Raw genomic sequence first — 142,148 nt, 5'->3', positions numbered from 1 at the left:
ATGGCGGTGGATAGGACAGTTATTGGGAACAAGGCAGGACAGCAAGAAGCAGGAGAACTCCTGGGCAAGTGGAACGGGGAAACTGAGATGAAATCATTAAATAAGGCCAGTCGGTGTGAAGAACTTACAGCCAGCTAGTGCACTGCAAGACCTTATCTTCCCTAACTAAGGACACAAGAGCAGACGGTTTATACCACTCTTCCCTAACCAGAGAATACACATAGCTTAAATCACCTTGGTTGGGGAGATAGAGAACAGAGACCCAATTAATGCTTTTGTGCCAGCTAAACCCAAGGCCAGATAAAATCAGGGAAACAAATAACAAAGACCCAATTAGAGCCAGACAGACCCAAGACAAAGGAAAACAGTAACGCAGACAAGAAATAACCCCAACTACCTTTCACACTCATTTTGATACATCAGCATATTACAATAAAAACACAGTTGGAAAACTGATTAATATTCTACTGAAACCCCAAGATTCTTGTCTACAGGGAAAAAAACCCTCAAGAAAGACCCAGTGCTTGCTTTAGAGCATGCCCATGCCCCTTCTCAGGCATGAACTTCTTACTTCCTACTACACTCCAGGGAACCCCATGCAACCAGCGGAGCAGCAGCAGCAGTGGCAGCTGGCCCTGTGCCGACCTCCTGATCCTCCAAGGCCTCCTTTTTCTCCGTCTTCCCGGTGAGCTAACAGCCGCTCTGCCTTGGCTCATTCCTTTCTATAAGGTTTCTAGGGAGCCAAAGCCATGCCTAGGTTCTCTTCTGTTACCCTCCTGTTGCTTCATCTACCCTAAGTCCTTTCTTTGTTTCACTGTCTCCAGCTTTAATAAAAATCCTCTCAAAATCAGCTGGTCTCATGTTGTGAAATCTTTTCTGCACAAAGTCAAGAACCCACGCACCACAGGGTGGCCTGAGGCAGACCCCGTCCGGGCCCGGGCTCCCAGCCACTATCAGTAAGGAACTGGAAACTCCTCTGGAGGTATCTTACCAGCAGCCTGACTGAGAAAAAAAGGAAGGAGATACAGTGGTAGCTAGAGAGGCAGTTGGGTAGAGATTTTTTGTTCTAGGATGGAAAAGACTTGAGCATGTTTATAAGCTAAGAGGAAGGAGCAGTAATGGGGGAGGGTCAAAGTTGGAGAAAACAGAACTGGAAACAGATGGAGAAGAGCCCGGAGGAAATGGAAGAGAAGGGGGCAGAGTGATGCGGAGGACCCATCGAGGTGGGAGGTCATGAGTTTGCTGTGGCCTTGATCTGCGGCACATGGGTGCAGGGTTTAGTTCAGAACCACTCAGCCACCTGGGCACACAGACCGAGGAGGGGGCTCGATCTGAAGTCAGGGTCTGCCTGGTAGTTGAGGGTATCTGAGAGCAGGGTTCAGGTGTAATCATGGGACCCAAGGCCCAGCCGAGTAGAGAAGTGAATTTCAGAGAGGCCATCAGATAGGATGGAGATGGATAAATCCATATTAATAAGGGATTTCATACCAATACGTATGAATAAGGGCAAAGGGCAGGAGTAGAGCAATGAGGCTGAAAGAACTGATTTGACCTGGTCAGAGGTTGGGAATATTCGTTTAGGAGTCGGGCTGTTGAGCAGCCAGAATGTGAGTGCATTTTGTAGTTATCTCCATACGTCTTAGGTCTTCAGGTGGCCAGCAGGTGGAAAACAAGGCCTTAATGCTTATAACGCCTTATTTATGCCAGATGATGCTCAATATTTCAAACTGACTGATTAGAAAGTAGAGTCTTTCTGATAGGAAGACCTGCTTCCATAGTAAAGGCTCAGAAAGGCTCACAAGTCCCTTTCTCTGACCACCCTTCCCCCTGAGCTCCCTGGCCGCCTACCCTATTTAAATATCCCCAGTTCCCATTCTGCCCAGTACTTACGGAGAAGGACCTTCCTGCCAAGTTGGACGACTTGACAACCTCTGTCACGCTAACATTCAGGCACGTGTGGTCTGTAAGGAAAGCAGCAGTGGGGGGGGGGGGGAGTGGGGGGGAGGAATGAGATGGAGGAGAAGCTACAAATTGGCCTTCAGGGAAGTGGGAGAGTTTGAGATTCTAGGTCCTAAGAAGAGACCGAGCCTCCCCATATTAACTTCCTCCCCCATCCTGCTTAGCCGCTTCCTGACTCCACCTTGGACCTAGCCAATTTTCAGTCCTTTCCCGATCATCCATTCCCTTCCCTGGTGAAACCAGTTTCTGCATCCTCAGGCAGCCAGTCCAGATCCCTTTCTTCACCTCCTTCATACCCCTTTTCCAATGAAAGGAACTTCTGTTGAACTTCTTCACAGCTACTGGGCGTGCTAAAAACGAAGGAACACCCAGCCCGGATCTGAGCACTACACAGGCACCACAGAGGTGTGGGAGGGCCTTGACTTTCATAATAGTGTATAATGTGTCAAAAATCATTACTGCATGACTGCTACCAGGTTCTCCCTTCTCCCTGCTCAGGCAGGTTCTGTGCCTCTGAGGAGGGTTCGGGCATCAGTTCTGATAGGGTTTTGTGATGGGACACTTGGAAGAGGCATAAGTCAGAGTCGGGTGATCAGTGGGAGTCTTGTGAAGGAAATAGAAGAAGTACAATTTTCACAGTAAGAAAATTTTCATGATAATTTACTCTATGCACATAAATTAGTACCTTATATCCATGTTAGAAGTGAAAAAAACAGGTAGAGAGGTCACGAGTAACTTGCCCCAGGTCACACACAGTGGCAAGTGGCAAAGCTGGCTCTGAAGCCGGCCCTTCTGGTTCTATACTCTGTGATCTTGACCCACTCTGCGGTCACCTCTATTCCAAAGTCACACGCCTCCTTCACGGAGTTAGAGACCAACAACGAAAGAATGACTCACATGTCACCCAGGAATTCAACCTGCCTAGAAGCCATTTTATCAAGAAGTGGTGAAATCAGTGACTATTTTTTGAGTTTTCCCTTTATGCCAGATGCCAAGGGAATCTGGGAGGGATGGTGCCCAGACACAAACACAAATGCCTCCGACGACAGGTGCCATAATTGGAACACTGGCAGAGCCGCAGAGGGTTTCGGAGACCGAGCAACTGCTCGTGCTCTGACCATAGAGGAGAGAGGGTCAGAGACCGGTCCCTCAGAGGCTTCCAGGCTGGCCAATATGTATTTTCACTCTGTGTTTCTCTGGGACATTTCAGATCCATCCATTCTTTTTAAAACAAATGTTTGGGTGTCAAGTAGCACTTCATTTATTCAGTAAATGTTTATTGAGCCTCTACTATGCAACAGACCATGTACAGGTACTGGGGGTAGAGCAGCCAATGAGCCGCATTTCTGCCTGGGTAAGCTTTCTTGTTTGCTCTGAGAAAATCTTCCACAAGCACCTGTGGGTCGCACCCTTTATGTCTGGTCTGTTGAGATTTGGCAATCACAAGAGGGGGTGGTGGGACACAGCAGTGAGGGACACAGCTCTTGTGGTAGACGTGACCTTGGGCAAGCTATTCTCTTTGCTTCAATCTCCTCTCCGGTAAAAAGTTGCTTATACAAATAATATCTATCTCACAGGGTAAACAAGCTTAAAAGAGTAAATATATTTGATATAGAACCTCATCTGGCCTCTGATTAACGTGTGTAATGGTTAGTAATCCCCATTACCAACTTTTCACTGTCCCAGAAGACCAGGGAGCTAGCGGAGTAGCTCATATTTATAATGTATGCATATAATTATATGTGCATAAATTGGTATCTTTTGTTATCTCAATTTTAGATTTAGGCAATTATATAACTATATTATTATCTAATATTATATCTAGAACTACATTTAGCCAGAATTAGATAATTTGGATTAGTAGTGCCTTTTGTGAACTGGCAAGTACCTGCCCAATGGAACAGCATTCAAAATAAAAAATTTCCAAACAAAACTCAAACTCTGCAGCCCCAAAGGAGAGGCGGGAGGCCAACTGCACCTCCTCCACGCTGTCCCTGCACCTTCATCAGGCTGTAGAGGCGTAGCCCAGTGCTAGAGCTCGTGCCACGTGACGGTAAGCATCTGAGGGTGGGGACCGTACTTCACTCAGCAGCCTGGGCCCAGCCCGAGGCCCAGTGTGGGCAGCAGCTCCACCCCGTCCAGGATCCCGGGGAGGGGTGGAAGGCCTCCTTCCCTCGGTTCACCTCCCGTCCCATCATTCAACCCGCTCTCCTTCTCTCCCCTGCTTGCCCCTTCACTCTCCCTCTGCTCTGCTTTCCCAACTCCTCACCATCAGTGTCCCTGGCTGGAAGGGCCTTCAGGACCAGCCCAGTGGCCCTCAGGGAAATGGTAACCTCTCGGGTCCGGCCGCTGAGCAGGGCCTAGGGAGGGAGATGCGGGCACAGATAGGGATCCTCGGGACGGCCTCACCCCACACATCCTCACACCCACAGTCTTGCTCCCAGCCCCTGTCCGAGAGCCTTGCCCGTGAGATTAATGTCCAATAATGGGACACAGGATAAGGGCTCAGGTCACTCTTGGCCCCAGGGGGCATGTACAGCCTTCTAGACCCAAAGGACTTCTCTCTAGGGCATCTGGTCAGCCAGTGAGGAAGGCATTTTTGAGCAAGAGGACAGCCCCCTTGTTCCTTAAATCAGATCCCTCCCTGGTCTACATGTGAGGCCATTCATAATCCTCCCATTGCTGCAAAATCCTCTGAAAGCTGGGAGACTGCAGGCAGTGCCCAGGAAGGTCAGAAGGTTCCTCTGACTCTGTCTGCTCCCCCACCCGACATGCTCCCGACACCTGCTTCCACCCGTCTGTGCCTCCCGACCACACCCGCGCCACCGACTGACCTTCTGGTAGCCCAGGGAGAGCTCAGCCCCGGGGCTCTCGACTATGCCCCTCCTCCTGGGCGAGGAACCATCTGAGAAGATGAGAAGAGGTTGAATCGAAGGTGGGAGGTCCTCCCCACCATGTTACTGAGCCTCAGGAGTGCCAGGCTGACTGTCAGTCTGGGTGAGCTTGGAGGGGGCCAAAATCACCACCATATTCATCAGAGAGAGATGGGAGGACTTTCTGAAAAGGGGGGTTGGGGCAGCTGAGCTGGGGTGAGCTCTGGAAAAGGGGAGCAGAGGCTCACCTTTGGGGAATTTAGAGTCTTGGATCTTCACCTTCAGCTCAGTGAGGAAAATGTCCTCTACAGAGTCCTGGCTCAGGTCACTGAAGAAGATCTGGAGAGAGGGAGGGAGGGAGGAGGTTGGAGAAGATGGCTCTCTGCCAGAGGCAGCTGCCCCTCCAACCCCAGAGCCCAGGGGTGTTGCAGGTGTCTGGGGGAGTAGAGAAGCAAGTCAGCGTCCCCCTGCCCATCCTGCCAACAGATTCTGAGCCAAATCCAGTGATTGCCTGGATCTGACTCTGTCGTCTGTCTATGCACCTATCATACATACAGCAATATATTTATAAACAGTGGAGGAAGTATTCTTGAAACCCAAACTCCCTATAACCTCCACTAATGGGGATAGCAGGAGTGGGGGACAAACTCACATGAAGGAGAGTAATATGATCCCTTGTATACACCAGTAGGGGAGGAAGAAAGGGTGAGGGCCAGAGAGCAGAACCTGACAGCCCTTGGGTGTTCACAGAGAAGCATGGGGCTGCACATGGGAAGGGCTAGTGACCACTGATTGGTTCTCAGTGAGACCTGGGGAGGAGGGTTTGCAGGGAGCAAAAGAGGAGTGAGGCAAGGTGTGGACAGGGCAAGAGGGAGGATGTTGGAACAGTGGGGAAGTGTGGCTGCAGGATTCTCAAAACAACAGGGATGGAAAGGGAAAAACATGACCGCCAGAAGCTGGGAGCCGGCCGGTACCTACAGTGAGGTTTCGGTGTTCTGCTGACCATAAACAGCTTCACAGATGCCAGCATCTTCAGCCTTGTTAGGCAAGGCCGCTTTGGGACTGTGTTGGGTCCAGAGAGAAACTAGACGAGGCCACTGTCTCATCTGAACACAGGCCACGTCCTTTACCTTCCCATCCTAGCAAATAAGGAGCAGCTGCTGTTTCTTAGAGCCAAAGAATAACAGAACTACTGAGATGCCCAGTCCTGCTGCCGACTCTTGCTCTGGGAGCCCTCTCCCAGATCACCCAGCGGGAGGCCAGACCCTGCAAGTTCTCGCTAACAGTCTCGTCCCGAGATGCCCTGTGGTTCTCCGTGGTGTGTGGTCCCCTCACTGCAGCACATGGGGAAACTGGCTCAGTTGAGCTGCAGGTGTGCTCTCGGGCCTTGGTGGAAGGGCAGTGACAGCTACCTGCGCTTCAGTTTTGTCATTTGTGTTGCTGAGATGTATACTCCCTCTACCAGGGACCTTTGAACATCTGTTTTTTCATTTGTCTATTTTTTGTTGTTTTGGTGTGCATTTTGAAAATCAAGGGAAGAGCCTAAATCCCTCATTTAGGTCATCAGGAAGGCAACAAGGAAAAGATACAGCACAGTAAGCAGAGTGAGAGCTCAGCACGCTAGGAAGCCAGAGGCAGAGGTGGCCCTTAGAAATCAGTCTGCAGCTGCTCTCAGAAATCCAGAGATTGAGAAGATAAAATAGAAAACCAAGAGTCTCTGAGTGAGTTTATGACTTTCCCCCTGGTAAGCTGTGCTTGCCCAGAGCCAGGTATTTAGGGTGTGGGGCCCTGGGGTCCGGCAGGCAGCCGCACAGGTGGAGAGCTTACCTTGACTGTGTAGATCTGGAAATAGATGGGTTGGGTGCCCATGCGAACATAGTAGGTGATGACATCCAGGATGAAGGGATCTACATTTTGGGATGTGTCCAAGGAGGGTGGCTGCGAGGGACAGAACATGTTTTCAGTGACCTCCTTCCATGTCACCATGGATGGTGCCCCCACACATCCTCTGTGACGCACTAACCCTGCCGGCCCTTCAGCACAGTCCAAGCCTTTCCTACCGCCCAAGACACCTGTCCAGGGTCTCACCACCCCAGGGACTCCAATTAATTTTAACCGCACAGAGACATAGTGGGTGTCTCTGTGAGTAGGGCACTGTGCTGGGTGCTTGTGGGGCAGACAAGGTGCTTGACGATATGACTGACGAGGGGAGAGTCTGACTGGGCTCTGGGTTTGGGTTTGCTACTCCCTGACCTTGAGCATGAGAGGTTGAACCAGAAGATCTGATGTCTCTTTCAGTTCTTGTGGTATCTGAACATATTAACAAACTAATTCATTTGTACGTTATTGGGAGAGGACTAGTGCCATGTCCTGCAGGCCTTCCCCACCACACGTAGCTCTAAAGCATAATGACAGGGTATTTTAGGTAAACAGAACAGAATGTCTGCATAGAACCTGAGAGTATCAGGGTTGGAAAGAGGCTCAGAATTGATCTAATCCACCTTGTATATGATCCTATAACACCTCTTTTGGTTTTCACATCTGGTCTTCTGAAATACTGGTCCCTTCAAAAGGGTCACGCTGAGGAACTATCAATTTATTCTAATGATGCCACACTGCTCACACTGTTTCCTGACTCTTCATGTGGAAACTGCTTTTGGAGTAAGTACAAGGGTCACGCAAATTGTTAATTATAAGAGAAAGAGAGCAGGGACAAACCAAAATCTTATATGTGTAATCACATGGAGGAAAGCTACCAATAAAGGCACATAAATGAAACCTACATCAGATGTTCTTCCTGTAATATCCTCCAAGTTTCAAGGAAAAGGTGTTTTAATACCCAGCTAAACAGTCTTTCATGCACATGCAAACATTTTCAGATAAGCAATAATTCAGAAAACATGCCTGCCCCCAACATCTTCATTCAAATAAAAGCAATTAGAAGAACCCCAATCAATCAGGCAATAAAGCAAAATGAAGGGTCAGTAAAGTGGCAAGTTTGAAAATAAATACACAAAAATCAATAGGAACCTTTTATACTAGCAGTAACTATTGTCCAAAAACATGGGAGGAAGATACCAACCACAATTCAAGAAAAAAACTATTGAACATGAGGGTAGATTTAGCAAGAAATAGATAAAATCTATATGCTGAAAACCGTACTGCTACCCTGAAGAATACACACAATGATTTAGCAAATAGAGAGTTCTACTACAGTCCCAGAGAGCTGACTTAACGTGCTAAAGGTGTTAATTCTCCTTCAAATTTTGATCAAAATTCCAAGGGGATTAAAAACAAAATGAAAAAAATTCTAAAGTTTATCTGGAAATATAAATAAGCACATTCTGAGAAGTTTAAAAAACACAGGAGTTATGGGGTAGATTTACCCTGACAGCTATTAAAATATAAAAGTGAGAATTTGCACAGGGCTGAATAGACCAATGAGAAAAAATAGGTACCCAGAAATAAACTCAAGCATATGTTAGAATTTAATAAATGATAAAATGGCATTTCAGATTGATGGGGCAAGATGGTTTATGCAATAAATAGCTTAGGAAAACTGGCTAAACATTTGAAAAAAGTAAAATTACCATAATTTGCCATGTTTAATGTACTCTCATGTATAATGCACATACACATTTTGGGCCCAAACTTTCAGGAAAAAAATCTTTCACTATAATTTTTAAATTCAATTATCTATATTTAGAAACAAAATTGATTATCATATTCCCAGGTATTATTTTGCACACAGATATCATTATTGCTTTCTAGAGTTACACTTTTAATGCATAAGCATAAATAACAGAATTAAAAACATTTATACAGATACAGAGTTGGTACTACCCATGTATAATGAGCATCCTTATTTTTCCCTCAAAAATTTGGGCAAAAAGTACACATTATACATGGCAAAATATGGTACATACTTCCTACTAAATACTGAAATTAATTGCAGATGGGTTATTTAAATGTAACAGTTGAGATATTAAAAGTATTGGAGTAAGTTACTGGTGAGTATTTGTTTAATCTTGGATATAATTTACTCAGTAGAGTAGTCCTCTCAAAGCATAAAAGTGCTATGTGTGACCACATAAAATATAGGCTTTTGAAGATCAAACATCACTACTGACATGACTGATAGGCAAATAACCGAGGGGAATAAAATGTTCGCAGCACACGTGATGCAGAAAGGATTAGATTCTTGTCCTACATCCAGGTCTTTGCAAATCAGTAAAAGACCAGCTTCCTGCCACCAGCTGGGGTTAGGGCCGCGCTGCGGTTTGTGTTTAAGAGAATGTGCCAGAAGGGGAAGAGGAACAGCCACGAGCGGAAAACTTATTTGAACAAATAATAAAGGAGAACTTCCCCAGTCTGGCAAAGGAAATAGACTTCCAGGAAGTCCAGGAAGCTCAGAGAGTCCCAAAGAAGTTGGACCCAAGGAGGAACACACCAAGGCACATCATAATAACATTAGCCAAGATTAAAATGAAGAAGAGAATTCTAGAAGCAGCAAGACATAAGGGGACAGTCACCTACAAAGGAGTACCCATCAGACTGTCAGCTGATTTCTCAAAAGACCTTACAGGCAAGAAGGGGCTGGAAAGAAGTATTCCAAGTCATGAAATCCAAAGGCCAATCCAAGATGGCTCTATCCAGCAAAGCTTTCATTTAGAATAGAAGGACAGATAAAGTGCTTCTCAGATAAGGTCAAATTTGAGGAGTTCATCATCACCACGCCCTTATTATATGAAATGCTAAAGGGACTTATCTAAGAAAAAGAAGATAAAAAATATGAACAGTGAAAGGACAGCAAACTCACGGTTATTAACAACCACACCTAAAAAGCATATTAAGAGGACAGCTAGATTGGGAGTAGAACCATAGAAATGGAGATCACATGGAAGGTTAGTAACAGGGAAGTGGGAGGAGGAGAAGTGGGGAGAAGGTACAGAGAATAAGTAGCACAGAAGGTAGGCAGAAAATAGACAAGAGGGGGAGGAATACTATGGGAAATACAGAAACTAAAGAACTTGTGACACATGGACATGAACAAAAGGGGGGGAATGGTGGGGGAGGGGTGTGCAGGGTGGAGGGGAGTGAAGGGGGGAATGGGACAACTATAATGGCATAATCAATAAAGTATATTTAAAAAAATAGAGAATGTGCTCTGGAATCAAGCTGCCTGGCTCCAAATGGGACTCTACTGGGGCAAGTTCCCTCGTCTCTGTGCCTTGGCTGCTGGGCCTGAAAGATGCGGATATGGAGAAAACGGCACCTGCCAGCGCGAGTATCTCCTTGGTAGGGAGGTCGTGTGTGAACATTTAGAGCAGCAGCTGGCACGTGGAGTGCTCAGGAAGCATTGCCTATTATCAGCACAAAGAAAACATCACAGGAAACGCACAAGAGAAGGAAAATAACTGGCCTGCATACTTATGAAAGGATGTTTTACTTCATCTTTTCCACAGTGGTTTTGTCTGAAGTGTAGTCATCCCTCATAATCCACAGGGGGTTGGTTCCAGGACCCCCGTGGATACCAGAATCTGTGGATGCCCCTATGTCCCCATATAAAAAGTGGCTCGGTATTTACATGTAACCTATGGCTTGTACACTTCAAGTCATCTCTAGATTACTTATAATACCTAATACAATGGAAATGCTACATAAATAGTTGTCACACTGTACTATTTAGGGAATAATGACAAGGACAAGATCCTGCTACGTGTTCAGGACGATGTAACCATCGGAGGTCTAACAACACTGTATATGTCAGCAACAACGTAACTTGTTCTTCCTGAATATTCCCCCGCTCCAGGCTAGTTGAATCTGCACACGCAGAACCCATAGATTGGAGGGCTGTTGTGCTTGGTACGTGTTCCGAGTGAACCCCAACAACCAGCTGGTTGGAGTTCTCTCCTACATTCCTGTCCTGCCTCCTTCAACCAGGGGGCCCCTTGGACTGACTCCCGAGGTCAAGGGACAAGAGTAATATCTGAAACGGCCCCTCCCACCCTCCTACCCTCTCTGCCCCTACCATCTCTGCCAGCTTGTGGATGGCCGGGCACAGGGTATTGATGGTGCTCTCATACCACGGGTCTGCCCGGCCCAGGAAGGCGGCCAGCTCTCCCAGCTCTGAGTGCCTGGACGATGCCAGTGTCTGAGGACAAAGAAATGAGTCATGCCCATCAGGCCTTCTTTCCGACACTCTTCCTGGCCAGAGGGTCCCCAGGTACCAGTCCTAGGCAAAACCAGCTTTGGGAATGTGATCGAATGTCAGCTTCTCGTGGCCATTTGCGCACCCTGTAAAGACTGTTCGCTGTTACACCTCAGATGAAGCTGGAATACCCTTCTCTGAGGGCCATTTGCCAGGGACATTGAGACATAATCATCAGCCTTAAAAGCAGAGAGACAAGTGTCGCTTTGAATTTAAGATGTCCCAATAAGAAGCTGAGTGGGCAACAGACATGAGAAACCACAGGCAGGCCTCCCTCTCCCCCAGCAGACCAATGGGCTTTCACTGCCTGAAATTCCAAGAAGCTTGTGATTAATCCAATTACAAAACCAAAGTGAAAACCAGCAACCGGCAGGCTGCCACTGTGAGAGAACACCTCTCTGGCCACAGCCAGCCCACAGGCCAAGTCTACGGCTTCTGGGACAGGAAACCCTGCCGTCTCTCCCAGCTCCACATCCCAAGGCAGGGCGACCCCAGTTCCTGGGCCAGGGGAGGCCAGGCTGCCCTGGGTCCCTGCCCAGCCCCTGCCCACACCCCTGCTCCTCCACTCTTCTCCCCTCCCCACAGCCCACCTCCCTGACCAGCCACCTCAGGCGTCAGCACAGGGATGTAGTAGAGCTGCAGGCTCAGCCGCGGGGTGAGGCAGAACATCTGGGTCTCCCGTTTCCTGGTGAGGGGCAGCAGAGTGCAGGGGTCAGGGCAGGGGCTTGGCTGCAGGCAGACTTGGTTCCACATTCTGTCCTGCTCTTTATTATAGCATGACTTTGGGCAATTTACCTAGTCTTTCTGAGCCTGTTTTCTCATCTACAGAACGCTCGCACTGCACACCATCCTCCCCAATCCTCCCCCGGCCTCTGCCTCCTGGTCCTCCCCAACCACTCCTAGATCCCTCACTGCCCACCCTCGCGCCCTCGCACCCACACCCCGCCCCACACCACCCCTCTGGGGCCCTACCTGAGGCTGTGGTAGGCCCGGGCCAGGCGCCCCAGCATCCTGTCGTCGCCCAGCACCAGCACCCGGGCCGTGTGCAGCCGGGAGACACCGGGCAGCAGTTCTCCATCCCCGCTGGGCCTGCCCGTCCTCCGGTGCAGCCCCGGGGGCCCATCCCAGCTGCCGGGCACCAAGATGTCCGGGGGCCACACCCGCTTCTTGATGCCCCCTTTGCGCTGCAATCCGGCGTGCTCCATCTCTGAGCCGCGGGTCGTGGGTGGCTCCTCCGCCCCCAGAGGAAGGTCCCGTTCAATGCCACTGTCCGTGGACAGCACGGACTCCCGAGCCAGCGCCCGGTCTGGCAGGAGGCCCTGCAGATCCAGGGCCTCCAAGTCAGCGCTGAGGCGCAGCAAGGACCTCGGGCGCAGGAAGAGCACCAGTTCCTTCCCTGCGATTTGGGGAACAAAGGGACCGCCGGCAGAGAGGGCGTGTAAGGCCTCATGGGGCAGCGCGGGGGAGGGGGGGGGGGGGGGTTCTGTGTTCCTCAGACACTGTTTAGCTGAACAGAAGCCCCACGAGGTGCTCCACAAAGGAGCAGAGGTTCTGTGGCCAGTGAACTGAGAACCCCACAGGCCTGCCACCACTTGAGTTTCTTCAGTAAACATCTTAAAGGCCCCGAGAAGTCTCACAGGAGAGAAATCTGCTTCCCCCAGTCCCCGCCCGCCCCCCCCATCCCACTCCAGAGCTCCCATTTTCACATTCACGAACTAGCATCCTCCTGCTCTCCCACTGCTGTGCTTGCCCTGAGACACAGAGACAGGCCATCAGCTCCTGGGAGAACTTCCAGACTTTTCTAACCTACCTTCATTTTATTTCCCATGAGGAAACTGAGGCCCAGAGAGAAAACTGAGTCTGTCTAGAGTGACCGAGCATGCAAAAGGGAGTGCCCGGATGTGAACCCAGTTTGCGGGTCCCACACTGCTCACTCCAACCTGTGCCTTTGTCCTCCCCTCTTGACAATAGCCAGGGGACAGAGGGAGGGGAACCCCAGTGTGCAAGGCCCTCTCCTGCTCCAGAAATCGTAACTTCTTTTGTGGCTGCCTCCTACTTGGGGACTCATTGTCTGTTGGCATCAGATGGGCATGTGGCGCTTACTGGGCATGTGAGGCCAGGGGCCAGTGCGCTGAGCCCTTCTGACATGAAGAAAAATATGTTCTCCTTCTAGATGTGCGGGACAACTCAGCACACACATAGACACGCAACGGATGCACACACAGAGACACATCTAGACACACAGATGCACACAAAGACATGCACGGACACAGACATCAGTGCACACAATAGACACACAGATACATAGTCACACAGGGTGCACACAGACCTGCAGACGCGATAGACGCACAGGCAGATGCACACTGACGCAGACACACGCACAGGTACACAGGCACACATTTGCCACTGTGTCCAGCCAGCTCCCGTAGAGGAGGTCAAAGGCATGACTCACAGAGCTGCTCCTCATCAGTCCACAGGTGCAAGGTAATGATCGGGCTGGGCAGGGGGATGTTCAGTGGCCGGTCTGAGAGGGGGTCACCTGAAGGAAGGAGCAGGCTGTGGAGACCACGAGGAAAAGATTGTGGGACTCTCCTCTGCTCTCCCCATCCCACCCCCAGTTCCCACATGGGGCCTAGAGGCGGTGGGTGGCAGAGACCCTGGTCCTCCCACATCTGGTCTTGTTGAGCTCCTCTCTCCCTCTGCCACCATCCACTCCTCCAGGGCCTAACCCCCTCCCTGCCCAAGAATGCTTAGAAGCTCCCTGTTTCCTGCAAACTTCCTAGGTCAGCCTTCACAAATCAGCTCGAAGTTTTTCCCAACATTTTCTCCTACTGTTGGCTCCTCCCCTCCCCAACCCCGATGCCTTTCCCATTGTTCTTAGATGCCCTGCCTACATCCAGAAGAAGAGAGAAGGCCTCTGTATTTCTCAGCATCTCTTCTAGTAGCATGGGCACAGCAGGCACTCAATGAACGTTTGCTCCTGTAGGTGATGCTGAAGAGAACTCATTAGCCAGGTACTGAAGGCACAGGACCTCTGCAGCCCAGGGGAGAGGGCAGGGCCAGCCCCTCCTCTTCGCCTCCTTCCAGGAGCCTTCCTGATCACTCCAGCCCCTGTTGTCACCCCTCCCTAGCCAACCTTACAGGCTGAATGTTAGGCACACCTAACGTGTAGAATTTAGGATTTAATTTCTACACAGTATGGCTCCCTCCCTAACAAAGCTGCAAGCTTCCCTAGTAGAGAGCAACTAATGCCCACAGAGCACTTCTTATTGCTGCCAGGTGCCTTTCTCCTCAACTTGCACACATTGCCATCATCTCACGGGATCCTGCCAGTGACCATAGGCCACCAATAGTATCATTATCCTCACTTTACAGAGGGGGAGGCTGGGGCACAGAGAGGTTAAGTAAGTGGCCCAAGGCCACACAGTCACAGTCAGAATTTGAAGAATTTGAGCCCAGGTATAGCAGCTTCAGAGTGCATGCTCTTACCCAGGACACTGTGCTCAAAACTACCATCATATGCTGCCCCAGAAGCAGCAGGGGCTCAGGAGGGGTGCTGGCAGGTCATTAAGGTGCGCAGGACAAGTCAAGGGAGGAGGCAGATGTTGGACGTGGCTGGAATGGTGGGGGTGGCCCAGGCCTGGTCTCATTCTGTCCACGCAAAATTACTGCTGAGTTAGCAAGTGGTACCCAAGAAGAGCCAAGCCAAATTTGCACCCAGGGTTTGTCCCAGCTTTGGGAGGAGGGAAGCTTCATAAACAGACATTTCCATGTAGTTTTCAGAGGCACAGAAGTATTTGGAGGTTTAGAATATTAAAGCAAAACAAAAGGTCCTGGCTGGTGTAGCTCAGTGGATTGAGCGCGGGCCTGGGAACCAGAGGATCATGGTTCGATTCCCAGTCAGGGCACGGCACATGCCTGGGTTGCAGGCTGGTTCCCTGCAGACCAACTCCCAGCAGGGGACGCTCAAAAGGCAACCATACATTGATGTTTCTCTCCCTCTCTCCTTCCCCTCTAAAGATAAATAAATAAATAAAATCTTAAAAAAAAATAAAGCAAAACAAAAGGACAGAAGGCCGAGATGGTGGAGGGTGTCTTGGGAGGGCATCCTGCCTGCCTCACTCTGAATTCCGCAGCCTCCACCATCCCTGGGTTACCAAGGTCAAGCTCCAGGGCTGGGACATTGACCTCTGCCCGTGGCTTCCAGGCCTTAGGTTGGTGCTGTGTACCTAAGGGTGCATGGTGTGTTCTGTGACATGCAGGCTAATGAATTACATGGGTGCTTTGGGCAACCACGAAACAGGACACAAATTAGAACCATCTTCCAACAGCCACATACACATGTCCCAGGACACGCCTTGGGGCTCATGAGGATTTCCCAGTCCACATGGGCTTGCTTCCCATTGCTGTATGACATTGACTTGCACTGACTTATAGAAATGCAAATAGAAAAGAAGCGTACACAATAAAAATGGGTGACACCGGCCCTGGCGGTGGCTCAGTGGATTGAGTGCCAACCTGCAAACCAAAAGGTTGCCAGTTCAGTTCCCCATCAGGGCACACAATGAGCTGCAGGCCAGGGCACCCCCCAGTTGGGGGTGTGAGAGAGGCAACTGATGGATGTATCTCTCACACATGGATGTTTCTCTCCTTCTTTCTCCCTCCCTTCCTCTCCCTTTAGAAATAAATAAATAAATAAATAAAATCTTTAAAAAGATTGGTGACACCAGATGTAAGTGACATTGACCAAGGTGCTGTTTTAGATGTTCTTTAGAGTGTCCCTGGACCATCATATCCTTTGGTTACTGTAGTTTAGTGGTTAAGAACTAAAGAGCCTAGGTTTGAATCTTGGCACTCCGCTTAGGTAGCTGGGTAATCTCGGGCAAGATTTATAGCCTATTTCGAAGTCAGTTTTCTCAACTGTAAAATAGGGATAATACTTTTCTATCTCATAAGTTTACTGTAAGCATTCCTCGATTTAATACATTTAATATATTTAAACATATAAAGTGCTAAGAACAGCAACTGGGGCAGAGTGGGTGCTAGGCGGGTGTCAGTTGTTATGAAAAATTATCCACCTTCTTAGCCCAGAACCTTCCAAGTTTCTGGGCACCTCAGTCCCCCGGGAGACTAAGAGCAGTCACGTGTTCAACCCGGGGCTCAGCCCTGCCCGCAGATTCCAGGCAGGTACAGTCTGGCTCTCTGGCGTCCCTTGCAGGGTCCCCGACCACCCGCCGCTTACCTACGCAGCGCCCCCTGGCGGCCGCCGTTGGCCCCAGCAGTGAGCAGTAAATCTCCTCCAGCCTCTCCAGGTGTCCCACCCGGCTTGAGCTGGGCTCGCTAGCCATCTGTTCCACGGCTGCCACCACGGCGTGGAAGTAGCGTTCCAGGGCGCGACGAGGGCTGGCCTGTTGGAGAGGGATGTAGAGCCTGGGTCTAGGCCCAGCATCCACCCACCCCAGCTCCCACGCCAAGTCCGCGGGTGCGTGGGCAAGCCCATGTGGCACCTCCCCTCTGCCCAGGAAGCTGGACACAGCTTCCCTGCCAAGGCGTCTGCGCCTCACATTCAGAGCGCCGCTCCTGCCCCACCACAGCGGTTACCAGAAGTTGCCTGCAGCTGCGGGCCCACTCTACCTCCCCACCCCGGTGTGGGGAGACACTGGTGCCCGGTAATGTGGGAAACCCAGCCGTGCAGGGATGGCCGCCGGCACCCACCCTGCTTGAAGCGTCACCAAGCACCTGGATCAACGTTCTGTTCCCACCAGGATGTGAACTCCAGAATGGTAATGGTTTTGTCTGTTTTGCCTATAGCTGCATCCCAGCACCTATGATATCTCCTGGCACATAGTAGGTTCTCCATGAATATTTGTTGACTATTTCCTCAACTTCTGTCATTTTTATACTGCTTTGACATAGCACCTATACTATTATTTACTCATTATTTTTCTTTGAATCGCCTCACTTTTTTGGTTCAAAATTATTTCAAAAGGAAATTTCACATAGCTACTCTGAATATAAAGGTTAGTGCCCCCTGTCATAAATAGAAAATAACTAATGATCACAAAGCATTGTTACTCAACCCAGCCACCGGCTATGGCCTGCCAAGGCTTTAGAGCTCAAAGTTTGCTTTCTATTTTCTAAAAATGGAAATGGGTAAGAGTTAAAGATATTGGGGTTAACACGAAGCTGAGCTTTTCTCCTTAGCGGAAACAGGTTTCAAAAGAGTTTCTGGTGGTGCCATTCCACGCTCTTTAGCAGCGAGTCCTTTTGCCTCCGGGGGTGCAGCTCCAACACCCTGAGAAGACCTGCTCCCTGGCTCCCTGGCTGTCTTTCCTCATCCTGCTCACCACCACCGAGTCCTCTCACAACCGTGGTTGCAGGGTCCAGACGAGTCACACGGGCAGGCACGACAGCACTGCCTCTCGTCTCTCCTGTGCGAGGGGTCTGCTGAGCACTGGTCTCAGCCCCCTAGGCTGAGGCAGAGTGGGTCATTCAGACCACCTAGGGCTCTGACGGGTACTTACTGATTGATCAACTGGATGAACAAAAGCATTCAGAGGGATATGGAATCGAAGCTGGCAGGGGCCACGGGGACCATCGCATCTATTTATTCATTTTATAAATTAATTATAAATAAATGGATGAAATATTTATTGATCGAGCACCCACCAGGTGCCAAACACTGTTCCAGGTGCTAGGGTACAGCAATGAGCAAAACAGACAAAAATTCCTCGTGAGGCTTATATTATAGTGTGTGTGTGGGGGGGCGTTGGGGGAGATAATAAGCAAGACAGGCACAGTTTGCAGTATGATAAATAACAAGGAGTGCTGAAGAGAATATAAAGCTGGAAAGGAGGGAGTGAAATTTTGGGAGGGGCTGAAATTTTAGGTAGAACAGTCAAGGAAGCCTCGCCATAACACAACTTTTGAGTAAACAGGCAAGCGAGCCGAGAGAAAGAGGGAGAGTGTGGGAGGTGCATAACTGATGCAGAGGGGGGAGGGGGGCAGGCCTGAGGGCTTCGTGGACCACTATAATGACTTGACTTTGACTCTGAGTGAGATGGTGTGAAACTTGCCCGGGTGGCTACCCTGCACTGAAGCGCCCGTCAGCCTGGCTGCTGGGAGCCTGACAGCTGGCAGCTCTCAGCTGAGTCTCTCCCCAAATCGTGCTCAGCTGAAGAAAGCCACCTCTCCAAGGCCATGCCCCTTTCCGGAGGACGGTCCATGCAATTGCTAGTAGGTGTGGACGGGTAATGGCCCAGCCCGCTCACCCCATCTCAGGACAGCGCTGAAAGGCCAGAGCAGCTCCCTAGCTCCCTCTGGAATCAGCTGGGGGCGAGCTCTTCCTGGAGCTCAGGAGAATGAAGAAATGAGAAGGGACAATTAGAACTCGAGCAGGTGTGGCTGGTTCCCAGTCCTGCTGCTGACCCACTGCGAGCTGACTCTCAAAGCTGTGTCTTCAGACTTCTGCCCTGGCCTCTTTCCTGTGCCCCTCCCCAAATCCCTGTCTTCAAGGCTTTGCAGAGAAGCCTCCCTTAGTTCTCATTCCCTGACCCCTCCAGCGGCCAGCCCTACCTGGAGATACCCATCTCTAGGACCCAGAACATATACGGGGGGTAAGAGAGACAGGTTGCCTCATGCTGACTTCCTAGTCTCCAGACCTTGTCTGCTGGTTCCCTGGACACACGGGGAGACAAACTGACTCCACACCTGGGCCTCAGACCAGGTCCCCAGCAGACAGGATGGGAACTGGCAGCCAGATAAGGCCTACCTATCAGATTGACTGGCCAAGCCACCTCTCCCAGGCCCCACTTGCCCTCTTGCCAGCAGGTATGACTGGGAATGGCATTCCTTAAGAGGCAGAATTCTGGGCAAGGGGGCAGAGATCTCAGGGGACAGGGAGTGGTAGTCAACATGTACTGGAGAGCCCAGACCAGGCTGATGTCTGGGAGCCCCAGCCTCTGGGGTGTGGGAGGGACAGTTGCCCGGGGATCTTTAAGGACACCTTAACTCTAAGCTTCTGAGGGTCTCTAGCTTGAGATCAAGGATGTATTCCCCAAGTCTCTCTCTGCTCTTCTTCCTCCCCTCCCCCTCAATTCTCTATGTACAACAATAGAGACTCAGAGCACTGAACTGTAGATAACCTAGTTATCTAGGGGGTGGGGTGCCTAATGTTTACTATGCCTAAAAAATTACAGCTTTTACTCTCAGCAGTTTTTCTACTGCAAAATAGTGTATGCAACACACCTGCTAATTCCAGCCCCGGATGCCACTTCATTCCTGACCCCCTCAAAGCCATCTTTGCCTCATTCCTAAGCCTACTCTGCACCCTAGCTGCATCCGAGTCAGAGAGGTAGTTGGGTTTGGCATCATCCTTTCCCCACATCACTGAGAAACAAAAATGGATGTTCTTACATGTTTGACTTGGTTGTGTCAAAATGGCACCTTCACTATGGCCAGCTTGGTGAGCCAGAAAGGCCACCAGGGCCGCTGGAGGGGTGGGGTGTGGGTGGCTGGGTCAGCAGACAAACTTTGGTCAGGACAGCGCCTCCCCTCCCTGCCTTCCCGAGAGCCAAGGCTGCAGGAGAGGGGGCAGTAGCCTACACTGGGGACATAGATGCTTGTGATAGAACCAAGATCGGGCTTAGGTATGACTTAGTGTGTGTGCGCATGTGGGGGGGGGGGGTTTGTCCACAATGTGGCTGTGTGCTGTGACCTCCCCAAAGGAGGCGTCACAGAAGGACGGATGTCAAGGTTGGTGGGGTGAGTCAGAACCTTCAACGGGTCCAAGTGGGTAGGCACTCTCAAAGAAGCAGTACTCTCAAGGTGGGAGTGGTACTTTTAGAGAAAAGACATGATATCAGTGAGATCAACGTGGTTTCCAGAGAGACCAGAGGAGGGAGAGTGGCACATCTGATGCACATTGGTGGGCAAAGCCGGGCCCGAGACATGGCTGGCCAAGGGACTGGCGCCCACTTGCGGGGGCAGAAGAAGCAGGAGTTGGCTGACCCATGGCAAGCACCCTCCCTCTGAAACCTGCCTCCTCCTACAGCAGCAGTGCCACAGCCCTGAGTCACAGCAGCTCAGAAGCTGAGGCATAGTCCAGTCCAGCCTTCCCAGAGGACAGACACCTTCCCCCCAAAGAGATCACCCCTGACAGGGCTGCACTCATTGCCCCAGGCTGCATCCTCTCCCACCCAGGAAACCCAGCTGGACTGCAACCCTTGGCCGGAGGATCTTCAACCTCCTGGAGTCTTGGCCATGGAGCGGGGTCCAGACTGAGCCCAAGAGAACGCTAGGAAATGAATGGGTAAGTGTTGGAAGCAAGCTGAGTACCCACTGTAGGAACAGGCAACCAGTTGCACGCGTAACTGCACTTTCACAAGAGAGGATACTGTGCAACCATTACACGTACGTTTTTTCTAAGGAAAATATTTTCTTATGGCAATTTCCTTAACATAGGAAAATAAAGATTGTGTATGCGCACATACATGAAGTATATAAAACCGTACACAGAGTTTGATATCTGTTTGTTAGAGAAAGGAGCAGTGGGGGAGTGAGGCTGGGAGGTGACTGAACATCAGCTTGAAGCCAGATCTGGGTTCGAATTCTGACTCCCTTTCACAATGCTGGGCTGAGAATTCTGGAATGGGATGCATGCCGAGTGCCCAGCACGGTGCCCGAGCGCGACAGGCACTCAGTGAGCGACAGCTGCCGCGGCTGCCACTGTGGGTGCTGCTGAAGAAACATATCAGAGCATTAATTAATTGCTGATATGTCTGAACAGAGGGGTATGAATAATTTTAATTTTCTTCTGTGACTGATCTGCATTTTCCAGGTTTCCCTTAGTGTTGTATATTAATTTTGGATTTATAGAAAAAGGTAATAAATATGGCACAGGAGAAGGGGGAAGACGAGCAGAGCAAGCAGCTGATGTGGGCATGCAGGGCCCTGGCCTGGAACCCTGAGGGCTGGGGCAGAGCCGTTACCTTCAGCTTTCTTTGCAGAGCTTCTGCGCGGCAGGCCTCCCCCAGGGCCGCTTGCAGGGTGTGGGAGACCACATGGCGCATGCAAGCCTCAGGCGTCTGCTGGATCTGCGCAGCCTCGATCTCCAGGAGCAGTGCACTGCACACGGAGGGAGACACCAGCTCAGGATCCACGAAGAGGAGTACTCTGGGGACAGAGGTGGGAGGGAGGGTGCTGATGAGAATGACTACTGGGGGAAGAGCCCCTCCAGGGGTACCCCCAGAATCTTGTGTCCCCCTCAAGTTATTCAACTCCTCCAAAAACAGGAGCCTTACATTCAAAAGTCTATGGTGGAGAGACAATAAGGAGTGGTGGGGACTGTGTCAATAAGAGCATGCCCAGCCCTTCTGCCTCTCACAGAAGGTAGACGATCCCTCTAGCCTCTCACATCTAGGTAAGTTCTAACCTCAGTTCTGCTTCCTCCTTCAGCGTCATGGCCCACTGACTGCATCACCCTCTAGCAGGGGCCCTAAGCCTTTCCTGCTGAAACTAGAGCTCTGAACTCCAAGCAGCCCCGTCTTCTCTCATCGCCTCTATCACACCAGGAAAACAACCATCCCCAACTGTGTCCTCCCAACCTCTGCAACACTGTTCCTGGGGATCCCTTCACCTCCCTGCACCCTCCATGAACACAGAGCCACAAGCTACACCTTTCAGCAGAGGTACCTGCGGGGGAGAAAGCTATGCACCCCAATGCCATCAGTCAATCCCTCTCCCCAGCACAAACAGCGAACACTGCCTCAATCTTATCTGAAGGGCGAGGCACACACAGACCAAAGCCGATTTCGTGGTGCGGTTGTGGCCTGAACCCCCTCCACTACAGGTACTCTTGAGCTTCCCCAGGCTGCCTGGCTAGTCAATGCTGCATCACGGGCCCAGGAAGGATGGAGGTGAAACAGCAGGTCTCCAGGGCAGCCGGTGGTCCAGCCTGCCCTCTGCATGTGAACGGGATCGTCTGCATCCAGCCCGAGAAAGAAGGTCTTATCCTACTTTCTGTGATCTCCAGTGGACAGGCCCCTTAAAAACACACTCCCTTCCTGGACAAAAGTCATGAATGGAGGGCTCTGCAGAGGCTCCTCTCAACTCAGCCTTCTCTTTGGTCTTCCTGTCAGTGAGCAGTCCCAGAGGCCCAGCACGCGGAGGGGCCACTCACCTCTCCTGGTAGGGATACAATTCACTCCTCAAGTTCTGCTCTGCAATGACCAGCCTTTGGTACAGTGTCCCTGCAAATCAGACCCTTCAGCAAGGCAGTCCTGAGTCGCTGAGCTCCAGACCCCACCTTCCCACAGAAGGTGCTGGGGGATTTTAGCTTCCCAGAATCCTGAAGACAAATGCAAGACCTTGGGTGGAGCTGGCATGGCAGCGTGGGAGCCTGTGGCTGCCAGCAGTTCCTACCTGGGACAGCCGTCTCGGTTTTCAGCCGTATGGCGCAGTCCAGGGCAATTGTGCAGTAGGGGGAGGGCAGGGTCAGTAACCGCATGCACAGGGTGTAGCTCCTCTGGTAGAGCTCCTCGGGGATGCCTGTGGCCTGGGGGAGAGGGAGGAGCTGGGGTGCTTGCAGCCCAGGGTCACGAAGGGTCCTGGGAGGAGTGGGACAGCTGGAAGGTGGGGCCTGAGAGCAGGACCTGGGCCTGTGACTCCCCCAAATCTACACCTTCCACCTCTTCTCAGACATCGCTGCTTTGACACCCCACTCAAACTTCCCAGAGGGGAGATTCATCCCGTTCTATTCATCTGGCAGGTCATCTCCCCTCCTAGCCCCTCACTGCATGGGGCCAGCACTCTCCCACAGCCTCCCCACCTTCACCTCCTGTCTGCTAGGGAAAGGGCACAGCTAGGGCGAAGGAGCCAGCTTGGTGCGGGCAATCCAAGAGTTCTTCTAGGGTGGCACCCGGCCAAGAGTGGGTGTCCCCTGAGGGGAGAAGACAGTGTCCAGCCCAGTCACTCATCACAGTTGCCGGGACCCCCGCCCCTCAGCCCCAGCTCACCTTAGTGAGCACATACATTAGAGTGTGCAGCAAGGGAATGATGACTTGCCGGGTGTCCTCGCTTTCCGCCTGGAAAACATTTATTGGGTTGGGGTTTGAGGCGGGCTCACTAGCTCCTAGCAGGAGGCTGTGTGGGGGCAGTAGGAGGATGGGCTGGAGATGTGGCAGGAAGGGGCCACAGTCTGCCCTGGTGGAGAAGGAGGGTTGTGGGGGAGGGGTGCAGGGAACTCCATGGAGAGGGGAGGCACTAACTCAGGGCAGGAGCTGGCAGCAAAGAGACAAGAAAGTCCTCGACTTGGAGGCTCCCTTGAGTGCAGCATTCCCCAGGCTGTCACACACAGAGCTTGGGGTGGAGGGTAACTTTAATGGTGCAAGGGTAATTGTGAACATCTGAACAGTTATGCATTTATGTTTATGGGTGCTTTCTGTTTCTGCCAAGTGGTGTGGTTTTCCATTAACAGTCTTGTTCTGGTTTCTTTTTGAAATATGTTAACTCATGTTAAACAAGGGGAGTCAATGTAAAGAAAATATTGCTTATAGGAAAGTATAGGGGGGAGACCACAGCTTGGCAGACACCANCAGTAGGAGGATGGGCTGGAGATGTGGCAGGAAGGGGCCACAGTCTGCCCTGGTGGAGAAGGAGGGTTGTGGGGGAGGGGTGCAGGGAACTCCATGGAGAGGGGAGGCACTAACTCAGGGCAGGAGCTGGCAGCAAAGAGACAAGAAAGTCCTTGACTTGGAGGCTCCCTTGAGTGCAGCATTCCCCAGGCTGTCACACACAGAGCCTGGGGTGGAGGGTAACTTTAATGGTGCACGGGTAATTGTGAACATCTGAACAGTTATGCATTTATGTTTGTGGGTGCTTTCTGTTTCTGCCAAGTGGTGTGGTTTTCCATTAACAGTCTTGTTCTGGTTTCTTTTTGAAATATGTTAACTCATGTTAAACAAGGGGAGTCAACGTAAAGAAAATATTGCTTATAGGAAAGTATAGGGGGGAGACCACAGCTTGGCAGACACCATGCTGATGGGACTGAGTCCCCAGCGGCCTGACCTCTCTTCCTCTCACCCCTTCTCACCCCCTTCCACCTTGGGGAGCCGAGGCTCGGGAACCCACCTTTTCCAGTTCTCTGAGCAGAATGCGGACCAGCACCGGACTCTTCCCTGGATCTCTGTCGACCTTCTTGTGCAAGGACCACCTCCACATGCCTGAGCCAGGAGAAAGGGGTGCCCCGCACAGCAAGGCAGGCCGGCAGCTCTTAGAGAGGGAGCCCCTCTGGGCAGGACCCTGAATCCTAACCCCCAGACTGTGATTCTGACCAGCCACCAGGCTGACCCCTCAGCCAAGCCCTTGGCTCCAGGTGTGCAAGTGTGGACTTCTCCCATAGCAAGGACCTCTGATTGGCTGCCCCTGAGGGAGAGTGATTTCCAGAGCGGAAAGGAGGGCAGGAAGAGCAATAGTATGATTGGCTTATGGAGCAGCAGTTTACAGGTCAGCACCGGGAGCTCTGGAAGTCAAATGGTCCTGGGGGGCGGGGGGGACACGTTTATTTGCCAGGGGAGTTGGGGCAGGTGGGTAGGAAGGCTGCAGATGCTAAGGCGCTGTGCCACTGTCGCTGGCAGGATGAGCAGGGAGCAGAGAAGTCTGCCAGGTTCTTCAGGTTCCAGAGATTTCCAGCAGAATGAGGGTTCTGCTGGAAGCCCCTCACTCTGTGAGCTCGGCCCCAACCCTTCGTTGAGAATGTGTGGAAAGAGCAGGCTGGGGAAGGGTAGGGGAGCAGAGGGGCGAGTATACCCGCCGGCTCTTACCTTGGTTATTCTGCAGGGCGGGGGCCTGGGCTCTGAGCTGTCGCAGCACAGCCTGCACACTCCGCTGGAGGTCCAGCTCCGCGGCTGCGCAACAGGGCGGGGCGAACTGTGGGTCCAGGAGCTTTGGAGCTCCACCTTCCTGGTCGTAACGTTGGCTGCACCTCCCTGAAGGAGTCTTTAGACCCTCATGAGAGCCTCAAGAGGTACCCCGAAGTAATGAACTTGGAGCTTGCAGCCAGCATGCGGGCCAGGGCTGGAATACAGCCTTTCAAACAGCATTTCTGTTTCTTGTAAAACCGACATTTGCCAAAGTGCAGCATGTATACCACCGGTGGTACACAGGAATGTAAGGCGTTACACAGAGGTTCCTAATATTTGAATAATGATGCTCTCGTTTTAATATATATTAGAATACATAACTAGTTGTGTATATATAACTAGTCTCATATATATATATATATATATCCCCCCTATATATATACGTTTATTTAAACTGACCTTAATTTTTGCTTCATGCATATGTTGAAGTCAGTTTAAATAAACGTATCAGGTAGTAACAGAAAGCGACAAAGACTCTCTCTCCCTGACCAAACTTTACTCGGGCTCCCTGATTAGAGCTCTCTTCTGCCCTAGGCCCTGACCTTGGCCCCTGTCCCATCCTTGGCCTGCTTAGCACAGTTTCAGCAAGAATCATGCTGTCCATTTATAGAGAATCCCCTACCCAGTATCTGATCAAGTTCTACGTCTCCCACCTCCATGTCTAAGTCCTTGACCTGCCTCTCACGAGAATTCCGTCAGGTCAGTGTAGTAAGAATCCCCCCGCCCTGACACGTCTTCTTAGCCACTTCCTGTCCACGGACCCTCACACTCTGTTCATTGGCTGTAAATCCCCAGCCATCTTTGCCTTATTCAGCGTCGAGCTGAGGTTTCTCCCCTATTGCACTAGTCTTGACTAAGGTCTTCCTTAGTGTTTTAACATAAGTCAGAATAATTTTTTTAGCGGTGGTACCTTGACCTGGCCAACCTGGGAAGGGGTACAAAAATCTGTCACTGATGTTGGGAAAGTGTGAGAATGCCCTTCTCTGACCCCCTACTGCCAGGGGTCTAACAGACCGGGTGGGGGCGCTTTGTGCGGCTGTGCTGCAGGCTCCAGCGCTTTGTGCTCCGTGTGCCGCCAACACCCAGAGCTGCAGGAATTCTCACACAGGCCCCTCCTGGGAGATGCAATCTTTCTCTGAGGGCTTACTGGGCCCAGGGATCCCTCGACTCCCCTGCTGAGCCTTTGCCTGTCAGTCCAAGGCGTTTCCGCTGGAGCCTTCTTCCCTTTCTCCTTCCTTCACGTCAGATTTGCATCCCGGTCTGACAGCTTGCTCCCCCAGCCCCCTCCAGCTCCCTCTCCATGTTCTGTCCCACAGGTGTTTCCTACATAAATCCTCGGGGGTCTAATGCTGTCTTGGTGTCTGCCTCTTGGAGGATCTGGCTAGCACAGGAAAGATGGGAGACACTTCCTGTCCCATAAATTCCCCTTTATCATCCATGCCAACCGAGAGTTTGTCTCTGTAGGCAAGTGTGTTTTCTCTGGTTGTCAGACAATAAGAGCCACACGTCCCAGTGGTTCCCCTTTTGCCTTAGCTGTCAGGAAACTTGCAGCCAAACTGGGGCCCAACCTCAAAAATCAGCTCATCTCAAGTGCTGGGGAACTCTCTTCTTTGTTCCTCTTTGTGTTCCTGCTTAATGTCGTACTTAACACGTGTATTGATTGCCTCGGACAACTTGAATGCCTTGGAAGCATATAACATAGAGCTTACAAATTTAAACAACCAGCAGTTTGCCATCCGGGAATCAAAGTGTGTTTGGACCCAGCTCACAGACTGGCTCCTCACGGCTCTGGCATGGGCTTGTGCAAAGTCTCCCAGGGCCTCCTGGCCACTCAGAAAGCCCCACTTTCTTCCTGCCTCGGACTGGCCCCCAGACCGCATCAGGGCCTAATCCCAAGACTCCGTCAGGCTGACAGCAGGCAGCGAGTGGACAGTCTCTCGTAGCCCATGTTTGCCTACCTGACTGCTCTGCTGGGCAGGGCAGCACCTCCCAAACCAGCACGGAAATCATTTAGCCTGGCGTGAGGCTGGCCGTAAGCTGTCCTTCATTTACCCTTCTCCACCTTGCATGAAAATTTGATGCACGGTGAGTTACTAAAAATTGGTGCTAAGTCTTCCTTCTGTCCTTCCTTCCTCCCCGTGCTCACCACCCCCTTCTCTCTCTCCTTCTCTCTGTCTCTCCGTCTCTCCGTCTTCCCCTGCGCACTGCGCATTGAGATCAGTGCGATTTCCTCCCTGTCCCCTCATGGGAAGGGCAGAGAAGCCTTTGTCTTCTGAGCTTTAGTTTCCCCTGCTTTACACAGGGAGTTAATTTTTTATGTTTCAGAGAAAAATAGAGAAGTCGACAGTAGCCCTGGGAGACAGCCCCAAATAAACTTTGTTTTCAAAAGTCTGGACAGCTGGACCAAACTCTTAGGCTTTGGTCCACATCTGGTTTGCAGACATGTTTTGTTTGGGCTTGTAGAATGTCAAAAAAAACAAAAAAGAATTAGCCGCCAACATTTACAAATAAGGAAAGTTTGCATTAAAGTTGGGTTTTGGCATCTCTTAAAAGTCTCCTGACACTGGGCATGCACTCCTGTCACATGCGATATGAGCAGACTGGGGGCCTCTGCCCCCTGATGTGGGGCACAGGGTCTACAGTTTTTCCGAGGTGCGCTCGTCCCCTTTCATTCGCCTACATCCTCTCCCAACACCCGAGTTTGATACCCCGGCCATGTGACCGAGAGAACCAAGCCAAACTGTCTTTGAGACTTTTGGGGAATGGAGAAGAAGCCTGCAGCCTTCAGTTAAAGAGGAATGTGGCAACCCAAGAGTGTGAGGTCAATTCCCCAAGGGTTTCGGGGACACTTCGGGAAGCGAATGAGGAAGGCCGGGGCAAGCCGGGACCCAGAGTACTGTCTGTGGCGAAGATATCTGATGAGGGCAGCAAAGCACTAAACTCTGTGCCCTTGAATGCCACTGGTATGGTCTCCTGGGCCGCCTTTGCCAGAGCACAGGAGTGTCCCGGAGGAACCCCCTCTCTCCCTATGGACCATGCAAGACTGTTGCGGGGCCTGCAGCCACAGTGGAATGAAGACCACAGACTCTCCCCATTGTACAGACTTTGTAAGCCCTGGTCTTTCCACAGGAGCCCAAGTTTTGGGGGGAGGCACTTTAGGTAAATGACACTGGAACTCATATTCATTGTGGAAAGTGAAAGCTTGAAACTGGTTTAGGTTTGATTAAGTAGAAGCCCAGCGAGACCCCCCGGACCTCCCTGCCCACCAGAGGGGAGACTGCTGGAGGCTCCCCTGGTGTGCAGACAGCTCCACCTCAGCATCCCAGCTGCTCGTGGGAATCGTGGGCTCAGCACCCAGATGCGCCAGCAGCCAGAGTACCGGGGCTCACAGACCTCTTCCCTACTGTGCCCAGGGCCACTGACCACCGTGTGGAATAAGGACACAGATTGTCCCACAAATGTTTACAATCTTGCCTGTGTTTGCGGGATGGCAAAATAACAATAACTTTGGTGCCCTTGAAACATGGCTCTTTTGCATTCCTCAGAATAAATACCTTGCTTTTCAGGGCTCCTCTTCTTAACTCTATGATGAGAGGACCCTAGCGGCCATAGGGAGGTGGGAAAGTTTAAACCAATGGCAATTGGGGAAGGCAGCCTGGTTGCCACAGGAAAACTACCCTCCTGAGCTCCCAGGGCAAGCATCATAATTTTGGGACATTTCTTTCATTCATTGGAATGTGGGGGTCCTTCGTCATATCTTTGGGGGTGGCTATCAGTGGTATCAGCTGGCCAGCAGCTGATATATATTACAATATATCAATATATACTTGATATATTGTAAGCTCTATAGAGGTTTTTGATAAGTGGCTATATTGTCATTACTGCCAATGTCCAGGTCAGTGACCTGCAAACAGCTGAGACTTGTGCAAGTATGTGGATGTTTGTCTCTCAAGACATCCTCATGAGTGAGCAGCTGAGCAGGGTCTCACAGTCTGGCTGAGTGGAGGTGGTCCTGCCATCCCTGGGGGCATTCTCACCTGCAAGGGGGTCTCTCCCTAATGCAGCTGGGCACACTGACCCCCTCACTACCTTCCCCCAACCATACTGACCTGAAGCCTCCATGGGAGCCAGGGTGTGTGTGAGGAGGATGTGGCTGTCTCCACTGGCACGATGGAAAGTAAAGTGGTTTGTTTGTTTTTTCTTGCACAGAGGTGGTTCTGCAAAATAAGGGGCATTTTCGTAAATAGTAGGAAGGTGCAGAAAGTATATTTGGGGAATGGAGAGGCTCTCAGGGGGCCTACGCTGCCAGCACCCTGGAGGGAAGTCTGTATTCATTTCAGAAGCACTTCTGTGGTGTTTGCTTCGTGCCAGACGCTCTTCTAAGCATGCTCTTGAAGTAAATGCTCTTAACTCCTTAGTACTAATATCAACCTTATAAGACAGGTACTATTTTCTCATCTACAGATGGGGGAATTAAAGCAGAGGGCTTAAATAGCTCTTCAAAGCCAAACAGCTAGTAAGTAAAAGAAAGAGCCCTTGAACTCAGACCGTCTGAGTGCAGAGCACGTGCCCTCCATCATGACCCTGGGCTGCTCCGCGGTGATGGAGCCTGCGGGAGGGGCCCCCCAAATCCGCTTCCCAGAGCAACAAACTCCACAGATGAGAAGCAGGGGGACTCTGAATGGGTTCAAGAGCCTGTTCCCGGAAGAAAAAAAGTTTTTCAAATAAATAAACACACACACCTGGAAAAACTAATTTACAGAGAGCGAGAACAGAGAAACAATTTTAGGAATGACAAATACCATATCTGTATCTACACCTACACTTGCGTCTCTGGCAACAAAGGAGATCTGAACCCTCCATATCACACATCGTTTCCTAGGAAAATAAAAACAACTCAAATGTCTCTAAAAGAGTTAAAAACCCCACTTATTTTAGTAGCCATTGAGGAAATCGAAAATGCGTCAGAGAACCAGCTCTTAAAAAGTGCTGTCTGGCTCAGGTGGCTCCTCTCACAAGTTTTCTCAAACCTGCAAAGCAAGACAACCTCTGTGTTATTTAAACAGCCCCAAAGCATAGAGGAAGAATAAAGATTCTTTGGGAAAAAAACAGCTTATCCTTGACAGCATACTTTAATAAAAATAGTTTTAAAAGTAGATGAAACACTTTATACCCATCAGGATAGCTATTTTTAAAAGGAGAACAACAGAAAATAGCAAGTGTGGGCAAGCGTGTTCAGAATCGGAGCCCTGGTGCGTTGGCGGTGGGCTGTGACCTGGGGCCCCGCCGCGGGAACTGGTCTGGCAGCCCCTCGAGAAGGTGCGCACAGACGCGCATTACGACCCAGCAACTTCAGTTCTAGGTAAATGCCCCAAGGAGTTGAAAATGGGAATGCCAGCATGTGCCCGCACACCACCCTCCACAGCAGCGTTATTCAAAACGGCCAAAAGATGGAAACAGGGCAAACATCCATCAACAAAAGGTGTTGTATACACACAATGAAAAATCATTCAGCCTTAAAAAGAAGGAAATTTTGATAACATGCTACAATGTACATTCACCTGGAAAACAGAAAAAATATACCATATGGACACTAAACAAAAGAAAGCAGAAGTGGTTTCAGGTGAGTAGGAGACAAAGTAGATTTCAGAGCAAGGAACCTCATCAGATATAGAGAGAGAAATCGCATGGTGACGAGAGGGCCGCCTAATGGAGAAGATATAACCATTCTAAACTGGTAGGACCTCACAACAGGGATTCCAAATACATGAAGGAAAAAACCAATAAAACTAAAGGCTAATTTTCCCCATATTCTCTTCATAATTGATAGACTAAGCAGATGGAAAATCAGCAAGGATACAGAAAAACTGAATAATTCCATCAGCCAACTGAATTTAACTGGCCTTTATGAAACCCCACACATAATAATAGCAGACTATAAATTCTTGTTAAGTTCATCCAGATAAATCATACCCTGGGTATGATTTATAAAACAAACTTTAGCAAATTTAAAATAATTGAAATTAAGCAAAGTAGCCTTGCTGATTATAATAAAATTAAATCTGAAATCAGTAACATAAAAATAACTAGAAAACCTTCAAATACTTGGACATTAAACAAAACATTCTGAAATAATCCATGAGCCCAGAAAGTGAAAGGGGAGGACCCCCCCCCCGTTTATGAGTCCACCATTATCCCGATAACAAACCCACACAAAGATGGTACAAAAAAGGACCAGTGAAAAAATTCCCACCAAAACACCAGCAAACCAAGTCCAACAAAGTACAAGAAGAATAATGCGTGACAACCTCATGGGGTTTTCCCAGGAGTGCAGGGCTGGTTCAATACTTGAAAGTCAACCTATGCAATCCACCATACTAGGGGCTAAAAGAGAAAAACATGTGATTCTATCATTGAGACAGTAAAAGAATTGGACAATTTTTAACACTCATTCACAAGAAAAACTTATGGCAAATGAGGAATATAAGGGAACTCAATCAATATGAGAAAGGGTGTCTACCACCGCCCCCTGCCGCCCCCCCAACACAGCCAGCCTCTGCAGAGGGGAAAGACCGAAAGTTCCCCTTGAAGGTTGGGAAGAGGCCAGGCCGCCCGCCCCCACCACTCCCACCCACCAATTCAACACAACACAAATGTCAGCACGTGCCCGCCGTGTTTATATGCGCCATTAGCAACGGCGCCAGAGGCAGAGAGAGAAGCACTGAGGGACAAATCGAAGAATTGACGTCTTCACTGCAGTGGGTCCTCCAAACAGTGCGGGTCTCCATTTATTTGCTTGATTCTTTCATCAGCCTTTTATAAACCAGCAACTTTATTTATAGAGCTCATGTACTTCCAGTGAAAATGCCAGCAGTAATCTTTTGCAGATCCAGATAAGCAAATTGTAAAATTTGTAAGCCAACAACTTTGAAAAGCAAAACATTTGAAGATTCATCTCCTATTTGAAAAATTACTAGAAAGTTTTTAGTGAAGAGCTAGAACAGACCAATGGAACAGAATACACTGCCCCCAAATAGACACATATAGATATGGCCAACTGATTCTTGACAAAGTTGCAAAGACAATACAAAGGAGAAAGGATTGTCTTTTCAACAAATGGTATTGGAACAACTGACGAGAGAGAGAGAGAGAGAGAGAGAGAGAGAGAGAGAGAGAGAGAGAAAGTGTTTCAACGTAAACCCCACAGCTGAAACCAAAATGAACTTAAAATGTATCAGTTCTGAACATAAAATGTAGAGCCACAAACTTGGAGAAGAAAATAAGAAAAAGTCTTTGTGACCTTGGGTTAAGGAAAGAGTTATTAGATATCATCCTAAAAGTATGACTCATAAAAGAAAAAGTTGACAAATTGGACTTCACCAAAATTAAAAACTTTGGCTTTGGGAAAAAAAAAACTTTAAGAAAGTGGAAAGACAAAGTACAGACTTAAAAATATATATTTTCAAATCACATATCTGACAAAGAATTTGTATCCAGTTTTTCAAATATATTTGAAAAACTCTCAAAACTCAATAGCAAGAAAACAAATAATACCCCCAAATGGAACATTTTTTAAACAGATAGTTCAGCAAAAAAGATGTGTGGATGGCAAAGAAGCACCAGAAAAAAATGCATGTTAATAGCCACTCTGGAAGTGCAGATTAAAGCCATGAGACACCACCATGTACTTATTAGAATGACAAGTGGCCCTGAGTGATGTGGCTCCATGGATTGAGCACTGTCCTGAGAACCACAGGGTCGCTGGCTCAATTCCCTATGGGCACGTGCCTGGGTTATGAGCCAGGTTCCCAGTTGGAGAAGTGCAAGAGGCAACTGATTGATATTTCTCTCCCTCTTTCTCCATCCCTTCCCCTCTTGATAAAAAATAAGTGGACAGACAATACAAAGTGCTGGAGAGGGTGTGGAGGAACTGCAACTCTCATGCATTACTGGAAAGGAGTTCGGCAATTTCTCCTAAAGTTAAACATCACTTACAATAGGTTTCTGCAATCTCGCTCTTAACTCTTCCCTCTAGAGAAACGAAAACTCATGTGCACACCAAATCCTGTTCATGGGCATGTACAGCAGCTCTAGTCATAGCTGTCCCACACTGGGAACACCCCGGTGTGTTCAGTGGGTGGGTGGGTAAGCAGACTCTGATAGTTCACACAGTGGAGCACTCGGCCATACAGAGAGATGAACTGTGGATACACACAATGACATGCGTGACTCTCAAAGACGTTGTGCTGAGTTGAAAAAGTCAGGCTTAAAAGGTAACCCACTGCATGCTTCCATGTATATGGCATTCTCTACAAAAGGAAAAGTAGGGTCAGAAAATAGATTAGTGGTTGTGGTAAGGAGAGGGGTTGACTACAGAGGGGCTAGAGGGAACTTCAGGGCGATGGAACAGCTCTGAAACCTGAGTGCAGCAAAGTCTGTCTACACATGTGTTAAAACTCATAGAACTGTGTAGCAGAAAAAGTCAAGGAGCTGAAAAATGGCAACATGGCATGGCCCGACCGCCACACAGGGTGCCCCGGCAGGGGCAACAGGGCAGATCTGGGTCCTGGTCCCAACTCTAGTGGTGGCAGGAGGCCAAGAGAACCTTCCCAAGTGTGACCCCCGATGCCAGGTTCCCAGGTCCCCTCTATTAGCTGTGTGGCTGTGAAAAATGATCTTCGTAACAACTTCTGTTCCAATCCCTCTGCCCCACTGTTCTAAGATGCTGTCATCTCTTGCCAGACTATGGTAGTGTCCCCACTGCGTCTTCCAGCTTCCACTCTCCCCCTTGCATCCTGGTCCTTGACTAAAGCTCTCTAATGGCTTCTCTTGGATCCAGCAGTAAGCTCCACACTCCCCAGCCTGCCTAAATCTTGCCTGACCCAGCACACCTCCCCAGCTTCACCTCATCACCTTATCCCCTGGCTCACCAGGGTGTCATCTCACAGCTCTTTGGGCTGCTCCAACTCACCAGGCTCAGTCCCACCTCGGAGCCTTTGCACACTCGTCCCGGAACACCTTTTCTCGAGCTCCCCCACGGCTGGCCTCCTCTCAGTAGTCAGGTCTTATTTTAAATGTCACTTTTTCAGAGAGGACTTTTCTGACTAAGCTCTCTAAAATAGCCGCCCCAGTTATGCTCTAGTGCACTCTTAAAATTATTCATAGCATGTATCACCTCAGAAATTTTCTTGTATAATAATTAGTTTTCTGGGCCACTCATTCAACATGAGCTCCACAAACACGGGTCCTGGTGTGTCGTAATCACTGCAGCATGTCCAGCACTCAGGGCAGTACTGGCACCCAGTAGACAACAAATACATATTTTAGAGAAATATGAGGTCCGTCTGGGGAAAGTGCAGCCATTGTTAATATAACAAGAATGGTTTGTGTGACATCAATGTGACCTGGCAGCCAAGGAGAGTGGACTGGAATGTACATGCACGAACAATGACAACTTCACTGTACTAGTCAGTGGGGGTGGTGGACACTGTTGGGTGGGCATGTGCACTGTGTGGCCCTCACATTCAAAATGACTGAGCAAATAGAGCAATGAATATGCACCAAATTTTGTGTTAAGCTTGAGCATTTCTCGGTGGAAATTATTTGGATGATTCAGAGGGCCACAGCTGTGGGCAGCTGGTGACGGGCAGCTTCATCACAACAACGCGCCCGCTCTCGCATCACGTCTCGTGCAGGATGTTTTGGCCAAACACCCAGGTCACTCAGCCCCGCTACAGCCTCCGTTTGGTGTCCCGCATCTTCTGGCTTTCCCCCCAAACCAAAATCACCTTTGAAAGGAATTTCAGACTGCCAATGAGATTTAGAAAAATACAGCAGGGCAGCAGATGGTGACCGGGAGAACTGTGTGAGGTCCACTTGTGGACCTCACTGTGAGAACTGTGTGAGAACTGTGTGCCCACTTTGAAGGGGACTGAGGAGTCATTGTCCTATGTACAGTGTTTCTTGTATCTTGCACCTTCTTCAATAAGTGTCTCTCTGTTTCATATTACATGGCTGGATACCTTCTGGACAGATCTTGTATGTGATGAATGAAAATGAAGTGTTTTGCCAAAAGTCACGTGGCCAATGAGTGGTGAAACCAGGGCCGGGGCTCAGCGTGGTGTGTGCAACTGCAGCCGCCCGTCTTGCCTTCCACACCCCTCCCCCACTCCCCCAAACCTTTCAGATCACCCTTTCTCCAGGTAAAATAAAAGGAACACTCAGGTGAACTTCTGTCCAGATAGAATCGGCTAATAATAAACACCAAGTAGCCTTGAAGGAAAAGAAATCACAATGATATAAATTGAAAGGGGAGTGTATGTCTCAGGACTTACTGTGTAAATTTGGGGGTGTCTGGGCTGATTTTCTACTGAAAGTAAAATTTTAAGAAGCTCAAACAATCACTGTCAGAAATCCTCCTTATTCATTCTTCTAGTTGTTCTGTCACTCACTCATTTATTCATCAAACGCTTATTCAGTGTTTATATACGTGTGTGCAGCATCGTCTGGGGATGCTTTGTACAGCTCCTTTGCTCCTCTGCGGGGGACCTCTGTCTATTTCCTGTCCTTTAGGGCTGCTGACCACACCAGTGTGGGGGAGAGCTCTCAGGGGACAAACTTCAGAGAGACAGGAAATGGAAAAAAGCAGAACCTACATACACTATTCTCAAAATGCATCAACATCTCACTTGTCTTTACTCAAGGATGATGTGAGTTTCTTACAAACTAAAGCTTGCCCATTTAAGCACCCACACGGCCTCTCTGAGTGAACCTGGAGCTGGTGTCGTCATGTACTGCACCTTAACACGGTGAAGAACGCAGGGGCTGCGTGGCTCCGACCTTCCGACTTCTCATGTGTGATGCCTGTCTCAGCTGCACCTTGCACATCGCTATGAATGGGGGCTGCTATCCAGCCCACCATTTCCTGGCCTTTTGGTAAGTTCCCCAGCCAGGAAGAATGAGGTTTAGAAATGCATCTGTCCAAAGAAGCACTTGCTGTAGTTTGTCTGCTCAGAGGGGATGGTTCTTTCTAATCTGCACACAGTCCTCTGTGTTGGCCACAGCCTTGTCTGAACTGTCTGTTTGTCCACCCAGCTGCCCATTTGCAGAGGGCTGGGAAGCCAGAGAAGCACGAGGGATTGTCTTGTACGAAACAAAGCCTGAGAAACTGATCTAGCATGGAACTTCCATCTACAGACCTGGAACATTTGTTTGGGCTGCTCAGAGGCTCTCTGGTTCTCTTCCTAGTTCCCGGCAGTGGTTTCAGTGAATGACGTCGTTGAGTAAATCAAACAGCATCTATGGAACCTCGTCCATGTGGCAGAAATTGTGCGGGGCCCGAGTGTAGAGATAAATAAGGCACGGTCCTTGCCCTTAGGAGGTGGGGGTCCACCAGCCTGTGACTTCTTTTTTTTAAATCCATACCCAAGCATATGTTCATTGATTTTAGAGAGAGAGGAAAGGGAGGAGAGAGAGAGAGAGATGTGAGGGAGAAACACGTATCTGTTGCATCCCATATGTGCCCTGAGCAGGAATGGAACCTGCAACCTAGGTATGTACCCTGACTGGGGATGGAACCCTCAGCTTTTTGGTGTACAGGATGGTGCTCCAACCAACTGAGGCACTGGCCATGGCAGCCTATGACTTCTTGATGGCTGCGGTCTCACTCCTAGCCCATGACGGGCACATCCCCACTCTCACAGAGCAGATGTCCACAGCATACGGATAACATTCCCATTTCGCGGAGAGGCACCCGCCTAGTCGAGTGTTAAGACCCACTGCTCACACTGAGAGCCGTGCCCATGGTAAACATCTACAGGGTTTAAGTGGCCGTACAGTGAAAAGCAAGTGTCCTTCTCACCCCTCCTCTGGCCTATCAGTTTCCCTCCCCAGAAGGAGCCATAGTGTTAAAATATTTTAATCCGTGGCAAACACTTAAAAGTCATATTTCACACCATAATCAACTCCTGACAGGGTGGCTTAGTTGGCTGGAGTGTCATTCCATGCACCAAAAGTTTGCAGGTTCAATTGCCGGTCAGGGCATATACCTAGGTTGTGGGTTTGATCCCTGGTTGGGGCGCATACAGGAGGCAGCTGATAGATGTTTCCCTCTCACATTGATGTTTCTCTCCCTCTCTCTCTCTCTCTCCCTCCTCTCCTTCTAAAATCAATAAATATATCTTTGGGTGAGGATTTAAAAAAATCAAGATTCTGGTATTTTACTTAAAAGAAGTGGAATATCTGACAATACCGGGCCCAGAATTCATGTGGCAACCATCAGGGGGCGCTGAACTGCAGCTGCGCCTGTAAAAGGGCTTGTAGAAGGACTCTGTTAGGTTCACTGCTGTGTCCTCATTACCTGACACGGTTGACACCACATAGCAGGTCCTTGATAAATAGCCTTGGATGAATGACTGTCAGGCACTCATATGAAGACAAGGCAGTGTCACTGTCCCCATGCTACTCTCAGGCTAGGGAGCAGAAACAAGTCTGTCGGGCATGGCTGGGAGGACAAAGGGCACAGGAAACAGAGATGATGTTGATGCTCAGGGTATTGGCAAAGAGAACACAGGGAAGGGAGACACAGTCACAGCAGTGAGGACAGTGTGCTCGGCCACACTCACATAGCGGATGCCTCTGCCAGCTGTGCTTGGGACATCTGCTATCTGTCCCAGGCCCCATCTGGGACAATAGCATGTCAGGGCTCAGCTCACATGCCCTGCCATCTCCCTGTTCCCCCAGTCACAGCAAGAACGTGACATCGCAGGAAAGACATGCAGCCGCCTCCGCCTCCAGTCAGGATGACTCCAGCGCCCTGCCCAGGCAGCGGGGACAGCAGCCACAGGGGGAATCCCAGCAACCTGGGAGAAGCCCCACAGTCACTGCACTGTGGCCTCCCTCCCTGCACTGCCCACGGCCTTCATTCACTGTTCCATCTGTTCAGCAGCTGTATAGCCTTCCTGTGTGATGGACACTGTCCAACGGGTCTGACAGACGCCAGGTAGGAAAACCTAGCTTCCACTGAAGACTGCGTCTGTGAATGGGTGGATTCATCCACTCAGTCAGCGCTGTTTACTGAGCCCCTTCTACACGTCAGACACAGTTCTAGGTCCTGGAGATGTGGCAACACCTTAAAACAGACAGACACCTGCTCTCATAGAGGCTGTGCCTTGGTGGGTACGCAGAGGGGGTGGAGGGAACAGACCAACTCGATGATCAAACCATGTAGCAGACAATGATCGGTGCTGTAAGAATGAGGCAGGGGGGAGAATGTGGGGTTCGAGAGTCGGGGGTGTGGTTCTGAAAAGGACGACCAGGGAGGTCTCACTGAAGAGGTGACACGTGAGTAAAAACCTGCAGGAGGAAGAGAGCAAGCCAGGTGACAGCTGCAGGAGCCCTGTTCCAGGCGAGGGGAGTAGCCAGCCAAGCACCGAGGGGAGAGGTGCCTGGGCTTTTCAAGGGACAGCGCAGCTGGGACAATACTGAGGGGACAGTGGGAGGGTGATGGTGGACAATCTCCACGGGTTTGTGCACGCCTTGGAGCTTTTGTTCCAGATCATCTCTTCAAAAAAGTTTGTCCTGTGAACAGCGTTGGAAAAGGGAGAGTGTCTCCCCAGGGCCGAGGGAGGATTTACTGGCCATCCAGTATAACAGGAGAATGCCTCCTTCCGGGGCGAAGGCTGGGCGGGTTGACTGGCAGTGCATTGAGCTCAGGGCTCCTCTGCTTGGCTCCGCCTTCACGCTGCCCCCTGGGACTGGGCGGACAACGGGAGCACAGCGCCCGGCACTTGTGCTTCTGGCTGTGCTGTAATAAAGTCCTTTGTCTCTGACCCTAGAGTCACTGTTTTCTGCCAGTGTCCTTAAAACAAACTTGTTGGCAAGCTAAGTTGTGAGTTATGAGTAGGGTAAAATCTTAGACCCTTCCTAGTTCTCGACAGAGGGTCCAGGCCAGAGACAAAGAGAACGAGTGAACAAATGAGTGAATGAATGAGCTGGGATGTAAAGGACATGCCTCCTAAAACACACGGCATTCGCCACAGACAGTCCTCAGGGCAGGTGCAAATGCACAGCTGGCCACGGCCTTAGGGTGAAGCAGGCCCCAGGGCTATGCACGGAAAAACCAGACAGCCGGCTCTGAGGGACGCAGCAGGGACAAGCCCACAGCAGTGCCTTCACAGCTGCTGCCGCCCTCCCTAAACTGATGCAAGGTGAGTTGGGAGGGCTTCTGGCTCGAGGAAGGCTGAAGTAAGTGGGATTCAGAGGAGGATGTGAAGAGGCCTGGCCCAGGCTCAGTGTTTCACAATGAAGATCCCAGGTTCTGACCATCGCCTGCCCACCCCAGCACCCCAGCCCCTCACTGCTGACCCCTAGGGCAGGCTGTCCAGTCAGAAAAACCACCACCCAGACTTCCCAGTGGCCTTGCCTTCCAGACTGAAACCTGGGAGGAGAGACATGGAGTTTCCCAGAACTGCACCTCTGCCTCCCTCCAGTCCTTGGCCCACCACCCTGGCATGGAGAGAAGGGACCTTCTGAGCCTGCCACGTCCCTGTGCCCCACGTCAGTCCGCTTTCTTCTCCTCCCACCACTGCCGTGTCACACACCCTGGGTTTCAGGGACAGAGGCTACTTCCAGGACGCTGGCCCTTTTTCTCCACTGAGACAGCCCTATTTGCCAGACCACACACCTGGTTCTCTGGTTCAGAGCATGTGATTAGCAGACTCAGGAGAGGAGAAGGGAGAGGAAAGGCAGCTCTCGGAGCTCTGAGAAGGTTCCTGCAACCCTTGGACCTCTTCCCACGAGGCCCACTTGAGCTTTCCACATCCTGAGGGGCCAGGGAGGCGAGAGCCCAGCTCCCTGTGACTGTCCCCTGTGGATGGGGCTGGCCCATTTCCTCCTCAATGTCTGCCAATAGCTGGGAAGGAAACACCTGGACATTGGGAAGCCAGTCTGAGGGTGAGGGGAGAGCATTGTTCCTGGGGCCAGGGAGACAGGACGGAGACTGGGAAGCCTCAGGATCAGATGGTGATGATTGCAGCCTGGGACGCAGGTTCACCACGTCAGCCCCGGAGATGACGGAGGTGAGCGGCACGGGCTAGGGGCTTAAAATCTTTGTGCCTCAGTTTCCCTAGCTTTGGTTAGGAGACCTAACAATAACACCTATTCATAGGTTACTGTGAAGGCTAAATGGGGTGATAGTCAGCCCTGACCTGCCTGGCTCAGTTGGTTGAAGTGTCACCCTGCAAAGTGAAACTCGCCGGTTCAATTCCTGCCTAGGGCACATGACCGGTTGCAGGCCAGGTCCCTCGAGTGCAAGAGGCAACCAATGGATGTTTCTTTCACACATCGATGTTTCTTTCCCTCTCTCTCTTTCTCCCTTCCCCTCTCTCTAAAAATAAATAAATAAATCCTTTTAAAAAAGAAAACAAATGAGGTGATATTCAAACACCAAATAAAGAAATGGAACAGGCCCTCTCCTGTAAGTCTTCCATAAACTCTACAATCTAGTGGCCAAACTGAATCTATTCTTTCCTTTAACACCAACTTCCACACCCACCTCCCTCCTCTGTGGGCCTGCTACTGCTGCCCTCACCCAGAGGCCTGGCGCCTCACATTTGTACACAAACCATTTGCGTCCCTCAAGGCTCAGGCGCACCTTCCGCCAAGCCTTTCCCACATCCAGAGGTCTCTCTCCACCTTTGCACACACCTCGCCCAGGGCTCTGGTGCATCTGACTTTCTATGCCGGCTTCTAGAGGATGGAGCCCTTGCCCCGGCTGCACTCGGGCATTGGTTGCACACGTAGGAGATGCTCGATCCACGTGTGTGGGGACAAAGGCCAGACTGGCCCCCGTGGCTGCACTTTCCCCGGGAGAGTGACGGATAGATGACATTCCACAAGGGGTGCAGAGAGGGAGCCAGAAGGTTCATTCCGAGTTGCGTGCCCACCCTGTAATCTCTGACAAGTGGCTTCATCTCTCTAAACCTTAGTCTCCTGACCTATAAGGTGGGCATTAAAATACATATCCAGCCTACTTCCAACTGCTCGTGAGAGTCCAACAGGATAATGAGTGTGCTCTACAGCATTGAGTGTGTATAATTCCTCTTCTTCTTAATGGCGCTTGCAGGGTTCGGGAAAGAAAGAAGACTTCTCGCAGGCTGCTATGTCTTCTCTTCTTGTGAATATGGGCTGAACGTGGCACCCTGGTCCTAAAAGCCACCAGATCTAAGAAACCTCAGAAATATTACTGGGCCGTGGGTTCCCAAGAGCCAGGGCTGTCTAGTCCCTTCACAGGACCCTTTCCAGCATCCCTCCCCCAGGCAGCCCTGTCTGCTCTGTTCAGATCTGCCTCTTCCACTCCCTCCTTAGGGACCCCACTCCGGCCGGCACATACCTCGGCTCAGCTGCTGCAGCTTGGCTCTCCAAGTCTTCGGCCAGTTAGCTCCTGCCCTGGGAGGCTGTCAGCCCCAGAGAACCTGATGTTTTACAGGGGCCCAGACTGGTGTTTTCAGTCTCAGCTGCAGTCTCCAGGTCTGCAGAGAAAAGCCCGGTGCTGAACCGGCCAGGTCTGTCCCCTCCTCTTCCTTCCCCTTCCCCACAGGCCTCAAAGTTCCTCCCAGAACACATCCTGCTGTGAAGTTGCTCTGTGGCCACCAGTGGTCACCGGAGGTTCTTTATTCTGACTGGGTAGGAGGTAGGCACCTCGATTGGGTCCTGCCAGTGTTGGCAGGACAGTGAAGCAGGGCCCTGACCTCTGTCCTGCACTCCAGACCACCCCCACCTCCGGACACTCAAGCCCTCAAGCACCTCCAGCCCAGTGAGTCCGAACCTGGCTCGTCATTTCCCCCTCTAAACCCACTTTCCTGCTCCTCACCTCAGAATCCGCAACCTGAGTGCCAGCCTTACACCTCCAGCTCCCTCCCCTCTCGCAGCTACACAGCACCAAGTCCCATCAGTACCTCTTGAATCCACCTGTTTTGCCCCCTCTCCCCCACTGCGGCTTCCTGGGGCCATCATCATTTTCTGCTAACTTACGGCTGCAACCCAATGTGTCCCTCTCATGCTGCCTCCCCCCATGTCCAGAGGCCTCTTGCTGATGGTAAGACACAACCCGATCACATTATACCTTCAGGGACTCTCAATTACCTTCGAGAGAGCGGCCAAACTCCTTAGCATGACTTGCACCGATCTTCTGAGTCCGGTCCGACTTTAACCCCCAACCTTGGGCTTTATCCCTTCACTCTGACTCCTCCCCGAGGTCCTGAGCAACAGCAGTTCCTCAGGGACCCAGGCCTTTGCCTGGGCTGCGGGAGTCTCTTCACAGCCCACCTCCTGGCTCACTCCTAGCCATCCTTTGTTCAGCAGAGAAGAGTGAAAACAGAAGCCAGAGTGGCAGGAGGGAAAGTGGGGCGCCACAGACGCTGGGGGAGGAGAGACTGTCCAGGACACAAGGGCCAGCAGAGGGGCCTCGGGTGCAGAGGATGGAAAAGCACCTGCCGGCCTTGGCCGCTAGGAGAGAGCTGTGCTGGGGAGCAGCACACCTCCAGGGTGCCGTGTCTGCTAGCTTGTTCTATTCTTTCTTTTTCTCACATTTGGAAGCCAAGCAATATTTTGGGGAATCTTCAACACATTTCTAGACCTTTGTAAAGCACACATATTTCTGTGCTCTCATTGACCTGGCCCGGTGGGTTAGACAGCAGTGTCCGCCGGCAGCAGTGTCTGAGGGTCCAGATCCAGCTGTGCCTGAGACTCAGCAGCCCAGGTCTGCTTGGATTGTTCAACTGTGTCTCATCCAATACATCCTCTCCTTTTTTTTTGGATTAAGCCTGAGTTAGGTTTCTGTCACTTGCAGCCAAAGAAGTCACTTTTTCTGCAAGGGCTTGAATGCATTTTGTTCAATCCCTTCATTTCCCAGAAGAGGACATTTGACAAAAAAAAAAAGGAGTCTAGAAAGTGAAATGTTCTCAGTGGCTCTGCTTCCCTCCCAAGTGTACTTTTCTGTCCCCGGCATGTGACAGAATCACAGTCTGTTTTGCATCTTTGTATTAGAGGTCTTATGTCACATGTCTGCCTCGTCCCTCTGCTTCCACAGTAACTCCTGGGAGAGCAGAGAATAGGTCTTATTCATTGTTCTACTCGTCATAGGACAAGAGAAGGTTAAGAGAATGCTTGGCTCATAAAACAAAGTAAATGGATGAATGGGTGAATGGAGGAAGGAAGGAAGAGAGGGAGGGAGGGAGGGAGGAGTGAAATGTATGAGGACCAAGGACTCACCTCCATGTGCTGAGGACTCAGCAGTGGCAGGGCATTGTGGCCATTCTTATCAGCCTTGGCCTAACTGAATCGGAAATCACAAGCCAAGGTCGCCTCTTGCGACTGCACTGCACGGCTCCTCTTATCATCAGCGGCTGTCTGTAATTCCCCTGGGTGGGGGTAGCCACAGCGGGGCTGCCTGGTGCCTGCTGACAGCTCTGGGGCTGTCCCCCGAGGGGAGGAGCTGAGCCTTCCGCTCAGCTTCCTCTCTCTGCCCGGGCCTTCGGGAGTCTTCCTGTGGCTTGCCCTGGGGCTGTGAAGTTGCTGACCCTTTCTGCAGACCCTCCGTCCCACCCTCACTCCTCTTTCTTTCTCTTTTTAAAAATTTAATTCTTGTTCAAGTACAGTTTTCTGTCTTATATTCCCAGCTCTGGCCCCCTCAGTGCTCCCTACCTCCCTCCCATTTCCACCCCCCACCTTAGTTATTGTCCATGTGCCCTTTATACTTGTTCATGTGAGTCCATCCCTTTTCCCCTATGATTCTCTCCTCTCTCCCCTCTGGTCCCTGTCAGCCTGTCTTTCAAGGGCAGCCCTGCCCAGTCCCTTCCAGTCAGACAAATACAGCTTCTCTCTCTCTCTCTCTCTTTTTTTTGGTCTTTTCAATTATAGTTCACATTCAATATTATTCTATATTAGTTTCAGGTGTATAGCATTGTGATTAGGAAATTATGTACTTTACAAAGCAGTCCACCTGATGTTTCAAGTACCCACCTGGCACGATACATAGTTATTACAATATTATTGACTAGATTCCCTATGCTGTACTTTATCAATTTTTATTCCTTAATCTCTTCAACCTCTTTCACCCAGTCCCCAGCCCTCATCCCCTCTGGCAACCATCGGTCTGTTCTCTGTGTCTATGAGTCTGTTTCTGTTTTGTTTGTTCATTTGCTCTTTAGATTACGAGTGAAATCATGTGTTGGTTGTTATTCTCTGACTGACTTATCTCACTTGGCACAGTGCCCTCTAAGTCTATGCATGCTGTCACAAATGGTAAGATTTCATTCTTTTTTTATGGCTGAGGAATATTCCATTGTACATATGTACCACTACTTTAAATTTATTTATTTATTTATTTATTTATTTATTTTTAGACAGAGAAGAAGGGAGAGAGGAATAGAAACATCAATGTGTGGTTGCCTCTCATGTGTCCTCTACTGGGGACCTGGCCTGCAACCCATGCATGTGTCCTGACTGGGACTCGAACCAGGGACACTTTGGTTCACAGGCCAACACTTAATCCAATGAGCCACACCAGCCAGAGCTATACCAGGACTTTTTTGTCCACTTGTCTATTGGTGGGTATCTGGGTTACTTCCAGATCTTGGCTATTTTAAATAGCACTGCAATGAACACAGGGGTGTATATATTCTCATGAATTAACATTTTGGGTTTCTTTGGATATATACCCAGAAGTAGAGTCACTGGGTCTTTAGGCAGATCCATTTAAATTTTTTTTATTTTTTATATATATTTTATTGATTATACCATTACAGTTGTTCTATTCCCCCCTTCATTCCCCTCCACCCACACACCCCCTCCCCCAGGAGGCTCTTCCGTACTGTTTTCCACAGTGGCTGCACCAATCTCACCAGGAGTTGCACCAGGATTCCCTTTTCTCCACATCCTCGCCAGCACTTGTTCTTTGTTGATTTAGTGATGGCAGCCATCTGACAGACGTGAGGTGATGTCTCATTGTGGTTTTAATTTGCATTTCTCTGATGACCCAGTGTCAGATTTGAATTTGGATTCATTTAATTGCAGGTCTTAAGAACTGAAAAGGCTCTAGTACTTTATCTACTTAAACACATTTTTTAAAATTAAATCTTCACCTGAGGACATTTTTTTCTTGTTTTTAGAGAGAAAGGGAGAGAAAGAAATATTGATGTGAGAGAGAAACACCAATTGGTTGCCTCCAATACATACCTTGACCAGGGAGGGGGTCCAACCCATGACCTAGGCATGTGCCCTGATCAGGAATAAATCTCACAACCTTTCGGATATGGGTTAAATACTTTCTCTAGAGAGAAGGACTCTTTCTGGTTTTTTTTTTTATGTGGAAAATATATGTAACATAAAATTTATTGTCTTAACCATTTTCAGTATACAATTCAGCTGTTTAAAGTACATTCACATTATTGTGCAGTGGTTAGCGCCATTTATCTCCAGCACCCTTCACCTCCGACAACGGAAGCTCGCCTGCACCAGTGACTCCCCATCTCCCTCCCGATGCCCCTGGCACCCGCCACTCCCCTCTCTGTCTTTGAGAATATGACTACTCTAAGGAGGACTCAAATAAGTGGAATCCTACAGTGTTTGTCTTTATTTGTGATTGGCTTGTTTCACTTAGCAAAACGTCCCCAAGGTTGATCCATGGTGCACCAACTTTCAGAATGTCTTTCCTTTTTCAGGCTGGGTATTATTTTACACATATGCCACATTTTACTTATCCACCCATCTGTCAATAGTTACTAAGAACTCTTTATTCTTAAAATGAATACTAATGACATCACACCTAAAAATCGATAATTTATCACTATTAAATACCTTGTTAGTGATATATTTCTCTGTTTGTAGTAAATATTTTAAACATTTGGTTTCCTTGAATCAGCATTTGGAAAAGCCCATGCATTGCATATGGTCAATATTTTATATCTTGGAGCTTTTTGAGGAAATCTTTTTTTTTTTTAATTAAGATTTTATTTACTTATTTTAGACAGAGGGGACGGGAGGAGAGAGGGAAAGAAACTTCAAAGTTGCCTCTTGCATGCCCCCTTCTGGAGACTTGACCTGGCCTGCAACCCAGGCATGTGCTCTGACTGGGAATTACCAGTGACCCTTTGGTTCAGCACAGGCCAGCACTCAATCCACTGAGCCACACCAGCTAGGGCTGAGCAAATCTTTGACCTTACTTTTTGATACTTAACACAAATGTAGCCTTTTATTTGTTTTTGTGTACATCTATCTGTTTAATTTTATGGTCCTTTCAAGTCTATTAAGATTCTATTCTGATTGTTATCCTAGTATATGGACAGTATCAGAGAAGATCCTTAGCAGATAACAAAAACACTCCATCTGTGCTTTCAGTTTGAGTATTTTTTCAAAATATTGACTAGCAGGTGATGGGGATCAGAGCCCTGGGTCTAGCACTAGGGGACAATGGTCCATTCAGCCAGCACCTCGTGGTGTGACTCAGCTGTGCCCCTGCTTGTGTGCAATGTCACTTCATGTTTTTCATCTCATTCCAAATTTCTTTTGCTTCGTAGGTTGCTTGAGCTTTTTCGTGCTGGATGTTTTGATGGATTCAAAACAAGGAGGCCCCAAATCTGACGCTAAGAATAAATGGGCGATAAGGTGTATGTGAATAAGGAGCACACGGGGGAGTTCTGCATGCCGTAAAAGTGCCATGGAGAAAAGGCGTGGCGTCTGGTGGGGGAGGGGCACTGGCTGTGGGAGTGACTTCCCACTACTTTATCAGAGCTAAGCCAAGTGCTTTGCTGAGCCAATTTATTTTACCATGTTTGTTTGGCTCCAACAAAATGAGGTTGGTTTGTCATGACATCCTAGCAATCCCAAATTGCTCTGGGTATTCATGATTCTCTGTTCAAAGGGCTTGCAAACCATCTGATGGACAATGTTACAGAACACGGAGCGGGAGACCTCAGATGCATGTCTTTCTTCGAGAATCCCACTGCCCTCTGTTTTGAATGTTGTGCTGTCTGGGACACTGGCATCACTCCATTACCTAGCTGTTCCTGCAGACAGTGGAAATCAAACTAATTGATCCACATGCCCCAGGGATTTGTGATGGCGGACATCGTCTTGCAAAGCGGCAGGGAATGAAGGGGGAAGGGGACGAAGGACTCTGAGTGTGGCTCAAAGGAATCTGGCTGGACCGGGAGGTTTTTTGTGAGGTGGAGTTTCCTGGGTTAGGGAGCCTTGGTGGTTGTTGCTCTGTGGGATTTCTGTTATTTTCCACTCTTGGCTTATTTAAAGATGCTCTCTTTGATTAAACTGGGTTCATCCTTATGCATAGCCGCTCTGCCTTCCTTCCAAGTCTCAGTATTCCCCCGGGGTTGTGCCACAGGGTCCACACCCTCGTCCTGCTCCTCAGGCCTCTGGGTGACTTCACCCAGCCTCCTGCTTCCCGGCCCACTGTACATAGACAACCCCTGCGGTTTTTATATTCTGGTCATAAATTTATTAATCAATTAATTTTTACAAATAATTAATATCAAACTCATATCTCTAAAGAAATTAAAAAATATATATTCAGTGTAGCCAAGTTCTATTCTCTTTTAATTTTAACTTTTCAATTACAATTGTTCAATTTTATATGAGTTTCAGGTGCACAGCACAGTGGTTAGACATTTGAATAACTTACGAAGTGATTCCCCTGCTAGGTCTGGCACCCACTGACACCACATGTAGTTATTACAGTATTTTCTATTATATTCCTGTACTGGGCAGCCGCATGACCACTTCGTGGTTGCCAATTTGTGCTTCGTAACCCCCTTACCGTTTTCAGCCAGCCCCCAAGCTGCCCACCCCAACCGGCAACCCTCGGTCTGTTTGCTGTAGCATTTCTATTTTGTTTGTTTTGTGTTTTTTAGATGTCACATATGACATTTGTTTTTCTTTGTCTGCCTTAATTTGCTTAGCATAATGCCTTCCAGGTCCCTCCATGTCACAAATGGTAACACTTCATTCTATTTTTAATATGTTTTATTGATTATGCTATTATACTTTCCCATACTTCCCACCTTCATTCCCCTCTGCCCTGCACCCCCTCCCACCCACATCCCACCCCCTTTAGTTCATGTCCGTGGCTCATACATATACGTTCTGTGGCTTCTCCATTTCCTATACTATTCTTAACCTCCCCTGTCTATTTTCTACCTACCAATTATGTTTCTTATTCCCTGTAACTTTTCCTGTTTTCTCCCGCTCCTCCTCCATGCTGATAACCCTGCATGTGATCTCCATTTCTGTGATTCTGTTCCTGTTCTAGTTGTTTGGTTAGTTTGTTTTTGTTTTTTTAGGTTTGGTTGTTGATAATTCTAAGTTCGTTGTCATTTTACAGTTCATAGTTTTTGATCTTCTTCTTTTCCTTAGATAAGTCCCTTTAACATTTCATATAATAAGGGCTTGGTGATGATGAACTCCTTTAACTTGACCTGATCTGGGATGCGCTTTATCTGACCTTCCATTCTAAATGATAGCTTTGCTGGATAGAGTCATCTTGAATGTAAGTTTTTGCCTTTCGTGACTTGGAATACTTCTTTCCAGTCCCTTCTTGCCTACAAGGTTTCTTTTGAGAAACCAGCTGATAGTCTTATGGGAACTCTTTTGTAGGTAACTCTCTTCTTTTCTCTTGCAGCTTTTAAGATTCTGTGTGTGTGTGTGTGGGGGGGGGCTCCTCCCACAGGGTCCAGCCCCTGTGGGAGGAGATGAGAATGAGAATCTGAGATGAGAATGAGAATCTGAGATGAGAATCTCAGCTGCCACAGATGAGAATAAGTTTACCAAGATTTGATCTGCTTGGGGAGGAAAGGTGGCCAATCTCTCAAAGGAGAATAGCCAAGAACACATTCCTCAATGGGTTTATATTGGATTTAATTTGCATAGGAATACAGGGTGTATACATACAACTCAACAATCGTTGTCAGGCAGAAGTGATCGAACAATAGATAACATTCAAAGAACTCTGAGGGCTTATTCTGAGTCAGGGTCAGATAGTTAAAGGGCCATAAAATTTTGGAGAACAAACTCACTTCAGGCTTGGACCCTTATTATTTAAATTGAGGGTATTAGTAAAGTAGGTTTCATAGAATTTTATGCATTCTTTCTTAGTCCTGATCACCCTAAGGAACCCACCCTTTCCAGAATAGGGCCACACCCACCTCCTGCTTTGTTTCAGGCTTAAGTCAGGCAGGGGAGGTAAGGCAGCCAAGAGATTAGGAGACTTCTTACTGACAGAATGAGGACTCAGGCTGTGTCAAAGCTGAGGGGCAAGAGTCCATCACACCCTTTTTTAAAATAGCTCCCTAAGTCCTTCCCTGAGGGCCCCTTCCTGACTGTGCCTGTCTTAGGTTTTCCCTATGTTGAGGAATCGTACCCATCATTGGCTAACTGGTCATCAACTTGGGGCCAAGCAGGGTGAAGTAAAGGGAGCAGAGGCACCACCCCTGCAAAGAAGATAAGCTTTGTCTCCTAAGTAGCTTATGGTCCCAAAGTATTTTCACTCAGCCTTAGCCATGGGGGATTACAGCTTCTGAAACTAGGCAGGGCAGTTCCCAACTTCTCGCCTTATCTTTAATTTTGGCTAATGTAAGTATGATGTGTTTTGGTGTGTGCTTCCTTGGGTCCAACTTTTGGGGGACTCTCTGAGCTTCCTGGACTTCCTGGAGGTCTATTTCCTTTGCCAGACTAAGGAAGTTCTCCTTCATTATTTTTTCCAATAAGTTTTCAGTTTCTTGCTCTTCCTCTTTTCCTTCTGGCACCCCTATGATTCAGATGTTGGAACATTTCAAGTTGCCCTGGAACATTTCAAGTTCCTAAGCCTCTCCTCATTTTTTTGAATTCTTGTTTCTTCATTCTGTTCTGGTTCAATGTTTATTTTTTCCTTCTGGTCCAAACTGCTGATCTGAGTCCTGGTTTCCTTTCTGTCACTGTTGGTTCCCTATACATTTTCTTTAATTCACTTTTCATAGCTTACACTCTTTCCTCCATTTTGTGACCATAGTCAACCATTTCTGTGAACATCCTGATTACGTGTGTTTTGAACTGTGCATCTGATAGGTTGGCTAACTCTTCATTGCTTAGCTGTATTTTTTCTGGAGCTTTGATCTGTTCCTCATTTTGGGCTTTTTTTTTTTTTTTTGGTCTGGGAGCACCTGTTATGTAGTAAAGGGCAGAGCCTTAGGTATTCACTAGGGAAGGCCAACCTATGTCGGTGGGAGGGTTCCTCTCAGACCCCTCTGCCCACATAGAGGGGGGAGGGGTCTGAGAGGAACAGCACTGCTTGCCCTGCTCTCAGCTGACTTTCAGTCACTTCCCCCACTTCCCACAATCAAATTGGGCCCTTCCGGTGCTGATTCCTGGGTGGGTGGGTTTGTGTATGTTCTAGGACCCTGTGGGTCTCTCCAATGAACTCTCTCCTGTGAGGCTGAGAGTTTCTCCCACCACCTCAATCCCCAGATGTTTTTTCAGTCAGAGGTTTTGAGGCTTTACTTCCCTGCACTGGAACCCTGGGTTGTGTGGTCTGTCTTACTCCCCACTTGTTCCTCCTGATTTATCCACATGCAAATGTGGGAACTCCCAGTCTGGTAGCCACTTTGCCATAAGTTCTCTCCACCCTGGCTGCCCATCTCTGCCCCCTCTACCCACCTGGATGACTGTTTCTTCTTTAACTCCTTGGTTGTTGGACTTCCATGTGGTTTAATTTTCTGTCAGTTCTGGTTTTTTGTTTTTAAATTCATTGTTGTCCTTCTTCTGGTTGTACAACAAAGTATAATGTATCTATCTGCACCTCCAGCTTGACTGGAAGTTAACATTAACTTCACATTTCATTTTTTATTTGGCTGAGTAATAGTCTACTGTATATATGTACCCTATCTTTATCCAATTGTCTACTGATGGACACTTAGACTTCCATGTTTGGGCTATTGTAAATAATGCTGCAATGGACATAGGGATGCATATGTCTTTTCAAATTAATGTTTTGGATTTCTTCAGATAAATATCCAGAAGTGGAATTTCTGTGACCTCTGTATTGTTATTTGGGGGACTGAAATTTTCCTTTTGACTTAAACAAAAAGTTGAGTAATATAATATCTAAAAAAATTCTGAAAGTAGTGAGTGCTGGGGAGGGCAAACTCTACCAGGTGTTTTAAAACTATAAAGCCTCAGTAAATGAAAGCATGGTGCTGATATTTAGGCAGATCAAAGGCACAGACTGGAGTCACAATTAAACACTTGCAGGTAGACCAGATACATTTGGGAATGTATGAGTGTGAGATGAGGGCGGCAATCGAATGAATGGGGAAAGATGATTAGCAAATGATGCTGAGAAAACAGAACAGCCACTTAGAAAAGGCAGAAGCTGGAACCCTATATCAAAATGAATGCCCGGTAGATCTGCAACAGAAGGAAAGGAAGGAAGGAAGGGAAGGAAGGAGAGAGGAAAGAAAAAGAAAAAAGGAAGGAAGGATGGAAGAAGTGAAGGAAAGAAAGAAAAAGGAAGGATGGAAGAAGTCTTAGAAGGAAATGTAGTGTAAGTCTTTCTAAGTATGACACCAGATCTGGAGCACACATCTGCTTGGGCAAAACTGATGCATAAAAATATTTTCATAAACAGACTAAAAGGCTTTCGGCTCCTTTCAGGGAGCTAACTTTATTAATATCAACACATGAAAAGTTTCTTCCAAGTCATAAGAGACTTCAATAGTCAAGCATAAAAACTGGTGAGGATATTTAGAAGTTTATAGGAGAAGATGTAGGAATGGCTGTTGAACATGAAAGGATGTAGAGGCTGTACATGTGAGAAGTATAAATTAAAAATCTTCATCTACTGAAGAATCAAATATCAAACTGTTTGATAACATGGCTGGCAAAGACATAGAAAATAGGTATATCCATTTGGTGCTGATTTTGAAATGTATGCCTTGTCTCATTTAATTCTACTTCTAGAAATTTATTCTATGGATATTCTAGTATATGTGCCAACTTCAGCTCATATGAGCAAGGTGATTTATTGCTGTGTTCAGAGATAATAGCAAAACGTAGGGATAAGTCAACTAACACTAGTAAGCAGATTAAATTGTTGCATAAATACAATGAAATATTGCATGAAAAAGTCAGGTGCAAAACAGGGTGTGTAGTCAGTAGGCTATCAACTAGAGGAGACTATTTAATACTAGAGAAACCAAAATACACTAAAAAACATTGTGGGCCACAGAGATCCCGCACACTCTTGAATCTTATTTTTTTAATTTACCATGCAGGAGACCTCTTTCCAAGTTACTTTGCATACATCAGACTCACTGTATTTATTCGTTGCAAAGTCCTCCGATGATTGGTTAGGCTACGGAGAGGGTTTTGTCGTACCCCCTTTGCTGCCGGAGCATGTGAGGCCTTTGTGCACTCAGGCTAGTGGCAGTCTTGTCGGCTGTGTTGTGTAAGTTCAGTTGCTGGGTCACACGTATTGTATTTCTTTAAAGCTGATGCTGCTGTCTGACTTGGAAATGCTTTCTCTACTCTTTGAATACCTGTTTTCCCACACTCTTGCCAACATTTCATAGTTATCAATGTTTAAAATGTTTCCTAAGTTGATGAGAGAAAAATGAAATCACATTTTAATGGACGTTTCCTTATTGGTGAGAATGAATACCTTGTGCTGTCTTTTGATTACCTGTAATGTCTTACTTATAACAAAGCTGGGGAAAGGGTGGGAAATGCAAACATTTGACAAAGCCGAACGTCGGATACTCAGGTGTTAGGATGCTCTCCAAATTATACTATATGCTTGTAATATTTCATAATAAAAAGGGGATGACTGTTTAGGTCTTCTGATAACTTTCTTTTATCTCTGCTCCCTGCCCTCCCAGTGTGGCTTGTCATTGTCTCCTAGTCACTGGTCTCATCTGTTGGCAGTTTTCTATAGCTTGGGAGCTCTGGAAGGTGTGGCTATATCTGATATATCTTACCATTTAGACAGTCCTGCCCATCAGTGGGCAGTGGGTAGTGTGTGTTCAATACTTATTTATGGAATGAATGTATGGAAATTACATGCTTTGAGAAAATCTCAACTTTCTTCATTATTGTTTACTACATTAACCTGTTGCTTCTGATGGCTTTGTGAGAATTCTGAGATTCTGGCATAAATATGAGCAAAGTATTATAAACAAACTTTGTGGGGAGGAAAAGTATTGGAAAGAGAAGGATAATACCAGGGAAGTTACACAGTTGCTAGGTGAAACATATTCTAAATTAGCAGCCCAAATCCGCAGAGTGTCTTTGACTCTGTCACACCCTCTTGTCATGTGTAAAAGTCCTGGGCTCCCCTGGAAGTCCGCTACTTCTCCAGCTTTGCTTTGTCCAGATAGTCACCTCAGCTCATAACAAGCTTGCGGGCTTCCCGCCGAGAGTGTGAGCTGGGGCAGAATCTGGTCTGCCCTGCTGCCTGGCCCCTAAAGCCTGGCGCACAGTGGGTGCTTGATACTCACCTGTTGATAAAAAAATCAGTTTGTGCTTTTCTAGCTAAATTCTTGACTTAATTTGTCATTTTAATTTTAGAAATCTATTTGGAGTCATTTCTGCCAAATTGCAGTAGTGCCATGAACCCGCGTGTGGGCGCTCTTCGTGTGGGGTGAGGGGTGCGGGCTGCGAAACAGGCAGCCGTGTACGGCAAGTGAGGACTCGGTACATACAGCTTGTATGTTTAAAATGCCTCCTGGCCGGGTGTGTTTTCCCCGGTTGTGTGTGCTGGTTTGGGTCTCCAGCCCCACCTCAGAGCAGCCAGGGTACAATTCACTTTTTGAATCCTCCCCTAACCTTCTTTTTCCTGTGTTAAAATATACAAACACTAAATTTACCATCTTAACCATCTTAAGTGTGCAGTTCAAGGGCCTTACGTGTGAGCACACTGCTGTGCAGCTACCACCACCATCCCATTCCAGGTCTGTCACTGGCCTGGACGGAGCCCTGTCCCTACTAAACACTAGCCCCTCAGTCCTCTTTAATCTTGACCGAAAGGTCCATCTTTTTCATTGATAAATAGCCCAATCCATTATAAAGAATATTGTTTTTGTGTGTCTTCTTACAAATTATGACAATTGCAAGAATAACATGTATGTACTTAAAAAAAAACCTGATGTGTGAGCAGTGAAAATCAAGTGTTCTCATTTGCTCCAGTCTTCCAAACATGAAAAAGATAAAAATTATAGAATTTTGTTCTTCAGAAGCCGGGAGCAGATCTGCTCATCCCAGTCTCTTCAAACAACCTCTGCTGGTGGATTTGTGGTGACTATTTCAAAACCAGAGATACGCTTTTTACCTTTGACTAAAGACTGTGAAGAAGGGGTAGAATTCCTCGTCTGTTGCTCATCATTGTAAAGGAACAGTAATACTCTACCCAAGACACCAGCCACCCGCTTGGTTTTTGTACAGCCCCAAGCTAAAAATGGTTTTATATTTTTGAAGAGCTGTAAGAACAAAAATAAAACAGGCAAATACGTGACAGAGATCTTACATGTTCCTTTCTAGAAAAAGTTTGCTGACTTGCTTGCATTATTGGTCGGACTATGATATTCCCACTTGGATTGCAATACATTGCCCTTCAAGTATTCATGTGTCGTCTCTCTCTCTCTCATCTTTTTCTTTTCTTTCTTTCTTTTTCTTTTTTTTACAAACTTTACCTTTTCACCTTTATTTTTAGAGGCAGTGTGAGTGGAGGCCAATGTAGTACCAACTCAGCAGTTCTTGGCACAGGTGGGAGGGAGAGGTGGGAGGATGCTGCCCCCTTGTGGCAACTTAAATCTGACCTGAGGTTGATGCTCACAGGAGGTTGGTCCCTTTTTTAGTTTTTTCTTTTGGGGACGCTAAATATTTTGTCTCTTATGTTAAACAACTTATTTTTAAGCCATCTATGGCTTACTTAACAAGTTTTCATGTTACAAGAAGTTTCCTCTGTGACCCCAGGCTATTCGAAACTAAAAGTTACCCCCATCATCGAGTTTAACTCTTAATCCAGGCTTTTTTTTAATTAAACATTTTTTGATAACTTTATTCCTTATTTAACTATGTCATTCAGATATAATCTACATGCCATAAAATCCACACCTTTTAAGTGTGCAGCTTAATGATTTTTGGTAAATTTATCAAGTTGTGAAACCATCACCCTGCTCCAGTTTTAGAATATTCCCACGACCCCACAAAGTTCCTTTATTCCTATTGGAAGTCACACCTGTTCTTTACAGCAACCTTTGTTTAACCCCCAGTTCCATGGCCATCACCTGCCACAACACAGTGATCCCTCACCCATCACGGGAGCTACGTTCCAGAGACCCCTCGATAGGTGAAAATCTGTGAAGTATTGGTGTTATATTTATTTTATTATTTATATGTATTTTAAGGCTTTATAAACCCTCCCCACACTCCTATAAACACTTCATATGCTCTTCAACACTTTTTACACTCTTAAACCTATGTAATTTTAACAACATATAAAATTCTATATGGGTACCTAGTGAAGTATACAGTTGTCCCTCACTATATCATGGTTCACTTATTGCGGGTTTTAAAAAAACCTGTGATACAGTGAAGCCACAATAAGTGAACTGCGATACAGCGAGGGACGACTGAACACTCCCCTCAGCCAGCTGCTTGCCAAGCCGTGATGGCACAGGGCCAGTGCCACCCAATCCTGGCCGCTTGGCCAGGCAATGTGTCCAGGCTGGGAGCTAGGGTGGAGGGTCACAGATTGAAACCTGGATGTCTGAGTAGTATGTACCTGTGGGTCTCATTTAAACCATCTGCTTAAGTTGTATTTTCTGAGTCAACTCAAGAGGGGTCCTGCCTCTACTGCCAAATGAGTGTGGACACCCAGGTTCCCCACTCAGCCTCCATTAAGGTCTGAGCGTGAGGCTCTTCCCACTGCTGGTGGGTGGGAGGGCACAGATCTGCTCCCCATGGGGCTCTAGTGACGCCTTTGCCATAGGGACCAGCGTGAGTATATCATTATTGCTCACACGTGGCCTCATTGTCGTCATCGGGTGGTGGTGAAAGCCTCCTCTGATAGCACCCCAGTGGGGAGAGAGCCACCCACTCTTTACTGCTGGCTGGGGGGTGGAAGTCCGGGATCTCTCCATACCGCCTGACACCAGGGAGTGGAAGACTGACATTCTTAGTATTCCGGGGGGGATGAAAGTCCCGGCTCTCTGCTGAGCCTTCGCTGACACGGCCACCAGCCACAGCCCCTGGTCCCAAGGGGGCTGGGAGACCTCAATACAACCTGGTGAGGACGAAAGTCGAGACTCTCCATTAGGTCTCTGTGGGTTTCAGTGGGTGATTTATTTAAACAAATGATCTTTGGTTTGTACTTTGTGCCTGGCTTGACTGTCCTGACCCTGTGGTGCAGATGAGAACAGTCATCTGGCTTCTCCAAACGAGGCCAGGTAGTCTCAGTGTCTGAGAACACGAGGGGGAGGGTCAGAGGGAGAAACAGGGCTTGCAACCCAGATTAAGGCTCCCTTTAGTCCTGATCAATGACAGACGGAACGAATGTGCTGTCAGAATGGCAGCTGGGCACATGAGCTTTGGAAGCAGACTGCCCTGGGTGCAAATTCTAGCTTTTGGACAAATTGGCTGTGTTGCCCCAGAGGTTATTGAACTTCTTGAATGTCATCTATAGAAATGAGCATTGTTTAATGTGTTTTGATCTCCAACTATGGGCAGGTATTTGTTTGCCATTATTTTTATGATTATTACTCTGAATCTACTCAGTCACTTCTCATTGCCTTTCCCAGTATCTCTGCCCGGGACCTTGTGGCTGATTGCAAAAATGGCCGCAAGTTATTCCCCTCCATCTAGCCATGCCCTGCGGTGTTCCCTCACACACAGATGCTGACCACGATTGCGTGACTGCCCTGGCCACGGGGAGGCTGGGCAATGTGGAGCACATAGAAGAGCAGACACGTGAGTGTGACAAATGCTGCTACACGGGGCTCACTCTGTCCTGCTGTGCCCTTACCCCTGCTGCCCTGTGGACAAGGCCAGGGCGACCTGCTGGAGGACCAGAACCCTGGGGCCCAGTCACGCCCCATCCCCCAGCCAGCAGCTGCCAAACCCTAGACATGTGGGGAGGCCACCCGAGCCCAGGAGCCAACCTGCCAGCTGACCACAGATACAAAAGGAAACCCACAGCCAAGCCCTGCGCCCAGAAGGGTGGACTGAGTAAATGTTATTGTTCTAACCCACTACACTTTGGGACAGTGCTTTACAAGCAATGGATAACAGATGCAAAGAGCTCATCTTCACATTTTATAGATTAGGAATGTGAGGCCCCTTCTGATGTGCCCAGGCCCCGGAAGCAGGGCCAATTGCCAGTAAGACAGGGGCGGAGGAGTCCAAGTTCCATTTCTGCAACTCTCACCCAGTCACTTACAATTCTCGGTTTTCCTACGGATAAAATGGGGCCACAGCATCTCCCAGGTAGGGTCACTGTGAAAATTAAATACTGTAAGATAGGAGCACACAGTAGGAGCTCTGTCCCCCTACTCTCCTGGGCACATGGGAGAGGTGTATGGGCCAGGTGCTATAATTACACCCCACAGGTGGAGCCCTCCTCCCACGGAAATGAAGGACGCCTATCTGAGTTTCGGAGGTGGAAGATCAAGGGCTAGTCGCTCACCACAGGGTTAAGGAAATGGAGGGTGTGGGAGGGCCATGAGATCACCAGAATTCGGAGGGCAAGTGGGCAGCAGCATTCCAAACGCTGGTGCCTGGGAAAGAACTGGACCCAGGATCTGTGGGCAGTCCTCATTGTGGACAAGGGAGACTGGGACGCCTGCGTGAGTCCTCTGGGGGCGCCCCGGAGACATTGCACCTGGGGGAGGGCAGGTACGCACAAGATCCTTGGGATCCTGGAACTAGAAGCCAGGTAGAGGGAGAGGATGCTTCAGGGGGTGCAGGGAGGTGAAAGGAGAGGACATACATGACCAACCGGACTGGCCGCCAAGGCTCCAGTTTCTGGCTGGATGGCTGGAGCAGTCCTGGAGTGTTCTAGGGAGAAAGGTGAGCCTCTGTGTGCTCCCTACTTCCACAGACCAGCGGAAGGGCCGGGCCGGGGACTAGGATGGCTGAGGGAAGGGGGCTGCAGTGTTCCGAGCATGCAGAGTCGGCCGAACCTGGCCCTGCCGCTCCCGGGACTCCCACCCTACACCACCCCCTCACAGCCCCTAGCCCCCAGCCCCCAGCCCCGGCGCCGAGGAGGTCTTGCGAGCGGAGCTCCACCCCCACCTGTCCCTGGGGCCCGGAACAGCGCTCCCGCCCTTCTGTACCCAGTCGATCTGCACCGTGCTCCAGCACTTCCGGCTGTGGTGCTACAGCAGGAACCTGTGGAGTCGGTGGACAAGAGGCACTCCCTCTGCAGGCTGGGCTCCAAGAGATCTATAACTACAGCTGCAGCCTAGAGGAGCTACTCCCCGAGGCCAGCCAGGTGAGTCTGCTGCCCACTGCCTTCTTTAGGGTGCTGAGCCCGTGCGAGCTGGGCCTGAGTGACGAGGAGATCTCGCGGTTGGCCCGGGAGGTGGCCAGCTTCATGCAGCCGGCGGAGCTGGACATGTCCCGGAACACAGCCCAGAGATCCCGTAGGGCATAGAGCTCTGCAAGCGAACTACGCGTGAGCTGCGAATTATGACGGGAATCCCTAGTCTAGGCTCCCCGAGGGCACTGCTAAGCCGTGCTCACCTGGCCCTGAATGACAACGCACAGTTGCAGGCTGTGCCCCGGAATCTGGACAACCGCACCAACCTGGTGACCCTGGAGCTCCAGTGGAGCATGCTCAAGTCCCTGCCTGTGTCCCCCGTGTTTTGGATCTGGGAGGCAATGATGTGGAAGTGCTGCTTGGCACCCTGGGGGCTCTACCCAACTTGGTGACCTGTGGCTGGACTGGAACCAGCTGTTGACACTGCCTCTGGAGCTCAGAACCTGCCAGCAGCCTGGTGTGCCTGGGTGTGTGGGAAAACTGACTTGAGGCTGCTGGGGAGCTGGGGGGCAGGGCGGCACTGTTCACGCACTAGCTGCTCTCCCAGATCCTACTGCAGTGGCTTCCTCATAGCCTAGGTCAACTGAAGCAGCTGTCCACCCTAAAGGTGGACCAGAACCACCTGTGCAAAGTGACTGAGGCCATCAAGTCCTGCAAGAACTTGTCTGAGCCAGTCCTCACAGAGAACCTGCTGATGGCCCTGCCCCGCTCCCTGTGGAAGCTGACCAAGCTGACCAACAGCAACATGCACTAGAACCGCCTGGAGGTGCTAAGGCCTGAGATTTGGGTCTGTGTCCTCTCCTTGAGGGACAACAACCTAGTCATCCTGTTGCAGGAACTTGCCCACACAGCCCAGCTGCCGGTGCTGGATGTGCCTGGGAACCGGCTGCAGAGACTGCTCTTGTGGCTCACCAACCTCAACCTACAGGTTCATGGCTGTCTGAGACCTAGAATGACACCCAGACCTGTGAGAAGGTGTTCGCCAGCTACCTATGGTCCCCGCAGCCCCCGCCCAGCCTTGATGGATGACCCGGGACAGCAGAGCAGCCCTACTGAGAGCTGAAGCAACACCCTGAGTCGGTGTCATCAAGTTCCTGGTGGCCCCTAAGGTGACAAGAATATCCAGGAGGCAGCTGCTGAGAAGCAGGACCTGCAGGACCAAGGCCATGCCTCATCCCCCGCAAGCTCCAGGTGATGGACATGAGCGCGGAAGCACGTCAAAGCGGCTCTGGCAACTGTGGCTCAGTTGGTTGGAATGTTGTCCTGTAACCAAAGGGTTGTGGGTTCAATTCCAGGTCTTCTCTCACACATTGATGTGTCTCTCTTCCATCGATGTTCTTCTCTCTCCCTCTCTGTCTCTCTAAAAGCAATGAAAAAAATGGCCTCAGGTGAGGATAACAAATGAAAAAGCATTGAAGCCTGTGCAGGGCTCAGCAGAGAAGCGCGTGCTGTGGAGGGCAAGTCCCAGGAGGGACAGAGCAAGCCAAGGGCTCCTGAAGAGGCTGCCCAGGCACCCCGCCAGCTCCCTCCCCTGACCTACTCCCAACACCTCCCTGAAACAACTGTCCCCAGATTTTGTGGAGGAGCTACTGGCCCCAAGGAGGTACACTTGGCTGGGCCCAGTGTCCCCCTAGAGCAGAGGTATCAAACTTGTTTTCACCGGGGGCCACATCAGCCTTGCAGTTGCCTTCAAAGGGCCGAATGTAATTTCAACTCCTTAACAGTTAAGGAGTAGTTCCATTTATACAGTCCTAAAATGATTTCGGCCCTTTGAAGGCAACCTCGAGGTTGATGTGGCCCCTGGTGAAAATGAGATTGACACCCCTGTCCTAGAGGGTCATGGTATTCACACACCTAGACTTGGGATTGGGGGGTGCTCTACCAGCCCCAACCCCACCCTCACCTGAATGATTTAATCTGGTGTTAGCATTTGAAAGCAGTCCCTCAGGAGTCCTGGCCATTGACTAACTGCACCCTCCCTAACCTCTTGGCAAGACTATAACTAGTGATGTTTGTACAACTAAAGACTAGTTTGTGGCTTAAGAAGAATAAAATTGACTGTGCTTTACCCTCCAAGACAAAAGAAATGTTGCTTCCTTGATTTATTTTTCTTACTCACTGTCCACCTATGAAAACCTGGGCATGTGCATTACAGGTTAGTTACAGTTTCCTCGGAGGGGCTGGAACGACAGTCTCTGGCCGGCTGATGCCCAGTTCCACAGGCTCTTGGATGTGGGCACATCAAGTGTACACTGTGGGAGGGGACCTTTCTTCAGCAGCAGCTTGTCCTCTTTAAGAATATTTTAGTTGCCACTCAAGAAAGACTCAAGAGGCCCATCCCCCTGGCGTGAGTAAGTGTCCTCTGTTCTTGCTTATAGTTTCCCTCATCCTGACCACTGCTCCCCATCTGATTTGCTAAAGTCAGCAGAACAAATGACCTGTGCAAACAGGACACTGCATGACCTGATACTCCCAGGGCTTTCTTTCTGTAAATGCTGGTGGCCTCAAGAGAAACAAACAAATGACAACCAAAAAAATTGTATTTTCTGGGTCAGTCACTTCCTGAGGAAAAAAACCCAGATGCTAAGCAAGGTGAACCCTCCTTGCTAGCTTTCCTCCAGAGAACCAGCCCAATTCCAGCTTTCTGATGGGAGTGAGGATTACTAGTGCAGTGCAAGAAAATGACTTTCTAGGTGAAGACCTGTGGTCGTGTTTCCCACAAGCAGCTGTATTTCTTTTAGATGGTACGTGCTGGTGTCATAGGGCGTGGGGTACGGCTATGTGTGAGTTGGTATGCTGTGCTTGTATGCACATGTGTGGGTCTTTCCCCTGGAGTGACATCCCCCTTATGGAGCAAAATGGCATACAAAGTCCCCTTGTCATTGTTGTATGGGCATAGGTGTGCCCTCTTTCCCCGAAACTGGGTGCACTGCAAAGCCACTCTGAGGCTAACCACCCAGAGTCACTGTTAGAGCCCACAAGGTAGGGACAAAGTCCTGTGCAAGATCGCCCTTCCTTCGGACACCAGCCAGACATTGGGGGTCCCCAGGCCACCCATGTTTCCAAAAGATTGGCTATAAACTCAGGGGTTCCCATGACACCTTAAATTGGATAGTTCATTCATTATAAATGACTCAGAATCAGGAAAGCTCCTCACTTGTCATTATAGTTTTATTACAAAGGGCATGCACAGGGCAAGGTCTGGGAGGACCCGGGCCCCTCCTGGCCCGTCAGCGTGCTCACCAAACAAACAACAAAAGTCCACTTAGTTCAGCATCTGTAATGTTCACAGGGCTTTTGTTCTGTAGGCAGAATTGATTAAAGCATTGACCTCGTGATTGACATAAATCTCTATCTGCCCTCCCCTCTCCTGGTCTTTGACCTTGGTCATCTCATGACAACATGATTCTACCTGTCTGAGCATCTACATTGGATGCAGCATTTGTGTTACAGATGTAGCAATAGTACCATTGTGAATATACCTAATATTTGGAGGAGTGTGTGGGGGGTACATCTAGTAGGTTTTCAGTTTAAATGTATTTCCCAGCACATTTGACTGTATTGGTATAATTTTACCAACAATGCCAGTGTTAGACCACATCGCAGTGATGGTAACTATAACCTGAAAAATAAAGGTCAAAAGTAGTGGCACATTCCTGGAGTTCCTTTTAGTCATTAGTGATTAGTCCAGCCCATCATCATATCGTGTGATAAAAAAGTCCCCTGGGCAAGGCCACACAGGTGTGCAGGCTTCCTTTGAGGTTCAGGTTCCAAAAAAGGAACGGTCTCAGCTATATAGGGCTGGACCCTCTTTGGCATATGGCATAAGAGTTCAGAGCCTTTTTGTGAAAAACACTGAATTTCTCTCACTGTGTAACCCACGGCTTCATTCCTTTACCGTCAGCTGTTATTTCCCCTTCTCCTTGTCGGTACAGGGCCAACGGGCGATTCCTACCATTGGGCTGTATAGGTACGTTGACCTTAACCCTGTTTGTCCCAGATGGAGTGGAAGCACAACCCACTCAATCAGGGCCTTAGGAATTCTGGCATAAGAGTGTAACAGTATGTGTACAGTTTCCTGCCTAGGAAGCACACATGCTTCTGACCATTGTAGTTGCCTCCCAGACCTGGAATTCCCGCCTCAGGTAGGAAAAAGCTGTGGTGTGTGGAAAAAAGACAAATATGCTGCCATTACCATTATACTCCTTGGTGGTATACTTCCTTGATAGTTGTACCAGCCTCCTCTCTCACCTCCTCACCCCTGGACTCACCAGAGCAGCGGAGGGATCTGTCTGAGGGGGAACGCCCTCAGCACCCCCATGGTGAGAGTGAGCAAACGCTCCTGAAGGCACGTGAACAGGCCCATAGGCACGTATCTCCAGCTGTTTTAGATAGACAGTGCTCTCACTGCCCGCTCCAGTTACCTACCAAACCATTCCACAGGTAAGTGAGATCACACGGTATGTGTCTTTCTCTGAAGGGCTAATTTCCCTAACATAATACCCTCCAGGTCCATCCACACAGTCACAATTGGTAAGATTTCATTCTTTTTATTGCTGAGGAATATTACATTGTACATATGTACCACTACTTTTTTACCCATTTGTCTATTGGTGGGCACCTGGGTTGCTTCAATATTGTGACTACTGCTTCAGTGAACATAGGGGTGCATACATTCTTTTGAATTAGTGTTTTGGGTTTTCTCTCCTGATACATACCTGAAAGTGGAATCACTGGGTCACAAGGCCATTTTTAATTTTTTGAGGAAACTTCATACTGTTTTTCACAATGGCTGCACATATTTGCCTTTTTACCAACAGTGTATGATGGTTTCCTTTTCTCCACATCCTCACCAACACTTGTTTTTTGTTGATTTATTGATGATGGCCATTCTGACAGGTGTGAGGTGATATCTCACTGGGGTTTTGAGTTGCATTTCCTTGATGATTGGTGATGTCGAGCAACTTTTCATACATCTATTGGCCATCTGTATGTCTTCTTTGGAGAAGTATCTAATTAGATGTTCTCCCCCCTTTTTAATTGGATTGTTTGTTTTTCTGGTGTTGTCTGAATTCTTTATAAATTTAGGATATTAACCCCTTATTTGATGTATTATTGGTAAATACCTTGTCCCATTCAGTAGGTTGTCTTTTTTGTTTTGTTGATGGTTTCCTTTTCTGTGCAAAAACTTTTTAGTCTGATGTAGTCCCATTTGTTTATTTTTGCTTTTGTTTCCCTTGTCAAGGAGATACATCAGAAAAAATATTGTTAAGAGAAATGTCCAAGATTTTACTGTCTATGTTTTCTTTTAGGAGTTTTATGGTTTCAGGTTTTACATTTAAGTCTTTAATCCATTTTGAGTTTGTTCTTGTATATGGTATAAGGAGGTGATCTAGTTTTATTTTTTTGCATGTATCTGTCCAATATTCTCAGCACCATTTATGAAGTGGGCCTTCTTTGCCCTGTTGGATGTTCCTGGTCTCTTTGTCATAGGTTGATTGACCATATGTGTGGGTTTATTTCTTGGCTGTCTACTTGGTTCTGTTGATCTATGTGTCTGTTTTTATGCCGTTTTGATTACTATAGCTTTTTAGAATAATTTGGTAACAAGTAGTGTGATACTGCCCACTTTGTTCTTCTTTTTCAAGATTGCTGTCACTATTCAGGGTGTTTTGTGTTTCCATACAAATTTTTGGGTTGTTTGTTCTACTTCTGTTAAAAACACCATTGGCATTTTGATATAAGTTGCTTTGGGTAGGATAAACATTTTAATGATTTTAATTTTTCCTATCCATGAACATGATATATGTTACCATTTATTAGTATTTTCTTAATTTTATTTCTTCAATGTCTTATAATTTGCTGAGTACAGGTCTTTTACCTCCTTGGTTAAATTTATATCTAGATAGTTTCTTTTATTTTTAGTGCAATTGTTTTCTTAGTTTCACTTTTGGTGGAATTGTCTTCTTAGTTTCACTTTCTGATCATTATTGGTGTACAAAAATGCAACCAATTTCTGGATATTTATTTTGTATCTTGCTGCTTTACTGAATTTATTTATCTGTTCTAGCAGGGTTTTTTTGATGGAATCATTAGGGTTCTCTATATATACTGCCATGCCATTTACAAATAATGACCATATGACAGTTTTACCTCTTCCTTCCCAATTTGGATGCCTTTTATTTCTTTTTCTTGTCTGATTGCTGTGGCTATGACTTCCAGGACTATGCTGAATAATAGCAGTGAAAGTGGGCATCCTTGTCTTGTTCCTGATCTTAAGAGAAATGCTTTTAGTTTTTCCCCTTTGAGTATGATGTTGGGTGTGGGTTAGTCATTTATGGCTTTTATTAATAGACGTATGTTCCCTTTATTCCCACTTTGCCGAGACTTTTTATCATAAATTGGTACTGGATTTTATTACATGTTTTTTCCTGAATCTATTGATATGATCATGAGGTTTTTATCCTTCATTTTGTTTATGGTGTATCATGTTAATTGACTTGTGAATGTGAACTGTTCTTGTATTCTATGAATAAATCCCACTTGTTCATGGTGTATGATCTTTTTATTTTACTATATTTTTATTTTATTTATTTTTAGAGAGGAGGGAAGGAGAAAGAGAAACATCGACTGGTTGCCTCTCACACACCCCTGCTAGGAACCAGGCCTGTAACCCAGGCATGTGCCCTGACTGGGAATTGAACCACCAACCTTTCAGCTGGTAGGCTGACACTCAATCCACTGAGTCACCACCCAGCAAGGGCATGATCTTTTTAATGTATTGCTGAATTTGGTTTGCTAATATTTTGTAGTCGACTTTAGCATTTACTTTCACCAGGGATATAGGCTTATAATTTTCTTTGTAGTGTTTTTATCTGGTTTTAGAATGAGGATAATGATTGCCTCACAAAATGAGCTTGGGAGTTTTCCTTCTTTTGAATTTTTTGGAATAGTTTGAGAAGGATAGGTGTTAGTCCTTCTCTGAGTGTTTCATAAGATTCACCTGTGAAGCCATTTGGTCCCAGACTTTTGTTTGTTGGGGGCTTTTTAGAGCTACTACTTCCATCTCATTGGGTGTAATCGGTCTGTTCAGATATTCTGATTCTTCTTGATTCCATCTCAGGGGCTTGCCTGCTATAGAAATGTATTCATTTCTTTCAGATTGTCCAAATTGTTGGCATATAATTGTTTGTAGTATTTCCTTATAATATGTTGTATTTCTGTGGTGTCAGTTTTAAGTTTCCTCTTTCCTTTCTGATTTTATTTATTTGAATCCTCTCTTTTTCTTGATGAGTCTGGTTAAAGGCTTATCAATCTTGCATATCTTTTCAGAAAAACAGATTTTGGTTTTGCTGAACTTTTGCAATTGTTTTTCAGATCCTGTTATTTATTTCTGCTCTGATATTATTTTTTTTCTTCTACTCACTTTGGACTTGGTTTGTTGTTATTTTTCTAGTTCCTTTAAGTGAAGTTTAAATTCTTAATTTGAGATTTTTCTTGTTTCTTGAGGTAGTCCTGAATTGCTATGCATTTCTCTTAGAATTGCCTTCACTATGTCCCATAGATCTTTGGTTTTTGTGTTCTCATTTTCATTTGTCTCAAGGTATCTTTGGATTTCTTTCTTGATCTCATTGTTAACCCATTTGTTGCTTAGCTATCATGTTATTTACCTTCCATGTGTTTGTGTGGTTTTCAGTTTTCTTATAACCGACTTCTAGTTTCATACATTGTGGTCAGAGAAGATGCTTGAAATGATTTCAACCATCTTACATTCACTGAGGCTTGTTTTATGGACTGACATGTGGTCTACCCTGGGAAATATTTTATGTCACTTTAAAAAAGTGGGTATCCTAGCCCTGGCTGGTGTAGCTCAGTGGATTGAGTGCGGGCCTGCGAACCAGAGGATCGCGGTTCGATTCCCAGTCAGGGCACATGCCTGGGTTGCAGGCTGGTTCCTTGCAGGCCAACTACCAGCAGGGGATGCACGAAAGGCAACCATACATTGATGTTTCTCTCCCTCTCTCCTTCCCCTCTAAATATAAATAAATAAATAAAATCTTTAAAAAAAAGTGGGTATCCTACAGTTTTAGGGTGTAATGCTCTGAAAACACCAATTAAATCCATCTGGTCTAATGTGTCACATAAGACTGCTGTTTTCTTGTCGACTTGTTGTCTGGAAGATCTATCCACTGATGTCAGTGGGGTATTAAAATTTCCTACTATGATTGTATTACTGTTGATCTCTCCCTTTATATCCATCAATATGTGCTTTATATATTTAGGTGCTCCTATGTTGGGTACATAAGTGTTTACCAGGGTTATTTTGTTTGCCTGACTATGCATGAGGCTTTCTAGGTAATATCCTTTGGTTCCATTTTAGATTAAAATCCCATCACACTGTCTTTGCCCCCAGAAAAGTGGGAACAGTACCCCTCCTCCAAGAGAACCTGATTTATGGGTAGGGTTGGGGGGTGCAAAATAGGACTCAGAAATGGAAAAGGATGAAACAGCTTCTTCCCCAAGAAAATCAAGAAGCCCTCTTCTGAGGGAAGGGGCTTCCACCCCAGTGCCAAGGGTGTGGTGGGTGTGGTGGGTGTGGTGGGTGTGGTAGGTGTGGCAGTGGGGGATGAGAAGGCTGAAGCTCTGGGGGAGACACCAAACAGGCTGCTCCTCTGGATGACACGTGAATTGCATGGCGGGGACCTCAGGGAGAGGCCTGAGAATGGTGACAGACACCACATTCTGGGCCCCAGAGGAAGCTCCAAGCTGCCAGAAGAGAACAAATTGGTAAATTGGACTTTATTAAAATTAAGACCATCTGCTCTGTAAAAGGCACTGTTAAGAGAATGAAAAGAAAGCCACAGACTGGGAGAAATATTTGCAAAACAGTTATCTGATAAAGGACTGGTAACCAAAATATACAAAGTAAAAAAAGTTTAACATTAAGAAAACAAACAACCCAATGTAAAAATGGGCAAAAGATTTGAACAGACACCTCACCAAAGAAGATATACACATGGGAAATTAACACATGAAAAGATGCTGAACATCACAGTCATTGGCAAATTGAAATTAAAACAACAATGAGATATCACTACACACTCATTAGAATGGATAAAACCCAAAACACTGACAGCACAGCTCCAGATGCGGATGAAGGTGTGAGGCCACAAGAACTCTCATCCTGTTGGTGAGAACGAGACAGCACACAGCCGCTTTGGACAGCAGTCTGGCACTTAGAAAAAAAATTACATAATATAATCGAGTAATTGTGCTTTTTGGTATTTACCAAAATGTGTGGGAAAATACACGTCCACATAAAAAATGGCACATGAATGTTCATAGCAATTTTATTCATAGTTGCCAAAAACTGGCATTCACCAGGATGTCCTTCAGTAGGTGAAGGAATAAACAAATGGAGTTGCATCAGTACAATGCATATTATTCAGCAGTAGAAAGACATACGCTATGAAGCCATGGAAAGACGCGGAGGGGCCCTACATGCATATCACCCCGGGGAAGAAGTCCGTTGGGAAGGGTTCCAGACTGGACGGTTCCAACTGTGTTTCTGGAAAATGTATAACAATGGAGGCAGTAAAAAGATCAGTTTCCATTCTAATTAATAAAGTAATGGTTTTCCCCCAGGAGTCTGACAATGAGGTGTGTGTGTGTGTGTGTTTTAAAAAGTAAACTCTAGACTTTATTGGAACTTCACCAGTTTCCCCGTTAATATTCTCTTTCTCTGTGAGAGCCAATCCTGGGTACCGTATTGCATTTAGTTTTCCGGTTTCCTCACTGACCTTCGGTCGTTCCTTGTTTTTCACAAGGCGAACTGTCTAGTGGATGACAGGCCGGATTATCCTGTAGAATGTCCCACAGTCTGAGTTACCTGATGTTTTCTTCACAATTAGACTAGGGCTAGGGGGGGTTAGAAAAACATCAGAGGTGAAGTGCTCTTCTCATCTAATTTTGCTTTCATCCGGTGTGAGACTTGCTGAGTTTATTGAACCTATGAGTTCATGTGCTTCTTCAGTTTTGGCCAGTTGAATGTCAAGAGTAAATACTGTGCCCAGGCCCAGGCCCTAGGAGACGGCACACACCTCTGCTTACCGGCCTTGTGCTAACATACTGGCCCCAGGTGCCCGAGAGCAGACCTGAACCGGCCTGCTGCTCGGAACCAAGCCACTCGTAGCCCAGCCTACATCAAGGGATCCTACATCAAGGGATCTCTAGATGTCATACAGAGGCAGGAGCGAGAATAAAATAATCACAGTCTATGCCACAGAGCACGACGCGTGCTTTGCTGTTTGCAGGTTAGCTGGTGCAGAGCTGGTGCAGCCACGGTTCCTTCTTCCCCCCTCCCCAGCTGCGAGCTGCGTTGGGACCCCGGTGCTCACACGCTTCTCCCAAGGCGCGGGGGTCCCCCGTCACCCCTTTGCCTCCTCTCCTCTCCCTCCCCGTGATCCAGGTCTAAAAACTGCCCCGATCCAGAGTGCCTGCTTTGAGCTCACCTCCCTCCCTCTAGAACAGTGTCAGGGAAAATTTAAGCACAAATATATTTTCTACAGAGAGGAAAATTGCAAAAAGATGAAAAGAAAATAATCTCCCACGAATCTCATTTCTGCTATATGTGAAATGATTTATATGAACTGTTCAACTAGCAGTTAATTGTCATGCAGCAAAATAACTCTAGGTCATTAAATACAAGATTAATAAGTTTTATTTAACAATAATATTACATTTCATTTATTCTTCTTAGATGCCCATTGCTTACAAAGTAAAATAATCTATTCACACAATTAAAAATATTGAAGGTATATGGCTGATCACTCTCTGGAGCCCGGCCAGGGCAGGGCAGACATGGAGACACGAGGTAGGAGGTGGCCCTGTTCACTCCCCTCAAGGTAGGAATTCTCTGGACTGGGGTTTCACGGGCTCCTACAGGCCCAGAACCTTTGGAGCAGGATGGAGCAGGAGGCGGGGAAGGAGGGGCTCTGTGCGGGGTACAGCAGTCAGCTCCCCAGTTCCCTTCCCCACCTCTACCAGTTCAAATCCTGGCCCCAAGCCCCGCCCTCCACCCTATCACCTCAGCCCATCCTCACTTCAGACTCCTCCCACCTGGCAGTTTCCACTGTTGCTCTCATGTTCTAGCCCCCCAGTCCCCAAGTCAGGCCAAAGCTCTGTGATGCCAGCCATGCCATCCTCTACTCCCCTGGGATCTTGCCCATGTACTAGAAAGGTGCCAGTGAACTTGGGGCTGCAACATTCTGCACACCATGTGCACCAGCCCAAGGAGGGAGATGGAAGCGGGCGCATGGGGGCCAACCCGAGGGAGAAGGAGGTAAAGGCCGGGGTGTCTGAGCAACCCTCCCATCACCCTGACACAGGCAGTTCCTCCTGCAGAGGAAAAGCTAATTGCTCCTCCGTGCTCAGTCTTGGTGAGCTGGAAAAGAGCAAATGGAGAGCCCCCCAGGACCAGAAGGGGAGCCAGTGTTTTGAAAGCAAGGCCGCTGACCTTCCTGAGCGCCCGCTCTGCGCCAGTCACGGGGCCAGGCACTCTGCCCTTTCTTTGCAGCCCTTTGAAGAGGCCCGAGTTCCCCTCATCTTAGTGCTGAGGGAAGGGAGGCTCAAGGAAGCTAACCAACTTCCTCCTGGTCATTTATCTAGAAGGTAACCGAGTCGCAACTGAATCTAACCTGTCCTATCTCCCCAGGACCTCAGATCCAGAAAGGGACTCCAGAGAGAACCTGACCAGGTCCTGACAACGATTGAAGTGTTAGTGCTGTTTTTCAGAACCCGGGGACCCAGAGAGAGAGGTGGGGGGCACTGAAGGCCAGGGATGAAAAGTCTCATCCTTGTATCCAAAGCAGAGGAGCCTGAACTCCAGACAAAGGGTTTCCTGTCTTTGACAGAGGAAGGGGCGGGCCTGGCCGCAGGTTAGGAGAGAGGCCTACACCACGCCCAGCCACCGGAGCCTCGCTCTTCCTTCCTGAAAGGACACTTGACTGTGTCAGTGGCTGGGGCCTTCAGAGATCAGCTCTCCTTCTACCTCGAGGAACCTGAGAGCTGTGTGGTGAAACTCCTCTCTCCCCAAAGCCCGTTTCTGTCCCAAAGAGAAGACCGAGGCCCCAGAAACTGCCGGGGCCCAGGGCTCTGCCCCTGCCCAGTGTGGAGCCCACAGCAGGACTCTGGCCCCCATGGGCCATGTGGTTCTCCACAGGAGCAAGACTCTCACAGCCCACCATCTGGGAGAGGCTCAGAAGAGGCTGCTTCCCGTCCGGCCGGTGCGGGGTCTCGCTAGGGCAGAGCTCCGCTGAAAGTCATGATGGGCAGGCAGAGGAGGGAGCAGAGGTCTGACGTGGCTTGGGCGGCGGGGTGGGGGGCCCGCTGGGGTTGTGGGCAGGGGCTGCTCTTCTCTGGCTTGTAGCAAGGTGAGACTTCACACCTGGGAGGCAGGGCAGGAGTAAGAACAGGCCCCCAATCCCTCCAGCAACTTCCAGACCTCTGGGTGGGACTATGGGGAAACCGACCCCTGCCCCAGACTCCGCCTAGCTGAAGCAGATCAGGGCCCCCTCTCCTACCTGACCACACTCTGCAGGATCTTCCTTTCATCCTGATCCAGACACACTGCAAAGGGGCAGCCGTTGGAGCCGATAATCTGCACCTTGTCCACTTTGACCTGCGATGTGCTAATCTGGGAGGAAGGCCCAGGTCAGTCCCCAGAGCCCCGGCCACAGACATCCCAACCCTGGCAGTTCCTTCCCCTGGAACTGCCCAATCAGCTGTGGTGGAGGCGTGGCAGTGCTCCACAGCTGAGGGCCAGCTCGGGGGAGGGGTTCTGAGGACGCCATGAGGCCCTGGCTCCTCTCCACCCTCTGCCCTTCCCTGAGTCTGGAAGAAGCAAGTGCCCCTGAGGAGAAACTGCACTGGCCTCTGCTCTCCCTGCCGCAGCCCTGGAGCCCGGTCTCCACCCGCTCAGGGCAGAGCTTTACCACACACACATTTTCTCGCAAAGGCATCCCTCTCTCCTAACACCACACAGCACTCCACACGTGTGCACACCCCTAAACCACACCCTCTCCCTGCTTCTCCTCCCCTCAGCCCCCCCAATACCCCCCACACCCCTCCTCTCACACACATGCCCAGGCACACACACATGCACGCACACATGTCCAGTAAGCCTCCTGAGGGCGTGGCTTCACAGAGACCGAAGTCCTTACCTGGTTGAAGCCCTTCTTGGATTTGGGATTTTGCCTTTTCACCACTTCTGTCAGGTTTAGCGTCAGGGCCTCCATGCCAGCGTCTGAGGGGCAGGGCGGCTCAGGCCAGGCTCGGACGCCCTCCCTGCCACCGCCCCTGTGCTCTCCCTGCCCTCCCGACTCACCCAGCTCCTCCAGCTTCCGGCACGCCTTGTTGAGGTTGATGGAGGTGCAGACCTTCTCCATGTTATTCCAGCGACTTCGTCCACTGACAGCCCCCTGGACAGGCAGCAAAGCCAGATCCTCTCTCAGCTTGGAAGCCCTGCTGCTTGCTACCTTCCCTTCATAGAGGGGGTCCCAGACCACCAGGGACAGGGAGCTGCCTGCCGCCAGCTCAGCCAGGAAGCGCTCCCTCATTCACCAGGTCTGCCATCTTCTTCACGAAGAGCCCCTGACCTCTGTACAGACCTCAGTGACTCTGAGGTCATAGGACACGAGAGCTGAGAGCACCTCAAGGTGGTCTTGACAATCTGCTGAGCCCAGAGCAAGGAAGAGAGGCCCCACAGTCCCGGAGTCCCAGGCAGAGCCAGCCTGGAGGCCCTCTTTCAGTGGGGACCCCCATGTTGCCAAACCTAAGAGCATTTCTCAGTCCTTGGTCAGTGTCAAGCTGGGTGTACTTGACCTTACAGGAGAATTTGGTTCTGTTCCCCCGCTCCTCTCCTGGGCTTTTGTGGGGGCACCCTCCTGATTCTCCACCGTGTTTTTGGCCAGGACCTCTGCTCAGCTTGATACCCTCCTCTGCCTGGGTCACATGACACCGGTCTCAGGACCCTCTCCTGGGTCCTCCGCTCCTGCACGCCTACTTCTCCAGTAGGGAACCCTGGCCACCTACACACCCATCTCCATGTTCCACGTCTGTCCAACGGCTGACTTCTTCCTTCTATCTCTCCAGGGCATTTCAAACTCAACATGGCCCACCTGCCCGATCTGCCCCTACCAGATGCTGGCCGCTTCTGAGAAAATGGGGGCGGTCAGTCACAGAAGTGAAATCCAGCCCATTCCTAAGCCCTGTTGCTCCCATAATCCACATCCAGCTCCCGTCTCCTCCATCGCTGCCGCTGCCACCACCGGCCCTGTGCTGGCTGCCTGCCTTGCTCTCTGGAAAATGCCAGAGCCTCCTACTGGCCTTGCCAGGGCCCTGTGGCCCCTCCGGTCTTTTCTCCACAGAGCTGCCAGAGGGAGCCTCCAAACCGCACATCCGGTCCTGTCACAACATTCCCGGCACCGCCCCAAACTAGAGCCCCTCAAAGGGTGGTCACTGCTCTTAGGATAGGACAAAACTCTCATTAGAATCAAGGCCCATGGCATTCTGGCCCCGCCTATTCCTTTAGCCTTACCTTTTTTTTTAAAGATTGTATTTATTTATTTTTAGATTGGGGGAAGAGGGGAAAGGAGGGAGAAAGAAAGGGAGAGAAACATCAATGTGAGAGATAAACTTTATCGATCAGATGCCACTAGCATGTATCCACAGCAGGGACCAAACCTACAACACAGGCATGTGCCCTGACCGGGAATTGAACCAGCAACCTTTCACTTTGTGGGACAACGCTCAACCAACTAAGTCACACTGGTCAGGGCTTGCTTCATCACCTTTAGTGTTCATGTTCTCTTCTGCTTGGGGCCTTTGAACATGCTCTTCCCTCTATCTGGAGAATACACCCCTCTCTTTTAGCTTAACTGACTCTAGTTTTCTTTCCAACTTTGGCCCAAAGGCCCTTCCCCAGGAAGCATCGTCTCACTTTCCCAACTGGGTTCAATAATCCCCTTGGAGGTACTCACAGTACCACGTGCCTCACCTTCACCTGGTGGCCATAGCAATGTTCGCACATCTGCAGGTTCGTCTAACCAATGCCTACCGTCCCCTCTGAGCTGTAAACATTTTGTTCACCCTTAAGAACATGCCTGTGCCTAGAACACGTCTAGGACACAGCAGGTGTTTCACAAACAGCTGGCACAGAGCTCTCGGGGTGTGTCCCTCTCCCCCAGCCCTGTGGCCACCAAAGGGAAAGCAGCTCCATCATCACCACCCCGTCAGCCCCTCTGTGGCCTTGTCATCACTCGCCGCCCTGACGGTGTCGTGGCCGTGTCCCTGTCTCCTTGTTTCCTGTCTGCCTCCCTCCTCTAAACGCTCCAGGGAGGGCCCAGCCCTCTCTACTCACTGTGTTTCCCTCCCCAGCATGGAGTCTGGCAGGAAGAGATGCTAAATGAATATCTTTTGAATGGTTGAGGGGGGAAGAAAGCAAAGAAGGCAGGAGGGCTCCCCACTGGTGAGCCCAGCCTCTCGTGGCCTGTACCCCATGGTGTGACGTGCTCAGAGATACATATCCTCTGGTGAGCTCATGGGCACCCCCTTCCCCAAAACCTCTTCACTCCCTTCACAGCAATCCCACCTCCCAGGCCCGCAGCCAGGCCCCCTGCCTCAGCCCAGGCCTGTGTCTGTCTCTGCCTCGGAGGCCCCGCCTGCCCTGCTTTCAGCTCTGGTCCTGTAGCCAGGCCCTGGCTGCCAAACCTGGTTGCCTGGTTCTATAGCCCCGAGCAGCTTAAACACTGGGACCCACGGACCTCAGAGTCTGGCTCTGGGTGGGGAGGGTCAGGAGTCCCAGGGGCCAGGGTCAGCTGGAGGGGCTGGGAGGGTCCCAGAGGGGCATGGGGCTCAGCATCGGCCTTACCTTGCTGTAAATAATCTGTAGTGTTAAAGGGACGGCTTCCCGGTCCCCATCGATGCCCAGCCTCTTGCTGCCAGGACCTGTGCCATGCAGACAGGGCCTTTACTGGGTGCCATACCCAGGGCTCCGCCTCCCCTCTCCCAACCCCACTCCTACCTCTGGCCCTGCTTTCAGTGACCCTGCCCCTTCAGGGTCATACTTCCCCAGGACTCCAGCCCTTTATGAAGCTGCCCTTCTCCCCAGGGCTCCACCACTGGGGGCCCTACCTTTCTAGCCCCCCATCTGTCTCCACCAGGACTTTGGCAGCACTCACCCGAAGCCTTGATGGCTCGTGTGGCCGCAGAGTGACCCAGCTCCAGGGAATGAATGAAGATCTCTGTTGTCTTCTCCCCAGTGATGAAGGTCAGCTAGAGAGAGCAAGACCAGAGCATCAGTGTAGACCCTCTGTGGGGACCCCCCACCCCAGCTTCTCCAGCACAGGGCTGGGGCTGCCACAGGGTGGAGATAGGACCTGTAGGCCCATAGGCACAGGCAGGGCCAGGGAGCCCGAGGGAAAGGGAGGCCCGGGGCGGCTGGGCAGCTCACCTCTGTCTGGTAGACCTGCAGCAGCACTGGCCGCGCAGCAAAGCGGCAATAATACAGCAGCATGTCGGCCAGGATGGGCAGCTGGGTGGGGGAGCCCTCCAGAGGCTGGGAGTCGGCTTTCAGGGACTGCTGTGGGAAGGGGGGGGAGCCCAGGCCAGAGGGACAGGGAATGGGGACAGGGAGAGGAGGGGGACATGAGAAGGAGAGACACAGAGGAACACACACACACACACACACAAGGAGACACACAGGCAGTGAGCCAGAGCAGGGGGCAGGGAGAGGAAAGCGAGAGACAGAAAGGTCAGGGGAGGACCCACGGCCCGTCTCCATCCCTTCCCCTACCTGGCATGCGGGCCTCTAGGAAGGCCCTGTGTAGAGCTGGACAAAGCTGATTTGAGGACGGGGACTAAAGCCTAAGGTCCCCTGGATCCTTCTGAGGACCCTCCCTGTCACCAAGTGGTGACTCCAGCCCTTGGTCCCCTCCTCACCCCTGTGCCCTGGGTTCTGGTTCGGTCCTGCTCCTCACCTATTCTCCCTGTTCATCTCCAAGTGCTCCCTGGCCCTCCAGGGAGCCCTCAAGCTAGACCTTCCCAAACCAAAGCCTTCTAAGCGAGGCTGAGTGACTACAGCCAGTGGGCCTTCTCTGCCCACTCAGGGGGCCACTTACCTGGCACAGGACTTCAGGGGGCAGGTGCATGAGGCCCAGCACATTGCGCTCATACCAGGGGTCGAGCATGCCGAGGTAGTGAGAGATATCGTTGGTGCTCTCCTCCCAGTGGGCCACGCCCAGCTCCTGAGATGGGGGGTGAGATCATCCTCAGGTTCCCGGGGAGCCAGGAGGCCTTCCGCTGCGGCCCCAGAGCCCTGGGCAGCCCCAATCTGAGCTTCTCCCTGCCCTTGGACCAATCTGACACCTTTCAGTCTGCGTCATACAGCCAAATGCCACCCCCAAGTGCAGGGGAGGGACCACTCCTGGGAACCAGGGCCAGGCAGGAGGAGGTGCCCCACAAACTCAAGTGATTGCTTTTGATGACTCCCAACCAGCCCTGCCAGGTCACTGGAACCCGCTCCTGTCTACTCTGCTTTCCCACCCCACTTGGTCTCGGGCTGGGGACATACTGTTGGGATGGGGTGCCTCGGGGAGTCTGGGGGGAGTGGGGGTGCCTGGCTCGGAGGGGCTGGGCAGGTGCTGGAGCTGGGCCCCTGGCTTCGCTTCACGGGCACATAGAAGAACTGAAGCTTGAAGAACCGTGTGAGGAGTGGGCGATTGTTCTCCAGCCGCCTGGAAACAAGAGACGATGGTGAGAAGGAGCTCCGTGGTCTCTGTTGGCTAAACCTCAAGCCTCTGACACCACGGGCACTGGCACCGCCACGGCCACCCTGTCCCAAGGCAGAGTGATGCACCCCTATCCCCACTCTTACCGCAGGTTGCTATATGCTCGAGCTACCTTCCCCGAAATCCGATCGGAGCCAAAGACCACAACGCGCAGTGTGGAAGCCTTGGGGTCCTCATCCCCACTCAGGAAGGGGCGGCGGCGCTGATGCCGTGAGGCGGGGGCCAGGAGCCAGCTGGGCAGCTGGGTGCTGAGCTTAGGCTGGGGCAGAGAGCGGGAGCGCTGAGCCCGGGTGGGGGGCGGCCCCGGGCTGTCCAGGGGGCTGCAGAGGCTCCCAGCCCGCCTCAGGGGCAGCGCCGAGTCCGAGCTGCCCTCCAGGCCCCGAGAGTCCCTTCGCAGCACCAGCTGGCTGGTACTCTTGAAGAGTTTGTAGATCCTGTTGAACTTCTGCCCTGGCCTGCGGTAGCCCCGGCGTTCCCGACTGCCAGGCCTCTTGTGCCACTCAGGGGAGCTCTCTTCGCTGTCCTCCACATAGCCACTGTCCATGCCATCCGAGAGGCCAGAGACAAAGGAGGTCAGCAGCTGGCGGGGCAGGGTGGCCCCCGAGGCCTGGTACGAGGCAAGGGACAGGGTGGAGTCACGGGAGGTCTCCGAGCTGGTAGACAGCAGTGAGTCCCTCTTGGCACATTGCCCATCTGTTTCCAAGTCCTCTTCCTCCTCTTCCTCCTCCTCCTCCTCCTCCTCCTCGTCGTCCCCCAGGATCCCTGGCTGGAGCAGCTCCTGCTCCTTGAGTAGGATTTCCTGCAGGATGTCTGCACGGAAGCAAGAGGAGGTGCCATCTGGGCATCTGGACCCTCCAAACCTCTCTTGCTCACCTTTGGGAGGGGTGACCTGGGGAGAAGACGGTGGGACCCGGAGCGCTCCCTCTGTTCCACCGAGTGCAGGCTCAGGCGGGAGGGCTGGTGCAGGACTACTGCACGGCAGGATGGGGACCGGGACCAGGGGGAGGCCCCGGGAGTTCGGGGGGGCATCTCAGGGGCCCTGGCAGGCTGCTTACCAAAGCTGTCCTGGTTCCAGTTGTAGGTGTAGCACCTGGCAACAGGGATGGGAATGGTGCGGAGCCTGCCGGGTTTAGCAGTGTCTGTAAGAATGGGGCAGGCAGAGGGTGAGGCCCGGGAAGGGGCCTTGAGAGTGGCCAGCCCAGTCCCCTCATCTGAGAGAAGAGACCAGGGTTGGGAGAGGACCGGCCTAGGCCACCGGTAGGCCACGGCTGAGTGGGAAGCTGGGGAGCCCGGCTCGCAGCCAGAGGGCTGCATGTGGATGCCGTGCCCTTTCATGGGCTGTGTAAGTATGTGGAGTCACAAACTGTGAGCCTCATTTTACAGGGTTCCAACAGGAAAACGATGGCATTATCTCTCTGGGGTGTTGTGAGGAATATTGTGCCTTCTATCCCCTGGCAGTGGAGTCACAGAGAGGAAGTTTCCCAAGTACCTTGGGGTGAGAGGCGTGGCCATGTGACTGAAGTGGGCGCGGGGGTACCCGCAGCCCCGATGCGTGCAGCTTCCCTACTATCTTCAAAGTAAAAAGAAAGCCCCTTGCTCTGGATCAGCACATCCCTTTTCTCTTCCCAGAAGCCACCACATGATGGCAACCCAACCCTAAGCCTGCAGGCAGGAACAAAGCACCAGGGCAGGTGGAGCAACACGGGTCCCTGAGTGACTGTGCGGGGCGGAGCCACCAGGCTGACCTGGCCTGCCCACTGTGGGAGCCAGAGCAGATGATGGGAAAGTGGGCCCCACTATTCCAAGAGCCTCACCTAAGACATCAGGGAAGCCAGCTTTCTCTGCCACCGCCCGCAGCTTGGTCCCAAGCCACTGCCGGGCCTCGGCTGCATCCCCGATGCCACACGCCAGCTCCTGTGTCTCTGCGGTCTCTGTGAAGATGTCCTCGAGCTCGGCCAGGGTCTTGGACTAAAATCCCAGGAAGAGAAAGGCATCTTCCCATACCATGGCCTGGCTGCCTGACCTCTCCACTGCCCAGGGTCCCAGTGAAGACAGCAGTGGCCAGTCCCCTCTCCAGCCTTGTCACTCATCTGCATCCAGAGACCAGGGAGCCAGGCCTGCCTCCAACCCCTATCTCAGGGAGTGGTCACAAGAGAGAGCCCAGAGCCAGAGTGCTGCAGACTTGGGAGGCACTTCAGAGCTCACCCCTGCAGCCCAGCGAGGGGACGGGGCTGTCCAGGGCCCCATGACTGACCTGTCACAACACTAGGACTAGAACCCAGGCCTTCCAGCTGTCATCTAAATCTTGCTCCTCTGAAGCTCTTTGCCCACCCGCCCTGGTTGGGACCCCTCACAACACAAACCCTGTCGACAAAGCCACCTCTCTGGCCCCTGCCTGCCCTGCCCCTGGGAGCAAGGGAGGCCAGTGCCCTGGAGACTGCAGGCTGAGATGGAGCAGAGAGGGGACGCTGCCCCTCGGGAGATGTGTTCTGCTATAAGGGTGCCGTGCTCAGCCTCAGGCCTCTGACACATACCTGCAGCTTGCAATGTAGACTGGGGAGGTCACAGTGGGCCCCGAAGGCGGCCTGGAAGGCGTGCAGGACTAGGGTGATGTAGGCACTGTGGGGCGAATGGCCGGGTGTGCTCAGCTTGTTGGCCACGGCGAGGAACTCTGCCTGCACCTCCACGGGGTTCAGCAATAGCACGGTGCTGGGGGCACAGAGGAGAGGCTGTGGGTGCGGGAGGCGCAGCCATCCACTTCACGGGGCGTGCCGCCTGAGGCCAGGCCTCCTGCAGCCTGGACAGTACCCACGGCCAGGAGAGGGCGTGGGGGCTCCAGGGGCCCAGTTCCCACAGGAAAGTTTAGGGTCCACTTGAGTACTTTTCACCCAGTGTTTTCAAAGACCTTTTAAAAACTGAACTTAATTTTAAAAAATAAATTTACCTTCATTTTTATATAAACATATTTTTCTACAGGATATCTCAATGAATTGAAGACTCAGGAGAGGACTGCCTTTTAGGTGAGGTGACTTGAACCCAGGAGATCACTTTGGGGAGGGGGCAGGGGGCAGACACATGCTGTGGTGCAGCGTGGCCTGAAATTTCAGTCTACGCCTGCTCCTCAGGCCAAGGGGGTGTGTGAGGGGTGGCCTCTGCCAGATGGAAGGGGAGCCACATCAGGGCTGCATCTGAGCCCTCCACTCCCAGGGGACCCTTTTCTGACTTGCCCAAGCCTTCACGCAGGCTAGCATGGGGCTGGGGTGTGTCCAGCCAACGAGGCTTCTCCTCCCACTACACGGGCTCCTCCTGGTGCCCGTGGGAAACTAGTTCATTATGAAAATCTCAAACACACACAAAGGTTAAGAGAATGTGAACCCTGAGGGTGCTGATCACTTGGTTAACGGTTAACAACACAGGACTGTTCTCACTTCGCCCACACCAACCCTCATCACTGTGTTTTCTCGAAGTATGTTTGAGCCATCATGGTGTTATTCCTGTAAAAGCTTTAGTGTGAATGGCTCACATTCACTATTGCTCTCTCTCAAACCTGCACTGTGTGTAAACCCAGTGCAAAGAGGCACCGGGCATGTGACATGCCCTCCGATCTCTGTGGGTACCTGTCCCCACACTGGTCCCGGGCTCAGGACCAGGCTCTGTCAGTCACCACCATTTGGGAAGAAGCTAATTTTAATTTCTCTATTTGTATGAAAAAGAGGGCAGGCCCATGTAAGCCGCCCCTAATTGAGCGCACCTTTCCCTGAGGGCATGGTAGCTTCTTGCACAGACACACGGAGCCCTGCTGCGTGCAGGAGCAGAGCGGCCGGGCCTGTGCCCACGTGGCTTGCATGCTCTGCTGGACAAGTTACCGCCATCCCCAGCTTAGAGGAAACAGAAGGGAGACCATCTCTCAGCACTAAGACCTTCCACTGACCCCTCTACACCTCAGCGTCCTGACCTTAAAGATACCTTTTCCGTGGGTTCACAGGAGAATTGGATGAAGCGGTGATGCCAACAGCGGTGCCTAAAGCTCAGCAAGTCGGCAAAAATGTGGCACATGCTCACCAGCCGCCCGCCCGGCCCCTGCCCTGGTGTCTCCTTCACTCACCGAACTAACTTTCACCCGACAGTTTTACGCCCTTCCGTCTTTCTCAAAACCTAACGCTGGCTTTTTTGTTTGTTTGTTTTTACCTAGAAGGGAGGCAACACATGTTTTCTCAGCAGTGTGAACGCACAGTGGCCCCCTGGGGCTGAGGATGGGGAGGGACTTTAATTTCTGCTGGTGGAGGCTGGAGTCTCAGGGCTCCCAGGCGTCCAGGTGAGACACCACAGACCTGCTGGAGGGTCCTCAGGACCAAGGCTTTTTCTAGTGTTTGTCAAACTGCAGGCCAGGACCCATGAGCGGGTAACAGAATCAATGTGGGGAGTCACAACCAGAATTGCCTTTTAAATAAAACAGAGCAGAACAAGACAGAGCCCATCCCCTGAGGTCAGGGGAAGCTTCGCTTCATGAAGTCTGTTCCAGCTGGTGTGCAGGTGTGTGTAGGCATGCCAGCCTGTCATTGAACATGAAATTGTTAGTGTAGATTCTGGTCAAAAAAACTCTAGGAAATGCTGTTTTAATAACATGCAGAAAGACACTGTGGAAAGAGTATGGAATTTTGAGTAAAGACCGAGGTTCAAATCCTGGCTCAGACACTTACTAAGCTGTGTGACCCTGGGGAAGTTACTTGGGCTCTCAACCTCCAGTTTCCTCATCTGAAAAGTGGGGTAAAGTGAGATAATGTGTGCCCAGCACCTGCCACAATCAATTCATATAGTTCTTAACCTTTTTTTTTTTTTGTCTCAGACTTACTTAGGAATTAGGTGAGAGACCTGAGCCCAGAAAAGTGACTCTGTACTGAACATCACTGGCAATTGCAGGGGGGTCCGGGTGGGAGGGGGTGCAGCGATAGAGGGCGAGCCGGGGCACAGGCTGGGCGGTGTAGGGACGGTGGAACATGGGGGTGAATCCCGTCCCCGCGCCCACCCCCCACACTGTGGCGCCCTCCCCAAGAGCACTCACACAGTGGAGCTGCGCTGACTCCGAGTGGGCAGACCCTGCTCAGCCCTCACCAGTCGCTGGTAGGAGATTCCTGTGGCCAAAGAGAAAAGAGCAGAGTTCACAGGTTTGCCTGTTCCTTCAGCTATCACGGCCCCACACCTCACAGAGAGGCTGGCACTGTGCAGTTCGGCTGGGGGTTCCTGGTGAGGTTCAGGACAAGGGGCAGATTAGGCCTGAGGCCCACAAGGCCTTGGATGCATGACAGGAGTCCAGGCCCCACTGTGGCTGAAGCCACTTACCGAGCTCTGCCTGCGGAGACTGTGCAGACGGAGTGCTGGTGTCCTGCAGGGGGTGTCTGGGCACCCCTCGGACTAGTCAGTCTCCGCACCTTCCACGGCTCTCACCTTTCCCTCAGCGTCCCAGCCTGGCTCCCATGACTTTTCAGGGGACTGTGGTCCTGCTTGGTGGTGTCCCTCGAAGGCGGAGCCTCCCCACCCAAATTCCCGCTAGACTTCCTCTCTGCCCTCAGCCACCTTTCTGTCTCCTCTGACTTCAAATGTGCAGAGAAAATGAGCTCAAGGTTTTCCATGTGTTCCTGCAACCTGGCTCAGCTCTGCAGCTGGAAAACAGACCCTTTGCAGTGTGTATTCAGTTCTGTCTTGGCCTTGGTGAGGAGATGGAGCATTCCGCCCTCCACACTGACAAGGGTAACAGAAACAGGCAGCCACCCTGTCAGGGCTGAGAAACCCTTACAGGGTCCCGTCTCCCTGTCGGGGCAGCGACACCCTGGACCAGGTGTGAGCTGGGTGCAGGGAGGCAATCCCTGCGGAAAGTGTAAGGCCAAGCCTGGGATTTCAGACAGCTGGAAACATCCATGTGTGCTTGACTTTCCTTTAAGGGTTTTAAACCTTTCATTCCCTAATCAGAGACAAAAAGTAGATGACACAAATGTTTATGATCAGTAATGTCCCAAGAGAAACTTACAGCCACTGAAGACTTCACAACTCACCTGCTACCAGCTGACAGGCAAAACTGACCTCATTCAGGTTTGCTCCTGACTGGCAGGAGGCCCAGCTGGGGAGGCACTGAGTGAAAGGAAAAGGGGCAGAGGAGATCGCCCAAGGGCAGGAGGTACCTAGGAGCCAGGGTGGTCCCGGGTCTTTCAGTCACCCACAGTCACCTGCCAGTCACCTGCCTGGGTCTTTTGGTAGAAACAGGGTCATGCAATGTGAGAATGTGGTTTTTTGAGTCAAAGAATATGGTTTTTAGACTTGAGCAGACAGTTCAGGTAGTAGAGGTCGTTACTACATGACCCTGGGCAAGCTACGTCCATGTCCAGCCTTCAGATGCACCATGTGAAAGACAAAAATACTAGCACCACCCAGGCGGGTGTCCTGAGGGTGGGTGGGACCAACACTCAGCAGTGTTTGATGTACTATAAGCACACAGGTAATGCAGCCATTGCCACCACCACCACCACCACCATCATCAACTATGGTCCTACTTTTGACAAGGAGAACTTATGTAACCTGTCCCAGGTCATCAAGTACTAAGTGATGGAGGTCTTTGTCACATCAAGGCCCAATGTTTCTTCTCTCACATTTGACGTTGGGTGCCGGGACGCTGGGCAAGAAACATTCAACTTCTCTGAGTCTTGGTTGTCTTGTGTACAAAATGGGAATAACCTTGCTTTTCCTTCTCACTTCACAGGGCTGTGAGCTGGGCGAGGTGCAGTCATGCAGGCTGGTGTACTGAGGGACTCACACATGTGAGGCCCACCGTCATCCTCTGGCTTGCAGATAAATTCTTTGCAGGCAAGAACTGTGGTCTGCACAGCTATGCAGGCATGCCGTAAATAGTCAACAAACATGTGGGCTTCACCCCAGAGGGCTGCGGTGGGCAGGACCTGGCGGCACTGCCGTGAGGTTTCCTGCCACCCCCACAGTGGAGGCAGTAGGCACCTTGTTGGGGGTGGAGTCAGGAAGAAGGGGGAGGCCCCAGGCTTCACACCTGCCCACTTCCTCTGCTACCCAACCACATCAAAGTGGAGTAAACTGTTTAATTCATCTCCATGGCAACTGGCTCCCTAGGGCTCCCTAGGGCTCCCTGGGTGGAGGGACCAGCTTTTCAGGTCTCTTGTCATCTCCCTGTGTCCTTGCCAGGACTTCTCTCACAAGCTAAAATCACCCCAAACCCTACTGGCCAAGCAATGTGAAATCAATGTGGATCAGCCTCCGTCCTCACAAACTTCTCTGAGAGGGAGATACCATCATCATCCTCCCATTTTATAGATGAGGAAACTGAGGCTCCCATAAGTAAAACATCTTGCCAAGAGCCCCAGAGCCCCAGCCTCTCCTCCGAGAGCTCCTTCCCAGCCTGCATTCTAGCCCCTCACCCCAGTTCCCTCAGTGCCCCCCTCAGCTGGGCTCATTTGGGGTGGGGGCATTCAGCAATAAGGCAAAACTATAATCAACATGCCAAAATCAGACTCCAGCACTTTCTGACAAGCCCACTTAAGGCTCATGTAGGTGAGGGTAATTTTGTTTAACTCACTATTTGCTGTGGATGAGGGCTCAGGTTCTGTGAAGTCAGAGGTTCATTTGTGGATGTGGGATGAGTGATTTTTATTCCCCACGAAAAATGACCTCAAAGGTTATAGTTTGATTCCCCTATATGATATCAACTGACTTGAATCTAGTTTTGCAACCTTATTCTAGCTTCTGAGGAACTGATGTCCGTTCCTCAGAGCCTCCTCTGCACCAGCTCTCCCACCTGGCTGGCGCCCGCGGGGGAGAGCTGCCACACCCGCGACTCGGACTCTGTGCGCTTGGATGAGAGGTGTGTTCATTGTTTGAAATCGACTCTCTGACTCGAGGGAGAGTTAATGGTTTCTCGTTTCAATTCTGCTTTCCCGGGAAGGGGAGAATTTCATGGTACGGGCAGCCTGGCCTGAGTGTCCCTCTCCAGACAGTTAAAGAGGAGACCCCCAAGCCCAGACTTTATGTACAAAAAATTGTGTACTTATTCTTATACATTTAAATTTCAGTCACCTTCAAAGTACTCTCCATTTGATGCAATACACCCATTAAGACATTTTTTCCACCGTTCAAAACAATATTTGACCTCCTCAAATTTGATGCCTTTTAATGCTTCTGCCATTTTTTTTGGTTCACCTCTTCCACATGGGCAAAACATTGCCTGTGAGGACTTGATTCACCCAGGAAACAAAAACGTCACTCGAGTCAAGATCAGGTGAATAGGGGTGGTGGGGGCATGGGAGTCATGCCGTTTTGGGTCAAAAACTCCTGAACACTTAGCGCTGTGTGGCCAGGTGCACTCATAAATTACCCATCATAAAATGGGCAAACAAGTTAAATCTTAAAAAAAAATCACTGAAGGCAAACGCAGCCTCTCTCAACACCACCAGATAGTGCACTGGTCCAGATAGTTTCCTAGAACATTCACGTAGCCAGAGAAGTCTGTACTGCAAGGGGCCTGCCCTTCAGAAGATAATTCCAGGTTTTCTTGGGTCCCTTCTCATATTTGCCTTCTTCTACATCACCATATCTGAAGCCTCACATGGTCCCTGAAGCCATGTCCAGGGGAAGGCCCTCTGCAGTGAGGGACAAGAGTTCCAAGTGTCCTCTCTGCTCTGAGTCCAACTCCAGTTGCTGCTCTGCCTGGCTCTTGTCCCCCAGGCTTAGAACCCCACATCCCTGAGTCTGGGCCTCACCACAGCCCACCCCTCCGCTCCACACCTGTTCGCAGGGTTTCCCCAAACAGAGTTCCTCCTGCTCAGCTGCCACAGAAACATCTCCAGGCAGAGTGCGCATGCAGCGCAGGAGAGCCAGCTGGTTCCACTTGAAACTGGGACGCAGGCTCCCCACACGCAGGTGACAGCCTGCCCCCAGCCCGGCATATCTCCCTTCTCCATTTCAAAGTAAGGAAGAGTAATTGAAATGTCTGGTATAGACCGAAGGCCCTGCCCGGCATTTGCATTTAAATCTCTTCTGTCTAAATTATAAACAGGAAGAAGACTGCATTCTTATTAAAGGAATTCTGGTCAACCTAGAAGTGATCTAGATCCCCTTGTTTTGGGGGACAGCGGGGAGGATGATTTGATCCACTTGATTTGGGGGGACAGGGAGAATGAGATTAATCTTAAGCTCATTTGCTCACTTAGGGTGCCTTGAAAAGTTAGATTGGCAGGTTCTCGATTCACCATGTGCACAAGCACCTTTCCTAGTTTGACACCTGCTCTTCAGGGGCTTTCTGATTTCTTAATCCTTCCACCCAAGCCTCTCCCATGCAGTGAGGCCCATGTAATCAGTAGGCATGTCTCCACTCTGCTCCACTGTAGCACACACAGCTGACTGGCTCGGGGCAGACGGATCAGATGGTTGGTTGGGGAAGGAAGGCATGAACCCTCGAAGCATGAATGCTCGAAGGCATTTACAGACAGAGCTTCAGCCCTGAGCTTTCTAGGGTTCATGAATTGTTGGGGAATCAGACTTGCTACTTCTGTGTATGCTTCATGTGTACAAGGAGAAGTAAACACTGTCAGTACTAAACAGGGCCTGGTGTACACATGGATTTAAAAGGAAAAAAATGGGATTGCAACATGCATATGACTTGGGGCCTGCTTTTTTAAAAACTCAAGTTACTCAACATTTTTTGATCTCAGTAATTATATTTCTGTTACTTTTAATAATAGACTAGCATTTTGCCAAACAATTTGCTACAATATATTCAACCTAATTCAGTCAGTATTTAGGTTTTTTGAAATTGGTTATTAGAAAGAGCGCATTGATGAACATCCCTGTAGGAAAACCTTTGCATACCCATAATTGCTCATATTTCTAAGAATGGAACTGCTGGGTGAAAGAATATTCTTTTTAATGTTTTAGAGAATGTAGCCTCCTTTTCCTGAACAATACTGGTACTTGTTTTTTTTTCTTTGCCAATTTGATAGGGGAAAATGATGTCTCACTGTTAAGTTTTGCATTTTCTGTATTACTAGTGAGGGCAAATGTTTTGGGGGTATTCCTTGGCTGTTTGATTCTTTTTTGTTAAAGATTTTATTTATTTATCTTCAGAAGGGAAAGGAAGGAGAAAGAAGGAGTGAAATATCAATGTATGTTGCCTGTTGTGTGCCCCCTGCTGGGAACTGGCCTGCAACCCAGGCATGTGCCCTGACTGGGAATCGAACCACGATCGTGTGGTTCGCAGGCCCGAGCTCAATCCAGAGCTACACCAGCCAGGGCTGTTTGAGTCTTTTTGATGTACTTAAATCATGTTCTTATTTTCATTGGCGTATTTGTTTATTTTATTTTTTATCCTCACCAGAGACATTTTTTTCATTGCTTTTCTTAGAGAGAGGAAGGGAGGAAGAGACAGATAGAAACATCAACTGGTTGCCTTCTTGTACGTGCCCTGACCAGGGATCAAACCTGCAACTTGGGTATATGCCCTGACTGGGAATTGAACCCTCAATCTTTTGGTCCACCAGACGACCTCCAACCAACTGAGCCACATTGGCCAGGACTATTTGCTTAGTTTTAATCAACTCAAAAAAAACTCTTTATGGGTTTGAATACTATTAATTTTTATTGAAAATATTTTTCTTAGTCATTTACCCTTCACTTAGAGTGGGATTTGCCATATGAAAAGCTTTAAATTTTATGCTCTCTTATCTGTTCGCCTTTTCTCTTATAATTTTTGCCTTGCAGGCGTACTCTGTCTCTATTCTAGGGTCCTGTAACCTATTTTTCTTCTGTTACTTTTATGCTCTTGTTTTCTACACTTACACCTTTAATCCTACTGTAAGTTATTTTATAACACAACTTTGTTTTTTGGAGATAAAATTCTAACTCATTTTTATGACCTCTCAATTATCCTGATACCGTTTACTAAATAATCAATTTTTCATGACTTGTTTGAGGATGCCACTTTGTTATATAATAATTTTTAAAATATTTGATTTATTTCTAGCTATTATATTTTATCCCATTGATTTATATATTCTTTTACCAATAGTGGATAATTTTAATAACTATATATAGCCTTAGAATACCTTCAAAGACCTAGTAAGGAAACAGCCTTACGCATTCTTCTTTAAGAATACAAAAATATATAATAAATGCATAGATAAATACTATCATAGAGTGCTGCTTCTTTCAGATAGGCTTTATCTATTTTGTTAAATTTTAAAAGATGCTGTAGTTCTTTTGATCACGGTAACATTTATTTTCATAAGACCTGATATTATTATAATATTGATTCAATCTAGCAACATGTCTTAAATTATTTATCCTCAGTTAAATTTGTTTTCTCTATTTAGGTTAGTCCCATTTAATTTGTTCATTTTGTATTTTTAGTTGCTACTGTAAATTGTTTTTTTCATATGTCTTGCTGGCGAAGGCCCTTATTTGACTCAGCGACTCACTCACAGACCCGACGGTCTCTGTGTGACGCTCTAAGTCTCAACAAACAAGCAGTGGTTCCATTTCTACACATTAAAATCTCATTTTCTCTGGAAAAGGAAATATCCTTTATTTTTTGCATAGGCAAAATATTTATAAGCATGAAGAGGAAGTTATTGACTTAAATGGAAATGCCTCTAGTATTTCACTGTGGGCTGTTGCCTTATTAAGAACTCCATATATTAATAGTTTCCACATATCAGAGGGGTTTTAAATATCAGAAATGGATGCGGAATTTTATTGAATGTTTTAGAGGCACCTTTTCAGTTACTTATTGACTTTAGGCTACTGAGGTGATTGATGAATTGCCCTCATATCAGGGTACCTGTCAGTAAATCATACTTGACTCTGTTTTCTCTTGTTCTATGATAGTTTTCTTCGATCTCTTTTTCATAGGTATCATAGCACCTACAATTTCTCAAGAATTCCTACTTGCAGACCCCACACATGAAAAGCGAATGCCAGGCCCTTGTCCACCCTTGTCAAGGTGCCCATTAACCATCAACCTGTCCACTCCTAACGGCAGCCACCCTCCATGGCCAGAACTCAATCTACCCCCACACACATTTCCCTGCGCTCCTGAGGCAACGAGAACAAACGAGGGTAGCCTCAGAGACCACTTGGATAACCAGAGCAGGGGCTCCAGCCACACAGTGGGGTCTCCTTGCCCTGAACCCCTGCTCAGCTTCCCCTAAGAATTCCTCCTTCACTGACAGCCTGTGTCCCTGCATCCAGGCATCCGGCGTTGGTGCACATACAGTACACGCAGCACTGGGAAGAGGGGGCGCCAGCATTTGACACATGGGCAGAGACAAGTTGAAGGATGACAGGTGAGGAGGCTCATACCCGAAGAACGGTTTCAGAAGACCTCCTGACTGCATGACCCCTGGTCCACGTGCAGCTGACTCAGCACCTACCTGGGGCCTTGAGTTCAGCATCGATGAAGGTGAGCAGCTCCTGGCTGATGCTGCAGTAAGGGACAGGCCAGGTCAGGAATCGGTGGTAGGTTTCGGCTGCTTTCAGAAGGAGATCTGAGTCTGGTGGGAAGTGTGGGGTCTGGAGTGGAGAGAAAGTGGCAAGCAGAGAAGTCTGGGTGAGAGAAAGATCACTGCTATTCACAATAGAACCTGCCACTTTTCTGGAATGTTCCATAAAGGGCACCCATTTCCTGGCAGCAGTATGTCCAAGGACAAGGTCAGGAAGAACAGGGAATAACCCACAGGGGATGTGTGACACACGGGCAAGATGGAGCCGAGGGACGTCTCTACTAGAAGAGCCTTGTGCTCACTAAGGGTAACCTGGTCCCTAAGGGCAGCTCCCTGAGGAGCGGGAGGTCATCTGAAACTGTGCTGTTGCTGCCTCTTGTGGGGAGTGGTCTTCGATGCCTAAACCACATTTACCCTTACTGCGGGGAAATGTTATTCTTCGAAGTGACTCAGTGTGCATGGGCTTACTTGCTGCCACGGGTCTGGAGAACATGCAGTCATGACATCGAGTAAAACTGGCCAATGGGGTACAAAAAGAGATGGACATAAATCTCCTTAACAGGGCCTCTCTCACAGCTTGCGCACGGGCTGTGGCAGCAGCTCCTCCGTGGGTGCCCAGACACGCCAGGCACGATGGCCTCCGCATGGAGTCACCGGGACCTCTCAAGATGGCCAGTCTGAAGCCATCAGAAGGTGGACAGGCATCTCAAGTGTCACCCCTGGAAAGTTTCCCTCTCAGTGTTTATCCAGAGTTGGGAGGGCTGCACCTGCCCTGGGTAAGTTGTTCTTCTGTCTCCTCCCCCGACTGCCCCAGCCGGCCCAGCCTGGAACTTACGCAGAGGACAGTGGAGCAGAAGAGCAGGGCCAGCGGGGGCAGCAGGTCGTAGGTCCCCTTCTCTTGGACCTGCGGAGATGACAGGAGAGGGGGGTGAGGCTCCTTCACGGGGTGCAGAACAGAACAGCGCTTTCTTGTTCTGTTCTTTCCTAAGTGAAAAGCAATGTAACCACAAGACGAAAATCTGGAAAATAGATGTTAGAAAAAAACCCACTCACAGTGCCCCACTTCCAAACTCAACCACAGCTAACGTTTCGACACGCTTCTCCTTACACCATCTCGGGGTGCGTGCTCCCTCTGCAGAGCTATAACCACGGTGTGCGTATTTGTACTCACAATGTCTTTTACCTACAATGTTATAAAAGAATTTGTTCTGTTACTCGGTCTCTAAGTCCACCTTTTGCTCCCCTCCTGGTTGTACATTTACCCATTATTTATATTATAAATATGTCTTCCAGTCTGTTGTTTGTCTTTTAAAATTATGAACTTCTTGGATGTCTATAAATTATAGTTGCTATTTTTTTCTTTCATGGATTTCTGCTTTGTTGTGCAAGGATTGTGCGAATACTCTTATTACATATTTTCTTTGAAGCTTTAAGTTTCAGTCTTTAATACACCTCTAATTCCATCTGCTATATGGTATGAATTAGGATTCTCACTCTGTTTTTTTCAAATGTTTAATCAATTTCCCCTAAACCATTTAATAAATATTACTGATGTAATTTTATTATATACTAAATTGTGTTAATACCTTTGGATAATACCTATTATTTTTATTAGCTGCATAATATTCCTTCTGGTAGGCTTCCATAATTTATTAGTTTCATTTTAGATATTTGAGATTATTTCTTGCTACTTACTGTAATTACTTTTGCAATAAAAACCTTTGAGAAATTTTTTTCTATGATTTGTATGACTTATCTAAGATAGAGCTCAAGAAGTGGAATCAATCAATCAAGATTATTGACATATTTATGATCTTTGTAACATATTGTCCAAGTGCCTTCCATAGGATTTCACCATTTATGATATCTTCCATGTAAGAAAGTATCAGTTTCATTACATTCTTCTCTGCATTGCTCACAATTTTTTGCTAATTTGCTAGGCAAAGTGTGTCTCAGTATGGTTTAAATTTGCATTTATTTTATTACCACTGGGGCAACATCTTTCCATATATGTTTACAAGCTCTAGTTATTCTTTGGTGCATTGTCTCTTTGGCAGAGCTCACTCCCCACCCCGTGTCCCTACCTGTACACACGCGATTAGAATTCTTGGGTCTCCCAGCGCACCCCAGAACTCAGGGGCTGGAGACACAGGGAGAACCTCCACCTCTGCTGTGCCTCTGACCTCGAGGGGCTCACACTCAAAGTCCTCCCTTCCTTTATCCCGAGGAGACCGTGCGTCTGCTCCACTCTCTCTGCGGCGGTGGTTCAGCTCCCTAAAGGCACTGGCAAGGGTGGCGCTAGAACTGGGGTCTCGGGCGTCTTGATAAACCAACACTTTCTTCCTGGAGGTAAAGGGTCAGCTAACTGAGAAAGTCAAATATTTCCCAACTCAGTTACAAGAGGCCAGAATCCTCCTTAAGGACTCACAGCTGTTCTGGAAGCCCAGCCTCACTCAGCAATAAGCGCATTGTTCCTCTCGGACGTAAAAGCCTATTTACTGAACTGTTAGAGGAGGTCTCAGTTTACCTCTCTAATCAGTTTTCTCTGTTGTGTCTTTGTTTTTATGGATCTTTTTGAGGAAAGAAATTCAGTAAGTCTTCACTCTGTCCTTTCTGGTCAATATGTTAACTTATAAGCAATGTCTGTCTTAAAAAGCAGCTTCCAGGACGCTGGCTGACGTACCACGTGTTCTCAATGAGAGGGCCACATGCCCTCCCAGAAACCTGAAATTTGCAAGCACAGCTGAAACAGAGAGCTCGCGGGGGCCCAGGCGCCCCAGAACTGGCACTCTGCGAGGACCTCTCTTGACTCGGTGAGGCCGGTCCCAGCTCTGCCCTCACCTCTCGGGTTTTCTGCAGGATCTGTTCCAGGAGGATGAGGAAGTGACCCGGGTCCCGGCTGACCAGCTCCTGTAGGCTCCAGCAGTTCAGACACAGCCCGGCTGCAAAGGGGGAGGCCAGTGGTCAGTCTGGGGGTGGGGAGCGGTGGGGGCCCCTGGGGCTGCCCTGGAGCGTCCCTTTGTGAAGGAAGAGTCTCAGAAAATTCTGGATCAACACTCAACCCTATCATGCCCCATTAAGAAGCAATGACAAGTTTCTTATTCCTAGAAGCTCAAGAGACACTAAGAGGGGCTGGGATCCCCTTCAAAGGCCAATGAACTGCCATGATTCTGGTCCCGGTGTCTCTGGAGGGCACCCTGGCCTGGGTTCCCATAGTAGGTGCCGGAACCTCCGAGATGCAGGCAAGCGGGCAGAGGCAGAGACTGCTGGGAGATCAAGGAGAAGAGCCAGGGCGACCTCGCCCCAAGCCAACACAAAGCTGAGGCTGTGGCAACTGTGGGACTTCGTGGGACTTCACAGGACTTCCCGGGCCTGCCTGGGATGGAGCCCAGGAAGGGGAAGCTACGTTCACTCACATTTTGAAAGCTACAATGAGTGTTTTGTCATTCTGACTTCCCCCATCTTTCTTATTTTGTCAGTGCCTTTTTCTCTGAAGTCAGCAAGGGCAAACCCCTAAAAACTAAACGGGTGGTCACAGAGACCTATGAGTGTGTGTGAGTGTAAGTGTGTCTGTGTGTAGTGGGAATGACAGCGGTAGGGGCAGAAGTGGCCCGATCATGAGTGTTGTGGAGCCCCAAGGCCCCTGCTGCGCGTGGGGGCCTCCCAAAGTCCAGGCAGCCCCTCCCCGTGTGTCTCATGTGGTCACAGGTTTTTGCAAAATTGTGAAAGTCAGATACTTTGCATCAGTTTATCTAATGATGGCCCTCTCAATTCTATAAGCTTAAGCTCCATTGAAATCTGGGTAGAAGGCAAGAAGAGAAATGCTACCACTTACTGACTGCCTACTATGTGCTCGGCCTTCACATACACCACCTTCACTGAGTCCCCCGTCCTCCCTTCAGGAAGCTGGTTCCTGTTATTATTATTCCCTTTCTACAGACAAGGCAGGTGAGGTCCTGAGGGGTTCAGTGATTCACACGAGTTTACACAGCCACTGAGACAGACTGTTAGTCCAGAGCTGTTTAATGCCAAAGGCCGAGGAAAGCCTCTCAGAGGAGGTGACTTTTGAGCTGAGGCCTGGATGAAAAAGAGCCAGCTGTGCATGATTCCAAGGGAAGAATTCCAGGCAGCAAGTGCAAAGGTCCTGAGGTAGAAAGGAACCAGGTATGTTCAAGGAGTAGTAGGTATCTCTCTCGTGAGGAGGTTAGGGAGGCTAATGAGATATGGGATAGGAAAAATCTTTATAAGCATAAGGAATTACTGCAACTAGTCACCAGCCTTCAGTCACCTTCTTTCCTCAGTGCTGGGCAAGCATGGACCATGGAGACCCCCTGCCCAGAGCTCTGCTAAGATTGTCCCTTACTCTCTGGGGAACAGGACAAGGGGGCTGTGAAAGGGACTAGAAGCCAAGTAAACAGAATTCTAGAGAGAGCTGTCTGTGAATTCACAGCTGCTCTTTTGGAATCAGCCACTGTGGTATTTCTAAGCAGATTCGATAACTACTATGCTTCTAGCATATGCTAAGGAAGTGAGATACAGACCTGAGAAGGACGAGGAAGACAGCACGGGAGAAAGGAGAAGCTGCTGCCTACCGAGGGCCTGCTCTCCACCAGCTACTGAGCCAGGCACCTGCTCAGGTGAGGTCCAGTCAAGGACTTTAGGTCCTGTGCTCAAGTCACATAGAGTTGGAACCAGAATCTGCCAGCTTCCAAGGCTTGTCCAGTGCTCCTTGCAGCCCTTGAGGCTTCCTTGGGCTTTAAGAGCACTGCACTGTTCTCTCAGACCTACCTGACCAAGAGGTGGAGCGACGGTTGAGGTTGAGTCCATGCAAGCAGCGCTCCAGGGCATGCTGAATGCGGTCCTCTGTGCACGTCGTAGCCCCTGGCTGCATCCTGAGTCATCGCCTGCATGGGAGACGGACTTTGGTCAGTCTGGAGGCCCCCAGGTATGAAGAGCACATGGCCCAGAGGGCAGACGGCACATACAGTGGGCACTCACAGCCCAGTGCTCTCAGCTTTGCTATTGCTTGGGTGCTGTGGGCACATCACGAGGGGCTTACCGCTGCCTCCAGCGCTGGAATGGCCCCTGGAGGTGCTGCTCTGGGTGGCAGGAGGGCACCTGCAGCCCAATAGCACGATGCTACAGGAAGCAAGGGGTCAGAGACAGGAGTGGAGAGGTGCCTGTCCCCTGGCAGTGGTGAGTGTCTCCAAGAGCCTGGGGAGTGCCCAGGACATGGCCAGACCCCCAGTAGGCCAGGCCAGGAGGACTTCAAGGGAAAACTCAGAATCGCTCCAGGGGCTTTTTCTGAATTTCTAGGCCTGCATCCCCCAGCCCCCAAGGATGGGCAGGACGCCTGTTCTGCAGAGAAGAGCACAGAGAAGCCCCTCTCAGCACAGGGCACTCCAATGCCAAGGCCTGGTGGGGGTTGCCCCACACGCCTCACCCCCACTCCCACCCTGCCACACCCTCCGCTTGGGTGTCTGGGCCACAGGCTCCTGTTCCTTTTCTGCCCTCCCCTCCACTCTGGCCATTTTCTTTGCTTTCTCTGAGGCTTGGCAGTGTTACCAGCTACCCAACGACCCCCTGTGGCCTCCTCCCTGTCCTACCTCAGACAGACCAGGGATGCCCAGCTCAGGCTGGAGGGCCACTGAGGAGGGGACTTAAGAACGGGTTCTAGCACCAGACAGGGAACTGGGGGAAATGCCAGTGAGCTTCCAGAAGGGCCAGCCCAGCATCTGGTTACGCCCCTCCTCGGGGAGAACGGCAGGTGGCTCAGGCAGGCCTCTGGGCCAGCAGACTAGGACCCACATCTTGACCGTGCTATTTGCTAGCCATGTGACTTGGGACAATTTTTTTTAACTTTACTGAACCTCCAGTTCACCTATCTGTAAAACGGGAGAACGAGGGTACTGTCGTGGGCTGGGGGAGAATGTGCTGGGCAAGCTTCCGAGACACGGAAGCTATCACAACAGTCTCGGCCACAACCACTCTTTCCCTTGGGAATTTTGCCACATTCGCTTTTCCAGGCAGACGCCATGGTGGGCCAGTCAGGCCGGGAGACAGAGGGAAGCTCGGTGGCACTGGGGACAGACCAGGAAACCACAAGCAGAAACACCAAGCTCAGAGCCAAGCCATGCAAACGACATGCAAAGAGCTATGGAATCCGAGCCTGGACCCAGCAGCTGGCCAGGTGTCCAGCTCATGGAGGCCTGGGGAGGCAAGTCCTCCTGCTCCCCCAACCTGGAAGGAACCACACATCCAGGGGAACTGCCCTTTGTGATTTTCCCAGCATCATGTCACTTCAGGGATGTTCCTGGGCAGGTGCAAGGGTCTGCATGCATGTGTTCTTTCATATATTTAATGACCACCTACTATGTGTCAGGTAGTAGGAACAGCATTGAATGAAGCGGGCTGGCTCCTGCGTAGGAGACGGAGACACTGGAAAATGATTTAACAGACCAGAAAGGAGGCCATCACAGGTGGTCACGTGGTGAAGACTGGCTGGTGTTGGGAGGGGCCAAATGGGGAGCCCACTCTAGGTTGCTGGAGGTCAGCAAAGCCTCTCAGAAGGCACATTTAAGATGAATGAGGCAGTTGGGAGAAAAGTCGGGGGTGGGGGAGGAAGGGAATGGTCCAGAAAAAGAAGAGCGTGTGGAAAGGTCTAGATGAAGAAATGAGCCTGCCAAGGACTGAGACCCTGGAGCACAGGCCAGCCCTCCTGGCCCCACACCTTCCAGCTACTCAGGTGGCAGACGGAATTTAAAAAAAAATCTCTCACTGGTTATTCAGGACCATGCACCTTGGGTGTTTTCCTCAGTGGTACCTCAGTGTCTGAAGATGTCCTTGGGCCCTTCCAGAGTACCTTTCATGGCCGCCTTTGCCCTTGAGTCTGCCGGCTCCTCCCAGGGAGTCCAGGCAGCGAGTCCACGCACCTGGGCCAGGTGGGCAGGTTTCAGGCTTTCGGGGGCCCTCCTCCACCCAGACTGTGCTGCTTCTGGCATGGAGGTGTGTCCCTGGGAATGGTCGCTCCTTACAGGGCTCACCCTCTGCCCCCCTGCAGTGGCGGCCCAAATACAAGAACCTCTCAAGCCTGGTCCTACCCAGGCTAACAGAGCTGCTGGAGGAGCTGGGACACCAGGCGCCTCAGAAGGGCGAGTGTGGGACGTAAGGGCTAGCTGGCCCAGATGCCCTCCGCAGGTCTTCAACTCCACAGGCCTTCTTCCCTTAGATGCGTTTTATTTCCTTCCCTCAGGGCAGGTTTTTGGAGGGAGTTTGGAGATCAGCCCCTGCAAGTCCCTCATTTTACAGATGGGGAGGCAGAGACCCAGAGAGGAAGAGGGGCTGCCTGGGGACAGAGCCATTCTAGGGGGGTCAACACAGGTATCTCCAGACAAGGGTATCGAGTAGGACTTCCGTCTTCCCAAACCAGGGTCAAGGCCCAACTTTGAGGACAAACAGTGCCTGACAACCTGTATGCTGAAGCTCAGGAGTCACAGTGAGTGTCAGGGACGGGGGCCAGCAACCACACTGGGGGGCTGGCCAGGCGTCGGTCCAGAGCCAGCATGGCTGCCCGCCCGCCCCGCCCTGTCAGTACAAGAACACGGGGCAGAGAGGAAGGTTGTCAGCCAGCACAGAGGGGCCTTAAGAGGATCCGGTATTCTGACTCCCAGGTGCTGGTGCTGCCTTTCCACTCTCAGTTCACTCCCCGTGAGGCCAGCACGCCTCCCCCCATGCTCCCCCCGAGGAGGGGCAGAGGGGCAGCTGGCAAGCCCACTGCTGGCCAAGGCAAAGATGTGAGCGCCGTGTGCATACGTGGAGGTGCGGAGGTGGCAGATACCAGGAACAAAAGCTGGACTTGAGTTGCTTTGTTGATACTTCACCCTGGGGGGGTTGCCAGCAGGGTAAGGGGAGCTTAGCAGTAGAGGCCTGAAGGCTGGACCACCTTTGGAGGTGGGGGCAGGATGAAGAGCTGGAAAATCTGTGGTACAGACGTTAAACCACGGACCTAAGGTTACACAGCTAGGAGGTGGCAAAGCCGGGAGAGGAACCCAGGAGGCCTGGCTCTGACTGCTCCCACTCCATCAAATGCAGTTACCAGAAGAAAAATATAACCCATCCATGCTCCTACCACACAAGTGAAGCCTCAGTTAACTATGACATGATCTTGCTTTAAGTGACCCACACTCCCAGTGGCTGGGAATCCTGAGGCCACCATGTCTGTCTACACTGCTGTCACCCTCCAAACTGAGCACCAGGGCTCACAGCAGCGGCATTCTTGGCTGGCCTGGGCAGTGATCACAGTGGCCCACGGGGCCTCGGACTAGAGACACTGGAGACCTCTGGGTCTTTCCAGGGGAACTGGGTTTTAAGGGCGCCCTCTGCCCAGCCCTGCTGCAGTGGCCAAGTCCACTGTGTCATGAGGTAAAAACGAGTCACCCTGCTCTGTGGTGTCACTATAATGGATACCAACACAAGACGCAAATGAACTGCCTCAGCCAAGACCCCTTCGGCCTCACCGCCACCCTCAGAGGCTGGCACACAGCACTCTGCACGAGGTGAAAGGCTGCTCCCGCATCCCTGCCATGCCTGCTGGCCTGCACTTCTCTCCTTCTCCGCCTGGGCGCCTGAGACCTTCCCATTTCCTGGCCTCAGTGTCCCTGGCTGTTCACAGGAGGGCACCAAGGCCGTCTCCATGGATGGGCACCGGCAGAGCTCCCGGCATGCCAGCCTCCCTGGTGTCAGAGGCCAGCTAGAGCTTGCCCCCAGATTCTCTCAAAGGCAGGACCTGCCCAAGGCGCAGGGGGCCGAGTCGGGATGCCCAATAAAGTTGCCCCGGGGGTTAACCCAGCTCACTGCCTGGTCCTCTGGCACTCTCATTTCCGTCTTATGAGTCAGTCATCAGCTGTTTCGTGTGACTTGTCAGCAGAACCCCAGTGGCTTTGGGGCAGAGATGAAGGGGGAAGAAAGTGGCATCACTTTCTCCAGAGGGATAATGCCTTTTTTCAAAGGACCAGCAAGCAAGGCCTGGCTCCCCCTGGCCCTCCATTCGCGTCCCTGCTCTCCGCCCTGCCAAAAGGAGCTCCCGTTGTGAAGTTCCCACTGAAGTTCCCATCCAGTGGCGGCCAGAATGGGAGTGCCCCCACATTTGCCGTGGGGCAGTGCTGAAACACCCAGCAACGGCCCTGGCCCCCACCTCCAAGTTCCTCTTCTGAGCCAGTCAGGAAAGTCTTTACTGGGGACCCTGAGCAGGACAGGGCCATGCAAACCAGGGGTCGTCTTTTCTAAAGTGCCAGTCAGAGGGCCGGTATGTGCCTGGGCCCAGCTTCCTAAGGCAGCCTGCGTGTCTTTCCTCGGGGAATGTCTCCAACAGTGGAGGGCCCCCGACTCTCAGGGAGGGAAGCATGGTCCTCCGGGCTCTGGTGGGCACCCGGTTCTGCTCCCCTGTGGTTCTGAACAGACCCGTGCTCTGAAGCCGTCGTCCCACAGGTGGGCACAGGACAGAGACGCGAAGGCCTGTGTGACCCCCGTCTGCTTCAGTCCCGATCACTCCTCCCTCTCCCCCTTCCTTCTGTCCCCTGGGGCTTGACATCCCTTCCTGCGCCCACTCCTCCCGCATAACTGCTGAGGGCAGAATCTCTTGTGAGACCTGATTAAAGAAATTCTCATTTCCAACACCAGAAGTACATACCAGAATCTAAAGACTGGGGTGAGAAAGGGGTGGAAGGGGGGCAGAGGGCTGGCAGTAGGTGGGGAGGAGTGATGCCTCCCTCAGGGGGCCTCTACGCACTGTTCAGACTCGCGGGACCACAGCCGTGCTCTGCGTGCCCCAAATGAAATAACTAAGGCGAACGGAACAGGACGTGGGGGCAGGGCAAACGATGGAATACAACAATGACAAATTCACCTACCTGTGTTATAAATAACATACCACGCTGGAAGGGATGGGAAGTGCAAGAACTAACCTGAGTAACTTTGGAAACTATCCTTTTGACTGGATACTATAAGGCTAAAGAAAATAAAACTATACACAAATACTGTTTTCATAGGGATGTGGGCTACACAAAAATCCTCAAACTTCTTTATGTGTGTGCTAGGATGAAATGAAACAACAAATCTATCACAGATGATGAGAGGCAGTTTCTCACTGTTGGAGAAAGAAGTCACAAATAAGGAAAAAGGGGAAACCTAGAATGAACCAATCTTATGGTATTAGACTGGAACTGAAGAAATGAGTATGAACTCATGATTTTTAATGTCTATACAGACAGATATATATGGAAGTAAAAATGTGCACATGCTTTGATTAACATGCATGCACGTGTTTTCTAGCTCTGTCTGCTGAGAGAGCCTAGAAGCAACAATGTCTCAGTACCAACGAGCACACCTAGTGCCCAGACCCTGGTGTGTAAGTACCACTCTCTAATCAAAGGAGCCAGGGCTCCTTAGAGAGATGGCTATTCTAGCCCTGGGGCAGGAACTGTACGAGACAAACCTGGAGCACCCTGTTGTGCCAGAAAATAAGTCAATATTTGCAAAAGAATGAGGATTGTCAAACAAAATAAATAACGAAAGTCTACATTATTCTTATAAATAATAAAAAAAATAAAATAAGCAGAGGAGAGGGAACAGGTCTCCTTACAAAGGAAGTCCAATTAATAAATGTGGGAGGGATGAGAGAAATACAAAATCACCATTAGGCAAACACCACAGAAATAGTTTTGCAGGCAAGAGCCGCCAATGAATGCTAAAATGTACAGGTGAAAATCTGAGCAGAAACAGGATACTTGCATAATCTCAGAGTACTTCCCCCCAAACAATGGATCAATTACAAAGGGAAAGTAATAATTTCAGAGTAGAGAAACCCAGCACCACCTAAGCATCACGATCAAAGTCAATATCACCACTAAGAAGACCGGTCAACATCACGATGCATCCCCTGATACGATGCTCTACGAGGGACAGGACATCACTTCTGTGGGATGCTCCCCAAAACACATAATCACAGTCTGAGCATAAGAAAAGATCATTTGAAACCCAATTGAAAGACATTCTATAAAATGACTGACTGGTACTCATCACAGTGTCAAGGCCACAAAACATAAGGGAAGACTGAGCAACTGTCACAGATCAGAAGAGACTGAAGAGACATAAAAAGTAGTGTTTTCTATTCTACAAACACACACATACACACGCCAGCCTGTGAGACCAGGAGGGCACCTTAGACACCAGCTAGTGCCGCTCTCCTACGTGGCAGAGAAAAAATCGGAGACTCTGCGCAGTGCAGTGACTTGCTTGGGTGGGAAAGTGGCAAATCTCCAGGGAGAAACTGAGCCTCCAGATGGGGGGTCATGGCCCCTGACTTAGGTGGGGGCCGGCCTCAGCCTCCCCTTCGTGAGCGGCCTCCACTTCTCAAGGTGCATTTTAGGGTCCTTTCACTAACTTCTTCTGGAGTTTTGGGGCTGTTCAGGTATTTAAATTCCTCACGTGTCCATTTTGTGAATCTGGGGTTTTGACAATATCATTCATTTTAATTAAGATACATTTCATTTGAGATATAAAATTTTATTAGCAAAGATCTGAACCTAGAATTCCTCTATAACTGTTAAAATTATACCTGAGTCAGTGATTTTAGCCCTTCTTTTAATCCTAATGTTGTATAATATTATGTTTTCTTTAATACAGGTCTGATTTGTATATTTTTACACTACATCACAACTCTTTATTTTTGACATTTATAGAAAATGTGATAACCATGGTAACAGCAATTGTTTGCTTTGGACAGTGGCTCTACCTTTGATTTGATTCTATTGCTTGCAGGTTTTTTTGCTTTTTTGGCATCATATCCCTATTTACTAGTTGTTTATAGTGATTCACTTCTTGCCCAGCTGGGGTATTTCTAGTAACAGGATGAGTATGCGGCTTAGGTACTTTCTGAGACCACATGTCTTATGTCATGCACTGAGGCTCACTATAAATTATAGCTTTGACAAATATAATATTGGCATAATTCACTTTTTTCACCCTGAAAATGTTCATGGAAACTCAAAATAATCAACTGAAAAAAATGGCTATAACAAAAAACAGAATTAGGTAAAGGAGTTGGGTACAAATTAAAATAGAAATTGATGCTGTTCAATTATACAAATAAAACCCCCCAGAAATTGTGTTAGAGGAAGACCCCATACATAATAGCAACAAAAAAGAACAAAAGAAGGGAAAATAAACTTAAAAATGTACAAAATTTGAATGAAAGAAGACTGTTGAGGGACATAAAAGCAGGCAGACATAAAATGTTGTTCCATTTCCATAAATGGAAATGCGTATCTTGTTGTTGCAGAGACATAATTCAACATCATAAAGAATTAACTCAAAAATGGATCACAAAGTAGTATAAAGAGCTTAACTGTAAAACTCTTAAAAATAGGTGAAAAGCTTCATCACATTAGATTTGTCAATGGCACTAAAAGCACAGGCAACAGAAGAAAAATAGATAGACTGACTACATCAAAATTTAAACCTGTGTAGCAAAAAGAAACAACAGAGTGAAAAGGAAACCTACAGAGTAGGAGAAATATGTGCAAATCATATATCTGATAAGGAGTTAATAACCAGGATATATAAAGAACTCCTATAAACTCAACAACAAGAAAACAACCTAATTTTAAAATGGACAAAAAGCCCTGGCTGGTATAGTGCAGTGGATTGAGCACGGGCCTGTGAACCAAAGGGTCGCCAGTTTGATTCCCAGTCAGGACACATGCCTGGGTTGCAGGCGAGGTCTCCAGCTGGGAGTGTGTGAGAGGCAACCACACATTGATGTTTTTCTCCCTCTTTCTCCTTTCCTTCCCTTCTCTCTAAAAATAAATAAATAAAATCTAAAAAAAATGGACAAAGACCCTGGCTGCTGTGGCTCAGTGGACTGGATGCTGGCCTGAGAACCAAAGGGTCACAGGTTTGATGTCCAATCAGGGCACATGACTGGGTTGTGGGTCAGGTCCTGGTAGGGAGCGTGTGAGAGGAAACCACACATCGATGTTTCTCTCCCTCTCTTTCTCCCTTCCTTCCCCTTTCTAAAAATAAATAAATAAAATTAAAAAAATTAAAATGAACAAAGGACTTGGCCAAAATGCTCAGTTGTTCATATGGAAAAAGACTTAGGTTATTACTAAGCAGGTTATTACTGTTACAATAGCTTTATTAACTCAAAAGAATGTCACATTGCAATTGCTTAGTGATCACAGTCACTCCATGACATAATCACAGTTTTCACAATACCCGCAGTCCAGGGAGAGTCCGCCATTTATTTGCCCACGTTCCTGGGGTAATAGTTCCTACAGCCTGAGCTGGAAACACATCCAAAGTTGGCCTGACTCCCAAAGCCCACGTTCTTTTCCGTGACATGTTCATAGGAAATCATTCCTGCCATTTTCTAGACGCTGAGGATGCGGTTTCGCCTCTGCATTTTAATTTCCAGCGAAGATGTCTTCGCACAAAAAGAGCCTGGATTCTCATTGTCAGTGATTCATTCTCCATGGGTTAGGGTTACTCACTTCCTCTGTTCCAGCTTCTTTTTCAAGATGTAAGATTCCTGAGCAGACATTTACTTAACAAATGAGTCTATTACTGCAGTGACAGTGGGCAGTGGGCAGAGGAGGGACTCCAGGGCCAGGGGAGGGAGGAAGTATGACAAGGGAGGTGGAGATGGCATGGGGTGGGGAAAGGAGGAGCAGGACGAGGGAGAAGTGTGCAAAACAGGGGAACCACTAAGGGAGCACAGATAAGCCTTCACCTACTTCCCGACTTGGCCCACACTCTTCTCTACCAAGGAAGGGGCCCGGGAACGCTCAGGAAAACAAGGCTGTGGTTAAGACTACGAAGAAATGATATGAGGAACAGATGAGGGAAGGGGGAAGATGCTGTGTACACAGCGCTGGCTCTACGCCAGACGCTGTGCTCAGGGCTTGAAGCACATGATCTCATTGATTCTGAAGATCCCCATAAAACTCTGAGCACACAAGGATGAGGAAAGCGTAGCTCCTCATAGCTTAAAAGACTTTCCCAAGGTTGCACAATGAGCAAGTGGCCTGGGCAGAATGTGAACCTAAGACTGACTATCTGATTCCCTTCCACCCAGGTAACCATCTGGAAGAGGACTGCAAAGAAAGCAGGGTGCATGGACTTGCCTTCACGTATCCTAACTATAATGATTGTAGCCAATGCTAATGAAGGGCTTGCTATGTGCCAGGCACTGTCCTAGGTGTTTCCTATGAACTAACTCATTGAATCTATATTAAGCAGAGATGCTCTTATTCCCATCTTAAAGATGAGGAGACTGAGGCACAGTGATCTCCTAGCTGGTATGTGATGTATGTCCTGTCTTGGCCTGTCCCAGGCAACTTAGCTTCTCTATGTCCATTAAAGGAATCCATAAGTGACACACTGAAATGACTGCAATGGTGAGGAACCAGAGAAAGACTAAGAATTTCCTAAGGTACAAACTCCAGGCAGCCACCAAACTCGGTGAGCCCCTAGCTACACCATGGGCACCTGGCCCTGGAGACTGTTGAATCTGCCTCCTTTCAAATGCAGAGCCTGTTTCGTTTGCCAGCAAATGCTCTCAGAGTAACAGGCAGAGGGAGACAAATGTACATGTAGAAACTCAAGAAAGGCCAATTACAAACATTGGGTTGGCCAAAAAATTCATGTAGTTTTATCTGTAAAATAAAAGACATATTTTTCGTTTTCACCAATAACTTTATTGATTTGGATATTTTGAGTATGTTGGCTAACTCCTATGTAGTAGATTGTTGATGGCTCTCAATTCATGTCTTGATCTGATCGCTATCAACTTCAACTTGACCTGCATCTTCCAGTGAGAAGTCTTCAGCATGAAAGCGTGCAAACCACTTTTAACATGTTCGATCAGTCACAGCACCTTCTCCATATATTACACTAATCTTTTTTTGCATTTCAGTTGTGTTTTTACCTTTCTTGAAATGATGAAGCATAATATGCTGAAAATGTTGCTTATTTTCTTCCATCTTCAATATTAACATGGTTACACAAAAATTCACCAATTTTGATTTTTTGAAAATGCACACAGTCACAATACAATCTAACAAAATTGTTTCTCATGAAGTTAAAGACAACTAAGCATGAGTAGAGCCATCCCGCAGAAAAAACCAAATGAACTTTTTGGCCAGCTCAATACATTGGCAGCTTTCTGGTTTTTCTGAATGTGGAAGAGACTGGTTGTTGCAAGTTGCATTCATTACAGGCCGCACACTTTCTGCAAAATCATATTCAGTTTGCGAGACAGGCATGAACATTTCCTAGTTTGTGGCAAAGATTTTATGGAGCACTGGGATTTCCAGCTGCTTCACCAGTGGCAAAACCTGGGCGCAGACTGGTCTAATCCATCACCTCTTCGTCCGCCACCTTTTCTTCCCTCCCAGAGTGAAAACCAGTTAGCATTGCACTGCCTCTTTGTCACCCAACAACAAGTAACTGCTCTCAGACACAGGCATATCCATCTTCTTTTGACTCCTTTTCTCTTTAAACTCTCGCTCATTTAAATAAGAGAAATCTCTCTCTTCTATATCCCATTCATGAATATGATTTATCAGTGCAAGGAACTTCTCTAAGAAGAAAAGAAACCATCAATATTTGTGGACAAGAACCAAAATCAGATGCTCCTCCTGATACTTGGCCAGGTGTGATTTTTTTACAACTTTTTATAAAACAGACACTGATTTCAAGAGCTCCATTTAGCCCCGCCTAGAACTCTCTGGGGGCTCTTTGCTTGGGCATTAGGACAGCAGGCACTGGTGCAGTGTCTCCAACTTCTTGCCAAATACACCCATGACAACCAGAACAAAGGAAGACATGCACACCCCCCAAACCGAAAACCAGTACTGAGGGGTCAGAGTCAAGGACTGACATTATGTCTAAACCAGAGGGAAGTGGATTAGGAAATCTAGACTTCAGTTTTGGCCAAAATCTCTGTAGGAGGTGGGCAGCTGGCTTTGCATCATGGCTGACTAAAGTTGGCATTTAACTGGGTGGGCAACATTTCCACATATTTGATCTTCTGTCTTTTTCTTCCATGAAGATTGGTGGGTCACACCCTCTGAGATGGGGACATTCGGGAAGAGGACAATATGAGAGGGGAGAACAAAAGTCCTGCTTTGTGTGAGTTACATCTCATTTTGACCCCAATAAAGAGGTCTGAACAGCACCTCTAAATCTGGGAGGTCAGTCTAGGGTTCATTGAGACTAGGGACTCTGAAAAGAAAGTGTGGTGCCCAGGGCTCAGCCCTGGGGCATCCAGTGTGAAGAGGTGGCACGTGAAGAATCAACAAAAGGACACTGAGAAGCTACAACTCACAAAGGAAGAGGAGAACATGATGTCACAGAAACTCAAGACAAGAGTGCTTCGAGGAGGGAGTGTGGAATGCAGCTGCAAGGTCCATAGAATGAGGGCAGAGAGTGGCCGCTGGACTCAGTGATATGGAGGTTTTGGTGACCTGGGAGGAATAAGTGGAGGGTGACAGACCCAGTAGAATAGGCAGAGGAGACAAAGGCAGGTGGGAGAGAGGCAACTCCTTTGAGTTTTGCTGAGAAGTGGGTTTAATGAGATACTCCAGTATCCTTTTGCTAAGTTCCTTTTTTTCTTTACGTAACACAAGCTCATTTTTCATAATCATGACCAGAAGGACCCTAAGATGTTTCCAACTGTTTTTTAAAGAGCTGTATCTACATGTAAAAACACAACTCTCTAGGACCACCCGCCATGTTAACACCGGTCATCTCTGACAGACAAGATCAGAAATGATTTTTATTTTTCTACAAACATTTCAATAATACATGTTGTTTTCATCACACAAATTATAGGCGTTAAGTATATAAAAAATGGACAACAGTTCTGGGAAAGTGGAGTAAATGTACTTTTCCCTATTCCTTTGCTAAGTACAAAACCTGAACATTGCATTTTAAAAAAACAACAACAACTAGCATAAAAGACTCTGAGAGGTGGGAGAAGACAGACCAGATAGGCACCTTGGGAACAGGAAGTGATATGGTGGTGAAGTCCCTGGGTTGTATTTTAGTTTTGCCTTGTATATCCTAGTCTTGGAGCTAAAGAGTCAGCAAGCTGGAAACACCAATGGGTGCAGACAAAAATAAACAAAAAACAAAACAACAACAAAAAACCCAAACAAACAAACAAACAAAAATAAAAGCCTGCTCTCTCTAGCTAAAGGACCAGGAAAAGGGTAGCTTAGTAAGGCAGAAAACTTTAAGACAGTAGTCTCTCTACTCCAGCTAAACACTGCAGAAGAAACCATGGTACCACCTTCACTAACAGAGGCCAAGGTGGGGAGCTTGACTTCACTCTGGCCAGGCTGTGCATAGTGAGGTTAGAGAACCCTCACCATGGGTGGTATCTGAGAAAGCCAAGTAGGGGGCCAAGCTTTTCATATCCACTGAAGGAGCCCCCTTCAGCCCTCCGTTATCAGTGAAGACCGCTGAGGAGCCTGGAGTTTGTGGCCCCACTGGACAGTCAAGAGCAGAGCCCTCACTCTGGGTAGTATCAGAGGAAGCCTAGCCAGGGAGTCAAGGCTTTTGCCACTATCCAGGGGTAATGAGATCATTCCCTCCATTTCATGGAGTCAACAGACAATAATAAGGCCCCTCTGTCCGCCCAGCCAGGCAGGTACCAGTGGAGGCCTGATGGAAGCCAGGATTCCCAGAGCACCATCCAGATTTCAGCAGAAGCCGAGAATGGGACGGGGACTTCTACTGACAGTGATAAGGTGGTGTCCCTGTCCCCACTCTCCCTTTCAGGGGCATGTTAGAGAAATCCAGCTAAAATAAAAGGTCTAAGTAGACCCAGAGCCTCGTAACTTCATACCACCCAAAATGTCTAGGTTTATTTATTTCTTTTTTCCTAGATTTTTAAAATTTATTTATCTTTAGAGGGGAAAGGAAGGAGAGAGAGAGAGAGAAATATCAATGTATGGTTGCCTCTGGTGTGTCCCCTGCCAGGAACTGGCCCCGCAACCCAGGCATGTGCCCTGACTGGGAATCGAACCGCAATCATGTGGTTCGCAGGCCCACGCTCAATCCACTGAGCTACACCAGCCAGGGCATGTCTAGGTTTAAATAGAGGATAACTCATCATACCAAGACCAAGGGAGATCTCAAACTGAGTAAAAACGGCAGGCAGTAGATGCCAACACCAACTGATGTTAGCAGATGGTAAAATTATCTGACAAAGATTTTGAAGCAGCCATCTTTAAAAATGCTCCAATAAACAATTATAAACAAATGAAAACTAGAAGGGTCTCAGCAAAGAATTCGAAGAGATAAATAAGTACCAGATGGAAATTTTAGAACTAAAAACTACAATAAATGAAATAAAAATATCAGTGGATGGGATCAACAGCAGACTGGAGGGGACAGAGGGAATAACCAATGAACTTGAATATAAAACAATAACTTTATCCAGTCTGAACAACAGAGAGAAAGTAAACTGAAGAACAATGAACAGAGCTCAGGGATCTGTGGGACCACAGCAAAAGGTCTAATGTTCATGTCATCCCGATACCTGTGGGAGAGGGCAGAGAGGAAAAAGAAATCAGAGAAACAATGGCCAAAAAATTGGCAAATCTAGCAAAATATATAAAACTATGGACTCAAGAAGCCATGTGAATTCTAAACAGGCTAAAGTCAAGAAATACACACAAAGATACATTATTAGCCAAACTTCTGAAAACTCAAGACAAAGAAAAAGATCTTGAAAGCAGCAAGAAAGAAACAAGACCTTCCCTTAGAGGAAAAACAATTCAAATGATAGTGGCTTTCTCATCAGAAGTCACAAAGGCCAAAGGGAACGGAATGACACATTTCAGGAGCTGAAAGAACAGAACTGTAAAACCCGAAGTCCTATAACCAAGGGGAATGAAGACATTCTCAGATGAAGGAAAACTAAGAGAATTTGTCATCAGCATAACTTAACTTAAAAGAATGGCTAAAGGAAATTGGAAATAAGATTATAAAAGAAAAATATCTTGAAACATCAGGAATGAAGAAAGAACATGGCAAGCAAAAATCTGGGTGAATACAATAGACTTCCCTTATCTTGAGGTTTCTAAATCATGTTTGATGGTTGAATCAAAAAATTATAACATTGTCTGACATGGTTCTAAATGTATGCAGAGTAAATATTTAAGACAGTTATATATGGAAAAGGTGATGGGCCTAGAGGGAGGTAAGGCTTCCACACTTCATTAGAACTGGTAAAACTATGACATCATTAGACTATTAAGTTATGTATATATAATGCAATACATAGAGCAACCACTAAAAACACTGCACAAAGTGATACACAAAGTGATAAAAACATTATTGATAAAAAACATTATTGATAAAACGAATTCTAAAAAACATTCAAGTAATCCATAGGAGGGCAGAAAATCCAGGAACAACAACAAAAGCAGAAGGGGAAAAAACCCAGGAAACTAATAATAAAATAGCAGACTAGAGCTCCAAATGATCAATAATTACATTAAACTTATTGGGTTGAGTATACCAATTAAAAGACAGAGATTGGTAGCAGATTACAAAGCATGACCCAACTATTTGCTGTCTACAATGGACTCACTTCCATATATAGTGAGTGATACGGGCAAGTTGAAAGTAATAAAAGCACACAGCTATATCACGTTCATGTTAATCAAAAGAAAGCATAAGTGGCTATATTACATTAGACAGAGCCAACTTCAAAGCAAAGAAAATTACTGGAGACAGAGAGGGACATTATGTAATGACAAAAAGATCCATCCATCAAGAAGACACAGTAATCCTAAATGTGATTTTACCAATCAACATAGTTGCAAAATACACGAAGAAAAGCCGATAAAACAAAACAGAGAAATAGACAAATCCATAATCAGAGTTGAAGACCTCAACATCCCTCTCCCAACAATTGTTAGAAAATGAGCAAGAACACAAAAGAACTCTAATACTATCTAACACCTAATCAATATTTCTAGAACACTTTGCCCAATGACAGTACAATACATATTCTTTTCAAGTACCGTGGAACATACACCAGGATAGATCATATCCTGAGCCATAAAACCAATCTCAACACATTTAAAAGAATTAAAATCAGCCCTGGCTGGTGTGGCTGAGTGGATTGAGTACTGGCCTATGAACCAAAGGGTGGCTTGTTTGATTCCCAGTCAGGGCTCATGCCTGGGTTGCAGGCCTGGTCCTCAGCAGGGGGCATGAAAGAGGCAACCATACATTGATGTTTCTCTCCCTCTCTTTCTCCTTTCCTTCCCTTCTCTCTAAAAATAAATAAGTAAAAATCTTTAAAATCTCAGTAAAAGGGACTTCTGGCCAAGATGGAGGTGTAGGTAGACACCGTGCCTCCTCGCACAACCAAAAGAAGGACAACAACAATGTAAAAACAAAAAGCAACCAGAACTGAAAGAAAATCAAACTGTATGGAAGTCTGACAACCAAGGAGTTAAAGAAGAAACATTCATCCAGACCAGTAGGAGGGGCAGAGTCAGGCTGCTGGGCAGGACTCACAGCAAAGCAGCGGCTGGCAGACCCAACGAGGCGGTGGATTGTGGAAGGGAGTGTAGCACCCAAGGTAACTAACAGAGAGGGTGGTCCCACATTCGTGCGCAGATAAACCAGGAGAAACAACTGGGGAGCAGGACAGACCTCACAACCCAGGGTTCCAGTGTGGGAAAATAAAACCTCAATCCACTGACTGAAAACACTGGTGGGGGTTGAGGCAGCAGCAGGAGAAACTCGCAGCCTCATAGGAGAGCTCGTTGGAGAGACCCACAGGGTCCTAGAATGTGCACAAGCCCACCCACCCGGGAATCATCATCAGAAGGGCCCAATTTGTTTGTGGGAAGTGGGGGAAGTGACTGAAATCTGGCAGAGAGCAGAGCAAGGGCATTGTTCCCTCTCTGACCCCTTCCCCACATACAGCATCACAACACAGTGACATGGGTTGCCCCGCCCTGGTGAACACCTAAGGCTCTGCCCCTTACTACAGAACAGGCTCTCTGAGGGAAAAAAAAATGGCCCAAATAAAAGAACAGATCAAAGCTTCAGAAAAAATACAACTAAACAATGAAGAGACAGCCAACCTATCAGATGCACAGTTCAAAACATTGGTAATCAGGATGCTCACAAAATCGGTTGATTTGGTTGCAAATTAGATTAAAAAAATGAAGGCTATGCTAAGTGAAATAAAGGAAAATGTACAGGGAACCAATAGTGATGGAAAGGAAACTGGTGCTCAGATAAACAATTTGGAGCAGAAGGAAGAAATAAACAACCAACCAGAACAGAATGAAAAAACAAGAATTCAAAAAAATGAGGAGAGGCTTAGGAACCTCCAGGACATCTTTAAACATTTCAACATCCGAATTACAGGGTTACCAGAAGGAGAAGAGGAAGAACAACAAGTGGAAAAGTTATTTGAACCAATAATAAAGGAGAATTTCCCCAATCTGGCAAAGGAAATAGACTTCCGGGAAGTCCAGGAAGCTCAGAGAGTCCCAAAGAAGTTGGACTCAAGGAGGAACACACCAAAGCACATCATAATTACATTACCCAAGATTAAAATTAAGAAGAGAATCCTAAAAGCAGCTAGAGATAAGGAGACAGTTAACTACAAAGAAGTTCTTATCAGACTGTCAGCTGATTTCTCAAAAGAGACCTTACAGGCAAGAAGGGGCTGGAAAGAAGTATTCCAAGTCATGAAAGGCAAGGACCTATATCCAAAATTGCTCTATCCAGCCAAGTTTTCATTTAGAATGGAAGGGCATATAAAGTGCTTCTCAGATAAGGTCGAGTTCAAGGAGTTCATCATCACCAAGCCCTTATTATATGAAATGTTAAAGGGATTTATCTAAGAAAAAGAAGATAAAAAATATGAACAGTAAAATGACAACAAACTCACAATCATTAACCACACCTAAAACAAAAACAAAAGCAAACTAAGCAAACAACTACAACAGGAACAGAACCACAGAAATGGAGATCACAAGGAAGGGTTATGAACAGGGGAGTGGGAGGGGGAGAGAGGAGGAAAAGGTACAGGGAATAAGAAGCATAATTGGTAGGTACAAAATAGACAGGGGGGGTAAGAATAGTATAGGAAATGTAGAAGCCAAGGAACTTGTATATACGACCCATGGACATGAACTAAAGGTGGGGAATGTGGGTGGGAGGAGTGCGCAGGGTAGAGGGGAGTGAAGGGGGAAAAATGGGACAACTGTAACAATCAATAATCAATAAAATATGTTAAAAAATAAAAATTAAAATTAAAAAAAGAAAAAACTCAGTAAAAGAATTAAAATCAGCTGTAGCCAGGTGGTTCAGTTAACTGGAGCATTGCCCTGTATACCAGAAGGTCAAGGGTATGATTTCAGGTCAGGGTCCATCTAATTGATGTTTGTTTTTCTCTCTCCCTTCCCCTTTCTCTAAGATCATGAACATATTTAAAAATTGTTAAAATAAATAAAATAAGTAAAATTGTTGAAATCATAGAGTGTGTTCTATAACTACTATGGAATCAAATTAGAAAGCGATAACAGAAAAATAACAGGGAAATCTCCAAACACTTAGAAACTAAGCTAAATAATGGGTCAGAGTAGAAGTCTCAAGGGAAATCCAAAAATACAATGAACAGATTGAAAATAAATATACAACATATCAAAATTTGTGGGACACAGCTAAAGCCTATGAGGGGAATTTACAGCATAAACACATGCATTAGAAATGCCAGATGGCCCAGCAATTTCACTCCTGGGCATTTATCTCAGAGAACTGAAAAACTATGTTCCCATGAGCACCTGTGCATGGATGTTTATAGCGATTGGCTTCATCCGGGAATAGCCCCAAACTGGAAACAACCTGATGTCCTTTAGTGGGTGAGCGCATCTCTGCACCATGGAATACTAGTCAGCAATACCAAGGAAACAATTATTAAAACACACAACATCCAGAAAATTATGCTGAATCAAAAAGCCAACCCCGAAAGATGACCTACTATATGATTCCACTTATAAAAGATTTTTGAAATGACAAAATTATAGAATGGCCACAGACTGGGAGAAAATATTTGCTCTGTGTGTGTGTGTGTATCTGACAAACAACTTGTATCCCAGAAATGGACAAATAAGAACAGCCACTTCACAAAAAATATCCAATGTCAATAAACACATAAAAATATGCTCATCATTCCTGGTCATCAGGAAAATGCGGGAGCGAGGCCACAGTGAAATTACACTGCGCTAGAACTGCTAAAATTAATAAAATGAGCAACACCAAGCTGGTGAGGATGTGGAGCAACTATACATCACTGGGAGAAGCATAAAATTGTGCGACCTCTTTGAAAATCAGGTTGACATTGTCATAAAGTTAGCAAATACCTACCACTGCGACCCAATAATTCCACTTCTTTACCCCAAATAGAAGAAAATACATGTCGACAAAAAGTCTTGTGCAAAAGTGTTCACAGCAGCCCTATTCATCATAGCCTCAGTCTGGAAGCAACCCGACCCCCCAGCAGCAGAATGGATAAACATGCCCAGTATATTCATATAATACACTGCTACTAAGCAATGCAAAGAATAAAAAAGAACCAACCACTAATATGTGTACTAACAAGTATGACTATCAAAAACATTGTGTGAAAAAAGCTGGACACAGAAAGATAGAAATCCTATGTGTTCATTTACAGAACATTCCAGAACAGGCCAAACTGATCCATGATGAAATCTATCAAAGTGGCGGCTGTCTCTGGAAGGCACCCCGAGAGCTGACCCCGCATGGGTAGTAGGGAACTTTCTGGGACGACGGAAAAACTCTACATCTTGATGGGGGTACGGGTTTCGGGGTGCACACATTTTCCATAACTCATCGACTGTACAACAAAACCTGTGCCTTTCCCTGTATGTAAACCATAGCTCAATAAAAAAGTTTAAAACAGTATATATCTTTAAAGTTTTCTCCTCCTTGGTTTGGCCTTTTACCCTTCCAGTCCTTTTAATGCCTTTACACACCCACATACATACCCACACACACGCATTTTCTTCTTACATACATGGGACTGCAGCGCAGGCATGGTTCTGTGCAGAGTTGTCTCCCCAAAAGTACATCTAATGGTCATTCCCTCCCTGCCCCTCAAAGCTTCTGGTTCTCCAATGCCTCGGGACAAAGCCGGACCCCTAACCTTGCCTCCACTGCCCCGAGAGGTCTGGGCCCTCCTTCCCTGACCAGTGCCACCCCCGCTTTACCTTTACCTCCCTCACAAACCTCTTCCAGGCGCCCCCCCCNCCCCCCCCCCCCCCCCCCGCCGGGAAGTTTCCGCCATCTGCCCCTGCTTTTGATGTGGCTCCTAAGATGCATTTTCCCAACTTCCACTTCAAGGTCACATTTTCAGGGAAGGCCTCCTGACGGACCCCTCCCCCTCACTGGGTAGCGTGCCCACCCCACCCCCCTGCTTCCCCTGTGCCTGTGTGGTAACTGGCTTCTCTACCAGACAGTGGCTCCTCCACCGTGCAAACAGCTCCTTCGACAGCTGCGCCTGGCCTGGGGCCTTCCAGGTCCCCTGGGACAGTTACGTAAATGTGTGAACGTGCCCTGCAAACCAAAAGCCCCACCCAAATATGTGGCCATGATGTTATGACCATGAAAGCCATAGGGGAGATTCCTCAGGCCTTGAGGGGAAATCACGTCTATCATAACTTCCCAGTGAGTCAGTCCTCGGAGGCGTCGACCAGGCCGAGTCATTTTTAGCCGCCCATGGTCGGGGCAGAGGTGGGGGCAGGCTGGCTCTGCCAAAGGCCGAAGGATGGATCCTGGCCAGAACCCAGGCTTTCTAGGAGCTGTTGCTGGGGTCACAGAGTACAAACATGGGACAATGTATGGTGTTATTAATTTATTGCTTCCTGTCCATTGTTCCCTTCCCTCACTCTGTCCCCATGCTAATAAGGCAATCACCTTGGGGAAGGTTTGTGGCAGGAAAGGAAAAACCTCTGAGCTCCTGGACAGCTCCAGGCAGGAGGGATGGGACTCAGAGCAGGTTTCAGCTGATATAAGGAGATAAATAAATAATTATTTCTTTTCTTTTCTTTTTATTAGCTTTAATTCTTAGAGCAGTTTCAGGTTTTACTCCCTCCCACACCCCTCCCACCCACAGTTTCCACTCTTATTAATATCGTCCATTAGTGAGGTATATTTGTTACAACTGATGAACCGTTGTTGATATAACAGTATGAATTAAAGCCCAGAGTTTTACTTTGTTGTACAGTTTGATGGGTTTTGCCAAATACAAAATGTCATGTACCACCACGACAATATCACACAGAACAGTTTCACTGCCCCCAAAATCCCCTGCGCGCTGTCTCTTCATCTCTCCCCCCTCTCCCACTGCTGGCAACCACATCGTCTTCCTGTCTCCACAGTTTTGCCTTTTCCAGGATATCGCACGGTTGGCACTATCCATTATGTAGAATTTTCAGACTGATTTTTTTTCACTTAGTAATACGCATTTGAGGCTCTTCCACACCTTTTCATGGCTCATTTTTTTCTACCACTAAATACTATTCTAATGTATGAATGTTCCGTGTTTTGGTCATCCATTCACCTACTGAAGGAAGTCTTGGCTGCTTCCCATTTCTGGCCATTAAACAGTCATGTGCAGGTTTTTGTGTGGAAGTAAATTTTTAATTCATTTGGGTAAATGCCTAGAAGCATGGTTGCCGGACCATTTGGCAAGACTTCTGGGCTTTCTAAGAAACTGGTAAACAGCCTCTGAAGGGGCTGCACCATTTGCGCGCCTGCTGGCACCACCCCACTTCCTCGGCAACAGTTGGCATTGTCAGTGTTTCGGAGTTTTGCCGTTCGAAGAGATATTTAGAGGCATCTCATTTTTTTAACTTCCAACTCCCTAATGACATATGATGTTGAGCATCTTTTTATACACGTATTTGTCATCTGTGTATCTTCTTTGGTGAGTGATTCAGATCTTACTGTTCAGTTTACAAGTGCACATTTCTGTGGTTTTCGGCTCATTGTGTTGCGCAGACATAACTGAGATCTATGTAAATCTAGAATATTCCTATCAACACGAAAAGAAACCTCATACCTATTAGCAGTCACTCCCTGTTCCTCTTCCCCCTATCGTCTGGTAACTACTAATCTACTCTCTCTATCTATGAATTTGCTTTTTTTGTATCTTTCATATAAATGTAATCATACAAAATGTGGTCTTTGGCACCTGGCTTTCTTTTACTTGCATGTTTTCCAGGTTCATCCACATTGTAGCATGTAACAGGTACTTTTTATGACTAAATAATATTCCACTATATGGGCATACCATTGCTGTTTCTTAAATACTTCAATTTATGGACCAAGATTCATATTGGATACCTGGGGGCTACTTGCTCCCAGCCCAAAACCAAAGGAAAGGACAAGAGGCATTACCCTACGGGTAGTTTTTCCTTCTGCATAAGGAACAGTGAATAATGAGCCTAAACTGGAGTTTCTTGTGTAATAAAAAGGAATTCTGCTCGAGTCTCGTGGGCTTAAATAACCCCCTGCCACACCACCAGCTACTACCCATGAAGTTCCGACTTCCTGCCGGGCATCAGAGCAGTTAGGCAGGCACATGTGCATGGAGCGATCCCCACTCTCACGTGAGGGCGCTTGGCTCTGAGGGGTGAAGCCACGACCTCAGGGTCTGCCGCAGCAGCACGAACTCAGGCCTGCCAAGTAATGAAGCCCCCCTTAATTGTCCCAGGAGCCAAAATTCCTCACCTTTTTATGTCCTAGACCCATTTGGCAACTTGGAGAAATTTACAAATCCCTCTTTAGAATAATGTTTTAAATGTATGAAATAAAATACACTGGACTACAAAGGAAATGAATTACACTGAAATACAATGATGAATATTTTAAATAATCCAATTTGTGAAATGGTGATATATGTTCCTCCCATCAACACACCAAATATCGAAATCCGGCAGTGGGTCTAATCACTGCTACCACTTTGAAATAGTAGAAAGCATAAATGGCATTTGAGGTACCTGCCCAACTGCAAAGTAATAGGAAAAGATCTGCATGAGAAAACATCTGGCCTGAGGCACAGGTGTCAGTAATGTGATGGAGTTGGTTGCCCACATTCATAATGGAAAGAAACACTAAAGTTCAATTAGAGGTGAGTGCAAATAAGATGTCACACGTTGTCCATCCAGCCCACAGGCCCTTGGGTTGGAGTCTCTGCTCCCCAGAGGAATGGAAACGTGGGCCAGGCAGAAGGGAGACCCTGCTCCTCCCGGGGCCTGTTGGTGCCTCTGGATGTCCACCACCCTTAGCAGGCCGGTGTGAGGAGGGGTCACCTTCCTGTCCACTAGCTCTGCCTAGCCTGGAATTCCTCAGTCCGGGGCTTTTCTGGGAAGCTCCCTAAACAGTGTTTCAGTTTCTCGGGCTGGTCTCCACTGTCTGACTTATACATCCTATCTGTCTCCGGACAGTTTAATGCCTTTTTCAACACCCGCCTGTGAGGTTTGGGGAGTTTCTCATCTCTCATATCAAACTTCTTATATGACTTCAGAAGGGCAGCCCCTAAGGTGGTTCCCCTGCAGGAGGGGGAGGCCCCAGCTGAAGGCGTGGTACAGACACACCGAGTGAAGACCCAGGGCACAGCCCAGCGAAGGGGGCCCTGGGGACACAGCAGCTTCCTGTGCAGAGAGCCACAGGCCTTCTCACCTCATGAGGGCCGGGCTCGGGCATGGAGAACAGCAGGTTAGGCCACGCAACCTCTGCGGACCTCAGTTTCGTCACGCATAAATTGGGAAATGGGCCTCTCCAAGGTGGTGTGATGGGGTAAGGAGTAAACAGCAAGAAGGCTTGACTGCACCCCTACACTTGCTCGGAGTTCACCCTGGATGAGAGCCAGGAAAAACTCGCCAAGTGACATCAGGAAGCAGCAGCGCTTTCTGGCTCTTCACTAAAGGCCCAATGGGCAACATGACCACAGCTCCCCCTGTGCACCTCCTTCGCTCCTGCTTCCTGCGTTTTGGAGCCCCAGCCAGGGAGGGGCACCCGGGGGCAGAGGCAGCGCATGGACCCAGGCCTCCGCACCCCTTTCTCATTCCTCCTTTTTAATCAAGGCATCTATCTGATCTGGGGCCCTTGGGAAGTCCCCAGCCTCTCAGTCTCAGTGTCTCCATAGAGAAAGTGACTTCCGAGGGTCCCTCCTGCTCCAATTGGACCCAGGAGGGATGGGGGGAGGAAGGATTCCCCTTACAGACACAGCATCCCCATTTGTCAGCCCCAGGGCAGCTGCCCCAGCTGCAGCAGGTCCTAGTGCATAGAGACCACTCTGCTTCCGGTCTACCCATGGTGATTAGACAGCTGGGAGGAGTGCCAGGGTAGGGGAGAGAAGGACAGGTGCAGGGAGGGAAGCCAGACTCCACAGAAGCACCTGCTTCAAGTTACACAGGTCACCGAGACGTGGCACCTATTTTCACGATTCTCTAGACCTGCCCTGTCCCCATGGCAGCGACTGGGGTGGGGGAGATGGTGGCCGAGACCAGAGGGACAAAGAACAGAGGATGCACGGGAGGAGGCTTGAAAAGCAGGGCTGGGCAGAAACACACTTGTAACAACCCGAGGCTGAGATAGATGAAAGGGGCTGAAAAACAAAAACAAAAAAGTCAAAATGTACAACGGCAGCCCCAATGTTTCCTGTTTTTCTAACAAATCACCAATGATTTCCAAGAAAAGCAAGCCGTGCTGTGCTCGGTCCTGGGCACAGCCGCAGAATTTGCACATCTGGCCTGTGCTTCGAGAGGGTGGCAGGACTGGGCACAGGATGTGGCAGGGCCACCGAAAGGTCTGCAGCCCGAGGAGGTGCGGGGGCACGGGCCAGGAGCTCCTCGGGGATCCAGCCGCCCACCTGCGCCTCAGTTTCCTCAGGTCCCTGAAAAGCAGGAGGGTCTTCCCACCAAGCTTAGAGGACACTTTCAGAGGATTCCCGTGGTCAGGCTTCCCCAGACCTGTCTGAATTCTCTGAGAATTTCCAGCCAGCAGGCTGTGGGGGGCTCCAGGGAAGCCAGGCTGGGCCAGGTGTCCTGAGAGACTGGGAAGAGACCACCCAAGGAGAACAAAGCACCCTCAGAAGTGGGCACCCAGCCACCATCCCTCCCCTCCCTGTCTCAGCTTCTCTTCCTCTTGCTGTGGAGGGTCTCACAGGGTCCTGGGCTTTTTCAAAAACCCCTGAAGTAACAGACAGACCCCAGAGCTGGGGCTAAAAATCAGTGTTCTCAGCCCAGGACTCCCCCACCCCTTCCCACCAGGCCACCTGCTCCTCCCTCAGCCTCCCCAGGAGCGCTCTCTGTCCCTGCCTCCTCAACTCCCCTCCAGGAATACACAGCTGCCCCCTGGGGAGCCCCTCCCAGCCATCCTAGGCCCTTTTCTCTCCTCTGTTTGTGACCAGAGTCTCCTCTGTAATGCCTCTCCCCTCTTCTGCTGCCTCATCACCACCTTCTCTGCCTTACCCAATGGGGCTGGGGGCAATTCAGCTCTATATACAAACCTGCAAGCCAGCATGACCAGACCCCTCTAAGCCCCACCAGCACAAGCCCTATCCCCAGGCTAGGGCCCATAGGCAGGCTGTGGGTGGGCATTGTGGATAGAAGGAAGGGAGACAGAGAGCCCAGCCTCACCTGCCTGGGGCCTCATTCCTGGTCTACCCTAGTGGGCAGAGCAGACCCTCAGGCCAACACCACACATACATATTTTGCTGAACCATCTGAAAGTAAGTTGCAGGTTGCAGACATCTTAACAAGTCACTCCTAAATACTAGATTTAACCATATGAAACACAAGCAGATATCAGCAAGTTCATAAGGTTCAACCTGACACTTGAGTGTGTGTCCCTTGAGAACGAGGACAGTCTCCACACTGAGGATACCATTATCACACGGAGCAAGAGAATGACAATTACACACCATCTGCTGTGCCCTTGGGACCCAGGCCATACAGGGGACAAGCAGTGGGAGGAAGGAGGCTGCTGGTCCCAGCAACTCACTTACACTGGGAGTTCACTCTGGACAGGTGCAAAGCAGACACCTGAAAACCCACAACAACCCATGACAACACACAACGAGAATCTCTCCCCCAGGGAAGTAGGAGGTATATTATGGGGTTGGATTTTCCAAAGGTAGTCACAACATCACCCATCCTATAGTCTCTCCGATAACATGGCCTTGCCACTTCCCCATCAAGAGTGGAATCTAATTCCCCTCCCCATAAATTTGGGTGGGCTTGTAACTGCTTCAGCCAGAGAGAGTGGAGGTGACACTGTGTGGCTTTCCAATCTAGATCATTAAGACAATGCAGCTCCTGCCTCATTTGCTAGTCCACTTTTGCGTGGAGCTCTGAGCTGTCCTGCAAGTAAACTGACTGGCCATGTAGAGGCTGCCATCAGGTGCAGAAGCCCAAGCCACATGGAGAAGCCATTGTAGGCATTCTGGCTGCAGTTCCAGTCCCCAGTTGTTCAAGTCTTCCCAGCTGAGGCCCCGACATTGCTGAGCACAGACAAGCCATCCCCACTGTGCTCTCCTCAAATTCCTGACTCACAGAATCCATGCGCACACTAAAGTAATCACAGTCTTCTACCCTATATTTTGAGTAGTTGATTGCACAGCAATAGTATCTGGAACACACATATCTGGCAGAGGGCCCACACCTTGACAGAGACCAGGCCACATGGCCGGAAGCCACGTGTTCAGAAGAGCTCAGATGGAACAGCCCTAGAGAAAGCCACACAGAGATGGGTGCCACCCACCAGGCAGCTAAGATAATCCTGGCGCTTCAGAGGTGCAAGGGCCCTTAGTGGTTGTCCAACTTAAATTCACTGATTCAAATAAAAAGTTGTCTTATGCCCTGGCTGGTGTGGCTCAGTGGGTTAAGTGCTGGCCTGCAAACCAAAGGGTTGCTGGTTCGATTCTCAGTCAGGGCACATGCCTGGGCTGTGGGCCAGGAGCCCAGCAGGGGACACAAAGGCAACCGATGGATGTTTCTCTCGCACATTAATGTTTTTCTCCCTCCCTTCCCTTTTCTCTAAAAATAAATAAATAAATAATATAAATAAGTAAGTAAATAAATGAAATAAACAAACAAAAAGTTGTCTTACTAAGTGAATATGACTACAAGATACTTTGCTGGATGGTGCGGTAGATCTCAAGATGACTAATACACTGTCCTTTGTTTCAGATATTAAGCCTTCCTGATGCCAGCATGGAAAGTGCCACATTCTAAGGACTAGAGTGACCACAGCAACACACCAGGCATGCTCCTGCCTCAGGACCTTTGCACCTACTGTTCCCTCTGCCTGGAGCGCTCTTCTCCCAGATGCCACTCAGCTCACTCCCTCACGTCTGTCTAGCTTTTACATTATATTCTCAACAAGGACTTCTGGCAAACCCCACCTCTGAAACACCCTGCTTTCTTTTCCCACCACTCTAATCACCAACTGACACACAAAACATGTTACTTATTATTTATTGTGCTTATTGTCTGTCTCTTTCCTCCAGGCCCATTAGACTGTAAATTCCACAAGGGCTTCGAAGAGTGCCTGACACGTATTTGCTGGATGAACAAATGAATGTGGAAGCAATAAGTAAATGAAACAGAGGTCTGAAAGAAGGTAAAAGAGAAGACAAGCACATGGGGTCCCATGCATGTGGCTTAAATGAGATATAAATGCTGTTGTCTCACATGAATCACAAAGCTGACCCACAGCAAGGTCTGGGGATGCAGCAATTCACCCTGACAGTACCTGGAAATCTCACTGGGTTAAAACCAGGTTGTCTGACAAACCCTTGCTCCTCTGATCATCTCACCTCTTGGAAGGTTGGGGAAGCACAGAGAAAAACTGTCCCATCTTGTGTCTTTGATTCTGACCAACAATAGGGAAGGTTTGTAAAATAGGAGTGAGGGGAAGACAGGGTGAAAATGACCACATCACCTCAAAGTTTGGACTAACCATGGAAGAAGTTGCTAGATCAGACCCACATCTTAGACTTCTAAGAATGCAGAATCAGACAGGATGGCTTAACAGGAAAAGAAAACTTGGAAAATTAAATTCTGAAGGCACAGTCCCATGAGAATGCAGGTGGACCAGTGTGAATTTCGGGGGCATACACAAAAGGTGGGAGTGAGGCTCCCAAATAAGAATGGACACAAAAGAGCAAGAGTGAGTAGGCGCGAAAGGAAGCCTTGAGAAAAACACTGAAGACATGAGTAAAGGCCCCCAGAGTTATTTCCGAGCCGAACCTGGGGATTAGGCTAACCACGCAGGACAGGGCAGGTGGGCAGTGGTCCCCCAAGAGAGCACAGAACTGCTCCACTGCCATTCATCCATCTTCTTCCTTAAGGAGGACAGCTGTCTTTCTGGAAAGCATGGATCAAAGACAGTTTGTTTAGCCAACGGCAGATAGATATGCAGGGTCTTTATCGGAGGGCCTTTACTCTTGGGGGGTGGGGACAAAAATCTCAAGGAGCTCACGGCCAGAGATCTCCATACCAAGCGTTAGGAGCTGCAAGAAATACAAAAAAGACAACCTGATAGAAAAATGGGCAAAAGACATGATAGACCCTTTATAAAAGAGGATATCCAAATGGCCAATAAACATGAAATGGTGCCCAATTTCATTAGTTGTAAGAGAAATGCAAATTCAAATCATGATGCAGTACCACCAGACACCCACCAGGACAGCACAAATGAAAAAGATGGAAAACCCTGCCTGTGAACATATGGAGCCTCAGGGCTGCAGGTGAGAGTATACACTGGTACAGCCACTTCCCAAACAGAAAACCGTGTAGCCATAGCCACTAAAGCACAAGCCATTGTGACACAGCAATTCCACTCCTAGGAATGTACTCGAAGGACATGAGCCAGAACATTCACAGCAGCACTATTCAAAATGACCTTCAAACCAGACACTGCCCAATGGGCGAGCTATCCCAGTGGAGGTTAGTGTGGGACAAATGCAATAGGAACTTGGAGGAGGGAGGAGGGCAATCAGAACAGCTCCTCCAAGAAAGTTGCTCCTGCGATAACTCTTCAGGAAGAAGAAGCTGCCCTGGGATTCGGGTATGATGGTGGAAAAATAGACAGAGGGAAGAGGTGTGAGCCAGCATGGTTCCTTTAGGGGACAGCCAGGCAATCAGCCCCACTGCAGAATGAAGCAGGACATGGGCCCGCTGGGAGATGAAGCTCATCTCTGTATGAGCTGAGATGGCAGATTGCACATGGTTTTGTGTGCCGAGCTAAGTGCTTAAGGGTTTGCTCACAGGCCGTGTGGAGCCATTGCCAAATTTTCAATTGGTACATCCATTGTCTAAGTGGAAATGACAGAGCCTTGGATATAGAATACTATAGCCACAGAAGGTGAGGAGGAGACCAGGGGAAAAGGGCCCGACATGGAGGGCTCTGAAGTCAAATAGGGGGTTGGCAGAAAATGAATTGAGGATTGCAGATGAGGAGAAATGCATCTTAGAGTCATAAAGAAACCTGAAATTTGTAGAAGGGAACTGCTACTAATAAGTTTTGAAACACCAGAGAAAATGAAAGATGTACAAGAAAGACAGAATGAGACAGACAGAAAAAGAGAGAGACCCAAAGACAGACACTAGAAAAGGCTAGCCCAGTTTTGAAGAACATAAAAAGGGTAGGATCTTGGAAACTCAGTCTCTGAGCCCGCTGGCCCCCACAGCCTTCTCCGCGTCTAATGAAGCAGCAGTTCCTGAGCCCTCAGCCTAGGATCTGGAGATGACCAGGCACGACAACAGATTCATTAACAAAGCAGGTAAAACACAAATGTGCCGCCAAAAGAGCGTATCTGGAATTTGGCGTGTCCTGCTCTAGTCTCATGACCATGTAGAAAAATGCGAACCAAAACGACAGCAGACAGATGGACTCCCCACTGCCTTGAAACCTCACCCAAAGGGGGTTGAGAATCTTTACCTACAGGGACAGCTCTCCCAAAATGCCAGAGAACTCTGCTTTTGGATCATTAGGATATGCCATCTAAAAAAACTGTGGCAAAATATAAATAAGATAGAATTTACCATTTTCACCATTTCTATGTACAGTTCTGCGGCATTTAGTACGTTCGCACTGTTGCGCAACTGTCACCACCATCATCTTCCCAAAGGGGACTCTGTGCCCACCAGACACTAACTCCCCTTCCCGCCTCCTCCCAGCCCTTTGTAACCGTCATTCCACTTTCTGTCTCCATGAATTTGACTTATAGATACCTAACACAAGTGGAATCACAGAGTATTTGTCTTTTTATATCTGGCTTATTTCACTTAGTATAATGTCTTCAAGTTTCTTCTATGTCGTAGAAGCATGTGTCAGAATTTCCTTCCTTTCTAAGGCTAAATAATATTATTCTGTTGCATGTGTACTACCACATTTTGTTTACCCATTCCTCCACAGATGGATATGAGGGTTAACTGCATCTTTAGGCATAGCGTGCCGTTTTTTTAACGAATGGTTTTCAAAAGGACTTAGAACATATGCCTACTGTATGGAAAAAGGATGAAGAACATTTATATGAGAGTGAAGATTCACAAAGATCTCAAACTAGTGGAGTTCAGATATGGATGAGACTCATAACTGTCCTTCTCTACCCATTCTCCCTTCTTCTGTAGTACTACAATTTGGGGGAATTTTAGATTACATCTCCCAGATTCTCTTGTAACTAAATGTGGTCATATAACTATACTCTGGCCAATTGAACATGAATAAACATTGACAACTGCAATTTCCAAATGCTTTTAAATGGAAGAGGTATGCCTTCTTCTTCCTTCCTCCTCCCCCCGCCGGCAGGAAGGCAGATGCAGTGCAACTGCATCTGCTGCAGATGCAGCAGCCATCCTGGGCCATGAGATGANGGGGAATTTTAGATTACATCTCCCAGATTCTCTTGTAACTAAATGTGGTCATATAACTATACTCTGGCCAATTGAACATGAATAAACATTGACAACTGCAATTTCCAAATGCTTTTAAATGGAAGAGGTATGCCTTCTTCTTCCTTCCTCCTCCCCCCGCCGGCAGGAAGGCAGATGCAGCAGCCATCCTGGGCCATGAGATGAAAGCCACGTGTTGAGGCAGGAGGAGCAACAAGACATACGGAGTGCACGTTCCCAGCCCATGAAGATGACATGTATAATCTGGGTCACTTATTCTCAGATGACTAAGTCACTACTATTTTGGGTCGCACCACTATAACATCAAACCAATATACAAACTAGTATTTCAGTCAACACTGAACTAACCTAAGAAGTAAAATAATGTTTTTGTTTGTCTGTTACTATGTCATCCAGATACAGCTAGGGGGATTTTCCCCAAATTTGTGGAGTACATTTTATAATCTGACCTTAAATAGAGACCACATGGCATACCCAAAATTCCCTTGTAAGGGGACAGCTCGCAAAAGCTGAAGTCATCCTCCAGAGAAACAGCATATAGTTTCCACATGACGTGCCCACCTCTGTGTATCCAACTCTGGGGCAGCAACAGCAGAGGCTAAGATATTTAATGGTCAGACCTTCTTTGGAAAAAACTGGGTTGGCCAGCTAGTGCTGAAGGCATTCAGGTTGAGTAAGTACTATTGGTAAATGAATTAGAGACAGTCTCCTACTGGACAATAAAAAGGTTCCATGAAAATAAAGTATGGGCATTAAAAAACTTTCCCTCCTTAAATAAGATAAAACAGTTTGGTGAAAAATGACGTTCCCAAGGCAAAACTGTAGAGACAATAAAAAAAATCAATGATTGTCAGGTAGAGGGAGAGGGAGAGATGAATAGGCAAAGCACAGAGGAATTTTAGGCCAGTCTACACACTCTGTACTATTATAATGATGGGTATACACCATGACCCCCTTATAGAATATACAACACCAAGAGTGAACTCTAAGGTAAATTACGGACTTTGAGTGATTATGATGTGTCAGTGTAGGTTTGTCCTTGGTAAAAAGCGTTCCATCCTGGTGAGCAATGTTGATAATGGGGAAGGCTATGCATGAGTAGGGGCAGGGGATCTATGGGAAATCTCTGTACTTTCCTCATGAATTTGTTGTAACCCTAAATTTCCTCTCAAGAAAATTTTTTAAAAATTTAAATATAATAATGATATTTCTACCTCTATCTACTGAGCAGGTCTTAGAAATGATGCAACCAATGAGAAGTAATCCCTCATCTTTGAAAACAGGACTCTCTGAGAGGACGGAGTTCTGGACCCAAGGTGGAAGTGAACTGCAGCCCCAACCCAATCAATCCCTTTGGGGTTCCCTCTACAGGAGCCGTGGTGAAAGCCCAGTAGAGTTCAGAAGGGGCATTCTCAGCCATGTCCATCTCAGGAGAATGTTGGACCATAAGAGTGCCTTGCCTTGGATGGCCAGGGGTGGGAGAACAAGAGGAACGGTACCTCTTTCTTTACCCATTGCATCCAATATGGGCTTACTTCTACCAACTCCCACAAGTCCCCGTCATCTTGTTTTCCTAGCTGACTCAAGTATCTTCTAGAACAACCTCCTCTCCAGGCCCCTGAACAGTTCGTATGCCTTGGACCTAAGCTCCTTAGCCTCACTAGTTCAGAAATGCATTTTTTTGATGCTACACGAGGCTAGTTCCTACTCAAACTCACTTCCCATCCGCCTTCTCAAGCCTACCTCTCAAGCTAACCTTTATCTCTTCAAGTAGATTTTTATGATCAGTTTCTTTAAAGGGCCCTGCTCTTATTTTATTGATAGCAAACCTCCCTGCACAAACCAATATTATTGTGCTGTGACCCATGGGCTAACGTGTGGATGTCACAGGAGGCCTTTGCACCTCTGCCCTGCAGCTGGGCAGCTCTTGTTCCACATCCTTTCTCTAATGAGTTCAGAAAACGACCTCATGTCATTAGAAGTCAAGTGGAGAGGGTGAGCCACATCACTGGGTCACCCACTCTTGGATCACACTCACCAGAAAGGGAGTATGTAGGATTCCTGTCTTAAGGGCCAAGAGAGCCTAGGCACCTTTCCAGGCCTTTCTACTGACTTGCATAGAAGCCAGAGATGGCAAGGGACCCTGGACATGAGCCTGTGGTGGTGCCATAGCAGTGGTTCCAGGCCAGTGGGTGGGCGCCCTGGGGCCTCTACTGACCTCTGAGGAAGTAGGGAGGTAAGTGTCAGTTGGGCACAGGAAGGGACATCACTCTGTGTTGGTGGAACTCTGCCTCAGAATGGGGGGTTCTCTCTCCTGAGGAGACCTTTCCACTACTCTCTCCCTCCCTTTCTCTGAAAGCCCTCTTCCCTCTCCAGAGCACAATGGAGAGAACCATTTTAATTCCTCTTAAAAAAAAAAAAAAAAGCACCATGCACCCTGCTGGAGAGCAATAGGAGAGAGAGGCTTTCCGCTCTAAATGGTCCCACCTCAGGGCCACACTGGCACACAAGTTTGCAAGCTGGGAAGGGCAATATTAAAATTAATAATAATTATCAGTAATACTTTATTTTCTCCCAATTTAAACCTGAATTCTACATCTTTCTTGACTTCCTCTAGGGTCCACTGGCCAGGTTCCCCCTGGGGACGTTTGGAGACTCCCCAGAAGTCCTTCAAGCCTTTCTCTCCCCTACTCCCCCTGAAAACACAGCTCCTGATTGCCCCACAGCCTGCTGGGCAGTCAGGACAGGAAGCCCCTCTGCCTTGTAAACATGGTGTTGCAAACAGTCACTTCCCCAGGCTCCCATAAAGCAGAGGTCACAGCCTGGGAGTGGCTTGCCTGGGGACAGTTCCCCAGGTCTCCCACTGGTCAGACTTAGAGAACAGCTCATCTTAAATCTGACTGACCTGCAGGGGTGGGAAGAAGAGTTCCAAGGAGTGGAGGCTCAGGTTCTGCAGTCTGCCAGGGGCTCACAGGGACTGAAGCAGCTCAGAGGAGGACACCTGCTTTGCCCATACTGGAGAGCAAAGACATATGGTTTTGGCCCTTAGGATGCCCATAGAAGGCCCTTTGGAGGTACCTGCAAGGTGCAGTCCTTGAGGGGGAGGATGACTGAACCCCACTGAGATCACAGATGGGGGACAGCCCAGCCGCCAGATCAGCAGCTATCCTAGGCGGAGGCACAGGTCTCCTAGGAACAGGCTGCGGACCAGCAGTCTTCCACACACCCAACACTGGCAATTCCAGGCACTGGGAGGTGAGTGCTGAACAAGGTAGTCGGGAAGTTTTCCCATCAGGGGAAAAATGGGAGAGGTCAGAACACACATTAGGTCTTAGGAGAAGGAATCAGGCAATCTGGCTGGAGGACAGGGCGAGAATTCATGGAGAAGACTCAACGAGCAGCACTCACCTCTGAAACTTGAATAGAAGATGAAGGACTTTGGACTTTCCCTATGAAGTGGGATGGCATTGGATGTTTCCAAACATGATGAAGGAGTTTTCGTAAGAAAAATCTCCTGGTGAAGCAAGAAAGAGACTGTGGCCCATAAGGCACCATGAGAGGCATGCAGTGACAAAAGCTGAATTAGATAGCAGAGAGAACGATGGGGAAGTGAGAGAAGCAAGAGCCCCAGGGAAAGGAAGCGCCATCGAAACTGAGGGAAGGAGACTTGACTTGGGGTGGTGAGCACACAATACACAGATGACGTATTATGAAATTGTACCCCTGAGACCTGTATAATGTTACTTACTGATGTTACTGCACTAAATTTATTCTTTTTAAAAACTGGCTGTATAGTGGCTATAGTAGAGAGCAGGAAGATGGAGGGAAGACTCAGAGATGACTCTAAGCTTTCAAAACCGGGAGAAAAACAGGAAAGTCTGCAGAGGAAGCCTGTTTTGTGGATGAAGAGCTGGGCTTTGGACACGCATGGAAGATGATCTGGACTGGGAGGAAAGGGCTGGGGTGAGGGACACAGCTCACTGGGGATGGCAAGAACTGGAGTCGAAGTGGGAAGTATAAAGGCTCCAGGTGAACGTGTTGGGCATCAAATGCTATAGAAACTTCAGAGATGCAGGTTGGGAGGAGGCTGTTGGACTTTGCCATTACAAAGCCACCAGGGACCTTAGAAGAAGCCACCCAATAGAGAAGCATTGGAAGCACAGGGCAGTAGAAGGCATGGTGCCACTCCAGTCTGAGGACGGGTTTGTTGTCTCCTGGAGTCCTGCCATGAGGTGGGCCCTGAGAGAGAAGCAGGTCCCCTCTCTGCTCAGCCCCTCAGAGAAGCTCCCTCTCTTGAAGAGCAGACTTTGAAAACTGAGCAGTGGATGTCAGAGCAGTAGAGCCCATTAGATCCAGGAGGGAACAGGCTCAAGAGGACAAGGAGGTAGGCAGGGGCAGCTTGGACTAGAGGTCACATCTCCTATTCCCATTCTGTAGTCTGGACATCCCACCACAGCCCTTTGTTTTCTCTAAAGCACAATAGCAGGCCAAGGGAAGCTCTCTGAGCTTTTAGCTTTCTCTAGGTGTCACTGTAGAAGTGAATGCAAAACGCAAAAGCCTATGAAACATTGGCTTGAAAACCCCATGAACAAGAGGCCATTAATTCCCAGCTTAACCTACAGGTTGGGTAGGTTGGCCCTGAGAAGCTACCTTGTTCAGCCACAGAGGAAGGTGATTCCGAAGTGGAGATTAATTAGTTTATTTCATCAGGTGTCAGAAGGAGCCAAGAACAAGAGACCCCAAGAACAGCCTGTGCTCCATAACAGCATAGGATGTGGGCAAGGGTCCCCGTGTTCAGTGATGGCGCCAGGGTCTTTCTCCACAGGTACCTACAATTTTCCTAACCACCGAGGTACCCCTGCTCTGGGGGAACAGGCTGTGACACTATGGGATTTGTGAGGGAACTTCCCAGCTTTGGGATTTGTTTATTCAAGGTCAGTGAACTTAAATTCAAATTTCGTTCTCAGAACAACCAATTTTTATACAACCAGTCAGGCACAGCTGGTATGATTTGGAGAACTAGATACCAGACTCTTAAAAATGGAGTGATCTTGGTCTTCATTCTCACAGCTATTATTTCCACACATGACATGTATTTTCCCTGAATACTTCCCCCTACAGGGAACTCACGACCACAAGGCCACCTATTTCACTGTTGCTCTGCTCTGGATTTCTCCAAGACCTTCTTTGCAGCCAGCTGACATCTATTTCTTCACAATTTCTCTCCCTTAGTCCCTTTCCTTCTGAAGAGAGACCTGTACAGAACAGGTCTAGCCCTTTTCCAAAGGATGGCGCCCTTCAGACATCTGAAGAGAGAGAGAGTACTTCTCCTCATGTCCTCTTCTTGGAGGGAAACACCTCTACTTCTTTAATCATTTGGTGCTGTGGCACCAGCATCTTGGTTCCCTTCCTCTGGGTGTGAAGTGGTTTATCAGCATCCCCACCAAGTGCAGCACGGGCAGCTGACCTGCACTCCACATGGCTCTAAGCAGCTCGGCGAGGAAATGGACCACGAGTCAAAGATGGCTCTCAGGTGCCGGTTCCAGAGCACTGAGGTGATGGGGTGTGCCTGGGAGAACTGAGGAGGCCAGGAGAGAAGAGGGAGTCTGCGGGAGTAGGAAACCCAGAACCTGGCAGCAGAGGACCTAAAGACCAGAGCTATTCTCCCAACTTTAAAGAAATGGATCACTCCCCTGCAAGGGTTCAGGAGAAAAATAAACGTCTCCAAACCACTTTGCAAAGCCAGAGCATCGAAACCTGGTAACAGGAGGACAGGAGAGGAAAACAGAGGCTGGCCTTACTTGTGAGTCTTGAGGTAAAAACCCTACAAAGACCCACAGCAGATCAAATCCAATTGTATTAAAAAATAAAACACCGTGATCAAATGGAGTTTGTTCCAGAAGTGCAAGAAGGGTTCAAAATAAGGAAGGTGAAATACTGTGTCACATAAATATAATCTCAAGGTGAAAGAATACAAAAATTTCGTAGTAGATGCCTAGAGAAGTATTTGACAAACTTAACTTCCGTTCTTGCTTTTTAAAATCCTTAGACATGAAGAATTGAAGTGAACATGCTTCACACATGGATCCTGACTTCAAGGCACCAGCTCTCAGGAGCTGTGACCACATCAGAGAAACAAAGCCCCAAGCCAATGCCAGACCCTGGGAACCTGGGGGCGGGGCGGGGGAGGGGGAGTCAAATAACTCTGGCAAAGGAACAGCAGGGGCTGCCTCTGCCTCCTAGATGGTCTCTATCAATGTGAATAGCCGCAAACACACATTTCTCTGACCCTCATTCCTAGCCTTAAGTCTAGTTCTCTGGTTTGGGTGGTGGGGGTGGAGGGGATGGTGGGGAGGTGGGTGGGTGAGGAGGTGAGGACAGAGGGTTTCTTGTAAGGACACCAGCAGCAAAAGCAATGCTCTTTAGTTAACTTGGGAATGGGCTGAACTCAAGACTTGATGAGAAATTCAGAAAGCGTCCACGTGCACCACGGTGGCTCAGTGAGTGGTCAGGGAACTCAGTGCCTGCAGCTGCCTGGAGATCTCCAGTGAATCACCAGGGGCCTCCTCTGCAGGCTGCAGCTTCCCATTACCCACCATCACTCCCCGCCTGCCTCTGACTCAACAGCTGGGGCTTACTCAAAGAGACCCGTGCAGAGAGTCCTGTTTTCTGGGGGTTATTAAACTGGGTTACTGGGTGGACACAAGGTCTCAGAAGACCTTTACCCTCAAAGTTTTACCCAAAACTTTGAGACACACTCTCACACACCTGCGTGTGCTTTTTGGAGACAGAGGAAGAAGATGTGTCACTTTTATTAGTTTTTCAAAGGGGCCCATTATCTAGAGAGAGTTTGCAATTCACCTTTAGGAGCTGTTAAGTATATCTGTGATCTAATAAACCCAGAAAATGCAAAGAGAAGGCAGGTCGCCTCAGCCAGGCTGCATGGAAGCAGCTGTGTGATTTACCTGACAAGAGTCAGAACCACCAAGCCATTCAGGAGCAAACGCTCAGACCCCAAACCCAGAGATACATCTGCAAAGACTTCGTGGTTCTGGGGCAACAACTTTGGATTAAGAAGAAGGACATGGGGACCGAACAGGCGACTTCATCGGTGGTACAGAAAAGCAGCGTTTCTCAACCCTGAGAGAAGAGCAGCTCCAGGGGTGAACATGAGGAAGGCCCAGCAAACGAGGCGATAGTTTTCTGAGCATGGGGCGCCCCTGGCTGTTGATGGCCAGCATGAGCACGCGCGTCCAGGGAGACTCCTGCTCGGAGCCACTGGTGGCGGCACTGGTGAAGACCCATAAAAGAAAAAGGGAGACACCCTGTAATACTGTTACAGGGCTAAGCCAGACTTTGGGGTTTGAGGGTGGCTGGGAGGAAGGGGCAGCAGGGGATGTGCCTCCCGGTCCATGCCAGACACTGGGTGAGGTTTCGTACTTGCCAGCAGTCATCTCCTCTGATTCTCACAGGACAGGAAGTCTGCATAAACCGAGATGTTAAAGGGGTACCTCAGATGACGTACCCAAAGAACACTTAGCACATGTCTGCTCGATGTTAGGTTTTATTATTATTATTAGTGTTACTATTCTCTTTATTTCATACCTCAAGTCTCCACTCAAATATGGCTTCTCTAGGGAAGACTTTCCTTAACACCCAAACTATATTGGTCTTCCTTTACATAATCTCACAGGAGCTCATAATTCTTAAGATTGTAATTGGGCGATATATGTGTCTGGTATCTTGTCTGATGGACAGTAATTTCCATGAGGACATTACATGTCTTGCTGGGGACCTGAGGCCGGCACACAGAAGGGGCTCCGTGTTGAAATGCTGAACCAGTGTGCAAGATGCCAGAGGTTAGGAAGGGGTCACAGAAAGCAACTGGTGCCTCACTGCCATACAGATGGGCAAACTGACATCCAGAGGGACATACAGACTTACTCACCCACGGTCACACGGCTAGGAGAGAAGGACTCAAACAGAAACAAAAATCCCTAACACCATGGAAGGCAGAGGCCTGGAAGCCACCCTCAGCCCTCAGACCCAAGACCTGCTCCCCACAAGGAAACCACACAGGCTTATTTGCCTAGATCAACAACTGCAGCAAGAAGACTCTCGAGGACATGAAAATGAAAAGCACACCACTCCCTCCTGCCCCCACCCTCCTGCCCCCCACACTGTCCTGTGTTCAGGCAGCTTCCACTGTTAATGTGTGTGGACTTCTTGCCCATGAGACCCTAGAGAGTTTCATGGTGACAGTTTAACAGCCACACTGAGCATCAGGTGGCTCTGGTGAGCAAGCCACCAAGTCACTGGCCAGACCCTACAGAGCAGGGCGGTCAGTGCTCTGGTAGGAGGCCATAACAGGCATGGCAAGGACAGAAGGGGGGGCATTTGGTGCTGTGGAGTGAGGAAGGGGTTGGGGAAGACTCCAAAGATGATGATGTTTGAGCTGGGCATCCAAGGATGAATTCATGGTCTACCAGGCAGGTCGAGGAAGTGAAGGGCAATGGAGGGAGAAGGAATAGCATGAGCAAAGGCCCATAGTTTTGTCTGTGCTTCAGAGGACAAAGTACGTGGGTGCCTTGCTAGTCGTGCTGGGGGTATCAGCCTTCTCCAGAGGGCAGTGCCAACTCCACAGGGTTTGCAGTTGAAAAGCAACTTGCTCCAGTTGGTTGTCTTACATCACTATGGCAGCCGGAGAGTGGCTGGACTGGGAGTGGGGGGAAGCTGGAGGCAGGAATCTCCCACTGAAGCTGAACTCTAAAGCCCAAAGCCTAGTACCCAAATTGGTAACTCAGTAGGCTCAAGAAGGACCCAGTGTCTGCTTTATGCCACCAACGTCACCCACTTCTTCCAATTCATTGCCCTCACCCTTCTATTGGGTGCACCTTGCTGCAGCAATATCTCACTTATCCAGAAGTCCTGAACTGATGACCCCAACTGTCCAGAACCTAGCTGCTAGCCTGGAAGGAGACAGAAAAGACCATGGACAACCATGTTTATGCCCCAAATGTCATGCCCTACAGGGTATGCACATCACATCCAAGGGCACATGCAGGGTGCCACTCAAGCTTAATTATCTCTGGTAAGAGTAGATGCCAGCCAGAGTCAGCCCAGCTGCACCACTCTCTAACCATGTGGCCTTGGCCCTCAGTGTCCTCATGAATAAAATGGGGGCAACAGTTGTGGCTACTTCAGAGTGTGGCTGTGAAGAGTAAAGAATATGAAATACTGGGAGAAAGGCAGAAAATGTATCCTGAACAGACCCAAGATACAAAAGGGAAAGGCAGGTGGAACCATACGATATTTTCAAGAACTTATTAAACCAGGCACAATGTGCTACATTTATAAATGCAAGCAATATGTTTTACAAAGATTACCTTTAAAACTCGACATGTTGAAAAGTTTTGGTGTTTAGAAGGTGGAACTACTGGAAAATTTAATGTATGCAGATTTACCTACAGAAATGACAATTCTTTGTGTACCTGCGTACATCTAAAGTGTCCCTCAAAATCTGTAAAACATTGTATTTAACAGAACCTAAAATGCCATCGACTGTAAGACGCATCATTATTTTGTGTGCTAGTAAGAAAGAAACATTGCTATCTATTACAATGGTAAGATGCCATAGATGATAAGATGAATCTTGATTTCAGAGTTGTTAAAATGTGAAAGTATGTCCACCTTCAAGTCAATGGAAATCTGAATACGCAGTATGTTTGCTGTGTCTCTTCTACCTCTTGGGCAGAAGTAAGATATAATCTTTCCTTCACCTAGTACCCTACCTTCATCTATGCCAGACACTCAAAAATTGACCATAAAACGTCTCCTTGGGTCTCCCGCTGATCACTCTATCTTGCCCCTCCAGCAGCTTCCTCTCTCAAGAAGCAGAGACGTTTTCAGCCAAATGTCCTCAGATGCATAGGGTGCCACGGAGCCCACAGCTCAGCCCCTTGGGTGAGCCACCTTGAACCAAGGCCAAGTTTGCCCAGCTTGAGCTCAACTGAACTCAACCTGGGGCCTCTAGCTCTAGGTTGCCCAGGCAAAAAAAGCCTACTGGCTGTCCTCTCTTCCCAGCTCTCAGTCAGTAGGCCCCTGATCAACCACTGCCCTGGGAGTGTGTGGTGGCCTCTGACAGCTGGCCAGCGCAGCCTTCACTGTGGAGCCTTCTCGTCATTACCACTCCAGTAACCCCAAATGCACTTGTGCCCAGTACTGCCTAGTATTTTTGGAAGAAACAAAAGGAGGGAGAGACAATGAGTAGGCAGCGGAGGCAGGGGTGGCCACCTCCATTGGAGTTTGGTGAGAGAAGATATTAATCACACCCCTACCCCAAGCTAGAGATAAGGGGGAAGAATTTCTTAAAACCCCAATGAGGCCTAGCACACAAAGGCCCCAAGCCTTCCTCCCCCACAGTCCTGTGCAGTTGCTGTTAGAGCCCATTTTACAGACAGGGAAATGGACTGGGAGAGGGAGCCGTAAGATGCTCAAGGTCGCACAGCTGGGCCTAGCTAGAACTCAGGTGTTTTTCACAGTCACAGAGAGTCCCCAAGTAATGGTTCCAGCATCATCATTTAAGGAGCGTATTCCAATTTTAGAATACTATGGACTCCAGGCCCTTCTCCTGGAGAGCTGCAGTGTAGTGTGGGGACCTGGAGAAGGTGTTTTAGCAAGCTCTGGAAACTTGTTCCTTTCCAGGTGGTCCAAGACCAGGAGGAAAGAAAGTGTGAATGGAAAGAATCGGCGCCCATGGGGGGAGGGGAGAGAAGAGCAATCCAGAAGGCCCCTTTGAGGCGGACCTGGCCTACTTTTTGTCCTCATTGTGCCTAAACCCACCCCTCCTCTCTGCACAGGGGCTTGTTAACTCACCAGATACCACATCCTGCTGCTTTCATCTCTCTTTCCTTTTCCCTCTGAATAATCTCCTTCCTCCTACGGACCTGAACTTCTTGCTTATTTACCCCAGGACTGGGATGGGCCAGCCTGCATGCGCAGGCGCAAACTTCAGAGTCACGCAAGGTACATCCAGGTTGTAAACACAAATCCACACTCTGACAGTGCTAAATGTGCACCTGTATAGAAAAGCAGCCACTGTCTGGGGGCCCATGCTTGCGAGCAGGGGCAGGCTGTGGCAGGCACTCTCACGACTCCCAGGTCCTGATGGCAAAGGACCGCCGAGGCCAATGCTCCACGAGAGAGTTCCCGGGTGGAGAAGTGAGACCCCTGGTCTCCAATACACGCAGCGGCCTGGGTAGACATCAGGAAGCCTCGGACACACTTGGACCGCACAAAGGCAGGCGATTCAGCAGTGGCCACCCAGACAACGACAGACGGTCCCTGGAACGCCCCTTCTGTCTCCGAGGTTATTGGAAACACTGGTGTGAGGACCCTGTGCCCTGGCATCGGCTCCTGTCCACGGAGCCGTAGGAGAGCAGGACCAGTTCAGCCTTCCCGCTGCGGCCGCTGCTCTCAGAGCCCACTGCTCCCCGACTGTCACCCGCCCGCTCCAGCTCCGCCTAAGTCCCACCTAGTGTCCTCGGCGCCTCCGTGCCTCGGCCGCTGGGCTACATACCTGCAGTCCCCGCCGGGCTCCAAGCCCCTCTCCAGTGACGACTCCCTGCGATTCGGAGTATGGTCCGAACCACCTTACCGGGCTGGAATCGCGAGGCTGGTCCCAGCATCTGCCCAGGATCCGCTCCTACGGTGGGCCGGGGGCGGGGCCACACCACGGAGGCGGGGTTTGCTCTGGGGCGGGGTCTGGGAGAGGCAGGCCGCCCAGCGGGCCTCTCACGCCACCTGGTGGCCGGGCAGTGTGTGCGAGATACTGTTACAGTCCGGGTATCCTCCGAGTACCGCGCACAGCTTCAGAGAAGTAACCCTCAGCTCTGAGCCCAGCTGCCCTCGGAAGGAACTGGCCCTGACAGGTGGGCGGCCACGGTTGGAAGGGTGCCAGTACCAACCACCAGCGACTCCCAGGAATAATGTGCGGTTCCAGCAGGGGAGCGGAAGCGCGGTTTTGGCCCCGGCAGGAGAGGTAGGCGGAGCGGGAGAGAGGCTTGGGGTGGGGGCTTCGGGGAAGGAGGAGAAAGGGGAAGCTCCTAAGAGCTGCTTCCGTCTCTCATTGCGACCCAGTGCCCCACTTCCTTTTACTACTTCTATTTTCTTTCGGGGCTCTTAACACTTAAAATGCACGACTTATGTGCAGACAGGCGCCTTCACCCTCACCTCAGTCTGCAGAAACCTTCCTTGGAGTACCAGCCAATCCAGACTTTCAGCACTGCTGTCCCAGCCTCTGGCCTGACTTCCCCACCTAACCTCTCCCAGTGGCTGTCACTTCATCCATTTCTCAGCCCCTGGTCGGGGAGAGGGGTCTTCTCCAGAGTCAAGGCCCTCTTTTTGTCTCCCCTTTCTCCTCACAGACAACGCAGCGGATGTTGTTTACCAAGAGCTGGGTCACAGAATCCTGGAATCAAAGCACATCCCTGTGTCTCAGTTCCCTCATTTACAAAATGGGGATGAAGAAAGTTGGCTGCCGTGCAAGCAGCTCTCGCAATGAAAGAATAGCACTGCATTTCAGAGCCAACAAACGGCAAGGCTGAAATTTTCACTTCCACTATTGAATAAGACTCTGTGTCACAATATCTGTTAGAGGCGTTCAAAATCCGCCACAAGGTTGTACGTTATTGTTGGTCAAAAGCCACAGCCCTACCTGAGGCTTTGAGAGATGTGAACACCAATGACTTTTCTTGTCCCTGGCTCCCTAAATACCAAGAAAAAGCAACTTCCTCAAAGGCACAAAAACAGAAAGTACCCTTGGGTGAATGCAGAGGACTGGTTCCAGCCTGTCTGGCAAGAGGTAGTAAGGGGCTCAGAACCACCTAATACTCTCCTCATTCACCACTGAGCACCGCCCCCCCCCCACCGACCTCGCACCACCATTTTACAAATAAGGAACCAGAGCCACGAAAGACCGTGAGAGGACATGCCTAAGGTCAGACGATTTCGTGAGAGTGGGTGAAGGCTCTAGTCTCCCTGGCCCCTACCTTTTCACCATGAGAAGAAGAGGGGCAGAAGGAGGTAGCCCAGAGGTGTCCGAAGTAGAAGGAAGGAGGAGAAGTGCTCTGGAAGGAGGGATAGAGTAGTAAGCGTGACACAGCTGAACTGGACTGACATATGGGATGATGAGATCACTTTGTAAGCTAAAGAGAATGCTAGGGAGGTTATGGCATCTGTGACTTCCTCCCTGTCCTTGGTATTTCTAAAACTGAAGATGGAGGAAAGCTGAAGCAGAGTTGCCCCTAGAGGTCACTCCCTTTGAGGGAGCTGAATATCCCGTGAAGCTCACTTAGGCCCATCCTGCATCCCCTCAGAGGTGGGCATTCTCTTCTCCACCAGCAGGAGTGACCCACAGTTGAACTTTCATGTTATCCCTCCCTCCACCCTCGCCCTCCCACCCCCACATAGCTCCACCTGTTTCTCCTTGTCCCACAAGGCAGACCACCAACCAGGAGATCTGATCAACACCTGACACCTGTTGGCCAAAACTTAGAACTACAGCCACCGGGGCACCTTCGACTCCCACTTCCCCAAAGAAGGGGCTGGTGCCTCAATGCGCCTGTCACTCATGTGACACCTGATTTTGTATCGCTTTGTACAGCTCTGTTGTTACTTCTTTTAAAAATATGTCTATTTGCTATCTCTCTCCTGCCTTTTGCTGCCTTACGTTTTCAAACACAAGTTACGTCTCCACTTCCTCATCTTACATTTATTTTAATGCTCTGAAAATATGATGAAGGAAACCTCAAATGCCAAATCCAATGGCCTCATTTCCTTACCTCACTGTAGCATTTGATACTACCTTTCCTTGAGAATTACCCACCTTGACTTCTTCTCTGGCTAATATTTCTGTTTTCATTTTCTGGCTTCATTTTCTTCATCATTTCTTAAATATTAGAATATATGGGGTTTTATTGGAGGCTGCTTCTCTTATACCTGGACACTCCGGTCCCTTCCCATCACACGGATCCCTTCCAAATCTATAGCCCAGGCTTCTTTCCTGAGCTCAAGATCTAGCATTCCAAGTGCTGACTGCACATCCAAGTCTGGAGAGCCCAAAGGCAGCTTAGCCACTCCGTGTCCTGAAATGAGCTTCTCATGTTTCCCTAAACGTCTCCTCTTGCCTTCCCTATCTCAGTGAACATCTTCACACTCTGCCAGCTTCAAAACTAGAAACCTCACTATACAGATAACACACCCAGAGTATGTAAAGAACCCCTACAGCTCGAACATAAACAGACACTCTAATTTTAAAATGGACAAAAGTCTTGAACAAATGGTTTATAAAAGAAAACTTACAAAGAGCCGATAAGTGCATGAAAAGGTGTTCAACATCATTAATCATTGGGGAAACTTAAATTAAAACCACGAAGTATCACTTTACAGCCATCAGAATAGCTAAAATTAAAGTCGACAACACCAGACGTTGTTAAGGATGTGGAGCTACTAGGACTCATGCACATTGCTCATAGCAGGATGACATGATGTCGCTACTTTGGAAAACCGATTGGCAGCATCTAATAAAATTGAATATACACCTTCCTCTGGCCCAGTAGTTCCACTTTTAGAAATATATCCAAGTTAATGAATGTATGTGTTCACACAGAAACATATATGTGAATGATTATACCAGCTTTATTTATAATAGCCCAACACTAGAAACAACCCAAATATCTATTAATAGTGAAACAGATAAAAACAACTGTGGTACACAGGGTGGGGCAAAAAGTGGTTTGCAGTTGTAAGTACACAAAACAGCATTTATTATTGTATTATTATCATTTACTATTATTTCCCATATGGACAACTGTAAATCTACTTTAACAATTTTTTAACTGATTGATTTGAGAGAGAAAGAGAGAAACATCACTTTGTTGTTTTACTTATTTATGCATTCATTGGTTGATTCTTGTATGTGCCCTGACTGGGGATTGAACCTGCAACACTGGTGTATCAGGACAATGCTCTGACCAACTGAGCTACCTGGTCATGGCTGTAAACCTTCTTTGGCCCCACCCTGTATTATACAAGAGAATGCTACTCAGCAATAAAAAGGAATAAGTTACTGATACATGTATCAACATAGATGGACTTCACAAACATTTTGTTGAGACAAAGAAGCAAGACGCAAAAGAAATTATACTGCATGGTTTCATTTATATGAAGTTCCAGAGCAGTTTAATCTATAGCGACAATGTCAGTATGGTGGCTGTCTTGGGGCAGGGAGTAGTTTGTCTGGAAAGGGGACACGAGTGAACTTTCTGGGGAGGTAGGTAAGCTTTTATCTTGATCTGGGTAGTGGTCACACACAGTGTGTACATTTGAAAAAGTTATTGAGATGTTCACTTAAGAGTTTCATTTTCCACTCTTTGTAAATATCATCTCAGTGCATAAAACATATGGGAAGGAATGTTCGTGCTGCGCTTGTGTACCTTCGTGTCCTTCCTCACTCTGATCCCTCCACTGACAATGCCTTTCTCCATTTATTTCCAGGACTAATTACTGTGCATCCATGGTGACCAGCAGGACCCCCTCAACTGTTACTGCTAGAAAAACACAGATTCTCTCTGGAAACATGAACAAACACAGGGGTTAAAAAAGGAAAACACAAGAAGATTCAGAATTTCAAAAACAGGCATATGATCAGAGAAAATTAGTATTCTTTAAAACTAAATTTCCATAAATTGAGAATTTTTTAAGGAAATATTTCTCCCATGTGTTTTCAATGATGCTTGGGAAGATACCACATTTATAAAGGTAGCGGACTAAATTACTATTTTTTATTTTATTTTTTCCATCACCATTTATCCCAGCATACCCTCTTCCACTTCCACTCACTCAACTGAATTATTTTTTAAAAATACAAGCTAAGATTAGGAAACAGTTTTGAATTGCTGAATTTTAAGATCAGTAGAGAAAGTAAACAGCACATTGGGAATTGAAGAAAGCTAAATATGTGGATTAAAAGCTTGAAAATTCAGCTCTAATTTAGAGAAGAAAAGATAAAGGATTAAAACTGTGAGAGAAAAGATGAACTGTGACCTTAGAGTACAGAGATGTAACGTATCATAATAATTCCACAGGGAGAGAGGGAAAAATTAAACTGTGTGCCAGAAGAAATTTTTTCCGAACTGGAGAAAGATTTGCATCCTTTACTCAAAATCATAACTTTTCTGATAAAATATAAATTACCAAAAATAACTTTTAAAAAGACACAGTGTCTGAAATTTATAACTTAGCAAAGAAATTCTCTCTTGAGACACTCCAGGCCTTGACAGGTACATGGGTGACTGCTATCCAACTTTAAAGGACAACACTGTGCTATGCTTTTAAAATTAATACTGCAGTATGCCCTGGCTGGTGTGGCTCAGTGGATTGAGCACTGGCCTGCGTACCAAAGGGTCACTGGTTTGATTCCAGGTCAGATCGCACACCTGGGTTGCAGGCCAGGTCCCTTGTTGGGATGCAAGAGGCAACTGATCAGTGTTTCTCTCTCACATATTGATGTTTCTCTCCCTCCCTTCCTCCTTCTTTTTTTTTGTTTGTAATTTATGTTTTACTTAAGAATTCTGCCAACTTTCATTATTTCACAAAAATGGAACAAAGAATAAAGGTAAGCATAGCCCTTTTGACTTCACTTACTGACAAGTTGCTGACTACTGGATAGACGATCTCTATTGTGATGACACTCCTTATTCACTAGAGCAGAGATTTTTCATAGAGTTACATTCTGAACATGTGAGCTATTATACATAATTACAAAAGCGGGTCAACTCCAGTCTCATCAGTAGGAGCAAATAGCAGGGGCCACTGTGGCGCAGCCATACGCGTTTAAAGTTCTGTCCATCACAGGTCTGTATTCCAGTGAGACCTTCCCAGTCTGGATATCAACACAGGAAAGGGTGTGCTTCCTCCAGTGCTGCTCAGATGGCTTCTTCTGCTGCCCCTGAGTGGGCTTCGAATAGTCATACTCATCAATCTGCACCAGATGCAGGGAAAGGGAGAACCATGACGTGCTAGCCACCAGCCTCCATAGTTACTGGTAAGCCTCCCTCTGTCTCTAACGATAAATAAATGAAATCTTTTTAAAAATTATCGCCCTGGCTGGTGTAGCTCAATGGATTGAGTGCAGGCCTGCGAACCACAAGATCGCGGTTTGATTCCCAGTCAGGGCACATGCCTGGGTTGCAGGCCAGTTCCTGGCAGGGGACACACCAGAGGTGTGTCAATTACATTGACATACAATATCAATGTATCAACCATACATTGATATTTCTCTCTCTCTCTCCTTCCCTTCCCCTCTAAAAATAAATAAATAAAATATTAAACAAAATTCTAAAAATTATAAAGTTTCCTTACCAGAGAGGTGGGTGGGAATGGTGTGGAAAGAATGGGGGAGCAGGAACAGGGATAGAAGGGGTGGGACAAATAGCAATTCTTTGAGTATGCTTTTTCTGACTTTCCGGACCATGATCATGTTTCTGAGAAATAAGTCATCAAAGTCAGTCAGGATGCAATGAAAACACAAAATGGAAAGCAAACAGTAGTAAATGAACTTAACCCTTTACAAATGAATGGCATAACTATACTGAGGAGGGTGGAGACATAAGTACTAAATTAGGAAACTATTTTGACTACATACTGTAAAGCTAAAGACAAAAAGAACTATACACATACATGGTACTCTAGTTAGTAAATCTTTCTCATGGAGCTGGGAATCAGCAGTTCTTAAACCCTGTTATGTGTATGCTAAGACTGAACAGATAAGTAAATAAATATGCTGTAAATAATGAGAGTCAGGTTTCTCACTGTTGGTGAAAAAAATTGCAAATAAGGAAAAGTACTCTCTGCCTCTTCCCCTCCCTCTCTCCCTCCCTCTCTCTCAAATCATTAAAAACATTTTTTTTAAAGAAAATGATGAATCTAGAACATCTTGTGGAACTAGAAAGAAATGAAGCACTCCAAAAGTGATTGAGGGTTGTCAAAAATCACAGGAACCAGTTTGAATGAACTCTCAATGGCCAAATCCAGAAAAATTTGGGCAATGCAATAAATAACAATACTTATGAATTATAGCCTGTAGAATAAAATAAATATCCATGAGCCCACACTGATATAAAAATTGAATAAATAAGTGGAAGAGA

The 142,148-nt window shown here is 48.5% G+C and overlaps 3 protein-coding genes and 1 pseudogene across 10 annotated transcripts in view; 2 read left to right on the top strand and 2 right to left on the bottom strand.

Moving 5' to 3' along the window:
* Window positions 1-41,519, bottom strand: part of PIK3R6 (phosphoinositide-3-kinase regulatory subunit 6) — a 50,517-nt gene extending 8,998 nt beyond the window's left edge. Inside the window, exons 1-18 of one of the 3 annotated variants that reach the window (XM_037028258.1) lie at window positions 41,353-41,519; window positions 29,072-29,179; window positions 24,864-24,947; window positions 24,172-24,263; window positions 23,058-23,126; window positions 22,465-22,597; window positions 22,223-22,292; window positions 21,033-21,216; window positions 16,286-16,451; window positions 13,496-13,582; window positions 12,016-12,439; window positions 11,650-11,728; window positions 10,864-10,986; window positions 6,660-6,770; window positions 5,081-5,171; window positions 4,794-4,864; window positions 4,229-4,319; window positions 1,891-1,961 (exon numbers count right to left, since the gene is read on the bottom strand). In XM_037028258.1, coding sequence (XP_036884153.1) covers window positions 1,891-1,961; window positions 4,229-4,319; window positions 4,794-4,864; window positions 5,081-5,171; window positions 6,660-6,770; window positions 10,864-10,986; window positions 11,650-11,728; window positions 12,016-12,439; window positions 13,496-13,582; window positions 16,286-16,451; window positions 21,033-21,216; window positions 22,223-22,292; window positions 22,465-22,597; window positions 23,058-23,126; window positions 24,172-24,263; window positions 24,864-24,947; window positions 29,072-29,084 — 1,959 coding nt within the window. In that variant the 5' untranslated portion in view covers window positions 29,085-29,179; window positions 41,353-41,519. Of the gene's footprint in view, window positions 1-1,890; window positions 1,962-4,228; window positions 4,320-4,793; window positions 4,865-5,080; window positions 5,172-6,659; window positions 6,771-10,863; window positions 10,987-11,649; window positions 11,729-12,015; window positions 12,440-13,495; window positions 13,583-16,285; window positions 16,452-21,032; window positions 21,217-22,222; window positions 22,293-22,464; window positions 22,598-23,057; window positions 23,127-24,171; window positions 24,264-24,863; window positions 24,948-29,071; window positions 29,180-41,352 lie in introns of those variants that run through there. The other 2 variants (XM_037028259.1, XM_037028260.1) reach the window with 2 other exon arrangements.
* A 16,395-nt stretch (window positions 41,520-57,914) lies between these two features.
* Window positions 57,915-59,806, top strand: LOC118974670 (protein scribble homolog; annotated as a pseudogene).
* A 9,150-nt stretch (window positions 59,807-68,956) lies between these two features.
* PIK3R5 (phosphoinositide-3-kinase regulatory subunit 5) lies at window positions 68,957-135,606 on the bottom strand. 6 transcript variants are annotated; one of them, XM_037028176.1, is made up of 19 exons: window positions 135,521-135,606; window positions 93,680-93,795; window positions 91,733-91,833; window positions 89,727-89,795; window positions 88,823-88,961; window positions 81,445-81,514; window positions 78,917-79,091; window positions 78,197-78,350; window positions 77,438-77,521; window positions 76,469-77,255; window positions 76,166-76,328; window positions 75,714-75,839; window positions 75,047-75,175; window positions 74,775-74,868; window positions 74,465-74,541; window positions 71,921-72,014; window positions 71,757-71,839; window positions 71,118-71,230; window positions 68,957-70,981 (listed from the first exon to the last, which is right to left on the bottom strand). In XM_037028176.1, the coding sequence occupies exons 2-19, from the start codon at window positions 93,780-93,782 to the stop codon at window positions 70,834-70,836; spliced, it is 2,709 nt and encodes a 902-aa protein (XP_036884071.1). In that variant the 5' UTR covers window positions 93,783-93,795; window positions 135,521-135,606; the 3' UTR covers window positions 68,957-70,833. The 6 variants fall into 6 exon arrangements, with proteins under 6 accessions (XP_036884071.1, XP_036884074.1, XP_036884072.1 ...); XM_037028179.1 differs by having other exon boundaries at window positions 75,047-75,172; XM_037028177.1 differs by lacking the exon at window positions 135,521-135,606 and adding an exon at window positions 134,818-134,935.
* Window positions 131,182-137,607, top strand: LOC118974651 (uncharacterized). The gene is made up of 3 exons (XM_037028169.1): window positions 131,182-131,269; window positions 135,168-135,982; window positions 137,441-137,607. The coding sequence occupies exons 1-3, from the start codon at window positions 131,182-131,184 to the stop codon at window positions 137,474-137,476; spliced, it is 939 nt and encodes a 312-aa protein (XP_036884064.1). The 3' UTR covers window positions 137,477-137,607.
* Window positions 137,608-142,148: the final 4,541 nt, after the last annotated feature.

This window comes from Sturnira hondurensis, unplaced genomic scaffold (assembly GCF_014824575.4).
Source record: "Sturnira hondurensis isolate 20B ecotype Veracruz unplaced genomic scaffold, ASM1482457v3 Scaffold0019835, whole genome shotgun sequence".
Classification (NCBI taxonomy): Eukaryota; Metazoa; Chordata; class Mammalia; order Chiroptera; family Phyllostomidae; genus Sturnira; species Sturnira hondurensis.
The sequence above is the reverse complement of the archived record's forward strand: the minus strand, read 5'-3'. Positions and strand labels throughout refer to the sequence as shown.

Bases quoted from the DNA above. Each gene is read 5' to 3' on its own strand.
- PIK3R5 (XM_037028176.1), bottom strand. From the start codon at position 93,782: ATGCAGCCAGGGGCTACGACGTGCACAGAGGACCGCATTCAGCATGCC. The intron at 91,834-93,679 runs GTAGGTCTGAGA...CCCCCTTTGCAG, and splicing joins TCGCTCCACCTCTTGGTCAG to CCGGGCTGTGTCTGAACTGC. The intron at 79,092-81,444 runs GTGAGTGCTCTT...CTGTGCCCCCAG, and splicing joins AGTCAGCGCAGCTCCACTGT to CACCGTGCTATTGCTGAACC.
- LOC118974651 (XM_037028169.1), top strand. From the start codon at position 131,182: ATGAGCACGCGCGTCCAGGGAGACTCCTGCTCGGAGCCACTGGTGGCG. The intron at 131,270-135,167 runs GTAATACTGTTA...TGGAGAAGTGAG, and splicing joins AAGAAAAAGGGAGACACCCT to ACCCCTGGTCTCCAATACAC. The intron at 135,983-137,440 runs GTAGGCGGAGCG...TTGTCCCACAAG, and splicing joins TTTTGGCCCCGGCAGGAGAG to GCAGACCACCAACCAGGAGA.